The sequence below is a fragment of the Agelaius phoeniceus genome, chromosome 21 (assembly GCF_051311805.1).
Source record: "Agelaius phoeniceus isolate bAgePho1 chromosome 21, bAgePho1.hap1, whole genome shotgun sequence".
Classification (NCBI taxonomy): domain Eukaryota; kingdom Metazoa; phylum Chordata; class Aves; order Passeriformes; family Icteridae; genus Agelaius; species Agelaius phoeniceus.
The window spans coordinates 8,401,366-8,543,454 of record NC_135285.1 but is presented as its reverse complement, the minus strand read 5'-3'; the positions used below and the strand labels follow the sequence as shown (position 1 = coordinate 8,543,454).

At 53.2% G+C, this 142,089-nt stretch overlaps 1 protein-coding gene across 1 annotated transcript; it reads right to left on the bottom strand.

Annotated features, from left to right (window-relative positions):
- Positions 1-30,428: 30,428 nt before the first annotated feature.
- RXRA (retinoid X receptor alpha) lies at positions 30,429-136,431 on the bottom strand. Its single transcript, XM_054646371.2, has 10 exons — positions 136,297-136,431; positions 66,252-66,517; positions 60,959-61,109; positions 59,898-60,077; positions 48,728-48,897; positions 43,995-44,124; positions 39,802-39,934; positions 37,787-37,878; positions 36,109-36,214; positions 30,429-32,252 (listed from the first exon to the last, which is right to left on the bottom strand). Exons 1-10 carry the CDS (start codon positions 136,322-136,324, stop codon positions 32,105-32,107), a joined length of 1,404 nt encoding a protein of 467 aa, XP_054502346.1. The 5' UTR covers positions 136,325-136,431; the 3' UTR covers positions 30,429-32,104.
- Between the last annotated feature and the right edge of the window lie 5,658 nt (positions 136,432-142,089).

The following is a 142,089-nucleotide window of genomic DNA, read 5'->3' as shown; positions in this document are numbered from 1 at the left end:
GGATGTTGAGTAATGGGGATTGATTTCAGATTTTCTCAGCAATTTTATGAGCCCTAAATTCCTAAAATTACCTTTTCTACCCCAAAATAACCTTTCCTACCCCAAAACAACCCAAAGATGAGCCAGCCCTGCCACCACTCAGCACCACGCTCTGTCAGGAGCCACAAGAGGGCATTAGATTTGTATTTTTTCCCTATCTAAAGAAATCCAAGATATTTCCTCGATCCTACTTCATTGCTCAGTGCCCAGGTAGGACTGTGGGAATATTTAGTGAATCCTAAAGCCTTAATAAGGCAGCTTGGCTTCCTTTTCATTCCTGCAATTTGGCTTTTTTGTTGCCTCTGTGGAAAAAGAGGAAAGGCAGGGAGTGGGAAAAGCAGAACATTTTGAAAATAACGAAAAAAACCCCACAAACCAACCCAAGCCACAACATTTCCAGTGCCTGCAGGAATTGAATGGACATGAAAGAAATGGAATAAATATTAAATAAACTTTTGGAAATGGTAAAGGAAGAAGGTTTAGGGGGGGTTGCAGGGATCCCTCCTGAGCCTGGATTTCATGGAGCTATTTCCTACTCCAACAGCAGCCATGCTCAGGCCTGCCTGGTGTCACTCCAAAGTGTCCCCCTGTCCTCACCCGAGGTCATTCCTCCAGTGAAATGACATTTATGGGACCAGGATCATGTCCTGGGAATACCCTGCAAGTGTCAAGGGACATTTTTCAACCCTGAAGTGCCATTAGGCCTCGACCCTTTAATTAAGAAATCATTCAAAGCAGCTGAAAGCCATCAGGCTGCAGCTGCAAAGGGATCAGCAGAGGCCCTGGTTCTTCAGAGCAGAAGTTTTTTAGAATTATCAGCTCTGAAACAGGTGAAGAAATCAATGCAGAGCCAGGTGTGCAAACATGAACCTGCCAGGCTGGTGGTCAGAAGAGGAAGGTGCTGTTCAAAATGTCCCAGCTGCTCCGTGCATCCACAAAGGAGGGAGAACATTTGGTCTGCAAGGACCTAAAAAATAAAATAAATAAATAAATTCAAAACTTGAAGCAATTTAAGGAAGATTTATTCCCTTTTTGTTCTGTGCTCTCCTGGGCTGCCTGACACATTTGGGATTCCAGGGAGATGCGTGAGCCAGAGAGAAACTTCCCAGGCCAGGAGGGAAATGCAGATGGAGCCAGCCCTGACTTCTTTGCTTTCCCAGCTAAAATTGTGTCCCAGGGAAGTGTGGCACCAAATCCAAGGCAGAGCTGGCCTGGATTTGGCTCCTGGTGGCAGACACAGCCCTGACCTGGTGTCCCCATGTGAGCCAAACCCCTCATGGGCTGGGGAAGCTCTGGAGCTGAGTGTTGTTCCACTGAGCAAATCTCTTCATCCTCAGCCCTAGCAAGGTGGAACATCAGCCCCAGGAAGGAGGAACATCGGTCCTGAGGCTGGGAGGAACATCAGCCCCTAGAAGGTAGAACATGAGCCTCAGAAAGGAGGAATATCAGGCCCTGGAAGGTGGAATATCAGCCCCATGGGCAGGAGGAGCTCAGCTCTGGAAGGAGGAACATCACCCTAGGAAGGAGGAACATCAGCCCTGGGGCTGGGAGGAACATCAGCCCATGGAAGGTGGAATATCAGCCCATGGAAGGTGGAATATCAGCCCATGGAAGGAGGAACATCAGCCCATGGAAGGAGGAACATCCCCCCAGAAAGGAGGAACATCAGCCCATGGAAGGAGGAACATCAGCCCATGGAAGGAGGAACATCAGCCCATGGAAGGTGGAATATCAGCCCCATGGAAGATGGAATATCAGCCCATGGAAGGAGGAACATCAGCCCATGGAAGGTGGAATATCAGCCCATGGAAGGTGGAACATCAGCCCCGTGGCAGGAGGAACATCAGCCCATGGAAGGAGGAACATCAGCCCAGGAAGGAGGAACATCAGCCCCGTGGCAGGAGGAACATCAGCCCATGGAAGGAGGAACATCCCCCCAGGAAGGAGGAACATCAGCCCATGGAAGGAGGAACATCAGCCCCATGGAAGATGGAATATCAGCCCCATGGAAGGAGGAACATCCCCCCATGAAGGTGGAACATCAGCCCATGGAAGGAGGAACATCCCCCCAGAAAGGAGGAACATCAGCCCATGGAAGGAGGAACATCAGCCCCAGGAAGGAGGAACATCAGCCCAGGAAGGAGGAACATCAGCCCCAGGAAGGAGGAACATCAGCCCATGGAAGGAGGAGCTCAGCCCCAGCCGTGTGCTCATGCCTGAGTGTCTGCAGGTGTCTGGGACAGGAACTGCTCCAAACCCTCTCCAGCACCAGCCCTGAAGCGCTGGGGAAGGGTTGGAGCTCTGTGTCTCCTCTCTGGGGGATTTGATGTTCTTCCAAGCCATGCTGAGGCTGCCAGGTTCTGCAGCTCCAGGGGAAGCAACAACAACAACAACAACGCTCATTAATCAAAGGAGCCTCAGGTTCCTGCTGCCACACATCCACTTCCCCAGCTGACAGCTCCAGCCCAGGAAAAACCAGTCCAGGAATACCTCCCACAGCAAAAACACCTCCCACAACACACCCACCCCAGCCAGGTCTGCAGGGAGCTGAGGGAACTCACCCAGCATGGAAAACAAACCCCAGATATCCCAGCGGGGAGGGGACACCCCTGCCCAGCCTCTTCCCCTGGTCCTTTCCTTTCCCAAAGCCACCCTCAGCCCTTAAAACACATCAAGCACTGCACCCCTGGTGTCTTCTGTGCTCCTCTCCTCACTAATATGATTTATCCTGCAGGCCAGATAATGAGGCTGTTAATTCTTTGGCTCCTGCTGTGACCAGTTTAATGGAACATGACAAGAAAACAGCGTTTCTTTCGTGGGAGTAATTATTGGCTGACTTTAAGTCTTTACCTACAGCAATGGCTGTGAGAATAGCCCCATTAAAGGCAGGTGGGGACATTAAATCCTTGGAAATTGCCAGTGTTTTTTAAGCTGAAAGACAGGAGAAATGACCAGAGCTGGGACAGTCACCTCAGTGCAGATGAAATATTTTCCTGAGGGCAGAGCAGCTGCCCTGGCTGTGGCAGAGGATCCATCCTGTGCTGAAGGAGGGCATCAAGGATATCCATTTATTCCAACTTTTCAAGGAGGAGCTTGCCTGTGGGATGCACCCACCCTGACCATTGGGAAAAGAAAATAAAATCTTTAATGGAAAAATAAACAGGGAAAGAAAATTAGGATGGAAGAGGTGTGTTGCCATGATATTTTCTGAAAAATCCCTTTGCCAGGATTTTTCTCCTGAGAAGCTGAGAAGCCTCAGAGGAAAAGAAAAACAATAATTACCTGCTGCTGTGGAGTGCAAAAGGTGCATCTTTGATTGGTCCATGTTGATTGTTTCTAATTAATGGCCAATCACAGCCCAGCTGGCTCAGACTCTCTGAGAGTCACGAGCTTTTGTCATCATTCCTTTCTATTCCTTGCTAATCTTCTGATGAAATCTTTTAGTATAGTTATAATATATCATTTTCTTTTAATCTAATATATATATAATAAAATAATCAATCAGCCTTCTGAAACACAGAATCAAGATTCTCATCTCTCCCCTCCTCCTGGGACCCCTCTGAACACCGCCACAGAGGCCTGAGAGCTGCAGGCAGACACAGCCCTGACCTCCAGGCTGCCTCAGACAAACCATTTCCCTCTGCTTTCCCTGCAGGACAGAGCTGGAAAATCCTCCTCAGGCAGGCTGAGGGGATGCAGTTTGCTGTCAGATCCCACTGGTTTATTGTGGTGGGCTTGCTCCCATTGCTAGGAGACGCCTGTTGCTGTTGGCACTGGGGGATGGATGCTGGCTCTGCTGGAGCCCACATGTGCAGGGGAGGTGACTCATGAGATCTGGATCCTGACTGTCAGCCTGCCTCGAAAATGCTGCAGGAGAACATTCCCTTCTGCTGACACACAGCCATGACAGCTCCTGACAGACAGCCCAGGGGACCTGAGCACCTGCAGGGCTCCCAGACCCGTGGGCACGAGCCCTGGAGGGACTGTGCCATCCCTGGAAGTGCTCAGAGCCACCCTGGATGGCATTTTGAGCAACCTGGACTAGTGCAAGGTGTCCCTGCTCATTAGAACAAGATCTTTAAAGTCCCTTCCAACCTAAATCCCCCAGAGCTGCAAGATCTCATCACAGCCCCTTTCCAATGCTCAAAAACCAGGGGATTTCCCTTTTTCCCGGGGATCTTGCACTAAATATTGCCTGAACATCCCTGGATCAGCTGCTCTGGGTGCCCAGGCTGGACACAGGTTTTGTCATCATTGTTGTTTGGATAATGTCCCATTGTTGGTCACCTCCCCCAGCTCTTGGCACCCAAAATTGTGAGGTCCAAGCCCTTGCACAGGTGGAAAAAGCCAGCCCTGATGAGCCACGTCCCCATTGTCCCCAAGGACAGGGGCCAGGGCCAGCCCAGGGCTGGGCTGCAGCTCTGGAAGCGTGGAGGAGTTCAGGAGTTCAGCCCTGGCTGTGAAACCTCTCCAAGCTGCAAAATCAGCCTGGAAAAGCCACGTCCCAACCCCTGGCTGCTCTTGAAAGCCAAAATCCCTCGAGCAGATAAAAACCTCAGATCCAGCCACAATCCAGGAGGGTTTGCACCGAATTCAGCTCCAAGCTGACACCCAGCACCACGCAGCTCCCACCTCCTCTGTTTTACTGATGTTTTGCTCCAAAAATCAAAGAGCTGCAGGGATATTTACTATCACACACTGAGCTGAATCCCAGGACTTTATATCCCACTCCCCTGCTTTGCTCCCCAGTTTTCCACAGCTCCTGGCAGCTTTTGGAGACGCAGAGCAGCTACAAAGGCCACTGTGGGTGCACAGCACCCTGTGTCGTGCCTTGCCTCTTGTCCCTGTCCTTAAAAAGCCCTGGAATGTCCCTAATCAGCCCCTCATGTGCCAGCTGCATCCCTGGAGAGTAAGAAATCTGCCATTCCAGCTTGCACAGATGTCCTGAAAGGAGGAAGGAAAAACTGTTCCTCAAAAGTGGCCCTTGGTGGGACAGAAATCCCAGTTTGCCCTGGTTTGGGGGGTGCCTCACTGGGGCTGCTCTGACACGGCTCCTGGGGTGCTGGATGCTGCCTGGCTGCATTTTGGGATGCAGTTCCCTCTGCTCTTGGGCTGTGGGACCTGCTCTGGTCCCTGGGGTTTTTTCCAGGTCCATTCCCTGACAGCTCAATCCCTTCCACAACCCAGAATTTTGAGACTTCCTCATTAGGATCACAAAGAGGGAGTTGATTTGTCTGTAACTCTGGTGCCTTTTTTGGGTTTAGGTTTTTTCCCCCCAGCTTTCTCTTGGTTTGAGAGATGCAGCCACTCATCAAGCAGAGCCTGGGGTTGGTGTGGGCAGAGGCTCCCAGGTCAGGCTGGGATCTTTTGGGATGGGATGCTCTGCCTGTGCTGTGGATCTTTTGGGATGGGATGCTCTGCCTGTGCTGTTGGATCTTTTGGGATGGGATGCTCTGCCTGTGCTGTTGGATCTTTTGGGATGCCTGCTCTTTGGGTATTTTGGGATGGGATGCTCTGCCTGTGCTGCCGACCCTGGAATGGTGTGGGATCATCCCTCTGTGGGCTCAGGTGCTGCACCCTGTGTGCTGCTGTCCACAGGGGTCCCAGGAGGAGGGGAGAGATGAGAATCTTGGCTCCACGTTTCAGAAGGCAGATTTATTATTCTATGATATATATATTATATTAAAAGAAAATGATATATTAAAACTACACTACAAGAATATCTGTTCTTTCCAGCTCGTGACAAAGAGCACAAGGGTTACAAACACCCTCTCCCTGATTCCCTAAACCTCTCGTGTTCAGGCCATCCCTGAATTCCTGCAAACCCGGTGTCCAGGCTGCCCCTCGCCTGCAGAGCTGCCAAACCTCCTCCCAAACCTCTCTGCCAAAGCTGGCTGAGGCCCAGAGGCCCCAGGGGAAGAGTTTTGAAGAAGTTCCAGGCAGAAATGCGGCTGGAGAAAGGCGGCAGCATCCCCAGAGCTCCCTGGCAGTGCCAGCAGTGATGCCACACACGCTGCCCTGCTCTGGGGCTGGCACAGGGGCGCTCACACGTGGCCTCAAGCTGCCATCTAGTGTTTTCCACATGGATCCTGCTCCCAGAGCCAGGGAAAAGCGACCCAGAGCTGGGTTTGGCTGCAGGACCCCAAGAGCAGCAGGGCAGAGGAGGGGCTGGCTCCCAGCGCCAGGAGTTTCAGCCATGGAGGTGATGGAATTGTCCAGATTGGATTTTAGCTCTGCTGGGTTAGTGCCATATTCCGAGGAAACAGAGCATCCAGGGCTTTCAAGTGTTTATAAAAATCAGCAATTTAAAAACTGGCAGGATGAAGCCAGTCCAAACAAAAAAGGCCAGCCCTAATCACGGCAGGACGAGCTGGGATGGTGTCACATAAACAGGGAAGGGGAGGCCACAGGGCTTGCTGCGAGTCAGATGGAGCTGCCAAAGACAGCAATAAGGTTATTTCTTCTGTTTAGAAAAGAAAATTATTTTCTTTGAGGAAGAAATTTGAGAATTCCAAATTCGAGAAGTCTAAATTTGAGAATTCCTCTTTGAATCTGAAAATTTTCAGATCGTCAAGTTTGAAAATTTTGAGACTTTGAAAATTCAAATTCAAAAAAAAAAAAAAAGGAATTTGAATTGAATTTGAAATTCGATTCCATTTGAATTTGAAATTTGAAATGTTTGAATTCCTTTGGGAATTGCAGGGTTTGGCCCCAGAGCAGATGCAGTGACATCTTGGGATGCATCCCCCACGTCCTGCTGGAGCTGCCCCAGGGCTGGGGGCACTGGAGGCACTGGTCAGAGAGGTCACCCCCAGCACAGGGCTGGCACCAAATGCTCTGCCTGGAGTCAGGGACAAGCTGTGCCCACCTTCAGCCCCATCTGGGCTTCACCAGCCTGAGGAGCTCCAAATCACAGCAGCTTTGGGCTGCCTTGCCCATCTCTGAGCTTCCTTTTGTTCAATTCAATTCCCTCTTCGAACGGAGAGGAGTTTGACATCAGGGGCTGAATTGCCGGGCCCCTCTGGAGCAGCAGAGTGCTGGTGCTCAGAAGCCACAGTGCTTTGTTTGTTTTGCACCCCAGGGCCCCTCCCAACACTGAAATCCAAGCCCTTCCCACCCAACAGAAGCTCCATTCATCCCCTGTGTGTGCCCGTGTTCACAGGGGTCTGAGGAGGAGGGAAGAGATGAGGATCTGACTCCGTGTTTCAGAAGGCTGATTGATTATTTTATGATATATGTTATATTAAAACCATACTAAAAGAATAGAAGAAAAGATTTCATCAGAAGGCTGGCTAAGAATACAAAGAGTGATAACAAAGGTTTGTGGCTCGGGCTCTCTGTCCGAGCCAGCTGGGCTGTGATTGGCCATTGATTAGAAACATCCACATGAGGCCAATCCCAGATGCACCTGTTGCATCCCACAGCAGCAGATAACCATTGGTTACATTTTATTCCTGAGGCCTCTCAGCTTCTCAGGAGGAGAAATCCCAAGGAAAGGATTTTCCATAAAAGATCTCTGTGCCACCTGCATTCCCTGTCTGCTCAATCCCTTCCACAACCCAGAATTTTGAGACTTCCTCATTAGGATCACAAAGAGGGAGTTGATTTGTCTGTAACTCTGGTGCCTTTTTGGGGTTTAGGTTTTTTCCCCCCAGCTTTCTCTTGGTTTGAGAGATGCAGCCACTCATCAAGCAGAGCCTGGGGTTGGTGTGGGCAGAGGCTCCCAGGTCAGGCTGGGATCTTTTGGGATGGGATGCTCTGCCTGTGCTGTGGATCTTTTGGGATGCCTGCTCTTTGGGTATTTTGGGATAGGATGCTCTGCCTGTGCTGCCCACCCTGGAATGGTGTGGGATCATCCCTCTGTGGGCTCAGGTGCTGCACCCTGTGTGCTGCTGTTCACAGGGGTCCCAGGGACATGGAGAATCTTGACTCCATGTTTCAGAAGTTTTATTTTATAAAAGAAAATATATTATTTTCTATATTATATTATAATATATATATATTATATTAATATATATTATATTAATATATATATTATATTAAAAGAAAATAGATATATGTTTATAAAAGAAAATAGATATACATTTATAAAAGAAAATAGATATATATATATAAAGATATATTAAAAGAAAATTATACATTAAAACGACACTAAAAGAATAGAAGAAAGGAGACATCAGAAGGCTTGAAAGGAAAAGAAAGGAATGATAATAAAATCTTGTGCCTGCTCACAGCCTCGACACAGGTGACTGCCATTGCTCATCAAATAAAAACAATTTCCCATGCTGGGTAAACAATTCTCCAAATCACATCCCAAAGCAGCAAAACATGGAGGAGCTGAAGCTTCCCAGCTTCTCAGGAGAAAAGATCCCAATCCCAACAAAAGGATTGTTCATAAATTATGTCTGTGACACACCCTGCACTCAGTGGGGACAGAAATGTCCCAGCAGCCACCTCAGTGTCCCCAGATGAACACGCAGCAGAGCATCAGTGTTCTATGAAAATCAGATTATTTACTTGTTACCATTATCATTTCCAGTTCCCAGTTCAACCTCCCCGTGCCCTCATGAGAATTCCCTGCAGGAATTCTCCCTGCAGGAGCCCCCAGGCTGGGCGGGTTCTGCCCTCCTGGCCCTCCCCACCCATCCATCCCCCTCCAGGCTGATCCCACAGCACCCCAAATGCATCCCAGGTGATGGCAGAGCCCAGCAGGTCCAGCCTTGCAGGGATAACCCTTCCCTGGGCAGAAAGGTTTCAATTTGGGGGACATTTCCATTTGGGGCCTCTCCACTGATTTCTGGGTTCATTCTGCTCCCCAGGGAGGTGCAAAAATCACCTTCCACCAAACCAGGTTGTTCCAAACCCCATCCAACCCGGGCTTGAACAGTTCCAGCCACTGCTGGTGGCTGCACAGCATCACCCACTCAAAGCCCAGGCTCTCAGGGAGGCTCTTTGCAAAAATAAAAATAAAAATAAAAATAAAAATAAAAATAAAATTTAAAAAGATAAAGATAAAGATAAAATAAATAAAAATTAAATTAAATTAAAAATAAAAATAAATACAAAATAAAAATAAAAATTAAAATTAAAATTAAAATTAAAATTAATTTTTAAAATATAAAGATAAAATAAATAAAAATTAAATTAAAAATAAAAATAAATACAAAATTAAAATTAAAATTAAAATTAAAATTAAAATGATAAAGTTAAAGATAAAGATAAAATAAAAATTAAATTTAAAATAAAAATAAATACAAAATAAAAATAAAAATAAAAATAAAAATAAAAATAAAAATAAAAATAAAAATGGGGCTGGCTTAAATTAAATGGCTCATCTCACTCTGACAAACTCAACTGCAAGAACCATGTGAGTTTAGTAAAAAAAAAGCTGCTCCCTGCACAACACAAACACAAACAACCCCCGGAGCAGATGGGAGCAGCTGTCTGGGAAAAATGGTACTAATTGGTGCTTTGCAGGAGAATTCACAGCTCCTGGAGCAGGGAGAGCTCCCAGGAACGAGGGGATCAGCTCTGGTTTGGGTCTGGGGAAGGAAAAGAGGCTGAGGGGGGTGAGTTGAACCCTAAAAGTGGCAATGATTTGAACCCTAAAAGTGGCAATGATTTGACCCCTAAGAGTGGCAATGCCCAGACAAAAGGAGGCAGCAAAGCCTGAGGTGACCCAAGGGTGCCATCACCACCCAGGTGCCTCTTGGAGGGAAGGTTTGACCAATTTGATCCCAGGGACACCTGGAACCAGCTCTGCTCTGGCAAATATTGGACAAATTCAAACCTTTCCCCTCCTGCCTTGCCCCAGCTGGAGAGTGGAGACAATCCCATGGATCCCCAGGGAATGGCACAGCACAAAGATTGCAGAATTCAAGGAGCTCTGAGGCACAGGGTGGGATTGTTGGGGTGTCCCTTCCAGCTCAGGATATTCCTGACTCTGTGATTTAACCTGGAGGAGCCCTCAGTGCATGGTTTCATGTCCCAGATCATCTTTAAACAGGATTCAAATGCATTTTTCCAAAGTTTGGGACACAGCAATCCCAATTTCCCCATGGATTCCCAGCAATCCCAATTTCCCCATGGATTCCCAGCAGTGCCAGGCTCCCCATGGATTCACCACTTCCCAATCTCCCCAGACTGCCCAGTTTAAGGCAGACAGGTTCACTGGAAGCTGCCTGAACACAGGAATTCTCATGGCTGCCAAGCTGGGATTGACACCTCCTGCTCATCCCATTCACCAGCTTCCAAAAATGCACGGGCCCTTTGCTCAGTGTGAACAAGAGGAGCCCAGCCTGGGATGTGTCTGAGCAGGGAGAAATCCATTCCCAGTGCTGTCCAGGAGGATTTTGGGACTCATGGCAGACTCTGCTCCTCCTGCAAACCCCCCTGGCAGCTGCAGGGAGCCTCTGCCCAAACCTGCCCTTCCCAAACCTTCATTCAGCACCCAGAGATCTCTGCCCAGTTTGTGCCCTTATCCCCCAGACTCCGTGGTGGGCAGGAGGTGAAGTTTCCCAGCTCCTGAGACTCCTCAGGCTGAGCCAGGAGCTGAGACTGAAAAACCTGGAGAGGTTCAGCCTCTCCAGCAGCATTTTCATGCTCGAGTGGAGTCACTGGAGCTCAGCAGAGGGAGATATTACGGCCTAATGCAAACAGCACTGAGAAGACTGAACATAATTAAAGCCCTAACGACAAATGTTGGACTTGGGTTTACGCTGCCAAAAAAAATCTCCTTCCTAACATCCCTGCAGAGGGATAAAACGCTGAGCAAACCTGGGGGAAAGAGAGAGAAGATGATGCTTTTCATTTCCTAGACTGATTTATGCTCTCCAAACAGCACCGCACGCTGTCGCTGACAATTTCATGCTGAGTTACTCCTGCTGCTCCCCTGCCTAAGGATGGGAAGGAGATTTGGTGTGCCTGCAAGAGAAGAGAGGGAATATTTCAGGTTGACAGCTTGTTTTCTTTGGTCAATGCATGGAAGGGTTTGAGTTCATTATTTCATGTCTAGGCTCAGTTCCCAGCCAGCAAAGGCAGAGCTGGAGATGGGGGGTGAGACAGAAACCCAAATGCTTCTCCTAAATCTGCCCCAGCAAGTGAGCAAGGTGTGCCTGGGGACATGGAAATGAGTTAATTGCTGTAATCCGAGTCCTGGAGAACGTTTTGATTGGGTTGCAAAGGGGAATTCAGTGCTTTAAAGCACTTTTGGAGCCAAAAGCCTCGAGGTGCTGGGCACCCACGGGTGCTGGGCTGGGGCTGAGCCCCGAGGGAGGAGATCCAGGAGGGCGAGGATGAGGAGGAGGCACGGAAGCAGCTCTGGGGATGGGGCTGAAGGGCACCTCCTGCTCCCAGGGCTGTTCAGGGAGCTCAGCCAGGCCTGGGTGCAGGGCCCTCACCCCCATCTCACCTGCCTTGTGTCCATCCATGATTTAGGATTGGTTTTGGCTCCAGCCAGGGGGGCTGGAGCTGTAACCTGAACTGCAACAGCACAGGGCAAGAGCTGCATCAAGAGCAGCACTGAAGGAATAACATCATCTTCATGTGGTGATCCAGAAAGCAAAGATGGGGTTTGAGGGGTTGGGCACCTCCTGCTCAACACTCAGCTGGGACTCAGGTGCCTCAATAAAATTTCAGTGCTGTCTGTGTGACACAAAGGGTGCTGGGACAGGAGAATCCCTGTAAGGAGGGGCTGGAGAATTTCTGAATTCTCACTTGCACTCCTGCCTCCCCCCGGGGGTCTGCAAAGGGCAAACAAAGCCCTTCAGGATGCTGAGAGCAGCCTGGGCACGGTGCTTGGGGTGCACTGCCCAAAGGCCTGACCTGCATCTCCACAGACATGTCAGGGGATGCTCTTTGCTGTCACCACTGCAAAATCTTGTAGCAGGTTCAGGACATGAGTCCTGAGCAGTGTAAACAGCTTGGAAAGGTCAGGGCAGGGAAAGCACACATGGCCAGGGCAGCTGGGCTGGGAGGGGCTGTGTGCACTGAATGCAGGAATGGGGAGCTCACAGAGCACGGCCACCCCAGCAGGACACAGCAGGGACAGGAGCCACAGGGTCCCAGAAATAGGATCCCAGGGACACCTGGGACCAGCTCTGCTCTGGCAAATATTGGACAAATTCAAACCTTTCCCCTCCTGCCTTGCCCCAGCTGGAGAGTGGAGACAATCCCATGGATTTTCCACAAAGATTGCGGAATTCAAGGAGCTCTGAGGCACAGGGTGGGATTGTTGGGGTGTCCCTTCCAACTCAGGATATCCCTGACTCTGTGATTTAGCCTGGAGGAGCCCTCAGCGCATGGTTTCATGTCTCAGGTCATCTTTAAACAGGATTCAAATGCATTTCCAAAGTGTGGGACACAGCAATCCCAGTTTCCCCATGGATTCACAGCAGTGCCAGGCTCCCCATGGATTCACAGCAATCCCAATTTCCCCATAGACTCCCAGCAATCCCAATTTCCCCATGGATTCCCAGCAATCCCAATTTCCCCATAGACTCCCAGCAATCCCAATTTCCCCATGGATTCCCAGCAATCCAAATTTCCCCATGGATTCCCAGCAATCCCAGTTTCCCCATGGATTCCCAGCAATCCCAATTTCCCCATGGATTCCCAGCAGTGCCAGGCTCCCCATGGATTCACCACTTCCCAAAGTGCCCAGACTGCCCAGTTTAAGGCAGACAGGTTCACTGGAAGCTGCCTGAACACAGGAATTCTCATGGCTGCCAAGCTGGGATTGACACCTCCTGCTCATCCCATTCACCAGCTTCCAAAAATGCACGGGCCCTGCTCAGTGTGAGCAAGAGGAGCCCAGCCTGGGATGTGTCTGAGCAGGGAGAAATCCATCCCCAGCGCTGTCCAGGAGGATTTTTGTCTGAGCAGGGAGAAATCCATCCCCAGCACAGCCCAGGAGCATTTTGGGACTCGTGGCAGAGCCAGCCAGCAGCAGCACACAGGAGGAGATCACTTGGGGGGATCCTGGAGGCATTTCCCCTCTCCCACGGGATCAGCAAGACCCAACCAAGGCCAGGGAAGCAATAAAGAAGAAATCCATCTGGACAACACCCTTCTTCTGATTCAGAATGGGAAATAAAATGCCAGAAAATGAGCTTTTTCTCTATTTTTTCTTTTTCTTTTTTTTTTTTTTTTTGAGCAGCCAGTAGGGCCGTCATATTTTCCCACTGACATCATCCAGCATGGTTTGAATCTACAGTGACTGGTAAAGCCTCAAAGGCATAATTGCAGTTGTCTTAGGAAAGTGAAATCATATGGTGCTCCCAAGATCCCCTCCCCCTTTGCTTTTTTTCCTCTTCTTTTCTTCCCTTCCCCTCCTCCCCCCTTTTTAATGTTTCTCACTCAGCTTCCAGATGTTTCCTGAGGAAAAAAAGAAGGAGAACAAGAGGCAAAGCGAGGCCCAGAGCAGGATGCTGGAGTGGAAAAGGCCACGTGGCAGCAGGAGCTTCCCTAGCAGAGGAGGGGAGGAGCAGCCTGAGGCTGCTGGGACACGGAGATCCAGGGGGACACTGCCCTTATCCCATCCCATCCCATCCCATCCTAACCCTGCAGAGATCTGGGGGGACACTGCCCCCATCCCATCCATCCCATTCCATCCCATCCCATCCCAACCCTGCAGAGATCCAGGGGGACACTGCCTTTATCCCATCCCATCCCACCCCATCCCATCCCATCCCAACCCCTCAGAGATCCAGGGGGACACTGCCCTTGTCCCATCCCAGCCTCCCGGGAGCTGCCCCAGCCTCTCCAGGGTTCAGGAAGGAGCTGAGCGAGGTGTGCTGGGCACAGTGCATGCCCTGGGCCACTCCTGGGGAGTGCCAGAGTTAGGAAAGAACTTTTGGAACCCCGGGGATGAGGGATGGGGGGGGGGGTGGGATGTGGGAGGGAGAATGCGGGATGGGGAATGGAGGATAAGGGATGAAGGAAGGGGGATGAGGGATGGGGAAGTTTGGATGCAGGATGGGCAATGTGGGATGCAAGAAATGGGATATGGGGTGAGGATGCAGGATAAGGGATGTGGGATCCAGGACAGGGGATGCGGGATGGGCAATGTAGGATGTGAGATACGGGATATGGGATGGGGATGAGGGATGTGGAGGGTGGGATGGGGGATGAGGGATAAAGGATGGGGGGTGTGGGGGGCAGGATGGGGAAGCTGGGATGAAGGGTGAGCATTGTGGAATGCAAGATACGGGGTGAGGATGCGGGATGAGAGCCAGGGAATGCAGGGTGCGGGGTTTGGGATATAAGATGGGGATGCGGGATGTGAGCCAGGGGATGCGGGATGCGGGATTTGAGGTGGGGATGCGGCTGAGGGATGCAGGATGCGGATGCGAGGGCGGTACCCAGGGCCGGACGTTGCCATGGAGACGCTGGGGATGCGCGGGGCTCGAGCGCCACCCGGTGGAGGCGCGGGGACATCGCAGCCCCCAAAATCCCGAACCCCCGGGAACGGATCCGGGGGATCCCGGGAAGAGGGAACCCAAAAAACCCCGAGGGATCCCCAAAAAACCCCGAGGGAGCCCCAAAAAACCCCGAGGGATCCCTCAAAACCCCGAGGGAACCCCATGAAACCCCAGAGGAACCCCACAAAACCCCGAGAGAGCCCCACAAAACCCCAACCCCACCATTTGCAAGCTGGGCTTTCATAGCAGCCCCTTCCCCAGCCAGTGCAAGTGCAGAGCACCAGAATTGAGGGAATTCTTTCCTGTTCTTGACCTGAAGAGCCAAATTTAAATTCTTCCTTCCTCGTGTGATCCTGATGTCAGGTTAGCAAGCCGCAGCCTTCCCCCCACCTGCCCCAAATCTGGTTTAATGGGGGAAAGCTGGGACTTGTTGGGATTAGGAAGGGAATTTTGAGACACATAAGGAGATCTATTTCTCTTTTTCATTTTTTGAGGTATTTCTTGAAAAAAATTTTAATAAAGGGTGACTTGGTAAAGGATAAGACACTTGCATTGTAAAAGCAGCTGGAGTAGTTTGTAATTGAGAACTGTTGGAAAGATGCTACTCAAAATATTCATTTTGAACAGCTGAAACAATTTTTTTCAGGATCTCAACTGCTCAATTCAACACATGATTTATGAGCTTTAATAATAATTTCAGCAATTAATTCAAAAACACTAGGTGAAGTTTTTATAGATTGAAAAGGTAAAAATAACTATTCTAAAATATGGAAAGGACCCACTGGGTGATCATTGGGAACTTCCTGAGGCTTCCTGAGAAAGGCTTCCTGTCCATCCCCTGCCTTCTGATCCTGCTTCCTATCCTGGTTTCCATAACTCATCCCTTTCAGATCATGCAAATCCCAAGAATGCAGCAGGCCCAGGGAGGTTCCCAAGTGGATGTGCTGGATTTTCCTTTCAGGTTGGGTTTTTTCCCATGGGAAAAAGGAAAATTATCTTCATTCAGCACAGAACCTCTACACACACTCCTGGCTTCAAGGATGGTGGGACCAAAAGTGTGGGAGAGGGGCTCTCTGCAGCACCGGGCACCAAAATGAAATCTCTCAGCAGAGGAGAGAGAATTTGGGCAAAAATCCACAGCTGGAATGGTAAAATCTCACCAGTGGGAAGGAACTGGGTGGATGTTAACAGGAGAGGAAAGGCAAATTTGGGAGCTCTCAAGCAGAAGCCAATCTGCAAACAGAGCAGGGGGGGTTGTGTGTTTGGGTAAAATAAAGTGGAATATCCTGAGTGATGCAACCAAAAAAGAGCCAAGAGACAGCGCCGTGGATTAGGAGGCTGCTCCTGTGCCTGGATTGTTCAGAGCAGGAAAAACGGGGATTTACAGAGCTGGGGAAAAAAACGCGACCAGAAAAAGCGATGGAGCTGAAGAGAGAGAGAGCGTTTGTGTTTGGAGAGCAGGAGGGGGCTCTGGGAAAAGAGGAATTTGTTCATGGCTGGAGAGAGCGCCCTGGGGATGGGAGGAGGAGCAGGGGACGCTCCGGAGCCGGGCGAGCGCGCATGGGGGAGCAAGAGAGCCGGGGAGAGAGAGAGGGAGGGAGAGAGGGAGGGAGAGAGGGAGGGAGAGAGAGAGAGACGGAGGGAGGGAGGGGGAGAGAGAGAGAGGGAGGGAGGGACGGAGGGAGAGAGAGAGAGAGGGAGGGAGGGAGCCGGGAGCGGCTCGGGTGCCAGAGACCCGGCCCCAGCCCCAGCCCCAGCCCCGCCCCGGGCTGGGCTTCGCTCCGTGACGAGGGACATGGCAGTGTCACCCCCTCCAAGAGACACGGCCGTGTCACCCCCTGAGGGACACGGCTGTGTCACCTCACAAGGGACAGGATCGTGTCACCCCTAAGGGACAGGATTGTGTCACCTCACAAGGGACATGGCCATGTCACGCCCTAAGGGACAGGATTGTGTCACCCCCCCAAAGGATATGGCCGTGTCACCCCCTAAGGGACAGAACCGTGTCACCCCCTAAGGGACAAGATCATGTCACCCCCTAAGGGACACGGCCAGGCCGTGTCACCCCCTAAGGGACAGAACCGTGTCACTCCCTAAGGGACATGGCAGTGTCACCCCCTATAGGACATGGCCGTGTCACCTCCTAAGGGACAGGATCATTTCACACCTCAGGGGACATGGCCTGTGTCACCTCACAAGGGACAGGACCGTGTCACCCCCCAAGGGACATGGCCGTGTCACCCCCTATGGGAAAGGATCATGTCACCCCCTAAGGGACAGGATCATGCCACCCCACAAGGAACGTGGCCTGTGTCACCCCCTATGGGACATGGCCATGTCACCCCCAGGGCTCTGCCCTGGGCTCAGCTCCAGCCCCCAGAGCCCCTGTGCTGATTTCTGCTCTCCCTGGGAGCTGCAGAGCTCCTCTCTCTGCCCTGTCCCCCTTTGTCCCAGCCCCTCCAAGCCCTCACCCTGGGGTGTCCTGCCTGTCCCCAGTGTCCCTCAGGGATGGAAACTGCTCCAGAGGGACAGACCTGCCCTGCCCACTCTCTGGGCTGAGCTCAGCTGTTCCCAGGCCAGGCCTTGCTGTGCTGTCTCAGGCAGGAGCAGTCCCCAGGCTCTTGGTTTTCTCCTTAGCACCCAGATTTTGGCTCTCCAGAAACTCCACTTTTCTAAAACTCTATAAATAAACCCCATTCTGCGTGCTTGAGTTAACATTAGCCTAAAACCCACCCTCCTTATAGCTCATGTCAGGCAAACAAGACAGCCTTGATAAGTGGAGAGAGTGATTTATAAAGGCACCATATGGGAGCTTGTCTCAGAATCATAATTGATTAGTGAGCTGCAGAAATATTGCTGTGGTGCAGACACCAAATCCCTCCAAGCTTCTGCTCCTCTGAGGGGCCTGGCACCCATTCCAACACAAAAACCTCGCCCTGGGGGCAGCCAAATTCCCTGAGGGGCTTCTCAGCCCTGTCCCACCTTGCAGTGATTCTGGAATCATCCTGGACAGCAAGGAGAGCAGGGGCGGGTGTGAGCGCAGCCATCCACCCAAGCCAAGCCCTTTGATTTGATTTTCTCTGTGCTCCAGGAAAAACTCCTGGCCTGGGATGTGTCTAGACACTGCAGGCAGGTCCCAGGCCGTGGGGATCCTCATGGCAGGAGCTGCCAGTGCTGACAGACACTCCCAGCAAGCAGGGAAGGGAGGGAAACGCCTTGGATTCCCTGTGTCCCGGGGAACAGGGGCTCAGGGGGAGCCTGAGGGTCCCTCAGGGCGCGTTGGGTTCGTTCTGCAGCACCTGCAGCGTGCCCAGGGCTCTGCTGGGTCCCAGCACCAGGCTCTGGGGTCTCTCAGTGCATCCAAAGGGTCCTCGTGGCCTCCCCGTGTCACTGGGCAGGAAGGGACACATAAAAAACTCAATTTGGAGCACGTGCCAAAAACCCCTATTCCTAGCAGCAGGCAGCACCCAGTGCCCATTAGCCAGGAGTTGCTGAGTTAATTAGAAATGTATATTTGATACCAGGGGCTGAGCAGGGCCCCGCACGCCGCCCAGGTTTAATAATTGATTTGTAATTTATTTGCCCATTAATTCTTCCTCTTTCAGAGGCCAGGCAGGAGCTGGTGCAGCTCGTCCATCATCCTGGGCAGCAGCAGCAGCAGCAGCAGCAGCAGCAGAGCAGCCCCTGCTCCCCCTGAGCTGTCGGGGCTGACAGACTGGAGCCTCGTGCAGCTGTAATTAGTTCCTGACTTCAGAGGCTTTTTATAGGAGCTGCGTGTGCCTCTCGAGCAAGATTAACAAAGGGTTCCTTTCCCATGGACTCAGGCCGTGTGTCAGCACCAGCCAGGCTCCAGAAATTATTGATTCTCTTTCCAGAAGGTTTGCATTTCCAAGGTGAGTGATTTGGCTCTTACAGGCAGTGGGTCCCAGGGCTCCATCCATCACCGGGGCTGACCAGCAGGTTCAGCTTTAAACACAGCCTGCAACACTTTCCCTCCCTGCCACCACTGCTTGGGACAGGGACAGGGGTTTCCAAGGTGCCCATGGCCAGTGAATCAGAGGGAAAACCTAATTACAATCCCCTGGACCCCCACTCATTTGTGCTGTCACGGGATCGGGGGTTCATTGCTGTCTGCTCATTCCTTTTCTTTGCCCCGTGTTTTCTGAAATGTCAGGGTTGTACCTGAAAAGATTCTACCTGTGTATTTCAAACCTGTGTATTTCAAACCTGTGTATTTCAAACCGAGTTTTCCACATGCCTGGAACGCCCCAAGGTCCTGGAAACCAGGGGCAGCCTGGATGCACCAGAGACACTCACGAGCAGCAGGACAAGCAGGCAAAAATCCCAGCAGGGCAGGGAAGGGCCCTGACAGCAGTTGGCAAGCAGGAAAATATTTTGAATAGTCAAGAAGAATATTTCCCAGAGGTGAAAACCCCATTTTTAATGAAGAAAATACAGCCCACACTCTCAGTGGGAAGAGAGCCCTGAGCCTGCCCAGTGCTCCCCTCTCATCTCAGCAATCCTCATCCTCCCCCAGCTCTGGAAACCTCTGGCTGTCAGAACATGCCCTGATAGAGGAGCAAGGGTGGGAAAAGTGGGTTGGGATGGGACAGGAATGCCAGCTCCCCACATGGGTAGAGACAAGAGAAAAGCCTCCAGGAGGGCTGGGATGATTTTGGCAGGAGGGAGGCCACAGAACAAGCCAATCCTCATGTGTGAAATCCCACATGGAGCTGCTGCTATAAATAAGGCTGAGGGATTGATTGCCATAAATCACAAGCCTGCTGACACCCCAGAGCTCTCACAAGCAGCAGGGATGCTCGTGGGGCTGGTTCTGGCCCCTTGGCAGAGGCAGCAGGGAGATTACTCATCCCTTGTGTCTCCTGCATCCCCCTGCTCCCTCCCCCACAGGAAGAGAAGGATGGGTTTGATCTCCTCAGGAAAGAGTCAGTGGCATCTCTGCATCATGGGGGTCCCCAGGCTTGCAGGATCAGGTCCTTGTGGTCCCAGGGAAAGTGATGCTGTCAGCAAGGCTACAGCTTGTTTAGGGCAGGGGAAAAAAATTTTAAAAAATTTAAAAAAAATATAAAAAATAATGATTTGTATTCTTTGCATTCTTTTATGGAGGAGGAGAAATTTGATGGGCTGCTGGTTTGTCCAGTGTCATTGGAGAGGTGGCACTGTCACCCTCCAAGCCACTGTCACTGTTGGAACTCTGTAACAAAGGCTCCTGTTTGAGAGGTGATGTTAGAGAGGAGACTTCCCAAGGATCCCACAGCTCTAACCTGCAGCCTTGTCACTCTGATTTTTTAAGATTTTCTAACATTTTCTAAGCCTTGTGATGCTTACAATCCTGTAACAAACTTTCTCACACACTTTATATTTTGAGGTTTGAGGTTAAACCCCTCATTCACACAGAGCTCTGGAGCAGATCAGAGGGGACACAGAGCTCCCACCCAGAACAGAGGCCACGGGGCAGGATGAGCCCAGGATCAGCTCACACCTGCCTGGAGTGACCCTTGGGAGCACAGACCCACCCAGGGCTCTCCCTGCACCTGCCCCAACCCAGGCCAGCACAAAAGCCCCTGGTTCCTTTGCCTGATCTGCCTGCACACCCCTGGCTGCAGCAGCAGCATTCCTGATTCACATCCCTGGGGTGACACAAGATTTCCCTGGACAAAATCCCTCAGCAAAACCCAGCACCCCCAGTGACCCCCCCAGCCAGCAGCAGAGCCCGGAGCTTCCCCCTCTCCTTCAAATCCTTCTCCACAAACACACTTCCCTTAAAGCTCACAACCTTCTGGGCATAAATCCTTCCCCTCCCTTCCATGCTGCTGGAAGTTTTGTTACTGGCTATATATTTTTAGATTTTAAAAATGTCACCCTCAAGTGCTCGGAGCACACGTAAGTACCGCGAGGAACAAACCCATCCAGGCTTGCTGTCAATAACCCAGCCTCAGATGGACTCCCTGCAGCCCTGGCACAGTAAATTACAGCCTTTCCCCCCCTCCTCAAATGATGGCTGGCTGCTTATTATTGGCTTTCATCTTGATTGCCTCGGCAGGTGGAGTGGTTGGGGTGGCAGCAGCAAGCAGCCAGGCACAGACTGTGTCCCCTGCCAGCCTTGCCTGCAGGCTGAGGGGCTCAGGGAGCCCCAGAACCCTGTAGGGACCCCGGGGTGGGCTGGCCCCACAAGGCCAAGCAATGCAGGGGGAATTCCTCAATCCCAGAGTGAGGATGCCCCGGGCAGCTGGCCCGAATTCACCCCCTCGCTTACCCCAGTGCAGATTTTCCTTCTCTTGGAGCATCCCCTGTCAGACCCCAGAGAATCCACAGCTGGCTGGATGCACAAATGGCTCTGGAACTGCAGGATATTTCCTGGGGCTGATCCTTTCATGTCACCCTGATTTTTTGAGATTTTCTAAGCCTTCTGATGTTCACATTCCTGTAACAAACTTTCTCACACACTTTCTGTAAATTGCTTACTGTTTTGCATTCTCTTATGGAGGAGGAGAAATTTGATGGGCTGCTGGCTTGTCCAGTGTCATTGGAGAGGTGGCACTGTCACCCTCCAAGCCACTGTCACTGTTGGAACTCTGTAACAAAGGCTCCTGTTAGAGAGGTGATGTTAGAGAGGAGACTTCCCAAGGATCCCACAGCTCTAACCTGCAGCCTCGTCACTTTGATTTTTTAAGATTTTCTAAGATTTTCTAAGTCTTCTGATGTTTAAATTCTTGTAACAAAATTTCTCACACACTTTCTGTAAATTGCTTACTGTTTTGCATTCTCTTATGGAGGAAGAGAAATGTGATGGGCTGTTGGTTTGCCCAGCATCATTGGAGAGGTGGCACTGTCACCCTCCAAGCCACTGTCACTGTTAGAAATCAGAAATTAAAAGTCCTCTTTGCCCCATCAGGAAGCTGCTTGTCCACGTTTTGTTATTTCCTGTCCCATGGTGACACTTTCACTGCCACAAGCTGGCCCCAAGTGTCTCTGCTGCCACCAGGACAGGCTGATCCGTGCCTCAGATCAGAGCTCAGCTGGCTGCACTGAGCTGTTGTGCCTTTGGAACTGGTGGGGGGCACTGCCATGGGCTGGAAGGAATCTCCTGTCAATGATCCTCCTCCAAAGGGGCCAAGCAGAGAGGTTGGGAAGGCGGGGAAAGGTGGCAGTGTCCAGCAGAGGAAGGTGGCACCCTGAAAAGGAAGAAGGGAATTTCTCAGCACGGAACAAGCAGAGCCTGGCAGGCAGGGGTTAACGCAGGGGGGTTTTGGGGAGCCACCCCCGGGCTGCAGACAGCAGGAAATTCTGTTGTGTGCCATCGGCAGGGAAACGATCCCGCAGCAGCAGCGGCAGCGGCAGGCAGGCCGGAGCAAGCTTGGGGAGGATCCAGTTTCAGGATTAGGCAACATCCCGGGGCCGGCGGGGCTGGGAGGGGACACAGGAGGGGATGGACAGCGGGAACAGCAGCGACAGCCCGGCCCGGCCACCTCCGCCTCACCGCGAGGGCGTGGGATGGGACAGGGACCGGGCGGGGAGACTGGGATGGGGCTGGGATGGGACTGGGGATGGGGCTGGGATGGGGCTGGGATGGGGCTGGGATGGGGCAAGGACAGGGATGGAATGGGGATGGGGCTGGGATGGAATGGGGATGGGGCTGGGATGGAGCAAGGATGGAGCAAGGATGGGACTGGGATGGGACTGGGATCGGGATGGGAATGGGAATGGAACGGGGATGGAGAAGAGTTGGGGCAGGGACAGGACAGGAATGGGACAAGGATGGGATAGGGTTGGGACTGGGATAGGACAAGGACAAAGCAGGGTTGGAACTGGGGTGGAATGGGGATGGGATTGGGATGGGGCAGGGATGGAGCAGAGCTGGGACAAGGATGAGATAGGGATGGGACAGGTATGGGATGGGGCTGGACAGGACAGGGCTGGGACTGGGCTGGGACTGGGCTCAGGCAGTGCTGAAGCAGGACTGGGACAAGGACAAAGCAGGGCAGGAATGAGGACAGGACAGGGCTGGAACAGGCATGAAGGGCTCTGCCTGGGGGCTGATGGGGACCAACAGGGGCAGCAGGACAGTGCCATCCCTCTGGGCTCATCCTGTGGAATCAGAATTCATTTCAGTGCCAGCCTGAGGAAAGGCTTCTCCCTCACTCTGGGCAGGAAGGAGCTGGGAGCCCCAGCCCCTGCAAAGGACAGAATTTCACCAGCAGCACAGCAGGAACACCCTCAGAGAGTCCCAGAATCACCCAGAATCACCAGGCTGGAAAAGAACTTCGAGATCATCCAGTCCAACCCTTCCCAGTCTTCTCCTGACTGGTGGCCAGGAAATTCCCCTCCATCCCCGGCTCTCCAGTGAGCTCACACAAGGATGGGGCTGCTCCTCTCACAAGCAGGAGGCTTTTATGTTGTAAATTAAAAAATCCAGACAAAATGAACCCTGAGAGCTGAGTCCCCAGGAATCACAATGACTCAAACACCAGCTTTTCACAAGAAAATAAATTCAGTGCTCTGGCTGCTTTAATCATCAGGCTTTTCCACCTTTACCAGCACCCCAGCAAACACTTGTGCCTTCATTTAATGCTCTTCAGCCCTAATAGCCACCACAAAAGAAATCCAGCAGAAAGCCTGGCTGATAACTTCAGCAAATTTCCATCTGACCCTCCCCTTGGGTTTTGGGGTGAGTGTTGAGTGAATGAGCTTTAAAAGCATCTTTTCATTTAGCAGAGGCTCACCCAGCCAAGAATCATACCTCACTCTGTCAGAAGAAAAACAAGATGTGGGCTCAGAGCAATTGAGCAGTGCTGGAGCCCAGCATGGAAAATCTTGCCTCCAAAGCCAAACAAGGTTTCACTGCCAGTGTTGTAAGGCAGAGAGATGCAAAATTTTTTTGTGGCTGATGTTTCTCAGCCGTGCCTTGGGAATCTGGGGCTCTTTGGAAATGAAAGAGCCTCGGTTCAGGTGATGCTTTAAATGAGAATTTGTTAACCCTTGGTCAGGTTGTGAGGGAAGAGCAGGCAGGGGCATCCCAGGAGGGAAAATGAGTGAAAATGGGTTAAGATTCAATGGTTGGGCTGTCGGGCTGTGCAACTCGCCTCAGCAGGAAATTTCGGAGTCAGGACAGGAATTTTAGGGTCAGGACAGGAATTCCAGAGCTGGGGCAAGGAGGAGGGAAGGAGCTGGAAGTGATTGAGAGCAAAGCATCTTTTAGGGGCAGAAAACTGCTCAGAAGGACCTGATTTGGGGCACTGTGGAGTGAGAGAGGCAGAGCTTCACTTCCTTATGTCTGCAGCAACTCAGGGTGAGGGCAAAGGAGAATAAACAAAGAAACAAAAATAAAAACTGTAAAACCCCTAAAACAAACACCTTTTCTTTCACTATAGATTGTTTATCCCAGCCCCAGGGATGCTCTGGGTAGGGGAACGGGAGCTGGGTAGGGGGAATTGGGCAGGGGGGGTGGGATCCCGGGGAAAGGAGCGGGATCCTGGAAAAAGCGAGTGGGATCCCGGGGAAAGGAGTGGGATCCTGGAAAAAGCGAGTGGGATCCCGGGCGGGGAAGGGCAGCCCGGGCAGGGCTCGCTGCGGTCGGGAGATGGCAGCAGCACTTTGCTCTTTGCTCGGACGGGCCGGACCAGCCCCCGGGGGCCCCAGAGGCGCTGACCCCAGTCCCGACGGGATCAGCCCCGGCCCTGGAGTGGGATCAGCCCCATTCCCGGCGGGATCAGCCCCATTCCCGGCGGGATCAGCCCCGGCCCTGGGATGGGATCAGCCCCATTCCCGATGGGATCAGCCCCATTCCCGATGGGATCGGGATCAGCCCCATTCCCGATGGGATCAGCCCCATTCCCGGTGGGATCGGGATCAGCCCCATCCCCGGTGGGATCAGCCCCATTCCCGGTGGGATCGGGATCAGCCCCATCCCCGATGGGATCAGCCCCATTCCCGATGGGATCGGGATCAGCCCCATTCCCGGCGGGATCAGCCCCATTCCCGTAGCCTCCCGGCCCGCAGCCGCCTCCGCAAGCCCGGCCCTGCTGAGCCGCGCTCAGCTCCTACAGAAAGACCCGCCCAGCACTTCCCAGCCCCAAGTCCCACCTGGAAAGGCCTGGAGCGCAATTCCCACCCCGCCCTGAGCAGCTGGGGATGGAGGGGGAGCGCTGGGGCATGGGAGAGGATGGGCCGAGCTGCAGGGTTTGGTTTGGAGCACTGTGAACCTGAAACGCAGCTCCTGTGAGCTCTCCCTTCTCCATTCCCACCCACACGGGCTGTGCCTGTGTCCCTGGGGACATCCGCGGCAATGTCACTGGGAAATGCAGAATGCCAAGGTGCCCTCCGTGCCCCCGGGGGCGGGGGACGCGGCTCCAAGAGGCCGCGGCGGGACCCCGGGGCCAGCTGGGGTGAAAAGGCTGCTTGAGAGAGGTCAGGAGGAGAAAACCAACCTGCTTTCCTTCGGCAATTATGAAGTGACAAATTACCAGTGAAAGAGCTCATCTGTCTGGGTTTGTTTGGAGTCCCCTCCTCGCCGCAAAGCCGAGGCACGGAGAGGGCCGGGATCACAGCCCTTCTCTTAAGGGTTTCCAAACACTCTGCTGACACCCCACTCCATCTCTGTCAGCGCTGGGAATGCTCAGAAATCGAGCCGTGCCTTTCCAAAGCGATTCCCGCACCCCCAGCTCAGCATCTCCCGCTCTCCATGCCATCCCCACCAGCGCCCGGAGCGCAGGGAATGGCATTTGGCAGGGCAAGCTGGAGTCCCCCCCGATCCCACGTCAGGATTTAAGGAATTGCGGTGTTCCTGATAAAGCGGAGAGCCCCGGAGCTGCTCCCAGGGCAAGGGTGAGTGCCGCGCACACCCAGCCCGGAGACACAACAAGAGCCCGCTGAGAGCTTTAATTGCGTTACAATCATCTGCTGGCATCAAGGAATCGCGAGGAGAGTCAAAACAGGCACCTGGGTCCCCGCAGAAGCTGGAAAAACAGCAACGACTTGGCCAAGGTGCAAACCTCCTCCTCCTCGAGGGAGAGCAGAGCCCTTCCCAGGTTTGGGGCTCTGGGAGTGCCCCCCAAGCAGAAAACACAGCAGGAATTAAGCACAAGATTAAGGAAAAAAAAAAAAAGAAAAAAGAAAAAACACCAAAAATCAGTGGCAATCTCGGCTTTGCTTTCTTTTCTGTTTTGAGCATCGTTTAAAATAGAAACAAACCCGATTTTCAGGGCGAGACGCGGTTTCCCGAGCAGCGGGCAGCGGTGACCCGGGCAGCCCACGGAGCATCCCGGGCTGCCCCACACAGCCGGGACCAGGGGGACCAAAACCCTCGGGAGGGAGATAAATATTTACTCTGCAAACAGCGAGAGGTTAACGAGGCACGCAGGCAGCCTGTGCAGCCGGGGACGGGAGCGTGGCCGGGCGGGTGCTGCCGGCTCCCCGGGGATGGAGTGGGAATGGGGCAAAGAACCAACCCCCTGTGCCCCTCCACAAACCTCCAAAAATGACAAAACCTCATTTTTTTTCTTCCCCAAATGAGAAAACACGGATGGGCGCTAAGCGAATTGCGCCTCTGATTCTGCATCTGCACCCGCCGCCGCCGGGGGAGGATTTACCCCGGCTCTAAACCCGACTGCGAGCTCAATCTCGTTTGCACCTGGCAACAAACCCAGGTTAAGCGCAGCCTAAAGGCTCCCGCTCTCCCACCCTGCGCTGCCAGCGCCGCTCCTGCTCCGGGACCGCTCCGGGAGGGATTGGGGATGCAAACATCTCCATCATCGCATGTGGGAGTGCCCCAGATCCCTCTGTGCCCCCCAGATCCCTCTGTGCCCCTAAATCTCCCTGTGCCCCCAGATGTGTCACTCAAATCCCTCTGTGCCCCCCAAATCCCTTTGTGCCTCCAAACCTCTCTGTGCCCCCAAATCTGTGCCCCCAGATTCCTCTGTGCCCCCAAACCCCCTGTGCCCCTAAATCTCCCTGTGCCCCCAAATCTGTGCCCCCAAATCCCCCTGTGCCCCCAAATCTGTGTCATTCAAATCCCTCTGTGCCCCTCAAATCCCTTTGTGCCTCCAAATCTCTCTGTGCCCCCAAACCCCTCTGTGCCCCCAAACCTCTCTGTACCCCCAGATCTCTCTGTGCCCCAAAATCCCTCTGTGCCCCCAAATCTGTGTCCCTCAAACCTCTCTGTGCCCCCAGATCTCTCTGTGTCCCCAAATCCCCCTGTGCCCCCAGATCTGTGTCACTCAAATCCCTCTGTGTCCCCAAATCCCTCTGTACCCCCCAAACTCCTCTGTGCCCCCAAATCTGTGTCACTCAAACCTCTCTGTGTCCCCAAACCCCTCTGTGCCCCCAAATCTGTGTCCCCAAACTCCTCTGTGCCCCCAAACTCCTCTGTGTCCCCAAACTCCTCTGTGCCCCCAAATCTGTGTCACTCAAACCTCTCTGTGTCCCCAAACCCCCCTGTGCCCCCAAATCCCCCTGTGCCCCCAAATCTGTGTCACTCAAACCCCTCTGTGTCCCCAAACCCCTCTGTGTCCCCAAACTCCTCTGTGCTCCCAAATCCGAGCCCTGGCCCGGGATGCCCCCAGGCTGGCACTGAAATGCCAGCCCTGAGGCACAGCAGGCACCTCAGGGATTGGGGAATCCCTCTCAGAAAATACCTGAGAAAAGGGAGAAGGTCCCGGGCAGAGCTGGGGCTGCTCCTTCTCAGCCGGGATCTCCTTGGGTTTGCAGTGCCTGGAATGGGGACCCTGCTGGGGACAGCCCCCCCAGTGAATAACTCCACACACACCAATAAGAACAAATGAGGACTTGGACTGGGTTATATTTTAAAATGCTCATATATTTTCTTTTTTTTTTTTTCTCCTTTTTTCTTTTTCTCTTTTTTTTTGTTTTTTCTTCTCATTTTTTTCCTCATTTCTAATACAATTGTTCTCAAAATACTGGCGTTTCCAGCAGCAGTTCTTTCTTTTTGTTTGGTTTTTTTTTTCATTTTCTCTTTTTTTTTTTTTAACCTTTTCTGTTGTTTTTGAAGTGAATAATAATACACGGGTAGTGATTTCACAGTAAAACAGACCTGCAGGAACGCCAGAGATACGTGACAAAAGACACCCCCAGACCAGCCCTCCCCTCCCTCCCACCTCCCTCCCATCCCCAAAAAAGATTTTGGAAGTGGGGGGGAAAAAAAAAAATAAAAAGTTCATTCAAAAAAATTATTTCAAAAGAGATTTCATATAAAGCCTTTAAAACACGGTCAGAAGTTTCTCCCTCTTCTCCAGATCCCTGTGGCTGAACACTTACAGAGAGAAAGAGAGAAAAAATAGAGAGAGTTTATAACAATCTCTGTAGAAGAAACAAAACAATCCAGGAAAGAAAATATCCAAGGATACGGTAAGGGATAAAATTACATTTGTACAAAAATAGATTTTTAACTTTATTGATGCTTTAGATATTTTTTTTCCTTATCTTTTATCTTTTTTTTTTTTGTCATTCTAAATTTTAATGTCTTTTTTTTTTAATCTATGTATCCCATAGCCAAGGCATCCATCACTAAGTATTGGGAATTGCTAAAGCTATTCTTTACTCCAAACCACCTGCTTAAAAGAACAAAAAAAAAAACCAAAATAAAAGAGGAAAAAAAAAGAAAAGAAGAAAAAGGAAACAAAAAGAAGAAAAACAAAACAAAAAGGCATCTTAAAATAGATGCAGTTCCTTTGTCTCGAGGAATAAAAATCCAGATTTGGCATCTGCCAATTCGGAAAGGGATTCAGATACAATGGAAGCAAAATACGGAAAAAAAAAAAGCAAAATAAAAAGCGAGGAGAAGGAAAAAAACAACAAAAAAAAAAAAGAAAAAAAAAAGAAAAAAAATTGACTTAAACCACAAAAAGCCAGGAAAAGTCTGTAATTGCTACAGTTCTCTAAGTGTATATGTGAGTGGGGTATTATACAGTGTCGATATCTACAGTACATACACGGACACACAGACACCCACCCAGCCAGCCCACAGCCATGGGGACAGCACAGCCACAGCCTGGCTTTGGGGACAGCCACCAGCCTGGCTTTGGGGACAGCACAGCCACCAGCCTGGCTTTGGGGACAGCTCCCAGCCTGGCTTTGGGGACAGCACAGCTCCCATTCTGCAGTGTTGGGGACAGCTCCCAGCCTGGCTTTAGGGTCAGCTCCCAGCTTTCAGTGGGGTCAGCAGCTCCCCTGCCTGGCTTTGGGATCAGCTCCCCAGCCTGATTTTGGGGTCAGCACAGCTCCCAGTCTGCTTTTGGGGTCAGCAGCCCAGCCTGGCTTTGGGGTCAGCTCCCCAGCCCGGCTTTGGGGTCAGCAGCCCAGGCCAGGGCTGTCCCCATTGTGTGGAGGGGTCACCAGGGCCAGTGCTCAGCGTTTCCCACCCCTCCTCGACAGCCCCAGGGCCACTCCTGGGCAGCTGCAGTGCCAAGGGAAGCTGAGCATTGCCATGGGGGGGATTGGGATGTGCTGGACTGGGTATGGGGTGGGTGCAACATGCAGCAAGGGGTGCAGCAGCTGGCTGAAAGGCTGATGTTTGTGCTATCTTTAGAAAATTAAAGATTGTCCCACCAACAAAAAGAAATTGAAATAAGCATTACGAACAGATCACCCGAGTGGAAGCAGATTTTTGCAAGAGTACTGAGAGCTGGTGAAATCCACGTCCTGCCTCTCCAGGGAATAATGTGCCTTTTGTTTTCCTTCAGCCACCCTCACCTCCCCACACTCAGCCTTATCGTGATGAGGACAACAACAACAAATACAAGCCCAAAGTGAAAAGAATACAAAGGAAAGGCTCAAACTCATGCAAAGCTCATTGCTTTAAGGCTGCTCTGGCTGTTCCCAACACACAAAAGCTTCTCCTTCCCACAGGAAGGGCTGGATGAGGATGGAGGGGCTGGGCTGGGCTTTGGGGGCTCAGGGAATCCCAACTCCCTTTCACCAGCTGAGAAGTGAAATCCCCAGGACAAGGCTGAGCCTTTCCCAAAATCCCCTCCACCATGGGCATGGATTGGGGCTGTGCTGCTCCAGCAGGGAAACTGAGGCACAAGGATGAGCCTGACCTGGAGCTTGGGGCCTGCAGAGCCTCCCCCTTGGCTTTGTAAGGTCAGATGCTAATGGGGATGGGATGGGATGGGATGGGATGGGATGGGATGGGATGGGATGGGATGAAGACTGGATGACATGAGATGGGATGGGATGAAATAGGACAGGGTGGGATGGGATGGAATGGGATGGGGACAGATGGGAAAAAACGGGATGGAAGATGATGGAACGTGACAGAATGGAAAGGGATGGGATGAAACGAGATGGGACAGGATGGGGTGAGACAAAATGAGATGAGTGGGATGGGATGGGATTGGGATGGGATGGGATGGGATTGGGATGGGATGGGATTGGGATGGGATTGGGATGGGATGGGATGGGATGGGATGGGATTGGGATGGGATTGGGATGGGATGGGATGGGAGGGCAGCTCCCACTGTGCCTCCACAGCACCCAAGAGCCCCTCCCCAGCCACCCCCCAGCAAAGAAAGTGGCTCAACCCACCAGAGACCAGCGGGTTTATCCTAGTGCAACATCCACCAACTTGCCCAAAGCTTTTCCTCCGTGCCCAGCAAGTCCCAGGCTCCTTTCTGCCGGGGCCTGGGGGCTGCCCAGGGGCTGGGTGGGCTCGGGGCTGGGGGCTCTGCCACCTCCCTGCACGCCCCTGGGGCTGCGCCAGCCTGGCGCTGGCAGGGAACAGCCTGCTCGTGTTTCCTGGCACCCTCGCCAGATTTCGTTTCTCCTGCCTCGTTTTCTTGGCAAATTCTTGCAGGGTGAAGCTGTTTAATAATATTTTCAGTGCCTTGCAGGCTGCTGGGGAAACAGAGCCAAGGCTCTGCCTGCCTCTGCCGATTCGCCACTTCGGGCCAGCCCCAGGGGGAGCTGCCACCTGAAATCCTAAATCCTGAGTGGTTTTTGTTATTTTGGAGCTGCAGGGGATGGAGCTGGGCACTCCAGCTGCCAGCTGGGATGGCAACAGGCAGGTGGCAACGGTGTCCCCTCCAAAACAGAGGTGGGAGTGAGGTGGTGGCTGCTGCTCCATCCCCCTCCAGGAACAAAGGAGTTTTCAACCAGCTGCAAACCATGGGGAGCAAGAAGAGGATTTTTGGGACCTCATCCTTTGCTTTTTAAAGCACAGAGCACATGGAAGTGGTGGGGAAGCCCTTGGCCACAGGTACAGTGTGTCCATCCTGCCAAGGCTGGAAAACCCTTCCCAAGATCCCTCATCATCCCCTCTGCTTTGTTTCTTCTCCAGCTTGTGTTTTTGGTGGGGCACAGGAGGTGAGGAGGGAGGTGAAGGGGGATGGTTCCCTCGCTGGCCACACACTCCTGGGGGAATCCCATCCCCTGGGGTGTGGGCACATTCCTGTCCCTAACCCCAAAATCCTGTCACCAAGACTCAAGGAAAGGGTTGTGCAAAAGCCAAGGTGCTTTTGGTGCTCTCGGAATCCCGGAGGGGACAGGGATGATGCTGCTGCCACATCCCCCACCCAGCCAGGCCCTCCCACCCCCACGGGGGAGATCCAGGGGAGGGGGAGCCCTGTTCTTGCTTCACCACCAATTAACAGCTGCAATTAACCAGCCTGGCCAAGCCCTCCCACTAATTGTTGCTTTGCAATGTTTGGCAGGGCTGAAGGAACAGGAGCAGCCTCCTGGGTGAGCCGAAACCCCAAAACTCCAGAATGGGGTCACGGTGGGATGCTGGGGCAGCACTGGGAGGTACTGGGGCAGCACTGGGATGTACTGGGATGCTGTGCTGAGGCCAGGGGTCCCAGCAAGCTCCCAGGAGCTGGGGAAGGGCCATGGGGACTCCCTGGCAGCCTTAAAGCAAGTGCTGCAGCTGGCCCATGTCCACACCTTTGGGGTGGGCAGCGATGCCCAGGTGCCCTCCGGGGTGGCCAAAGGGCATTTCCTGTGCCACAGCCCCCATGTTTTGGGGGGGATTCAGCTCAATCCCAAATGCTCTGCTCTGAAGTGGAAGGAGAAGGCTCTGTGCAGCCAGGGGTGACTCATTCAGGGGGCACGGCCTCTCCCTCCGCAAAGTAACTACCGAGACTACTAAGAATAGTTAGAAACCAAAAATAGAAATTTTTCTTTTTTTTTCTTTTTTTTTTTTTTTGTCTTCTTCTTCTCTTTTTTTCTTTTTTTTTTTTTTTTTCCAAAAACTCCATCCTCTGAAAATAGCCCAGCTGCAAATCTGGCAGAGTCCAACCACTCCCCTCGGGCTCGTCCAAACCCCACTGCCCCCCGAGGGCTGGCACCGTCCTTGTCCCCAGGGCAGGGCTGGGGGTGACACCAGCCCCGCGGTGGCTCATCCCAAACCTCATGGCACGGCTGGGGAGGGGCAGGGGTTGGCAAAGCTCTCTCCGCTCCCACTCCTCTCTACAAGTAGCACGGGGAACCAGCGAGCAGGTCTGGAGACGCAGCAGTGACAGCGAACGGACAGGGAGGAGGAGGCCGGGGCGCCCCGGAGCAGACGGTGCCTGTGGCCCTGGGGGCAGCAGGGAGGGACGGGCTGGGGCCGAGGAAAGCAGAGGAAGGGCCCCCAGGGAGCCCGGCCGGGCGAGGGACTGACCCAGCAGAGTTCTCTAAGTCATTTGGTGCGGCGCTTCCAGCATTTCCATCAGGAAGGTGTCGATGGGCGTGTCCCCTATTAGCTTGAAGAAGAAGAGGTGCTCCAGGCATTTCAGGCCGATGGATCGCAGGGCTGGGAGGCGGAGCAGGAGCTTGGCAAACCTGGGGGAAGGGAGACATGGCACAGTCAGGCATCCCTGTAAGAGCCTGAATGAGGGATGGGGGACTCCAGGGGCTCTCCAAAATGCAGTTTGTTGTATCCATGAGTTACAGCAGTCCAGGATTGTGGGTGACAGAGCTGTGCCTACAGCTGCCAGCTCCAGCTGCAGGCAGGCCTGGAGACCCGTGTCCCTCATTCAGGCTCTTACTAATGGTGCCCCACGTTGGGCACCACTGTAAGAACCTGAATGAGGGATGGGGGACTCCAGGCAGCTCTCCAAAATGCAGTTTGTTGTGTCCATGACTTACAGCAGTCCAGGGTCGTGGGTGACAGAGTTGTGTCTACAGCTGCCAGCTCCAGGAGACCTCTGTCCCTCATTCAGGCTCTTCCTAATGGCACCCCACGTTAGGCGCCACTGTAAGAGCCTGAATGAGGGATGGGGGGCTCCAGGGGGTTCTCCAAAATGCAGTTTTTTGTATCCATGAGTTACAGCAGTCCAGGGTCGTGGGTGACAGAGCTGTGCCTACAGCTGCCAGCTCCAGCTGCAGGCAGGCCTGGAGACCCTGAGTTTGGGTTACAATGCATTATAGACTTTTCTTTTGGTTACAATGCATTATAGACTTTTCTTTGCTGAGAATCTTAATACAGAACAACCAATCTACACCTTATTTTTCATCTATAGCCTATCATAACTGCTATAATTGCCATATTCATGTTACTGTTCTCCAATCACTAAAAGTACGTTACAGTTTAAGCTAGAAGTTGTTTTTCAGTTTTCTTGCAGTGGAAAATTCTGAGACCTTTTTTCTACCTGCAGCATTTGCTGCCTTGTTTGCCTGTGCTGTCTTCCTGCTTGGTAAAAACATCTCCTTGTTTGGGGTGGGTTTATCCTTTGCTCTAAGCCATAAAAACCCCTTCTAACTAACACACCCTTTGCCTCCTTGGTTATCCAGTGAGACTGGCTCAGCAATTCTTTTCTTCTATATCAAAACTTGCTTCCATCTCTATTCCTTCTTCATATTCTACATTCAAAAATCTTTCTGCTAAACATACATATCTGTGAGTCTTGTCAAACTTTCATCCCTCCCAACACATCCCCTGTCACTGTTATATTTTTTGGAAAAATCCCTTTGCCAGGATTTCTTCTCTTGGGAAGCTGAGAAGCCTCAGAGAAAAAGGAAAACAATATTATTTCATTTGCTTCTTTTGTGGGTTTTTTTTTGTTTTGTTTTGTTTTGTTTTGGACATTGTTTACCAACTGGTCATTATTTTATTGGTTTTATATGAATTATTTTGACTTTATGACCAATCATGGTCAGGCCGTGTCGGACTCTGAGGAGAGAGTCAAGGGTTTTTCATTAGTATCTTGTTAAACCTTCTGTAAGCATCCCAGGGCTCTGAGGAGGGCAAACAAAAACCCTTTCCCCACCCCCTGCCCTGCCTGAGCAGATGGTTCCAGGTCACAGCAGGCAGGAGGGCTGGGGAGGACCCAGCCAGGAGGGCAGTGAGCCATCCACAGCCATCCTCACCAGGGAAAAGCTGCAGGCTGCTGGGCTCAGAGGGTGACAAGAAGCTGTGGAGCCAGGAGAAAGCCACCAGCTCCTGCAAGAGTGCCTTGGAGCAGCCCAGGTGCCACTGGATGTCACCTCCTTGTGTGAGTGCTCCCAACCCAGGGAAAAAAACCCTTGAATGGCCACAGCAGGGTCATCTGCTTTTCCTGCTGCAAAATCAGGGCTTGAACAGCAGCAAAGGGAGAACGGGACCCTGCATAAAACACACACAGAGACATGCACAAGCACACAGATATTCTACATGCATGCACAATTCCCTCTCCCTATTTTTTTTTTTTTAATTTTTTTTTCTGCTGAGCTGGCGAGAACAGTGGGAGCAGAGCCAGGAAAAACAAATCAGTCCTACCATCCCATTCAGGAAGTTTCACTTTAAACCAAACCAGATGATGGCTCCAGCCCTCGGATATGTTTAACTGTGAGATAACCAGCCCAGAGCAGAACGTGCCAGGGCTGGGAGGGGAGAAAAGAGCCCTGATTCCTGATTGCCTGAGGCTGCTGGGTGTCACGTAGGCCCCAGCCCTCCCTGTGGAGCAGCAGGGGCTGCACAGGGGGAGCAGGGCTGGGTTTTTCCTAGGAATGCCTCTCTGTGCAGAAAAATTCCCTTTTGGTGTTTCCAGGGTGCTCCCGAGCTGCTGCTGGGTGAGGATTTGGAGCACCTGAAAAGGTGGGAATTCCTCAAATCCCACAGCATGGAGCAGGGTAAGGTCCCAGACGTGGCTCAGCCGCAGGGAGGACTTGTCTGCAGCCCCAGCTGGTGAGCACATTGTGTCACAGGGCCAGCAGGATGCCCAGAGTTTGGGAGAACTTTGGGGAGCTCTTGTGCAGCCCCAGCCCAGGGGTTCACCCTCCTGAGGCACCTGGGATGGTGCCACCACTGCCCTGCACCTCTGAGGGATGCAGGGGGGCAGCAGGGCCCAGGCTCAGCTCCCAGGACATCCCTGAGTGTGCAGAACCTCTCAGGTCACCAAGGATGGGTGTGAGCATCACACAAGAAGGTTCCCAGCCCAAGGTCACTCAAAGCCAGAGAGAGATTGAAATCCAGAGTTTCTGGTGCAGCTTCTGGGCTTCAAACACTCCCTCAAACCCCACTGAGCATTGAGGCAGAGTCCTGGGGAGCTGCTGTGGACTGGTGCTGTCCCTGTGCCACCCTCTGTGTGTGCCAGGCTGCAGATCCTGCACAATGTGCAAAGCCAGAGCTCACCCCACCAAGGGAATCATCCAGAAGAGCTGCTGGCCATGATGCCCAAGCAGCTCTCCTGGTGCCAGGAACAGCTCTTCTGCATTCCAGAGTCCACGGTCTGGCTCTGGATTTGCTCCAGAAATGCAGTTTAATAAAGCTTTCTGGAAGAGGAGAGGTACCAGCCCTGCCCCGTGCTCATCCCTCAATCCCCCTGCTCACCACAAACCAAACACACCCCATGGCACCCTCATCCTCACTCTGCCTGCCTCAAACCAACCAGCAACACCCCAGAAATCCCTGCACAACGCACCTTTCTTCATCTGCCAGCACTCTGGGACCCAAAGTGGGGGAAAAACCAAATCCAGCATCACTTCTGAGGGCACGCTCTGCCCACTGCACTCGCTGCTGTCAAAGCACCCTTTTCATTCCACCATCCACACCAGGCCAGGAATGCAGGTGAGATGCAAATCCCAGTTGCCTGGGCTGTTTTTCCCCACCATTCATGCACCAGTAGCAGCTTCCAGTGCTTTGTTTGGTTTCTCAAGAAGCTGTCAGGAGCTGAACTGGCAGTTGCCAGCTCCGGGCTGTAACTGGGAAAATGCGCCCACTCAGCTCTGGAGCCGTCCAGGAACACATTCCTAATTCCCCCTCCCATTCCCAGCTGGATTGGGGGAGGCAGGGAGGGGAGAAAAAGAGCATCAATTGAGGCTTTCACTTCCCAGCAATGATGCTCATCTGCCACTGAAAATTAACTCCATGTGAGTCCTATTTTTGCTGCGGTTTCGCTGGCCGTGGTTTCCAAAAGGGAAATGATACCCCCCTTCCCACATGTGCTCATCCCACTGCTGGGGCTGTGGGAGCTGGGGCTCCTCAGGTCTGCCCACCTTGCTGGATTTCCTGGCAGGGGAATAAAGAGCTCTGTGCACTGCACAGGGGAGGGTTTTAGGGATGCTCAGAGCCGGAGCGGGTAGAAATGAGGGATTTATCCGCAGGGAATCACTGGGAACAGAGTGCCCAGAGCAGAGAGGGGACCCTGGGAGCTGCAGCACCCATTGCAGGGGGTTTGCAGGGGGACAGGGTGCAGGAGGAGGGGCACAGGGGGCTCACCTGCCGGGCTGGTCGGGGTATTTGTGTTTGCAGTAAGCCTCTAGTGACGCGTACACCTTCTCCCGCAGCGCCTCCACCTCCGCCGGGTTCGACAGCCCCTTGGAGTCTGAAAGGCAACAAAAAACCATCAGGCAAACACCTCCAGGCTTCCCAGGCAGGCAGGAACCCTCTGTGCACTCCCTCCATCTCTGCCAGACCCACCAAAGTGTGGCTGCAAGCTCTGAGCTCCAGGGATTTGGGGAGCACTCAGAGGTTTACCCCGCTCCCCAAATTACAGATTTGGGGAGCACTGGAAGCTTTACCCCACGATTACAGATTTTTCTTCACCTCATAGCCCAGCCCCAAATGTGTTGGCTCATTCCATTGGTCCCAGACCCTCATTTGAAATGTTTTAATTCCCCCTCCAGCCTTGGGCTGGTGGGGCTGAAGGAGAAGCCCCTGCTCTGGCACAGCCCCAGGACAGGGCACAGTGAGGATCTGTTTTTAGCAGGGTGAAAGGGACAGTGCAGAAATCGATATCCCCAAGCACATGTGCCACGGGAACCTCTCCAGATTCCCCTTCTTTGACCATAAATGGCTAATCCCAAATTACAGACAATAAATTACTGCTGATTACAAGGAGGGGGGGACTTAAAAAAAAAAAATAACAAGCTGGCCAAGAAGAAAAACAAACCCAAGAAATTGTAATAAAACCCTGCTGGAACAGCATGGCCTGGCTGTGGTGGGAAAATCCAGGCAAGGAGCTGTGCTTGGGCACAAACTGTGCTCAGGGAGAGCAGGGGTGGTGGTGGATGGAGAGGTTTGTCCTTGGCTACCATCTGGTTCTGCTCTGATCCACTACTCTGAAATCCAGAGATCCCCCAGAGAGCTGTGCAGGTATGTGCAGGCTGGCTCCTGCTGCACAGGGATTTACTCCCTGGAATGCTGGAGAAAAACCCTGGCACTGAACCTTCCTCATCCCTTGGGCAGCTGGGGCTGAGAGGGAAAAGGGAGCAGTGTGACCCTCCCAGAGTCTGTGAAACTATGGTCAAACATTGAAGGTTTTGTGTATTTTATGAGCACATCTCATGTCTTTCAGCCTCTCCAGGTCTGCAAAGTGCTTTTCCAGAAATGCAGGTAATAAAAGCCCTTGGATGATGAGGTTGGGAAGCAGAGACAATTATCTCCATGCTCTGGTGTTGCTCTAATCCATATTTTTCTCTTCAACAACACCTAGATTTCTCTTTGTTCCAATTCAGGGACAATTCCCTCAAGCACCTGAACTTTCTTTCCACAGTCACTCTAAAAGGGGGAGAGCTGACAGGACAAGGGAGAATGGCTGTAAACTGAAAAAGAGTAGGCTTGGACTGGATTTTGGGTAGAAATCCTTCCCTGTGAGGGTAGGGAGGCCCTGCACAGGGTACCCAGATGGCTGCCCCATCCCTTGAAGTGCCCAAGGCCAGGTTGGGCAGGGCTTGGATCATCCTGGCACAGTGGAAGGTGTCCCTGCCCATGGCAGGAGGTTTGGAACAAGATGAGCTTTAAGGTCCTTTGCAAACCAAACCAGCTTTCACCCCTGCCTCCCTTCCTGCCCTATAGCCCTCTGCTATTTCCAACAGGGCTTTTTGGGGGAAGAAAAGGAGCCAGAAGGACAGGAGAGCAGCCAAGAGGAGCCAGGAGAGCAGAGCCAGGCACGTACCGGGGTTGAAGAGGACGATGGCTCGCAGGCAGCCCAGCTCTGTCTTGTCCATCAGCATGTCCCTCATTTTGGACACCAGTTCTGTCAGTACTCTGCAAAAGGGCAGAGAAAGCACAGAGTCAGCATGAAAATAAAAAACAAAAGGAATGAAAAGCCCCAGGTGTCAGAGCCAGAGCGAGAAGCTCCGGTCACGTCTAACGAAGCTGGGGATGGTGCTGGCCTGTACCAGCTGAGGATGTGCCCTCATTTTCCTCCTCCATCAAAAATAGCTCATTAGGAACATCAATAGTTCCTGTGAGATACAACAGGGACCATAAAAAACGCCTTCATCCATTCACTGAGAGGCTCTGGCACCTGAGAAAGCTGCCTAAAAATAAAAAATAACAATAAAAACCCACCCCAACAGGTACCTAAAAGTAATTTCCTCTGCTGGTAATTTTTATTGCTCCCTTTGCTGTTACTGAAGGTGTCGGTCTTGAAATATTTTCCACTGATTGCCCAGTTTTTCATGTTAGATCCTGCAGCAAAGTCATGATCTTGCACTTATGACCTCACAGGAACAAATGATGTCACCCAGGTCCGAAGAACAATTTCCTCACAGAGCAGAGCAGCAAAGGTGATTTGGTTTCAACTCAAGATGAGTCTCAGGGAGAGAAATCAGCATTTCAGCAGCGTCTGGAGTCACACTGTGGGTCAAACACCCTGCAAGCCTGGCTTTAAAACACTTTCCCAAAGCCTGAGATTAAAGAGCCCTGGGGACACGCCTGTGGAAGCTGCTGAGTATTGCTGGGGCCTTCTCATTGTGCAAATAAAATCACGTCTTGGTCCAATTAAAGATGAAAAGGAACAAAGGAGTGGCCTCGTCGTAACATTAGAAGGCATCTGGACTCCATGGAAGGGGCTTTGATTTGCACTGGGCAGCCTCCTCTGTGTTTGGGTTTTTTGCACTGGGCAGCCCCCTCTGTGTTTGGGGCCATTGGGTTTTTTGCAGGTTTCAAGGAGGGGTTTTCTCCTTGTGTTTTCATGCATGGACTCCCTCATCCCGGGCTCCTCAGACCCCTCAAGCAGGAATGGAGGCAGTTTGGGGTGGAGACAGGGATGGGGATGTCCAGGTGAGGTGGTTTGATGGAACCCCAGCCCTCCATCCCTGATGCTGTTGAGTCAGGGGTGGAATGAAAGACTCCAGTCTTCAGAAGGTGGATCAAAAAGCAATTTAATGAAAGTAGCAGGTCCATTTATAATGTGGCTCACTAAGGTGAGATTTGATTGGTCTCACAGTGAAAACCTCTCACACTATTGGTGAGCTATGAACAGCACACTCTGGAGGACCAGATCTATAAACAATGGTTACAGCAAGAGAGAGAAAAATTGTTTGAATTTTTTTCTCTAAGTTTCCCACTGTAACTGTCATATTTTCCAGAAAAATCCCTTCACTCATGATTTTTCTCCTGGGAAGCTGAGAAGCCTCAGAGAAAAAGGAAAACAGTATTATCTCATTTGCTTCTCCTGTGTTTTGCTGCTTTGGAAAGTGTTTGGAGATTGATTATCCAACAGGTGATTGTTTCATTGGTTTCTGCTGTGAATTATTTTGACTTATTGGCCAATTATGGTCAAGCTGTGTCGGACTCTGGAGAGAGAGTCACGAGTTTCATCAGTGTCCTCTAAGCCTTCTCTAAGCATCCTTTAAGAAGAATATAGAATATTCTTCTTAAAGAATATATCTAAATATTCTAAATATCCTTTAAGAAGAATATAGAATATTCTTCTTATAATTCTATATTATAAACCCAGCTAACCAAACACTGTGTTGACAAGCAATCAATTATCAGTCAACCACTAACTCTTAACTTCATCAAGGCCCACCCATTTATTTCAAGTAACTCCAATAAAGCTCATCTCTAACTAAAATCTTCGCTGCTCTAAAAGATTCCTTAAGGTTTACGCCTCCCATGTGTCTGTGTGTGATCACACCCATCCCATCCCATCCCATCCCATCCCATCCCATCCCATCCCACCTGTCGAAGATGGCCCCGACGCCGGCGCTGTGGGCGCTGTTCCTGTGCACGTGCAGCCCCGTGGCCAGCAGGATCCCGTCCTTCACGGCGATGGAGCGATGGGAGAAGGAGGCAATCAGCAGCTCGTTCCACCCTGGGCAGGAGAAAAACCAGTGGGGCTGCAGGTTAGAGCCATGGGATCCTTGGGAAGTCTCCTCTCTAACATCACCTCTCGAACAGGAGCCGCTGTTACAGAGTTCCAACAGTGACAGTAGCTTGGAGGGTGACAGTGCCACCTCTCCAATGACACTGGACAAACCAACAGCCCATCAAATTTCTCCTCCCCCATAAAAGAATGCAAACCAATAAGTTATCTACAGAAAGTGTGTGAGAAATTTTGTTACAAGGTTGTAAACATCAGAAGCTTGGAAAGTTTTAAAAAATCAAAGCAACAAGGCTGCAGGTTAGAGCCATGGGATCCTCGGGAAGTCTCCTCTCTAACATCCTCTCTAACAGAAGCCTTTGTTGCAGATTTTTAAAAGAGTCACTGGACTGGAGGGTGAAAGTGCCCCCTCTCCAATGACACTGGATGAACTAATAGTTTATCCAATTTCTCTTCTATAAAAAAATGCAAAACAAGAAGTTATTTATTTATTATTAGTTATTTAAGTGTGTGAGAAAGTTTGTTACAAGAATGTGAGCATCATAAGGCTGAGAAAATCTTAGAAAATCTTAAAAAATCAAAGCAACAAGGCTGCAGGTTAGAGCCATGGGATCCTCGGGAAGTCTCTCTAACAGGAGCCTTTGTTATAGATTTTTAAAAGTGACAGTGAGTTGGAGGAAGTGCCACCTCTCCAATGACATTGGACAAACCAAAGTCCATCAAATTGCTTCTATAAAAGAATGCAAAACAATAAGTTATTTACATAAAGTGTGTAAGAAATTTTGTTACGAGATTGTGAACATCAGAAGGCTTAGAAAAATCTTACAAAATCTTAAAAAAATCAAAGCAACAAGGCTGCAGGTTAGAGCCATGGGATCCTTGGGAAGTCTCCTCTCTAACATCACCTCTCTAACAGGAGCCTCTGGTGCAGGAATGCTGCTGGATGTGGGAAAGGAAGGGGGAGCCAGCTTTTTCTTGGATGTCAGGGAAGGAAAAAAACCATCAGGAACCCAGAGCACTAAAAATAAAGCGAATAAGGGGAGCAGTTTCCTCTATAAACCGTGCAGACAGCGAGCAAACAGCTCTGCCTGAAGCTCCCCGTGGGTGTGGAGCCCTGAGCTCCCCTCTGCCCTCAGCCTCCCAGCAGTCCCAGCCCTATCAGCATTTGCTATCAGCTCATCAGGCTCCTCCTCAGGCCACAGGAGTTCATTCACCAGCCCTGAGCCCTGTAAAAGGGACCGTGGAATCTCTGGTTTTATTCGTGGGTTTGCTGCTTGTGCCATGAAAATGCTGGGAGGGAGGGACTGGGTCTGTTCTCTGCACAGCCCCATGTCTGCTCCCACAGCTGCTTGGAAAACAGATTTTAGTCTTATCAGCTGGGCAGGCTGCTCTGGGATATAGGAAGGACATCCTCTGAGCCCAGACCTACAGAGAAGGGAAGGGAGATGTGACCTCCACACCTTTCAGCTCCCCTTCCCCATCCAACACCTCTTCAGTTCCTAAATCCATCACAGGCTGAGCTCAAGAATTCCTGAAACAAAGCCCCAAGGAGAGAAAATGCTGCCAAGCTTGAAGGGTGGAAATTTGGGTGACTTCCAGCCAGGAGCAGCATCTTGAGTAGGACAAGATGGGGTCTTCTGCAACACCCCTGGCCTGAACATGTTCTGGAGTTCTGGTCCAGAAACCTCAGGATATTTGGATTTAAAGGTTTTTTTTTTTTCCCAGGCTGGAAAAGCAACACAACAATATCCCTCACCTCTCCTGTCACAAGAACACCATCTCCCAGCCTGGAATAAACACAAGGCCCATGTGTGCTGTATTTACCTTCTGCTGCAGCTGTGGGTTGTGCCATCAGAAATGTTGACAAGGAATAAAGTTCACTCTTTCCTAAGTGGCCACAGGATGTTTCCACCCCAGCCACGGGAACATTTCTTTGGCTATTTACTGGGTGAGGCCTGGCACTTTCACAGGGATTGCAACACTGAAACCCGAGGAGGATGGAGGAGAAGGAGCCTGCAGAGCCCTGCTCCCAGGAGGAAGAGGAGCTCTCAGAGCCAGATCCATGGGAATTCATCACACACAGCCCCACAGCAGCTCCAAGCAACAGGAACCAGAGCTGCCTCTCCACACCCACTCCAAGCTGGGCTTATTCCACTGAAGGAGGGCTGGATTCATCAGCATCCTTCCTCTGGATTGTTCCCATGCAGAGCTGGGATGTTTCAGCTGAAATGGGGAAGATTTTCCTACCTTGGCTTTCCCAAAGGGCTGCCAAGACAGAGGCAAGCAGGGAAAATTCACCATAACCACAGGCAGCAAACTGGAACTGGAGACCAACCAAGCATCCCCTGAGAGTTCTGCATTTCAGCCCAAGCTCTGGAGTGGCAGAGCAGAATTCTGTGACTCCTGTGACTCCCTTTCTCACCCAACAGGGTGGCTGCAGCCTCCAGGGCTGCTCTGGCTCCTCTGGGACAGGGAATGCACTCTGGCAGAGCAGTGGTCATCCTGTCAATCCATTTCTCTGCCAAGTTTCCCCACCAGCCCTACAAACCCAGCTGCAGGGATGTAACACTCAGCATCCTCTGCCAGGCTGAGAAAACATCAGGTTATTCCTGTCTCAGCTTGGAAACAAGAAAACTGGTGGAAAACACACTTTAAAAAAATCAGGTTTCCTTCCCTTCCCAACAGCTCAGAGAGGGAGTGTTGTTAAATGATTCAGGATCTGAGGAGAGCTGCTGCCAGCCCATGCAGCACTGCTCCTCCAGAGCTGTGTGCTCCACTTGTTTTGCCTCCCAGGATGCCTGACCGAGGCTCTTAGCTGGATTTTAATGCTTCAATATTTCATGGGCAGCTGTTCTCAGCAGGCCACTCAATAAAACATTGAGCCACTGCTTGGAAGGCCTGGGGAAGGTTATCTGAGGCCCTGGCAGAGGTGTCTGGAGCAGGGAGCTCCAGGGAGCTGCTCAGCAGTCTCAGGGTTGGAGGCACCAGGAAATTTGGGGTGTGATGGGGTTGGCAGCCCCTCTCCTGCTGTGTGGAGTGAGTCACAGACAGAGAACACAGGTCAGGAGTTCTGCAGCTCCAGTTTTCATCAGCTGCCTGCTGAAGAGAGAGGAAAACCTGGAACTGCCATGGTGGGGCTGGGTTCCACTTCCCCAAAGGAAAAGGCAGAGCTTTGACTGAGTCCAGCTCTTTGCAGAAAGCCCTCAAAGATCCCTACAGGGAGGTCTCCCTGCTCATCCCCTCTCACAAGAGGCTCTGGAAATCCTCTTCAAACCCACACTTTGGATGTTCCATGGCAAAATCCATGGAGCACCTTCCCCCAGAGGCTGCAGGAGCCATCCTGGAAGGGGGCAGGACCTGGACAAAAGTGAATTTGGGAGAAATAAAAGGAACTTTAAAAGTACCAAGGACTTCAATGTCCCTAGCTTACAAAGAGCTTCATGCCTCAGACACATCCTCCCTGAGCTCTGCTCCTGGTTTCTTGCCCTCCATGAGCTTTGTGCAGCAGCAGGAGCTTGAATTCACTCAACAGGGGAAGACCCTTCCTACAACCAACTGCTTCCACCTCCCAAATGCTGCTCCTGCAGCCCCCCTGCTGCACAAGGAAATTTAAAATAAGCCCTGAGAGTTCTATTTTCATCTTGGTGGGTGGGAGAAGAAGTGAGATGTACTTTTCTCTCCTTTCTGGTTTTAATTATGATCAAACATTTCAGTTTGATGAAATTTCATGGGGGGCTGAGCCCACTTGGTCTTTCAAGCCTCAGTTTGGGAGGAAGGCAGAGTTTAACTCCTTTGGTTTAAGTCACCCAGTACCCATCTCTGAGTTCCTCATGGATCAGAGATGAAGCTTGGCCATTTTTCAGCTGATTGGGCCACATTTTGGATCCAATTTACCAACACCCTGGAAAGCCTTCAAAACCCTATTTAAAAACCGAACTATCAGAGTCGATCAAAAATCAATTAAAGACATTCAAGCTGCCAGGACCTAAATGTGAGGGTACAATCTGAGGGGACACTGAGCACTGCCCACGTGGGGACAGATGTCACTCACCTGCTCTGAGCAAGATGACCTGGTCATCCAGGGGCAGCTCGGAGAAGTGGGGGATCCTCTTGGCCCACTCCACCAGGGTGAAGAGCTGTTTGTCTGCTGCCTGGCAGATGTTTGTCACCGGGTCATTGGGCTGCCAAAAAATTTAAAAAAAAAAATCAATTTAAAAAGAGATGGAAAAGCTTGGAAAAGGCAGAGTGAGGGAAAGAGAGGCTGGAGGATCAGCCTGCCTGCCATCCCCGAGGTGGGTGTTATCACTCACAGGCAGAGGAAGTGATTTGGCTGCTCCACCACAAGGGTTGTAATTGTTTTTAGCAAGCCCCAACATGGGAATTGGGAGTGCTGAGACTCCATATCCATCACCCTGACTGATGAATCCAAGCAGCTCCAGCCTGGGGAAGGGCAGACTCCAGCATCTCCCAGCACCAGAGGGGGCATTACAGGAAAAAAAAAAAAGAAAGAGAAAACCCCTTCCCTTTGAAATATTATCCAGTAACAGAAACCATCTGCTCTCGAGGAGGACAGTCAGCCTAAACACACCAAATCCCTGTTTAAAGGAACTGCTCACAGCTCAAGTGGATTTGTGATTAGGAACTGGAAGAGCCTGTTTAACCCTGGGGAAGGCTGAGCTGGCTGATCCAAGTGAGTCTGGAGGGTTTACCTCTCTGGACAGGGATGTATGAGCCCTTCCCATCTCCCTCTGTAATCCCTGCTGATATCCAGCAGCTTGAATTGTACAATTACCTTCTCTGCATGGCCTTAAAAGAGCAGTTTCCAAAGTGCAGGAGAAGTTTGGCTTGCAGGGGGAAGGGTGTAAATTCAGAGGGAGAGCAGACAGGAATGTCAGGGTGAGCTGTGGCACAGCCCCCTCCCAGGCTGGGCAGAGCAGGGCCACATTGCCAAGTCACCCCTGTGCCCCTCAGAGCCCTGCCCAGTCCCCTGGCAGCAAACCCAGAGCTCTGTGCCTCAGTGGCCAACATCTCCCATTCTCCAGGCTTAAAATAGCCAGGATTTGGCATACTCAGGGCACCTGCCCTGGAATTATTTCCACCTGTCATGTGCAGAGATGGATGGGCACAGGCTGGCACCTCACTGGGATGTGCCCCCCCTGTCCCACCCCCTCCAGCAGCTCCCCCAGGGCTGAAGGGCAGGGCAGTCTCACTCCCAGGGAGCTGGGGCTCTCCCCTGAGGAAGGAGAGGTGAGCAGGGACTGGGCTTTTCCTGGGATTTCCCCTGAAATGTGTGTGAGGAGGAGCTTTGCAGGGTTCAGGGTCTCACTGGAAGCACTGGGAATGTTGATATTCAGAGGCAGGAAAGGACAGAAGGGACACCACAGACCCTGAACATCCCTCAAGATACCCCAGTTTGCTCTGCCAGGTGGAGAATCCTGGCATCCAGGTGAGGTGGGATGGGGATCATGACTTACTCCAGCAGAACCCAACCAGAACCCAACCCCTGCAGCAACAAGGGCCTGCAGAGCCCCACAGAAGGGGTAATTCAGGTAAATCAGATGTTTTTGCCAAAGCTTTCATCAGGGCTGGCTCCTGGGCAGGTTGTCACCATGAGCAGGGGCTCCTCGTGCCCCAGCCCTGGCTGTCCCTGACAGCACAAGCTGTCCCCAAGCTCTGGTGCTCCAAAGCCTCATCCTCGGCTTCAGTTCCACCTCAGATGGCAATTCCTGGAACCACCAGGGCCCTTCCTGGCAGAACCTGATCACTGGGGCATGAGAAGCAGCTAAAAGTGTCCAGAGGGCCCTGCCTGGCTCCAAGGCAGTGCTGGAAACCCTCCCTGGGCACGGAAAGCAAATCCCCTCCTGCAGTAAATAGCAATGGCACCTGATCCTCCTGGAAAACTGCAGCCTGGAGGCATCTTCCACAAAATGGGGACTTGAAACCAGACGTTCAAAGGCCAATTAAGACCTAATGGGGAGGACAGCTCTCAGTTACAGGCTTTGCTTGTCCCAGGCCGTGCTTGCAGAGCAGGAGCCCAAATTGCCAAGGCACAGGGCAGAGGCAAAGCCACCCCCTGGGCCAGGGACAAGCCACAGACACAAGGACAAGGGGGAATGGATTTGAACTACAAGAGAGTGGGGTTAGAGCAGATACTGGGGAAAAATCCTTCCCTGTGAGGGTGGGGAGGCCCTGGCACAGGGTGCCCAGGTGGCTGCTCCATCCCTGGAAGAGCTCAAGGCCAGGCTGGATGGAGCTTGGAGCAACCTGGGATAGTGGAAAGTGCTTTTAAGATGATTTTAAGGTCCCTTCTAACCCATTCTATGTGGGAGACAAGGATGCTAATCCCTAAATCACCGTGCCACCCCATCCCAGCTGGAAATGTCCCTGCAGGTCCCCAGCCTGAGCGCAGAGGCACAAATCAAAGCACCCAACAGCAAACAGCTCGTGTTCTCCCCGTGTTTATCAGGGCCTCGATTTGTCTGCCTTTCCATCACCTGGGCTCTGGGGAAGGGCAGCAGCTCCTCTGTCTTCCCTCTCCTCATCCCGTGGTGGCCTCAGTCACCGGGAGCTGCTGATCTCATCCATCTGCTAAACCTGCTACAAATGTCACCTCGTGCTCGACAATAACAGGGCATTTCAACAAGCCTCCTGCTTCTATTTAGATGCAACACACATCCTTGTTCACAGTAATGCCTGTTGAATTATGCAGGAACCGGCTTTCAATTTGAGGAGACGCCGTGCCAGACGAAGCCATTTATTTCAGCTCCCTCTCTGGGGTTTGTTTTCAAGTCAGCACCAGGCTGGCTCCAGCTCCCCTGAAGGATTTTTGATCCTGAGAGCAGCCAGAGCCTCTCTGAGTCCCTCACTAACTCCTCCTAAAAAAGCTCTTTACAGCCTCGTGGGGATGGGATCCTCCTCCTAAACACAGGTGAGGGTTTGTACCTGATCCTGTGCCTGATCCTGAGGGTTTGTACCTGATTTTGGAGTTTCACTGAGGGATTGGCTCTGTCCATCCCACAAAGCCTTGAATATCCAAGAGCCACCTAAGGAATGCTAGGAAAAGCTGTCTTTGCAAAAAGAGCATCCCAAAAATCCAATTACAGTTGTCCTGACTCCCAGATCCCTCACAGAATTCTGCTGGAAGGGATTCCTAAAGATGCTCTATTTCCAACCCCCTGCCACAGGAAGGGATTTCTGACTCAAACCCTCCAAGCCTGATATAAAGAGAGAGATAAAAGTATTGTTGTAACAGAAAATAAACACTGCAGAGTCCTTGCACTTGCTCAGAATAGCTGTATTTCAGCCTCACAGCCACCCAGCAGGAATTGCACGGGGATATTTCTGCTCTCTTGGCTCAGCCAGCCCAAACGTTGGCAGAGCTCAACCTCTGAGTCCCTCAAAGGACTTGGTGGCCACCAGGAGATGCTCCCCACTGCAGCCTCAGTTTTTCAGAGGAATTCCTCTATTCCCACTGCTTTCACAGGAAAAGGGCTATGGAGGAGTGGGGACTGTACCCTACACACTGCCTGGGCTGCAGAGGGTCTGTCCTAGAAATGGAATTTCAGAGGATTGTTCGGCTCTCACATGAGGAGATTTCTCCCTTTTGGTAAGGGAAATCTTGTAGGAAAGGGCCCAAAACACTTCTCCTCACTCTCCACAGAATCCCAAACTGGTTTGGGTTGGAAGGGACCTCAAGACCATCTCATCCCAACACCTTCCACCAGCCCAGGCTGCTCCTGTCCCATTTCCCTGCCATCCCTCCCTTGTGCACACAACACCCTGGTACAGCCCAGATGCTCCAAGCAGGCCCAGTTATAATGCAAGTTTCTAACTGGAAAAAGAACCTGAAAACCAACTCACAGGCAAATTTCTCCAGGTTTTCTCTCCTCAGAGCCAAGCAGCTGCATAATTCTGCACCTGAGAAGTCACACACTCATTCCCCAGCTCTTATCTCTCTGCACTTCAGCCACACAGGTTTATTGCCTCAATTGGACTCTGAGCTCTTCAGAGCAGAGTGTCTTCCTGCCTTTCAGCACTGAGGGCTGTTATTTACAATAAAACCTCCTCTGAGAGCCCTTTTAATCACTCCATACAGCACCTCTCACTTCCCTGTGGCTGTGGGACAGAAGGCACCAAACGCTGGTGGCTGCTGGCTCTGCTCTCCTGCTGCTGAGCTGGCTCACAGAGCCCACAGCACAGCCAAAAATTGCATTTTTGAGCTGGTTCTTCATAGGAGCGTGCCTTTTGTTGATGGAGTGACAAGAGTATTTTTTGTCCTCTCAAAAAAAGAAAGAAGCCTAAAAGTTTCTTTCTTTGATTAGGTGAAAAAGCAACTTTCTAAGTGTAAGGAAGTTCACTTCAAACTTAACAATTGCTAATTAGACAAAAGCTAAAAAAGTCTCACTTAAGCAATTTACCAAAAAAAAACTGAACAAAGAAACTAATTACTTTTATAAAGTATTTTATCAAAAGCAAAGACTTCTTGCACTTAGCTCAGTTTTTGTTTGTTATTTTGCCTTTCATTAAACCTTTCTGTTTCTAACACTGCAACAGAAAGCCATCTTGGTAATTTTTATGCTTCCAAAAGTAGCTAAGCTATATTAAGTGTGTTATAAGCCTCTAAAAGCTTATGAAACTCAGCTCAAAGAAGTTAGATTTCATAAACTATAAGCATATAACAGTTCTTTTCCACAGGGGACAGCCCCTCGGTGCCCCCTGTGCCCCTCTGTGCTGTCCTGATGGCCACTGTGATGTCCCCAGGAGGGGCTGGGCAGGGGTGCTCACCGAGCTGGGGGTCAGGCCCATGTTTGCCTCGATGTAGGTCTCTGTCTTGGGCTCCACAGCCAGCTCAGCCTCCAGGATCTTCTCCACGGGCATGTCCTCGTTGGCGCTGCTCGTGGACTCCACCTCGTTCTCGTTGCGGTCCTTGCCCCGCTGCCGCTCCTCCTGCACGGCTGTGAGGGACACACAGGGACAGTGGCAGGGTCAGACTGTCACAGGGGAGATCACAGAACTCACAGAATCACTGGGCTGGAAGAGATCTTCAAGATCATGGAGTCCAACCCGGCCTCAACACCTCAACTCAACCCTGGCACCCAGTGCCACATCCAGGCTTGGTTAAACACACCCAGGGATGGGGACTCCACCACCTCCCCAGGCAGACAATTCCAGAACTTTATCACTCTTTGTGTGAAAATTTTTTTCCTGATATCCAACCTGTATTTCCCTTGGTGCAGCTTAGACTGTGTCCTCTGTTTCTGTCAGCTGTTCTTGTCACCACTGGGTCAGGAAGGGAGAGGTGACACAGACTCCAGCTCAGAAGGCCAACGAGGTAAGAAGCCCCCAGTTTATTGGAACCCCCTCTTTTATGCACTGCTCCCATACAGGTGGACCTGACTGGTCATTCAATCAACACATTTCACATGATTGCTTAATTAAGAAGACACCCTTTGGTAAACACGTTATGAGGAATACAACTTATTACAAACACCAGGTTATTCATCATTTGTTCGCCATTCTTTCTCTCTGCCTCCCTAAAACTTCCCAGACCAATTCATGGGACAGTTTATCTGGATTTCTCTCTCTATGAGCAGACTGTCATCTCCACAATGTGATGGCTGACTCTCACAATTAAAAGGCAAATATCATGCACAAATGTTAGGAGAAGTTTTGTAGATATATAGTTATGTTTTACCCCCCTTGTGCTGTTATCAGGGTTTGGGATATTTGGGAGGGTTGGGTTGTTACTGTGGCAGCACCTGGCCTCCAATCAAGATTTAAGGAAGTGATCTCCACCACTGGACAGTGAAGAAGGAGTCAGTGGACAGAATTTTGGAGGAGCTAAAGGGTTAAAAAGCCAAACCTCCACTGTGTGGATGAGCACATGGTGGGAAAGATCCTCTGCCCCCAGCACTGTAATATTTTATCTATTAAGTCTTGTGATGTATTTTTGATAAGGTTTTAATAAACCTTTTAAATTTTTTGGAATTGAGTAGCATTTCTCACAGTGTCACCCCCAGGCCCTGCAGGTGGCCATGAAACCCCAAAGCATCTGCAGGATCACCCCTCTCTGTCTGTTCCCAGTGTGGCCAGAGTGGGATATCCCAGGGAATGTGAGGCTGGGGGAAGGCAGGAGCAGCCCCAGCCTGGGAAATGAGCTCTGTGTGTGCAAGGAGAGGGATGGTCCTGCTTGGACAGGGAAAACCCCTTCTCTGCAGAGGGACAGGTCCTGGAAATAAAAAAGTCAAAGACAAATAATGGAAAGCACCACAAAGGAAGCCACAGCTCGAGTCACTGCTGGAGAGGGAAAGGGGTGGGTGAAGGGACAGAAGCAGGGAATCCTAAAGAAAAGAGTCAGGTCAGTTTAAGGCAGAAATCCCAAATTCAGCCACCTCTGAGGCTGGCAGTCCTGGATTTCCCTGGAGGCCACGCCATGCCCCTCTCCAGCTCCCGTGGGACAGGAGCTCCATGCAAACCTCCACCCTGCCTTTGGCTCCAGACAGGCAGGAGAGACCTGTCCCAAATCCTGTGGGGTGGGAATGATCTTGCCAGCAGCCTGTCACATGCTGATGAATTATATCTGAGCAGCTCAGAGATGAGAAACACTCACTAGATGCTAATAACATCATTATTATTATTATTAATGACCTCCCTTGGAAACCTGCACATGCTTTTCCTACACCTGGAAGGCAGCTTTGTGCAGCAGCAGTGGGAACTCTCTATTTCTCCATCACCTTGTCACAGACCCTAAATCCCACAGTTTTCCACAGCACATTTGAGCCTATTCTGCTTGAGAACAGCCCAAGCATCTCTGGCCATGACACACAAATCTCTGAACTCACCCAGCTCTTTGCTGAGGCACTCAATAACATCAAAACCTTGCTATTTATTGACAATTACCCCAGCACTCTCTCTGTGCTGCAGCTGAAGCAGGTTATGGGATGTTCAGGCAGAGCATAAAATAAAATAAAATAAAATAAAATAAAATAAAATAAAATAAAATAAAATAAATATAAAAATTAAAAAAAACCAAACCAAACCAAAACAATAAAATAAAATAAAAATTAAAAAAACCAAAATAACAAAATAAAATAATAAAACAAAATAAAATATAAAATAAAATAAAAAAATAAAAATAAAATAAATAATACAATAAAATAAATAATAAAATAAAATAAAATAACCCCAGGAAATTGAGACACAGGCTAAAGGAGCCCTCTCTGGCTGTTGATCCCATTAACCCAGCTCCTGGGGCCAATTCCCAGTGCTCCCCCTCCTTCCCTCAGCGTTGCTGTTTGCTGCATGTCAACAGAGCTCAGGCTGTGCCATGTGAAAGCTGTTATGCAAAAAGGCAAGAGGTTCCTTTCTGCAAACTTCTCTGGGCTGCAGAGGCTCCTCAGGCCCACCAACGTCGCCTGCTGGGCTGCCAGAGCCAGGTAAATTCAGATTTGTGTCATGGCTTTTGTCCATCTGGCACGGATTCTTCTTCTTTTTCAAAACCCTCCAACTTCTTTTAATTTCACCCCTCCAACCCCACTCCTGCTTCTCCAAGCATCAGAAAGAGGGAAGTTTTTGCTTAATGCCAGCCCTCCTTCAGCAGCACAGATGCACCAAGATTCCTCTGGGCACATGAGAGGAGATGAAACACCTACTAAATAACACGAAAGCCTGGGAGAAAGGCAAACCCTCACCAAATGGGATCTTATAAAAAGATCTAAATGCCAACGTGCTGCTGGAGATTTGCAGCAGCTCTCGAGGATGATGGTGCAAATTTGGGATCACTGGGGTCACTCCACCATGGTGTTAACCCCAAAAACACATCCTCGTGCCGGACATGGGATTAGTGGCAAAACATTGCAGAGGTCTGGGCAGACAGGGGCTACTTAAAACCTTCAACCTGCAAATCTCAAGCTCCTCAGTGCCACATTCCTGGCCTGAAGAGTCAGACACACTTCAGGGGCTGAGGGAGGGGACCTTGCAGGGCACTTTGACAGAGATCAGGCTGAACCCAGCTGATACAAACAATCCAGAGACAGATGGGCAGGGATCAGACACGTAAGGAGTTCTTTCTATTGATCTGAGCTCGGAGCTGCTGCTGCACCACAAAATCAGTGCTGCAGCTCCCTGCAGAGCTGGTCAGGGACAGCTGACTCATCCCAGCTCAGCCCCACGCACAGCCTGCACTGCAGCACTGACACCCCGGGCACAGCAGATGGCACAGGCCCACCCAGCAGCCAAAGATAAACCCAGCCCTCACCAGGGAGTGTCATCTGCTCTATACACCCTGCTGCCAAGCCCAGAGAGCCTCCTCCAACGGCAGGGCAAGTGTGGAATCACTTGGCCATCACCCCTGTCCATCCATCCATCCTCCATGCATCCATGGATCCATCCATCCATCCACCCATTATCCATCCATCCATCCATCCATGGATCCATCCACCCATCATCCATCCATCCATCTATCCATACATGCATCCATGCATTCATCCATCCATCCATCCATCCATCATCCCTCCATCCATCCATCCATCCATCCATCCATCCCTCCATCATCCATCCATCCATCCATCCATCCACCCATCCATCCATCCATCCAGCATCCATCCATCCATCCTCCATGCATCCATCCATCCATCCGTCCATCCATGGATCCCTCCATCCATCATCCCTCCCTCCATCCATCCATCCATCCATCCATCCATCCATCCATCCTCCATCCATCCATCCTTCCATCCATCCATCCATCCATCCATCCATCCATCCATCCATCCATCCATCCATCATCCATCCATCATCCATCCATCATCCATCCATCCATCCATCCATCCATCCATCCATCCATCCATCCATCATCCATCCATCCATCCATCCATCCATCCATCATCCATCCATCCACAGGCAGAAGCCCCATGGAAAATCTCCAGATTTTCTGCCACAAGGACCTGACAAGCTGTTGTTCCTTCTTAGGAGAGGAGCTGAGGGACACATCACCGTCCCACGAAAAAAATGGGGACTGTGTTCCTTGAGATGTAGGAAAAAACCAACACAGAGAAGAGAGGGAAGGGAAGAAGGACAAGTGGGTTTTTTTTACCCATGAAATCTGGGAAAATCCCCAGCAGTGATTCCCTCACCACCATGCAGACCTAGGACCTCATCCCTGGAGTCCACTCCACTGGGGATTAATCAAATAAACCACAGTGGAGATGACAAAACCACATTTTTCAAATGGATCTGGTCTGGGAATTGCATTTCTTTATGGGTTTTGTTTTTATTTATGTTTTTCAGAAGAGAAACACCAAGATGGCAGCTGCATGGCAGCTTGTCTGGTGACACCAAAATGGGAATAACCTTGTTCTTCTCAGCTCCCAACACTGCTTCTCCTAGTCCTGAGGGTGGCACAGCTTTTGGTCAACAGAGTGGGTCTGCCCACCTCAAATGCAGGAGCTGAGGCAGGAATTTGCCTTGCTGCATCCCAGAAAAGCCCCTGGTGCAAGGCAGAGCTCTCCCAAGCTGTGGCCATCCCGTGTCCCCAGAGCTGAGCTCCCCAGCCCTCTCCCCCCTTGCTGATGGCTGTGCCAATGCTGTTATTCCTCTTCAAGGAGCCTCAGATGGCTGAGAGCTTTTCCAGGCTGGTTTTCTAAACATAAGGGAAGCATTTGAGCCTTGCAATCCACTTGAGGAGAAAAAAAGATGCAGTCAGAGAGCTCGGAGAGGCAGCCCCACCTCCTGCAGCTATGTCTGAGCCCAGCCAAGGACAGAAGCCTGTGTTTTCCATGGCACCTGATGAAGAGCCTCTCCTGTTATTCTGCCTGATTTGGTCTGTACTTGCCTCAGGCCAGTTGCTGTCATGTTTCATCTTGAGCTTCTCCAGCCCATCTGCACTTCCCCAGGTCGTGCTACAGCAAGACATGGAGCCCCATGTGTCCAAGCCACTCCTTGGTGACCTCTGGTGTCTTTAAAATCCAAAACGTCTCGTCCTGTGGATTGCAGATGAGCCTCAGCTATCCAAGCCTGAGGGCTGATGGGCCAAAATGCCAAGATCCATCCTCTGCAGGTGTCCACATCACACTGGGCACCTTGGCTTTGCTCATGGGGCAGCATCTGATGGCTAAAAAAGCAGCTTTGAGTCCATTGCAAAAGCGCCACCCAAGCCAGTTCTGGTGCCCAAACCAAGCCCTGTGGGTGGCCACACTCGTGGGCACTGCACTTCTGCACCTAAGGGATGTCAGTGGAGGCAGGGAGAGGATTTTCCACAGGGCTTTGGTGTTTCTGAGAGGGCAGGAGCAGCACAGGTTTGTTTATTTGCTGAGAGAGACCTGGAGGCTACAGCAGCTCCGGTGACACTCACCCAGTGTCAATACAGAGCTTTTTGGGATGGAAATCCACCCCTCCAGGAGCAACAGGGTGGGGAAAGGATAATTCACTTATATCCACAAATATCCTTTCATCCACAAATATCCTTTCCATGGGGAAAGGGTAATTCACTGCCCCAAAAATGGGGTTTTCTCAAGGAAACACCTCTCTGTGAACTGAGAGGCACCAAAGTTCAGCCCAGAGAGCCCCAAACCTGCTCATTTTTAGTTTTCCCCCATCCTGCAGGTGGGTGGCTGGTTGTTTATGAGGTGCTGGGTGGGGGTTATTGGGCATTTCTGTTTCTCTCATGCTGGAATTTATTTGGCTCTGCTGCCTTTCACAAAGCCACATCTTTGCTGTGCATCATCAGCATCTTGAAGCATTTATGCCCCAGGTACCTGTTTATATCCAAAATGCCAAGACAGCTGAGAAAACAAATTCAGACAGTGTTTCTTCTGCTTTGCTTTCGTGTGTCACCTTTCTTTTTTTCTTTTTCAGAGGTGCAGCTTTCTGCTACTGTAAACAACCTCAAAAGCTGCAACACATGAAATAAATGGGTTTTTTTTCCCCCTCCAACATTTTCAACTGAACGTTGTAATTTTTTTAAAGGATGCAAAATACCACCGTGATAATTAAAAAGTGTAACTTCAGAGTGTTAAAAAGTGGATTGAAACCTTTGCATGCAGTTAGTTCACAAGAGGAACAGCTCAGGAAAACAACAGCAAAAAATCTCTAGCTCACTTCACTCTCTGGACACTGAAGTATAAACAAACAGCAAGAAAAGGAGAGAAAACCATAAGCCAAACTCGTTTTCTCAACCTAAGAGCATCCTTAAAAACAAAAAACAAAAAAAAAAATCCAAACCCAGCATCATTTAACCAGCTGGTTTAAAGAGCAGCACTTTAAAAGGATATAAGAAACAAGCTCATTAAGCTGGAAGACATTTTCCATTCCAAAATTACTCCTAAAAATAACTGTGCTCTTGAACTCTGCCCCTTCACTAGGCTGTGGCCACATGCCTGCTTTCACATTCACTTGGACAGTGGGCTGGAAACCTGAATTCCTGATTTCTCCCCAGATTCCTCGTGCTGCTGAGGGATAGTCCAGGAGCTGGGATGGCCCAAACTCAGCCATGGCTTGGGATCAGGCACAAGTCCATGTGGGAATCTTCAGTCCCTCTGGAGTGACTGAGCAGCTCCCTGGAGCCATGGGAAGGTCTCCAGGCTGTGGAGATGCTGCAAGTCCAACCTTTCCCAGGCTGAACCCCTCAGCTTGGCAAGGGAGAGGGGGAAAACCAACCCACAAACACAGGAAGAGACAGAATTAACTCTCAGGCTGTGAAGTTTAACGGAGTCCTGAAGTCAGAGAGCAGCTGTGCAGCTGGACAGATGTCCTGGATGCACAGCAGCTGCACCTGCACCTGGATTTAGGAACAACTTTGGGCTCAGCCACGCAGCCTGAGCTGCAGGTGCTGCAGGGGAGCAGCTCTCTGCTCTCCAGATGGGCTCTGAGATGCACCAACAGCCACTTCACCCACCTGGCACCAAAACCCAGCCTGCAGCTGGCACGTGGGACCCAGCAGGTCCTGCAGAGCCAGCCTGGCTCTGCTCAGGAGCCCCTCACAGCCAGGGAAGGCTCTGGGATCCCTGCTCCCATCCTGACACCCCAGCAGGTCCTGGCTCTCCCCAGGAGCCCCTCACATCCAGGGAAGGCTCTGGGATCCCTGCTCCCATCCTGAGCCCCTCACAGCCAGGGAAGGCTCTGGGATCCCTGCTCCCATCCTGGCACCCCAGCAGGTCCTGGCTCTCCCAGGAGCTCCTCATGTCCCAGGGAAGGCTCTGGGATCCCTGCTCCCATCCTGAGCAGCCCAGCAGGTCCTGGCTCTCCCAGGAGCCCCTCATATCCTCAGGAAGGCTCTGGGATCCCTGCTCCCATCCTGAGCAGCCCAGCAGGTCCTGGCTCTCCCCAGGAGCTCCTCATGTCCCAGGGAAGGCTCTGGGAGCTGTTTCCCAGCCCTGCTCCCTGTGAGGCAGCCACGGGAGCATGGGAAAGGCTCCTCACTGGTATTTCCTGCTCCCTGTGTGATCCCAGAGGCGCTGCCAGCTCTCCTCACCCGGGACAGCCCCAGCTCACCATGCCCCTGCTGACCCTGTCACCTCTCTGTCACCCCCTGACACACAGGACCCCCATCCCAAGCCCCACATTGTTCACTCCCAGCTCTTCACAAGAGCTCTGCCTCCCTCATTCCGAGGCAATTCCTGATTTTTCCCCTTCAAATCCAAGGGTGCTGGTGCACAGACACCTCAGAGCCTGATGAGGAACAGATCAAGCAGGGAGAGTTCAGCTCCTGGATGCAAACAGCCACCCCCACAATAATAATCCCTGCATTAGTCAAGATCCCTGATGGTAATCTTAATTTTGTTGACTATCCTGTATTTAGTGGGAGACAGAGTATAAAAAACCAAAGCCTTCCACAGCTGGCAGGAATTCATAGGGAAAAAAAAATATGTTCCCAATTGCTTATTTATTATGGCTGCAGTATCTCAGAGCATGAGGCTCACTCCCTGGGAATGTTGGGATCTCTCTGACGTGTTCCTAGCAGGGAATAGCCAGAAGGGATGCACACAGCAGGAGGAATCCCCTGCTCCTGCAGGCTTTTCCCTCTTTAAGCCAAAGTTTGTAGCCCTGAAGGATCCCCGTGCCCCAGCAGGGCCACCCTGGCTCTGCTGCTGCTTCTGATGGGCACAAGCTCCATCCCTGTGGGTCTGCTCTCAGCATGTTCACCTCAGACCCCCCCAGCTGCTGGGATCAAACCCTTCCAAACCTTGATTTTGCTTCTCTAATCCAAATGCTCACCCAATAACCCCTTTCCTTTTACCCTCTTTAAATGGAGTACAACCCTGGCTCTCACTGCTCCTCCCAGCATCACCTGGCATTGCTCCCCAGCCCTGCCCTGCCTCTCACTCAGCTCCAGCACTGATTTTAGAGGCTTTTACTGTGCTTGCACCAAATCCCAGCACCTCTGGGCTACAGGAGAGAGACTTCCCAGCAGGAATCTGCTGTGCCTTTACACAGCTATAAATCAGCTCTCCAGAGCAAGATGCTTTTTAGGGAAATGAGGCCCATAACCCAGGCTCTGTTACTTAAAAGATGGAAGAGTTGATGGTAGAGAATAAAAAGGCAGCTATGATGTGAATACTTAAGCAATGCAGGATTTAGCCCAAAATAGAGGTGGGAGCAGGAGAGTTGAAAGGCCAGTTCCAGTTAGCTGGGATGGGTGCAATGGGAAGAGCCCTTTATTTGACAAACCAGGTGGATTTCACATGTGAAACTCCAGAGCTGCTCAAAACCAGAGCTCAGCAAGATCAAACTCCTGACTTTCAGCTTTAGGACAACTGAGACATTTCTGTGAGACACTGAATTTTCAGGTTTGTAACAAGAGACAGGGGAGTTATTCCAGCTTTCCCTACATGGGGATTGTGCCTAAATCACCTAATGATGACTGTCAAATCACCAATTCCTGCCCTTCCCCAGGGCTGCCCTCATCAGATCCATCAGCACTGCCTGAGCGCGCTCCTGGAGTTACCAGGATCCCATCTGTCACACTTTTAAATAATTGTCTGATCATTATGAATTCATTTGCTATTCATTGTGATAATGTTAATCAAGATGAATTAATAGAGTCCTCACACTGTACGTGCTCCCTGGGGACTTCCACCACCATTTAGAAATTAATTAATGGACCTGTAATTTTTAGCGGTGCTGCCCATGCAATCACCACTAAGGGCAGGCATGGAGCTCAAAGGGTGGCAGAGTTCCAGCATTCTTGCTGCTCTTCCCAGCCCTACACACCTTGTTCTGGGGGGCTGAAAGGTAACTGGGTCAGTGGAAGGCTCTGGATGCAGTGCCAGGGGAAGGGGATGTTTTGTATTTCTCTCGTTGAACAGCACAGGAGAATTCTTGGCTTCTTTTTGGTCATCTGAGTCTCCCATGGCTCAGGTTTTGGATCAGATTTTCCTCATCCCACTGCACATCTCCCATGGGATCCAGTATTGCCCAGGGCAGTGCCAGCCCTCATTCCTGCCCTGAATGCCTCAATCTCTGCATTCCATGGTCTGTGAGTTCCAGAGGGGGCAGGAACATTTGTTCTGAGCACTGAAGGGTTAAGCTCAGCGGGGCCAAGGAGGTCCCCTGGGTGCCCTGGCAATCCCCCCACACCTCCAGCACAGACAGCTGTGACACTTGGTGATTTTGGTCCTCAGGTAACCCCATAAACTGAGCGTGGCAGGGTTTGCCCAACACTCAGAGCAGCTCCAGCACTGCCCCGTTTATTCCACGCTCCAGACAGCCCTAAGTGCTCTTCAAAGGCTCCCAGGCTGGAGCTGTGGGCCAGGGCCAGAGCAGGGCTGGCTTTATCAGCCTGTCAGGGAGGCAAGTGTGGCTCTGAAGATGTAAGGGGAGAAAGCAGCACAGAACTGGGGTCACTCTCACATCCTGTCTGCTAAAAGCCTGCTCTGCCAGCTAGATTAGAACAGACACAGTCAGCATTTCAAAAGATCATTTAAAAGAGGCACTGCCAGAAAAGTTTAGATCCTAAATTTAAATTCCACTAAGGAAGAGCTATCTTAAAGAGACCAAACTGCTTTCTTCTTCCCAATGAGACAAAAAATGCAGCACTGGAGTAGGTGCTGAGGCGCTGGCACAGGATGCCCAGGGAAACTCGTCCCTGGAAGTGACCAAGGCCAGGCTGGAGTGGAAAGTGTCCCTACCTGTGGGAACCCAGACCATCCCTCTGGCTGTCCAGGATGGCCAGGACCCCTGCCAGGGGGCTCAGAAGCCCTGGCATGAAGCCCAGAACACCTGTGGGTTTGATTATGACCCATGGAGCAAATTACCAACCTCATATGAAGAACTGCAAGCCACAACAGTTTAGGTAGAATAATAGTGAAGTTATCACAGGGTGGAAAAGTCGATTTTGGGGTTTTTGGTATGGGGGTTCAAGAGGCAAGATGGAGGGAACTGGGTGTGTCCAGCCTTTCTCCTTCTTCTTGGCCTCCATCTTCTGCTGTGATGGTGGCACTTTTAGATTGCTTTAGAGTAGAAGCTCACTGTCTAACATAGGTGATAGGTATTGGAAATAATTATAAACATTGTACACGTAGTTTTTAGTATAAAGACATAACACTGCCCTGGGGGCAGGCAGAGTGCCTGGAACTGTCCTGCTGGATGGACCTCAGCAGGGCAGGAGAAAATTTTTTATAGATAAGACACAATAAACAACCTTGAGACTGAGAAATGAAGAGCCCTGACTCCTTCTTCAAGCGCCGGGCTGGGAAAAGAGACTTTGGAACTTTTCTCAGGGTCACTGTGACAAGCTAAAGATCCTGACAGCCACCCATCACCTGCACACTGCTCTGGCACTCACAGGGAATGGAGGCTCTGCAAGAAGAGGCTCTGGAGGCCACGAGATGCTGTGGCTGAGGCGCAAAACCAAACCGCAACCAAGATTTTTGTCACCAGTGCGACGACACCCCGTGGCAAGGCCCACACCACCTCTTGTGCCCCCTAAACCCCCTGCAGCCCCTGGTCAGGCTGGCCTTACCTTCTCTCTTCATGCCCATGGCCAGACACTTCTGGTAGCGGCAGTACTGGCAGCGGTTGCGCTGGCGCTTGTCGATCAGGCAGTCCTTGTTGTCCCGGCACGTGTAGGTCAGGTCCTTCCGCACCGTGCGCTTGAAGAAGCCTTTGCAGCCCTCACAGCTGTAAACCCCGTAATGTTTACCTGGGGGAGGGAGAAAAATCAAGTTTAAAGGTGGCCCCAGATCCCTTCTTTGCTTGCAGATCTTCCCAGGGACACTCCCGGCTGAGTTTTGGGGAGAGCAGAGGTTTCTTGGCTTTCTGTGGCTTGGCTTCCACAGAATCAGGATGCCATCCATGGGTCCCATCCTGCCTTCCACCCAGGGAAAGGCCAATTTTGGGCCACACAGCTGGGGTTGGGGCAGTGCAGAACATTTGTTTTGATCATTATGAATGTTCTGATCACTATGAATTCATTGTGATAATGTTAATCAAGATGAATTAATAGAGTCCTCACACTGTACCTGCTCCCTGGGGAGTTCCACCACCATTTTAAAATTAATGAATGGACCTGTAGAGGGGCGTCCCCCTGTACCCCTGTGAGCTCTCTGAAACCCCCAGAGCAGACACACAACCCAGCCTGCTCTGTACCACGTTCCCACCCTCCACTTTCAGCCTTGATCCCAGGAGAACTCCCAAAGGGCTCACAAACCAGGCAACCAGAGCTCTCCTGGAGCAGGGAGCTTTTAGAAAAGCAGAATAAAGGGAATTAGCCCACCTTTATCTCTCAGGAGTGGAGGAACTCCATGTCAAGAGCACCTTTTCATGTGGCACTGTGTGACAGCACCAGTGAGGATCAAAGGATGGGGAGAGGGAGGGCACCCCCTGATGTTTGCCAAGAGGGTGAGGATGGGACCCCACTGCTGAACAGGGCCCCGGGGTGTCCTGGCTCAGCTCTTCATCCCCTGCTGGGAGGCACAGGCAGGTGCTGTCCCTTTGAGAGAGCACTCAAAGTGCTGCCAGGAGCCAGGCAGCCAATGCCAGCCCTCTGCCACACCCCCTGCCCTGAGCCCCCGCCAGCCTCACCCGAAGATCTGTCCCCGCAGATGGCACATATGTGCTTGGTGAAGGAGGCCATCGTTCCTGAGGGGTGTGCTGGCACTTTGAGGACTCCATTGAGCCCCAGGGGTGGCTTGATGTCTTCTGTGCTGGTGACGGAGTTCATGGGCGAGTTGAGCTGTGGAGGGACAAGCACAGGGCTCAGCTGGCACTGGGGACATGGGGACATGTGTCACTCACACACAGGACAGGACAGGACAGGACAGGACAGGACACTATTCCAGTGGGCACCAGCACTGCTGAACCAAGAGGATTTGGGCACACAAAGGCACAACACTCACCTGGCCTGGCTCTGAGCTGGCAGCAGGGTGACACAGGGGCCAGGACATGGCCAGCCCCCCAAGCACTTTGCAGGGCTGACTCTGCCCATGCAAGGAGGATGTTCTTCCATGATTTAATTGGGCAGCAAGCTCCTCCTGCACTGCCCCAGCACAGCCCCCACAGCCAGGGCCCAGCAGCCACCCCAGTTTCACACCAGCAAGGGACACAGGCAGGAAGATCTGCAATGGTGGCTGGTGGCAGAGCTGCTGCCTGGGAGAGAGAGCCCTTGCATGGATGATGAAGGCCAGGACTCTCTTGTTTAGCTCTGCAGTTTATAGAGATCCCTTCAGCATTATCTCTCCAAAGGAAAGCTCCATGGCAAATAAACACATCCCAGCTGCAACAGGGCCTGGATTCCAGAGCTGGAGTGGGTGGGACACATCCCTGCAACTCCCAAATGTCTGTCCTTCCTTCCTTCCCCTGGGCCCCAGCAAGCAGGGAACTGGGGGAACTGGCACCATGGCACTGCTGTGGAGTGAAGGGCTCCTGGGCTGAATCCCCACTGGGCTGTTACACACGTGTGTGCAAAGAGAAACTGAGGCACAGAGCTGTAGGACTGACCCATCTCAGTAAGGGGACAAGCTCAGGAGGCTCTGGGGGTGATGGGGACCTGGACTTGGTCAGCTCTGGAGCTCAGCAGAGCTGGCTGGGATCACTGGGGGTGTCCCCAAGGGAATCAGCCTGTCCCAGAGCCACCACCCCAGCCACCCTCCACGCCCAGGATGGATTCACAGGCCTGTGCCTCAGTTTGTTGCCTTTCTCCACTCTAATAGAGATCCCCAGCAATTGCACTTGGCACAAATTAATTCAGGGAAGTCCCAGGGCTTGTGATCTGTCAATTAGAGCAGCACAGTCGCTCCTCTGGCTTTCAAGTCTCCAGGCTGGTGGGGAATATTTGGCAGGCAGATGACTGGCAGCCACACAACAGAGCCAGGTAAACCCACCCTGGAGAAATGGGATGGATGTGCCTCCCTGTGCTGCCCTGCCTGTGCCAGCTGATGAATCAAAGGCAGCTGGGAGCTGGTGCCACCCAGGGATGCACTCCTGGCTTCAGCTGCTGTTTGACAGAGCAGAGAGGGCAGGGAGGAGCAGGTCCCAGGCATCTCTTTTTGAGTGCCACACGATCTCTGTCCTCCCCAGGCAGCAGGGGTGGCCAGGTCAGGCTGAGCTGCCCCAGGAATTCCTCCCAGAGCCCTTTCTGGGAAGTGGAGCCAGTTCCCAGTGCAGCTGGTGGTGATGGCTGGTGGCACGCTGCATCCCTGGCTGTGGGAGCCTGCCCAGAGCCCACGGCTGCCTGATGAAAATAAAACCCTTCCCCACCATCTCCCCCAGCCCCAGCAGCCCACAGAGCCCACCCAATAGGCCCCCAAAACCACTGGGGCAGAGCAAACCCCACCCTGGAGGGTGGGGGTCCCACCAACCTCCTCAGGCTGGAGAATCAGCGGCTCAGAGCTGAGTCAGCCCTGGGCTGGGGAGGGGACAGTCACCAGTTCCTGTCCCAGCACCGGCTCCAAAGCTCAGCAGAGCCAGCCCGGGGTTCCCACAGCGCCCTGGCGCCTGCCCCGGCAGCACGTGCAGGACAGAGGAGGGGACACAGCCCCTGGCCCTGGCACAGCATTTCTGCTCTGGGACAGCACGGCTCCAGCTCAGCAACGAGCCCAGACAGGGCAGGAACCAGGCTCTGCTTCCCCAGTGACACCAGCACCCCTGGGCTCCTTCCCTCCCTCTCCAGCTCATCACACCCAGCACCGAATCCTGCCTCTGCTGGCAAGCAGAGCTTTATTCCTCCTCCTCCTCCTCCTCCTCCTCCTCCTCCTCTCATCCCAAAAACCACGCCAGCCCTTCCCCGGTCCCCCAGGCACCCTTACAAAGAGCATTGTGCAAAGGCAGACGATCTAATCCCACGTCTGATCTCTCCCCACTGGCCCCGGGCATCCCGAGCTGCTGCCAGCACTGCCTGGGGCGGCTGCTCCACACAGCCCAGCATGGAAAGTCCTCCCCTCACAGCTCCTGCTGAAAATCCTGCGCTGTTTTCCCCGTTTTCCCATCATTTTTAGGCAAGAGGGTTGAAGCGGTGTGTAAATCCCAGAGCTGTGGGGTCTAGCCCCCCCAGTCTGGCCCTCATTCCTGGGCCAGCTCAGCACCAGCATCCCCTGCCATGGATGCTGGGATCCCGTGGCAGGATCACTGATTCTGGGGCTGTGTTTGCAAACCCTGCAAGATCCTGGGATCCTGGGATCATGCATGGTTTGCAAACTCCCAGTGCTGGAGGGAGGGCAATGGGAGCATCCAGGGTCCTCCCTTCTGCAGATCCAGATGGGGTGGGGTGAGCCCTCTGTTTTTTGGGAGCCTGGCAGCTCCTTCCCATCCCAATGGAGCTGGGATGGAGGGGAGCCACCCTGGGGACCTCACACAGGGTGTGCCCTTCTGCTCTGCTGCCTCTCCAGAGGCGACGAGGCGTGGCCTGATGGCAAGTGGCATCTGCCATCTGATGCAAAGCACCTTCCATCAGTGCCATCCCTGCCCGGCCACGGGGGCCACACGCCTCATTACCCCTGCGCCGGGCCAGGGGGGCTGCGCTGCCCCCCGAGCATCGGCCTCGCTGCCCCCTCCTCCTCCTCCTCCTCCTCCTCTTCCTTGTCCTCCCCCCTGCACTCTGCCGGCCCAGGTAGGCGCCTCTGCCTGCTGCAGGGAAGGGACCTAATGTGGCCAGACAGGGAACAGATGGCAGGAGCCATTAGGCTGAGGACCTCCCAAGTGTCACCTTGAGGAAAAACACTTCAGACAAGTCCCTGAACAAAGGACGGGTGCTCAGAGGGCTGGAGCCAAGGGCTGGAGCCACCAAGAGCTGGAGCCACACGGATTGGAGCCACCAGAGCTGGAGACACCAAGAGCTGGAGCCATGAACGGATGGAGCCACCAAGAGCTGGAGCCACATGGATTGGAGCCACCAGAGCTGGAGACACCAAGAGCTGGAGCCATGAAGGGCAAGCACTACCAGGGCTGGAGCCACCAGGGCTGAAGCCATGAAGGGCTGGCGCTACCAGGGTTGGAGTCACCAGGGTTGGAACCACCAGGGCTGGAGCCATCAGGGTTGGAGTCAACAAGGGCTGGAGCCATCAAGGCTGGGACCATCAGGGTTGGAGCCAGCAGGGCTGGAGCCAGCTCACTCCCAGCCCCATCCCACCACACTCTCACTTCCCCTTCTGCCCTGGAGCTCTGCTTCGTTTCGGTTCCCCCGCTGGCCGCTCCCAAGCTGCCCCTCACCATTGCCCCTTCCCCGCTGGCTCCCCGGCTTGTGGCTCCCCCCAGGGTTGCCTCACATCCCCCTTCCCACTCCTTCCCCACCATTTTGGCTGTGGGGCTGCTGATTTTGCTCTGGCTGCCCGTTCCCAGGCGCAGTTTCGGTTCCTGTTCCCCTGGCCCTGGGGTGGGAGGGAGGTGTCCACCCTGCTGCTGTCCCTCAGTGGGAAGATGCACATCTGAGAGGGTCACAGGCTGAGTCCTGCATGGGAAGGCTCATCAAGAAGGAAATTTTATTCCTCTCTGATCAGCACAGGGATGCTGGATCCTGGGGAAGCTGCCTGTGGGTCCCCAGGGATAGCAGCCATTTAGTAAAATAGCTCCATGTAGTAAAAAACCCTGTTATCCCTGGGAATAAATCAGGCCAATATTTAAAAATAAAGGTGCTGGCAGGTGCTTGAGTCCCAGAGAAGGCCTGGAATAAATAAACCTGCAGCCAGTGGCAGGTGGTGGCCAATTCCTTAATCTGCCCTTTTACTAAACATATCCCATGCGAGCAGCCAGCAACAGGTGGCAGGGGCTGGCCAGCACCCCAATCTGGCTATTTTTAAAAAGAGCTTATCTCACCCTGCTTGGAGGGGTTTTTACATAATCTTTAGCCACTGAAGGCCACTCCTTGCCCTGTGAGCAGGCAGAGGAGGCCTGGGTTTGTACAAGTGACAGGATAAGGAGAAACGGCCTCAAGTTGTGCCAGCAGAGGTTGAGATTGGCTGTTTGGGGTAATTTCTTCACTGAAAGGTTTGTCAGGGAAGTGGTGCAATCACCATCCCTGGAAGTGTTAAAGGTGTGTGGGTGTGGCACTTGGGGACATGGGTTTGTGGTGGGCTTGGAGGATCTTAGAGGGTTTCTCCAACCAAAACAATTCCATGATTCTGTGGGGAATGTGGGCTGGCCCCAGAGGGGATGTGCTGCTTCCCAAGAAGAAGAAAAATCCCAAACAGTCCTAGGGTGACTCTGGCTCCTGCCACAGCTACACCAGCCCCCAGGTGACCCAGGTGACTCCCCTTCCACCCCAATCCTGGGGACAACAGTTGATGTCCAGCTGTGTTCCAGCTGTGCTGGTCCCTCACAGCCCACCTAGAGCAGCCCCCCAAAGGAGCAGCATGCCTCCAGCTTAGCTTCCCCCTTGTGCTTCTGCTTTTTGCCTCCCCTTGGTGCCTGTCTGCATGAGGAACCCCCAGAGGTGGCTCCTCCTTGCCCAAACAGGCAGCAGTGTCCCCTCAGCAGTGTCCCCTCAGCAGTGTCCCCACACAGGCCGCACTGTCCCCTCAGCAGTGTCCCCACACAGGCCACACTGTCCCCTCAGCACTGTCCCCTCAGCAGTGCTCCCTCAGCACTGTCCCCACACAGGCCGCAGTGTCCCCTCAGCAGTGCCCCCTCAGCAGTGTCCCCAAAGAGGCGGCAGTGTCCCCTCAGCAGTGTCCCCTCAGCAGTGTCCCCACACAGGCCGCACTGTCCCCTCAGCACTGTCCCCTCAGCAGTGTCCCCACACAGGCCGCACTGTCCCCTCAGCAGTGTCCCCTCAGCACTGTCCCCACACAGGCCGCACTGTCCCCTCAGCAGTGTCCCCTCAGCACTGTCCCCTCAGCAGTGTCCCCACACAGGCCGCACTGTCCCCTCAGCAGTGTCCCCTTACCTGCGGGCTGCTGGTGCCGAATCCCAGGCTGGGCGTGGAGGGGACAGACATCGAGTGTGGCCCCATGGGGGAGCTGATGACGGAGAAGGGGGGGCCCATGCCATTGATGGGCGAGCTCAGGGTGCTGATGGGCGAGTGCAGCTGGCCCGGCGAGCCCAGCGAGGAGCCGATGCCCGGCCCGATGGACGGGTGCAAGGACGGCGTGGCCATGGGCCCCCGGCTTGTGGGGGAGTTCAGGGACGTGGAATTCACCTGGTTGGAGAAATCTGCAAGAGAGGGAGGAGAGGGAAGGGGTTGAGTCATCCATGTGGGACAGAGCCCCCAGCTGCAGCCCCCTATTCTTCCCCCAAAATTCCCAGTGCAGCTCCATCTTTTCAAACCACCTTCTGGAGTATCCACACAGGCATGAAGGCACCCATGTGGGACACAGCCCTGAGCCACCGCTCCCTGTTTCTCCACAAAAGTCCCAGTGCAGCTCCATCTTTCCAAACCACCTTCTGGAGTATCCACACAGGCATTAAGAGCATTTCCACCTCATTAAGAGCATTTCCACCTCAAGCCAGGCATCAGTGCCCTCCTCCACCTCCCTGGCACAGCTCTAAGCTCTGCCAGGTGTTGGATTTGCAGGAATGCCCCAGACAAAGGCAGGAATGATGCATCTGACTCCATGTTCTCAGAAGGCTAATTTATTACTTTATAATATTATATTAAAGAATACTATACTATATTATACTAAAGAATATAGGAAAGATAGTTACTAAATACTAAAAAGCTAATAATAAAATAAATAATAATAAAAATAAAAAAATAATAATAAAAACTCATGACTCTTTCTAGAGTCTCGACACAGCTTGGCCCTGACTGGCCAAAGAGTCAAAACAACTCACACCAGAATCCAATGAAACAATTACTTGTGAGTAAACAATCTCCAAACATATTCTATATAAGTAAAACAAAACAAACAAACAAAAAAAGCAAATGAAATAAGAATTGTTTTCCTCTTCTCTGAAGCTTCTCAGGAGAAAAATCCTGAGCAAAGAGATTTTTGCAGAGAATGTGAATGCCACAGCCAGGGGCTCAGCGTGGCTGCTCCAGCTACAGGATAATTTGGATTTATCACTGGGGAACAGTGAGAGCAGCACACAGTGAGGTGTGTGTCCACCCACGGGGAATGCCTGTCCAGAGGTTGGATTTGAGCATTTTGCAGGTATTTTCCAACCTGAATGTCTCTGTGATTCTGACAAGGAGGGGGAGCAGGAGCAGCTCTGCAGGCAGCAGGACAGGCTGTGTCTGCCTGTCCCGGGGGAGCAGAGCAGGGGGGCGGGAAGGGGGGCTTATAAATAGACTCCAGTTCTCCCAAGAGGAGACATGGAGCCATTCCTGGCACATTTCCTCCTCATCCTGTCACGCTGCTTGCAAAACAATCCCCAGCGAGGAAGGGGCTGGCTCCAGCCCCCAGGGAGGGGCAGCGGAAGGCGGCGGGGAAGGAGGGGGCAGCACGGGCAGGGGTCCCCCCAAAACCCACCCGGACCCCCAGCTCACACCAGGGACATCCAGAGACAGGGACACACCAGCACGGCCGCTTGGGTGTTCATGGTGGCTCTGCTGTGGCTGCAGACCCCAAAGTGAACTAAAAATTCTGTCTTGAGTCAACTGCATCCATCAGGATCAGCTGTGTCCCCGGGATTTTGGAGCTATTGGCACATGGGAAACACTGAACCTAGAGCAGCCCAGCCTCAGCAACCCTCCCTGGAGATCCCTGATCCTGGTGGTGGGGGAAACCCCAGCAGGAGGAAGAGAACGTTCAGCAAGGCAGCGACGCTGCTCTCGCAAAGATGTGGAACCAGCATCCTCCTGCTGCTTCCACAGTCCCATCACCAGCCCCAGCATCCCACTGCTGCCCCCAGAATCCCATCACTGCATCCACAGTCCCATCACTGTCTCCAGAATCCCACTGCTGCCCCCAGAATCCCATCACTGCATCCACAATTCCATCACTGCATCCAGAACCCCACTGCTGCCTCCAGAACCCCACTGCTATATCCACAGTCCCATCACTACATCCAAAATCCCATTGCTGCCCCCAGAATCCCACCACTGCCTCCACAGTCCTACTGCTGCCCCCAGGACGCCCAGAATCCCATCTGTGACCCCAAAAGCAGCCCTGGGCCGTGGCAGAGGAGCCCCCCTGTCCCTGTCCCTGTCCCTGTCCCTGCCAGGCTCTCACAGGATGTTGACCCAAGCCAAGCCCTGGCCACCGCGTCACCCCTGGCTGAGTGACGGGAGGGAGGCACAACAGGAACCCCAGGAAATTCCTGCAGGATTCCAGGGCTGCTCCTGGGGTTCAGCTCTCTGAACTTTGGGGTTTTGAAAGGGCTGGGAGAGCAGCAGGGCCCTGCAGAGCCCCCAGAGCAATCAGGAGCAGGACCCCACAAACAGGCACAGGGTGATGGAGGGACACCTTCCAAGGGTGCAGCACATGCAGGGCAAACAGGCCCTTGACCTGTGCAAAGGGGAGGCAGCAGAGCACAGTCCTTCCCTAGAAAAGGAAGAATATTTAGAATTTTTTCTATTTGTATTTAGAGAATGTATCTATATATTCTATATTTCTATCTATATTTAGAGAATATTTAAGGAATATTTATAATATAATAATATTTACTTATATTTATAATAATACAATTATTATAATACACTATTTAATATAATAATAGATATTTAAAATTTTTTCATTTATATTTAGAGAATGTATCTATATATTCTATATTTCTATCTATATTTAGAGAATAGTTAAGGAATATTTATAATATAATAATATTTACTTATATTTATAATGATATCATTATAATAATACTATATTTAATATAATAATACATATTTATAATTTTTTCTATTTGTATTTAGAGAATGTATCTATATATTCTATATTTCTATCTATATTTAGAGAATATTTAAGGAATATTTATTTATAATATAATAATATCATATTATATATTTAATATATATAGAAATGTATATTATTTATATAATAAAATATATTATTATAAATTCTATTTATAATAATATAATTATAATAATCTATTTATAATAATATTTATTCATAAATTTTCTTGAAATATTTAAAGATTATTTCAGGCAGGAGAGGTCACAGGAGGGTCACTGGCAACCAGCCCAAGCCAAGCACCTGTGGGACCAGCACCTCTCCCAAAATCCCAATTCCTGGGCACCTCAGGATCTCCCTGCACATCCCATGTCACCACATCAGCTCCCCTCACCCACCCTGCTCCCACATTCGTGGGATTCCAGCACCCAGCAAGGAACTGGGAGGCAAGAACAGAAAGGAGAGGAGAGGGATAATGGTGATGGATGGAGCTGTGGGTAGGCACAGCCACATTTGGGGGTGTTTACACCCAAAAACCTCAGCCACACACTGGGAAATCTGAACCAGAACTTCTGCAGAGCATCAGGAATCAAAAGTTCCAAGCAACTTCTTGGACACTGGGAGGTTTCCACTCCTCATCCAAACACTCCGAGCTCCAAAACCCCGCTGGGAGAGCAGCAGCAATGGGAAACATTTCTATCCAGCAGGCAAATATGGTTTTTTAAACTCAGCAAAATCAACAGTCCACTTGAGGCAGCTCAGCCCAGATGCTGCCAGTCCCTGGCTGGAGGGAATTGGAGTTTGGAGAAATTATATAAGTAAATATAATTCGAGGTGGAGGGATGGGTATCAGGAGTGGGATATGAGGAGTCTGCCCTCTTCCCCACCACAAGCATCCTAAAGGACCCTGACTGCAAAAAGAATGCTACAAAATAGATAAAGATTTCAAAAAGAAAAAAGCCTAGATTGAGGAAATATCCTTAACAGACACAAATAAATTCCCAAAGTGATGAGCACCACTTGGACTGCAGCAAACAGAGGAGGCATTTCCCCAAAGGCATTTTCAGCTCAAGCATTGTGAGACTGCTCCTTCTCCTCGAGGAGTTCTGCCATTTAAAGCTGCTGTGTGTGACTATCTCTTGACCAAAATAAACTCTGTGCCTGTTTCTAAATTAAAGAAAAAAAAATAGGGAAAAAAAAAAGTTCTGAAAGCATTTCCCCTCTGTCACACCCCTCAAGTGCAGCTATTTGCTGTGTGTGTCCTTTGTTTCAGCACAAGGACCTCTGTCTCTCCCCGAAGATGCCCCATGGCAGTTGGGAGATCAGAAACCAGAGCTCGTCAGCAGCTGGAGAATTTGCAGTGCAGCTCTTTTTCTTCCTCCAAACCAAGAGCCTGCCAGCCACAGCGTTTGGATGGGAATTTTTTTTCCCAAGGAAAATGACATTTAGGGCAGGGCCACATGATCCATGTGCAAGGAGCCCTGGGAGTGTTCCCACACCAGCAATCATCCCCTGGACACCAGAGCCAGCCTGAGTTTTGTGTTTCTGGTGCTCATCCCTTTCCCTCAGCAGATCCCTGCTTTTCCAAGATCTCTTTGGGATGGATTCCCACCTCACAGAGATTTGCAGCAGCAGCAGCAGCAGCCCCAAAACCAGACTAAAACTGATGCCAAAGCTGGGAGCAGTTCCAAAATCCAGGGTAGCATCTCAACTGCTGCATCACCCCTCACTCAGACAGAACTCCTCTGGCATTACCATAATCATAATTAGAACAAGAATATTATTGATCATTTTCAATAATAATAAAAAAAAATCTTCATAAAATAATGGTACCCAACACCCATGGGCAGCTCCACCGCTGTTTTCCACTCCCTTGGCATTCAGCACAAGGCTCCAGCTTGGACCAGCCAACATCCATGGTTGGATGCACCCCAGATGGGCAGGTCAGACCCTCCAGGAACACTCAGAATGCCACCAGCCCTTGTCACCCTTCCCTGTGGCATTTTGTCACCCAGTGTCACTCTCAAGTGCTGCTGCCTGGCCAGGGCACGTCTGCAGCAGCTGAAGCAGCTTCTGCTGATCCAGCACTATCACCAAGGGCTGTGATTTTAACATTTCTAGACCACAACATGTCCCAGAGCAGAACAATTCCAACGTGCAGAGGCGCTTTTTTTCCCAGGATAGGTCATTTGTACTGGAATAAAGTGTACCAGCATCAGCTTTCACCAGAATAATCTTCATTTATGCCTAAGAGGCTTTGCCAGTAAAACTACAGTGACCTAGCTCTGCTGGAAAACCTTTCTTTTCTGGCGTATCTTGGGAGTTTACTCAGCAGCTCAGTGGCTCAGCACTCAGATCTGAGAGAGGGGAAGTTAAAAAAATACATATTTCAAGGCACAAACAGACTCCCTGAGCTGTGGTTTTCTGCAGCTGAGGAGAACTGCCTGCCTGGGATAAAACCCACAGCTGGTTCATTGGCATCAGAGGGGTTTGCAGCAGGTCAGAGGGGGTTGGTTGAGGAGAAGAACCACTGTAGGACCAACCCAGGAGCCTTTCCCTGGCACCAGCTGAGATTTGGAAAAGCCACTCACACCCCCCTGCTTCTGCTTCTCTTTTTTTTTCCCTCAGCACCTCTTCCTCCTTAATCAGAAAGCGAATCAACCCTGGGTATTAAGCAGGAGGAAATTCTAAATTTGGGTTGCCACTCCCTTCCTTAAGTCAGCCCTTGGTGTCAGAGCCCTGCAGGGCCACGCTGGGAGGGAGCAGGACCAGCAGCACGGATCAGCCTCCTGCCAGCATCCTCCTCCTCCTCCTCCTGGGCTCTCCAGCACCACTTTGGGGTGCCCAGGTTGCAAATCCTCACCCCCAAATGCACGTGGAGCAGGTAAAGGCAGAGCCCCACGTTCCTTCTTTGCTGATTCTACACCAAAATGAACCCAGCAGTGCAAATCTGTGTCCTTTTGCTTTCATTCCTCAACAGCAGCTTGGGAATCTCTCGTGATTTCCTGAAAAGGAACCTCAAATGATGGAGGTTTCTCTTTCCTTTCCTCTCACCTGCCCCACAGCAAAGCAGGGGATGACAAAAAACAGCAGGAGAACAGGAGGATCTGGGCAGGACAGTGGTTTTCATGTGAAAATTGCCATGGTAATGCTGTGACCACAAGAGGTCAGGTCCTCACTTTTGTCCTGATCACCAACTCGGGGATGAGTTTAAATAGCCCCTGGCCTACAATCTTGAGTAAGTTTGCTCTCAGTTTAAAGCAGCACAGCTGAGAACTGGAGGGAGGATGGAGCAAGAGCTGCCTGCTCCCCTCCCAGCAGTGGCTGCTGCCATGGGCCCAGCAGTGCCTGACCTGGGCACACTCAGGGGGATGCAGAGTGGTTCCTATCCCAAAATCTCATCCATGGATCCAAGAAACAAGCAGCACCCTGTGGCAAATCCAAGCAAATTAAGCTGCATTTAAAGCACTTTGCCCAGTGAGGACAGGCAGCTGATCCTCCCAAAGCACCTGGGTTCTGAGCACACAGGGAATCCCTGGGAATGGATCCCAAGCTGCCAGAAGATGCAGCTGTGTTTTATCCATAAATCCCTCCTGAGTGTCTTTTCCACAGCTACAGGCAAAGGGATGTAGGACCTTGGCTATGCAGCCTGGTCAAGAGTGTTGAGTAGCTCTGATTTCAGCAAAAAGAAATGGAATTGTTTTTTTCTTTTTATGTGTCTGGACTTGAGTACAAAGACAAACCTGAGAGCATCCCTTTGAGAGCCCCCAAGCCCTGCACATGGGGCAGCACAGAAATCTGTCTTTTTGCAGGCATTTCAAAACCACCACGTGCAGTTTCTCTTCAGGAACCTGCTCTAAGATTTGGGAGAGTTTCTCCAGCCACACTCAGAATCTTCCCCAGGTGATGCTGTGGTGGCTCAAGCTGCTCAGGGACAGTGAGAAACTCAAGTTTCAGCTGCAATCTGCACAGGGTGGGTTCCTCCTCCCAGCAGGTTTCACTTTGGTCAAACTAAAACCTCAAAGCCACAGAGCTTCTCACCTCTGGCTCTGCTCTCTCCCCAAAACCTTCCTGCAGCCCCTCTGCTGAACCCAGCCAGCAGCAGAGGTGCTTTTTGGGGTTTCAGTGCAGCTCCAGGGCTTCTCCTTGGCTGCAGGAATCCCACAGCATCCCTCTGAGTGCTGCCAGGCGTTGGTGCTGCCTCCTGCCAGCATTTCACCTGGGAATCTTTTCCACTGCACTCTGCACGCCAGCCTCTCCCTCCCCAGCCAGAATTCCTGCTCAGCACCCAGGAAACCTCTGCTCTCTTCCCACAAGGAGAAGGGGAAGCGCAAAATCATCCCACTGCTGAGCCATGGGGGGCTCCCCAAAGTGGGACCCAGCCCAAACCTGGCAGCAGCATCCCTGTCCCACAGCTGGGTCACCTCTGCAGCTCCAACAGCTGCTCTTCCTCTCTGTCCTGTTTGATTTTCTCCACTTTTTGGTAATCTGGCTCAATGCACCACTTTTGGCAGACACTCACCCCTAACCCAGCCCTTCACCTGCTGCACCCTGAGTGGCCAGGGGTGTGGAGACACCCCCAGCACAGGATCCACACCAAAAATGGGACAGCTGCTCCTGATGCTTCACAGCTGCCATGGAGAAGGAGGCACACAGCCCGTGCCAGGGCTCACCAAGTCTGCTCAGCATCAGCACAGGGGCTTCTTTGGGGTTTTTTCTCTTAGAAACCCCATCCCACCCTCTCAGGAGATCACTAAAATCCCACCCTGCTCCTGGAGCAGTGGCAGAGCTGGAAGCCTGCACCCATCTCCAAGGGGGAAGGAGTGAAAAGGGGAATTTTCCAGAAGCTGCTGTCCCTAGAGGAAACACCACATGGAGCCCATCCCAAGCCATCTCCAATGTGAAAGGATTGAAAAGGGGAATTTTCCAGAAGCACAAGCTGCCTGTCACTGGAGGAAACCCCACATGGAGCCCATCCCAAGCCATCTCCCCACCACATGGAGGCCCCCCAGCCATTCCCAAGCAGACGGGCAGGCAGAGAAGGGAAAAGCAGGAAGGGTGAGGAGAGCAGGAAAGCCCAGGGGGAAGGGGAGCAGGCAGCTCTCCCCCACCCTGGCAGAGCTGGGTGGAGGGGGAGGGTGCAGCCAGGCAAACAAGGATTCTGCTGATAAAGCAAATGTGACTCAATCACACGCTTGTGCAAAGATGTCACAACAGTGCTGAGAAATTACAGGCTCCTATTTCATCCCTCCAGGGCTGGCCCTGCTCTCACAATGCTCTCTGTTCTGCACTCAGAGTGCCCCTCATTTACTGCCTGGGAACCCTCTGCAGGGCCAGCCCATAATGGGGACACTGTAGTGCTGCTGCCAGGGCTCCTGGGCTGCCAGGGGGTGGCTGATGAAGGGCTCGACGTGGCAGCTCTGCAGAGCCCTTTGAAGAAGCAGCTCAGAGCAGGGCTGGCCCTTCTTGGTGCTTTTGGGGTGTGGGACAGGGGATTGATGCCCCCCCCCCAAGCCAGCTGTCTGCCCCAAATCTGGCAGAGTTGGGTTTCCCAGGCAAACCATGCTTGGGGTTGCATCTCTCCAACTTCTTGGGTGTTCTCATACACCCTCAATGGGAGGTTTGGGGGATCAAGGGACAAGGGCTCAGCCACCACTGCTGCAATTGTCCCCTGTCCCCCTTCCCCAAGCACAGGCCATGCTGAGAGGTGACTGGACCTGCTGGCCCCTTTCCAGCCTCCAAACTGCATCAGTGAAGCCAAACCAGCAGGAAATGATGCCAGCAGAGCTCCCTCTCCTCCACAAAAACACAGGGCTGCTCCCAGGGATTCCTTCCTGATGGGCATCACCATGGTGGGGACATGGCAATGGTGGCACTTCCCAAGGCCTGCCCACCCTGCCCAGGGAGCTCCTCATCCTCCCTGCAGCCTCTGACCTTGGCAGCCTCGCTGGCTCCATCCCAGTCCCCGAGAAGAGCACAGTGAGAGCTCACCACTCTGAGCTCACCACAGTGGTCCCACAGGTTGCTGGAGCTCATTATGGCCTTTTAATTACATTCAATTGCAGTTTTATGGGCTTATGGGCAAATTGGAAGTGATCTGATTGCCCTTGAGGGGGTGCTGGGCTCTGAGCTATGAGAATCCAAGCAGGATCCGGTGAGGGGAGCTTGGGAGCTTTAGGCTCATTCCAGCAGAAAGAGGAGAAGCTTCCACTCACCCTGGAGATCCCCCAGGACATCCCAGTAATGAGCCACACACGTGGCACGTGCTGGGCCCACCAGGGAACCCTGTCCCAGGTCACCCCACCACTGTCCCCAGCTCCTGGGGACATCCCCACGCTGGGCTCCAGGATGTGGAGAGCAGATGGGGCTCAGACCTGGAGCCAAGCTCTCCACCCCTGTGGAACCTGCTCCCTTGAGCCCCAGAACATCCCCCCTGCAAAGCAGGCAGGGCAAGAAGCAGCATCACCCAAAGGATGCTGAGTGCTCCGGGAAACAGGAGTGGCACAGAGATCTTTTATGGAAAATCCTTTCCTGAGGATTCTTCCTCCTGAGAAGCTGAGAGGCCTCAGGAACAAAATGTAACCAATGGTTATCTGCTGGTGTGGAATGCAACAGGTGCATCTGGGATTGGCCTCATGTGGTTGTTTCTAATTAATGGCCAATCACAGTCCGGCTGTCTCAGACAGAGAGCCCGAGCCACAAACCTTTGTTTTCATTCTTTCTTATTCTATTCTTAGCCAGCCTTCTGATGAAATCCTTTCTTCTATTCTTTTAGTACAGTTTTAATATAATATATATCATAAAATAATAAATCAGCCTTCTGAAACATGGAGTCAGATCCTCATCTCTTCCCTCATCCTCAGACCCCTGTGAACATGGTCACACAGGAGCTCCCAAGCCTCAGCTTCCCAGCAGATCTGGGATGAGCCAAATCCTAAAGGCCAAGAGCAGAGCAGCCCAGCAGCTCTCCCAGGCACTGCCTCTGAGATCCATGGGCCAAAATGTGTTGCTCATTTGTTAATGAGTCCTGGAGGTGCACAATGTGCTGCATCCACCCCTGCTCTGCAGATTTTGGGGGTTGGCAGGAGGGACAGCACCTCCCCATCACCTTCTGCTCCCACCTGAGTCAGCACCATCAGCCCACGTGGCTTTGGAGATCCTACAGGAAGGGCCAAGCTCCATGCTCAGGTCTGAGCCGGCAGCAGGAGGTGAGAGGAGGAGGAGGAGGAGGAGGAGGAGGAAGACAGCCATGAATTGTGGATCCCTGCCTCTGCCTGGCTCCCAGGAACAACAGCCCACAAAGCACCAGGCAGGAGGATTATATTACGGTGCTGTGCGTGCACATTAATCCAGATTTGAGATAATTACAGTCATTCACTTGGCATAATGGGCTTTAATTGATCCAGCAGGGCCTGGGCTGGTGCTCACCACCAGTGTGCAGCTGGCAGCCACCAAAGCTGCGCTGCCACCGACCAGCAAAACCAACACTGCTTACTGGTTCTCCAGAAAACCAGCTGTGGTGGTTTTCCTTAGGGGCTGCTGGAGGATGGCAAGGCCACTGGACTTCTCCATCTCTCAGCTGAGAGCCAGCAAGCCTGGCATGGGCACAGAGGTGTCATCTGGTCAGGAGACATCTCATGAGCATCCAAGTGGGATGAGCCAACCCTCCAGAGGGTTTCACTGCTGGGAACTGGGCAAGGGCAGCCCATGGGAAGGCTGTTTTCCAAGCCTCCTTGGAGAAATGCCCACCTCTCAGAACCATTTCTGGTGGGAAGTTGGCCAGCAGATCCCTGAAGGTCCCTCCCCAGCAGCATTAATGGTCACAGAGGTGGAAACATAGATAGGGAAAGGAACCCAGGGTCCCAAAACTGCCATCCCTTCCCACCTCAGCTCCTCCTCCACATTTCCACCGATGGCTGGAGAACCCTCTGGAGTCAGCCAGCTCCCTCAGGGACAAACCACCCACCTTGTGACCCTCAGCTGCAGATCCAGGAGGAAGAAGGAGCCTGAGAACTGGGTGCTACACAGGGAGGTGTGTGACAAGACAGTGAGGGCAGAGTCAGATCCCCTCACAAAAAAGCAAGTTCCCTCTAGAAACTAGATGCCATGCACTTTTTTTCCAAGAGGAATAAGCTGCCTCTGGTTTTATGAGACCTGCTGGGGTAGGAGGGGAGGGTTAAGCCCCCTCAGCTCCAGCTGTGTGGCCTGAGGGATGGGCAGGGCAGGCTGGGTGGGTTGTTTCCCTTTCTCAGGCCAGGGAAGAGGCTTGGGAAAGCTTTTCCCTCCCTCAGGCAGGCAAGCAGCAAGGGATGGGCTGCCTGCAAGCTGCCTTTGGGTTTAAGTTGCTGGTTGGAGTCCAAAGCTAATTAGGCTGCGCCAAGTCCAATCAGATAGCCTCAGCTAATTGAGCTCGGCACCAACGGGTCAATGTCCAGCAGGGCTCGGCGTTCCAGCAGCTCTGGCAGCCCACAGATAACTGCCAGGGCCTGGGAAGGGGAAGGACCCCTCACAAAAATGTTCTCTTCATGTACAGGCTGAGAGCTGAGCACGGCTCTGGGTTAACCCCTCAGGCACCACAAACATTGTCCAACCCCACTGTCCAACCCCACTATTCAACCCCATTGTCCAACCCCACTGTCCAACCCCACTATTCAACCCCACTGTCCAACCCCACTGTCCAACCCCCACTGTCCAACCCCACTGTCCAACCCCACTATTCAACCCCATTGTCCAACCCCACTGTCCAACCCCACTATTCAACCCCATTGTTCAACCTCACTGTCCCACCCCATTGTCCAACCCCACTGTCCAACCCCACTGTCCAACCCCACTGTCCAACCCCACTATTCAACCCCATTGTCCAACCTCACTGTCCCACCCCATTGTCCAACCCCATTGTCCAACCCCACTGTCCAACCCCACTGTCCAACCCCACTGTCCAACCCCCATTGTCCAACCCCACTGTCCAACCCCATTGTCCAACCCCATTGTCCAACCCCACTGTCCAACCCCACTGTCCAACCCCATTGTCCAACCCCATTGTCCAACCCCACTATTCAACCCCATTGTCCAACCCCACTGTCTAACCCCACTGTCCAACCCCACTGTCCAACCCCACTGTCCAACCCCACTGTCCAACCCCATTGTCCAACCCCACTGTCCAACCCCATTGTCCAACCCCACTGTCCAACCCCACTGTCCAACCCCCACTGTCCAACCCCCACTGTCCAACCCCACTGTCCAACCCCCATTGTCCAACCCCACTGTCCAACCCCACTGTCCAACCCCACTGTCCAACCCCCACTGTCCAACCCCACTGTCCAACCCCAATGCATGGAGAGGCCCCAAAGGCAATGCTGGGCAGGGACAAAAGGGACTGAGTGGGGCATGAAATAGGGCGATTTCACCAGGTTTTGGTGTCACCTCTCCTGGTGTCACCCCAACAGCAGGCACGTGGTGATCCCTATGGCACAGACCACACTGCCCACACCACCCAGCAAGGGCAAACCATGGCAATTCCAGGCACACAGCTCCTGGAAATGTGACACCAAGGACCCTGGAGCTGCTCTCCACATGGCTCCCAGCGCTCCTCCAAAGCTGGGTTAGATGTGTCTGCACTGGACTGCAGCTCCAGGCTAGGACAGAGGGGTTTGCCCAAGCTCTGGGAGCCAGCAGCACTTCCCAGATGTGCCTGGGCATTGCAGCACTCAGGGGAGGGGGACTGCAGGGCAGCCAAGCACTGGGAGGAAGATGAGGGACTCCAAAAGCTCTTCCTGGGGTGGTCCTCAGCCCTGCTGAGCAGCTCCCCCAGCTCCTCAGTCTCCTGAATTCTAGGGCAGATCCCAACCAGGAAAACAACACCATCCAGCTTCCCAGAAACCACAGAGCTCCTTTTTTCCTCTAATTCTGCCTGGACTCCCAGTCTGAGCAGCACCCAGGCAGGCAGGAAGATGGCAGCCTGGATCCCTGCTCCAGGAGAATCCCCAAATCCACCTCCAGCTGCTGGGGAAGGCTGCTCCTCTCCAGCTGACAAATGGATGAGACGTTTCATTAATAAACCCCAGCTTCTCCTCACACTTCTGATTACAATCTCTCTGTTTGGATCCCTGCTCATGTTACACGTTCGTCTCTATTATATATTCCCTTCTCCTCAAATCCCCACTTATCTCCTTTACCATGTAAATCACAGACTGGGCTCTGGTTTGGTTGGGGTTTTTTTTTTTTGCCTGTCTAACTTTCCCTGCTCCAACAGCACTTAGAAAATAAACAGGAATTTAAACTGCAGCATGTCCTGGTAGAATTTGAGCTCGTCTTCTAGCACACCCATCCAAGGAGGGTAACACTGGTCCTGCTCACTATCACTTGCTTCCAGCCCCACCACGCTCACTTTCATTTATTTTTGGCCCAGCCAAATCCTTACTGGGGCATCCCTGGGAATATTTTCCCCCCACAAATCCCCTGTTGCAGCTGGAGCAGAACATGACACCGACCAAAGCAGCAGCACAGGGCCAGCCCAGCCTGGCTCTCCCTGCACAGCCCCACATCCCTCTGGCAATTAAGGCAATTGCCTGCATGGAAACCTAATTATATTAGGGAAGTATTTAGTAATTTTTAACTGTTGGGCTGGTGGCTCAGCTCCCTCCCCCTCCCACATTCCAGCAGCACTGGGCAGGAGCTGCAGCGCTGGATTCTCCCCTTCTTCCACCACTGCTTTAAAGAGAGAGGAAGAGAAGCAAGGTGGTGTGGTGGGCTTGGGTGGTGGCCCTGGAGACCCTGGATGAGCTGGAGAGCCTCCAGCAGTTTGCATGGGATGTCTGGGAATGCCCAGCCCTGGCACGTGGTGGCCTCTTGGTGCCACCAAGATAAAGATGCTCCAAATCTCCTGCCACAGCACCCTGCTGCTCCCAGGCAAGGCCTCAGCCATCTCTGATGCAAACTCAACACTCCAGCCACAAGGTTGTGGATGTCCTGGACCTGTCTCCATCCTCCACTCTGGTACACAGAACTCAAGTAGGTGAGAGCAGAGCAGAGGCACCACTACACCAAGCTCTACCAGGTACCCAAAAATCACAGTCCCAGGAGCACCTTGGCCCTGTCTGTCCACAGCAGGAGCCCACCATGGATTGAGTTCCACCATGGATTGAGCTCCACTATGGATTGAATGCACCATGGATTGAGTTCCACCATGGATTGAGTTCCACCATGGACTGAGCTCCACTATGGATTGAATGCACCATGGATTGAGTTCCACCATGGATTGAGCCCCACCATGGACTGAGCTCCACCATGGATTGAGTTCCACCACGGATTGAGCTCTACCACAGACTGAGCTCCACCACAGATTGAGCTCCACCATGGACTGAGCTCCACCATGGATTCAGCTCCACCATGGATTCAGCTCCACCATGGACTGAGCTCCACCACGCATTGAGCGCCACCATGGATTGAGCTCCACATGAAGTGCACCACAGGGCCCTCACACCAGATCATCTCCATGGGCACACCCAGCTCACTCAGGGGCCAGCAGGACCATGAGGCTGCCCCAGCCCAGCCCTGACCCCTCAGCTCCCCCTTCCCAGCCCTGGAAAGGCCGGCGGTGCCTTTAAGAGGCCGGAGGGGAACACGATGGCCGCTCTTCCGAAGGCCCATTAATTTGCCAGCGTCACATGCTCCGCAGCTGCAGCCTGGCAGTGATTTATACTCCTCTGAAGTTCATCAGAGGGAAAAGTACTTCCCAGGCACAGCCTATCCCCTTTCCCTCCTCTGCTCCTCTCTGCCCGTGTCCAGAGCCCGGTGAAAATCCCTTGGCCTCATCCATCACCCCGAGTGTCACCCCCTGCCCTCGCCACCCAGCCCAGGCACTCCCCTTCTCCCCGGCATCTGCCAGCAAAAGAAAACTTCCTCTGCCTTCCTCGCCTCCGTGACCCACCGATGAGAAAGTCATTAATTAATAAGGGGCAGCGCTGCTCCGGCTCCTCTGCGGCCTGCAGAGCCCCCTCCTCCCCAGCCCCAGGCCCTGTAGCCAAAATAAACGTCAGGGAGGAGGCGGGCGTCCCCTCCTCCTGCCGTCCTCCGGGGAGGTTCAAAAGTTCAAGATTTTCACATTTCCCTAACGTTATTTCAGGAAATTGCTGGAGAAAGGAAAGCCGGCGCTGCCGAAAAAGCGATCCAATAACACACAGCATCCAGAGGCAGGGCTGGGTGTGTGCCAGGCGTGGTTCAGAGGGAGCCCCGTCCCCACCCCGACGCTTGTTTTTTGGAGCATCTGTGCACACCGCTGCCTTTCACTGGGTTTTGCCTAAAGCAAAGCCATAGCCACTCCAAAAGCAGCCACAGAGGTGGCAGACACCAGGATAAGCTGCCACAAGGTCCTTGGGTCACTGCCCAGAGCCAGGATGTTCAGAGCACCAGCACTTACCAAATTCTAGCAGCTGGTTTGGGGGTGATGCTGCCAAGTTGGTTCAGAGCACCCCCAAGAATACCCCTCAGTGTAGGGAATAGGGTGCCACGGTCCTGGGTCCCCAAGGAATGACAGCTTGGCCCCAGATATGTGCAGGGCTCTCTGCAAACACTGCCCTGACGTGTGTTTGGGTTCCCTCGTTCCTTCCTCTCAAAACCCTTCAGATTTCACATTTGCACAGACCTCAAACGCGACCGGAGTCGCACCTGGGTTTGCATCAAAACCGGGCTCAACGACAGCTCTCACTGCAGGTTCGTGGGAAAGGTTGATAAAATTACTGAAACTCCTGGCAAACCTGAATTCGGGCTTACAGTGAAACACGAAACTCGGCTGCTTTCATGTGGTTTGGGGTTTTTCTCTTGCAAAACACTCGGTGCAGCAGCTCGGGGCGAGAGCGCGACAGCCGAGCGCACCGCGGCGCGTCCATGGGGAGAGGAATTCAGATACAGCCCGGCAGCTCTCCCTGGCAAATGATTAACCAGGACTGGGAGCCACCTCATTAGCCTGGGGGCTGGAGCAGTGCCACCAGCACGGGGCAGAGCTCTGGGCACTGGCAGGGACCCAAGGCGGGGAGGTTGCCCCGCACCGGCGCGGCTCCGGTGGATCCCTGGTTGTGGAAGAGCCTGGACGTGCCATGGCATGTGGGATTGTGCCTTAGGCAGGTGCTGGCAGCTCCCTGTGGGACCAAGAGATCCCAGCATGGATCTCCTGAGGGCCATCTCATCCTACAGCTCATCTGTTCCCTGCCCACTGATGGCAAAGAGGTGGTGGGAATCCTTCACTCCCCAGTGTTGCCTCACTCCATCCGGGCAGTGAGGGGGTGGGGTTGGTTTGATCTGGGATTTTTTTTAAGTTTGAGGAGTTCTTGGGGTGCTTGGAGTCAGAGCTTCTGCTCTGAGCCCACTTTGTCCCCACTAATTCCAACTGGGAAGTGGTGATGGAGACAATGCCTTGAAAATGAGCAGTGTGAGTACCCCAGATCACAGATTCCCTTTGAGGAACAGGAGTTCTTCCAGTTATCCATCCCCCTCAGCCTCCATTAACCCCTTGCTCTCCAACAGCTCCTCAAGGTCTGGGTGTCACCCAGGCCACCGCAGGCAGGGAAGAGCCACAATAGATCAAGATTTTGGATCAAGATTTTGCCGCCCATCCCTGAGGCTCCTCACGGCTGTGACAGAGCTCCAGGCACCAGGCACTGCCTCCAAGAGAAACCACATCCCAGAGCAGGGAGCAGACACCCAGCCAGGTCAACCAGAATCCCAGGCTGATTAAGGAAGTTTGCATTAATTAGAGAAATGTGTTAATACCCTGGGAAAGCCACCAAGCCTGGAATGCTGTGCAGACATCTCCTGCTCCCCTGGAACAGCTCAGCCCCTTGTCACCTCAGCCTTCCCTACTCCCTCCCTGCACTGATTTCTGCCAGGTATTACCCCCCTCACCCCCATCTCTTATTTACACCCCTGGGCCACTTTTTCCCCCTCTCTTACACATTTTAAAGCTGCCCACCTTAAAGCACTGCTGCAAATTCCCAAGACATCCCAAATTAGGTTTATGGCTGCACAGAACCCAGGTGACACCAGGGCCAAGAAGCAGCATTGGGATGTTGGGTCACTTTCTGAACCCAGCCCAGGCTAGGACAGGATTGAGCTCATTCATATCTCCATTATAAATAATAATAATCACAATAATGTCATTTTTGCAGCATGGTTCTCTCAATAGGGGATGATGAATGTATTTGTAACGAGCGGTGGTAAAGATTTTCAAGCCATCTAATTAGGCAGCCGTTTCCTTTCCAGACATGCCCAAATCCCTCTGGAAAAGGAAACGTGGCCTCCAATGCTCCCTCTCTGCTGTGGGAACGCTGCCCTGGATCCTGAAACTCAACTTCCCCGGGGGCACCCTTTGGAATGCCCAATTTCCCATATCCCAGAGCTGCCTCGTGCTGAAGGAGCACCCAGAGGGAGCTGGAATCACACAAGATCTGCTCCAAGAGGAACCAAAAATCCCAGGGAGGTGCTGGTGTGCAGAGCCACCCCACTGTGGATGGTGCCAGGGAGACTCCAAGATGATGGGGAGGAGAAAGGGACAATTCAAGGCACAGCCCATCCCAGCAGCAACACCGGTGCTGATGTATTTTTCCTTTTGTGCCTGACATTCCCAGAAAACACGAACCTCATTATTGACTTCTGCTCGTTTGTCATTTTATAACCTGGCCAGCACTTCTCCTGAGGGCTGTGACTAATTCCACTTCCTCAGGCTGGAAGGGGAGAGAGGCTTTAACTCTTTTGGGATGGGCTCCGGCAGGGCACCCACAGAAATCCCAAATGTTCAGGACTTTATCTGTGGCAATGGGGGACACCTGCCCTCCCCAGCTGAGCCACCAGTGCTGGGAAGGCTGATGGAACCAGCAACCCTTCCCTCCTCCCAGGCACTTCCCAGCAAAGCCTGGGGATGGAAGTCCCAGAGGAGAAGGTCCATTGAGTTAAAGGCAGCAGATGCTGCTTCCCAGGGGTGGGACACAGGGAGCACCAACCACGGCATCTGCAATTATGGAAAGCCAGATAAAGAAAATCAAATCTCATGCTTCAGGGCATAGGCTGATGAGCCCAAGGGTCAGGAAGGAATTTCTCTCCCCTTACACAGCAGTGCACAATTGGGTCAGTGCATTACCAGGTGCCACAAGCCTGGGATTGTTTTTCCCTCTCCTTTTAGAAGCCCTTGGCACAAGAGCTGTGTGATGCCTCTCCCATCACCCACATTCCTAAAGCTCAGAATTCCTATTCCCAGGTGAAAGATGGCACAAGGACCTTGCTCCAGGCCACCCTTCTGCTCTGACACCACTCCGTGGTGCTCCCTGCTCCTCTCAGCCTTAATTATTTCTACCACAATCACCTAAATTAGCACAACATTCCCTGTGAGAAAGGTCCTTTTCTTCCCCAGAGTTTGAAAAACACTTTGTACACCTCTGGTACTATTTAAACAATGAGCAGGAATAATAAAAGCAGCAATGTTGGCTTAGGAAATAATGCACTGGAAAAGGGAATGAAAGGAGAGGATGGAGCAAAAATCCCTCGATTGTTTTGTTCCCAGAGGTTGGGAAGTGATGGTTTCATTCCCAGAGGTTGGGAAGTGATGGTTTTATTCCCAGAGGTTGGGAAGTGATGGTTTTGCTCCCAGAAATTGGGAAGTGATGGTTTTGCTCCCAGAGGTTGGGAAGTGATGGTTTTGCTCCCAGAGGTTGGAAGTGATGGTTTCGTTCCCAGGGGTTGGGAAGTGATGGTTTTGCTCCCAGAGGTTGGGAAGTGATGGTTTTGCTCCCAGAGGTTGGGAAGTGATGGTTTTATTCCCAGAGGTTGGGAAGTGATGGTTTTGCTCCCAGAGGTTGGGAAGTGATGGTTTTATTCCCAGAGGTTGGGAAGTGATGGTTTTGTTCCCAGAGGTTGGGAAGTGATGGTTTTGCTCCCAGAGGTTGGGAAGCGTTTGTGGTAACAGCGGTTGCTCTCACTTCACGCCTCATCCAGCATCCTTTCCCTTCCTTGAGCAACTTCCCTGTGCTAAAACTCGCTCAGCTGGGAGGATCTAACCACAGGGAAGAGGGTTCAGTTTCAAATTAAAACAAAGCAAGCAAACAAACACAGATCTGCTCTGGAACACGTGTCTATCTACATCGGCCCTTGCTAAGCCAGGCTTTGCCAAGCCACACGCTTCCTAATCCTGACAAACAGTTGCTGCCCTTTCCCACTGCCAAGCAGTGATTCCCTGTCACCCAGGGTGGCATTTCCCAGTGTGATCTGCACTGGTCACACTCAACACCTGCCAGAGCCAGCAGCTCTCCCCAGAAAGCACAATTCCTGTGAAACCACACTTCACAGTCCCTGTCAGAGGGGGCTGCTGGGGATCTCATCAAACAGGACCTGTGATTAGTGCACTCTGAGGTATGAATTCATGCACCCAGCTGTGAACAGCTACCCAGCAGGGAATTTGGGGGGTCTGTACCTCCAGGCTGGGCCATGGCATCCCTGCCCTCCTGCTCTCAGGAACGCAGGGCTGAGCCCAGCACCTGCATCAGGAGCCTGAGCCCCCTGGCCAGCATCACCTGCCCGAGCCTGTGACCTCGCTGTCAAGCTCATTTTGGAGCTCAGTGCAAGATGAGCTGGCCCAGAAAGGTGTAAAGCAGCCAGAGGGTGGGTGCTGAGCTCCAAAGAGGACACAGTCTCAAGCTATGGCAGGGAAGGTATAGGTTGGATATTAGGAAGAAATTTTTCACCAGAAGAATAATGAAAGTACTGGAATCACCATCTCTGGATATGTTTAAAAAAAGAGTGGACAGGCACTTGGTTAACCAGGTTAAGGTGTTAGGGCACAGGTTGGACTTGATGATCTTAGAGGTCTCTTGCAACCTCATTATTCTGTGACTCTGTGATTCTGTGATCTGTGATTTTGTGATTTTGTGACTCTGTGATTCTGTGATTTTGTGATTCTGTGACTTTGTGATTCTGTGATTCTGGGATTCTGTGATTCTGTGATTTTGTGATTCTATGATTCTGTGATTCTGTGATTCTGTGATTCTGTGATTTTGTGATTCTGTGACTCTGTGATTCTGGGATTTTGTGATTCTGGGATTCTGGGATTTTGTGAAAGCCACCCCACCCCAGTCCCAGCAGCACATGGGCACATCCATGGGCAGGGAGCCACGTCTGCACAGGGGAGGCTGCAAGGCTGGAATCAAAGGTATGAAATGGGACTGAAGGGGATTTGGCATGCCCAGACTCAGTCCCTACAACCCAGACACCCAGCCAAGACAGGAAAGCAGGAGCAGAATGGGATGGGGCAATGGGAGTGGGAGAATAGTTTGCAGGGGAATGTCTGAAGGAGCCTGTGGTGGCTTGCTTGGGGAAAAAAAAATACCAAAAACAAAAGAGGAATGAAACAAAAGAAAGAAAGGAGAATAAAGCAGCTGTGGAAGAGGCTGGGGCTGAGGGCTGTGTGTGGGAGCATCTCCAGCAGCATGGAGAGCATCCCCTCCCCACTGGGCAGGGCTGGACACGTGGCCAAAGCTTGGAAAACCAAACCAAAGGAAGCAGTGGATGGGGCCAGAAGGCAGCAGAGGGGAAGGATCTGTGCAGGACACCAGGACAGAGCTGGGGACAGTCCTGCAGCCACGGGGAGAGGAGGGGGCTGCACTGGGAGCTGCTCTCTGCCCTCAGGTCTGTATTTCAGTGCCCAGTGGGCTCCCCAAGGTGATGGAGACACCTGCGGGCATCCACCTCCCCAGCCCATGACTCAGCAAAGCTCCAGAAAAGCCCAAAACCCCCAAGTGACACCAAGACAGCAAATCCTGGCCACCATGGAGACACTCTCCCCCAAAACCAGTGTGTCCCAGAGCTGGTGTGAGAGCAGAGAGGAGGAAACATCCCTTCCCCTCCAGCCCCATCCAGCAGGACAGCTTGGAGCAAGCTGGGAACATCACCATGCTGGGAACAAAGCTGGGGTTGTATCCTGGGCACTGGGAGAGCTGGGAGGGCAGTTTCTTTCTTTAAGTGGAAAGGCTTCAGGGGGTTGTTTTTTCCTTTTTTTTTTCCCTTTTTGTGGGTTTGGTTTTTTCCATGTAAACCGAAAATGTCAATGAAACCAGGACTGTTCCCAGAAAAAGGACTTACATAGAGGAATTAATTTCATGTTGGGGGGAAGCAACAATGGAAATTCTCAAAAGATCCCATGTCAACAGCTGTTTTTGTAAAAAAAAACAAGTTTTGTATTGAAATAATTTCTGGTTTCTGCTCCTTTGCAGTGATGTGAAATTCTGCAAAGGCCGAAATCAAACCAAACAGAAAGATCTGGAACAAATCTTGAGAGAATTTCATTAAACCCATCCAACACCTTCCCAAACACCCTCAGGCCTGGGTTCCCAAGAAGGGTTTGGTTCAATAGGACAGGATTGGACAGGGATGAGGTGACACATCCCCATGTCCCAGCAAAGCCACCTCAGGGACAGGACCTGGCTCTGGAACCCCAAATCCGAGCGAGCCCAAAACACATCCTGACCCTGCAGGACACCAAAAGGTGACACTGGATTGCTGAACATTAAAAAAATCCCCCAAAAGAGAAGGAAGAAGCAGAGGCTGAGTCATGAGTCAGGGCTCACCACAGTCAGGAGGTGTCCAGGGTCAGCCTGGCAGGGTTTGGCTCGGGGCTCCACCCAGCAGCACAGGAATGGTGTTTCCCTTCATTCCCCAGCACCTCTCCTCCTCCATCCCAGGTCCTTAAGAACCCTCAGATCTGCCATTTGCCTCAATCTGCTTCAAATTCCCCACAACAATGCTGGGCCCCGGGTGGACACGCCAAGTGCCTCAAATTTATTGTCGTTTCAAGCCGTCCCTAACACTGCACAGACACTGCTGGGATTTTTCCTCCTCCTTTAAGACCCTCCCATGGCTCTGCAAGGCCCAGGCAGCAGGGGATGAGTGGAGCCAGCTGGCTCTGTGGCTGTGCTGGGGGCATGGGAAGGGAGCACTGGGGGTCCCCGAGGTGATGCTGAGCTGGGGGCAATGTCCCCATGGCCCTGCAGTGACCCACGGGGACGCGCGGCCGCTGAACCCGGCTCCTGCTCCGGGCAGGAACAGCCCAGCCTGAGGGGTCTGGGGGGGCCAGGACCACCCTGCATGGCTGGGAGCCCACCAAGGGATGGGCTTGCTGCCCCTCAGATCCCTGCACGGAGCTGGCTTTTCCCAAGGAAGGAACTGGGATGTGCCAGGGTGGCTGTGCCAGCAGGGTGGCACCCCTGCCACCAGCATCTGCTGCCCCCCACGTCACAGCATCTGGTTTGAACTTAAAGTTCACCCTGTCCCACCTCCTCCATGGGCAGGGAACACCTGCCACTATCCCAGGGTGCTCCAAGCCTTGCCCAATCTGGCCTTGGGCACTGCCAGGGCAGTCACAGCTCCTCTGGGCAACCTGTGCCCATCCTGAGCAAAGAATTCCCTCCCAATATCTCCTCTACATCTCTGCAACCTGTGCCCATCCTGAGTAAAGAATTCCCTCCTAATATCTCCCCTAAATCTCTGCAACCTGTGCCCATCCTGAGCAAAGAATTCCCTCCCAATATCTCCTCTAAATCTCTGCAACCTGTGCCCATCCTGAGTAAAGGATTCCCTCCTAATATCTCCTCTAAATCTCTGCAACCTGTGCCCATCCTGAGTAAAGAATTCCCTCCCAATATCTCCTCTAAATCTCTGCAACCTGTGCCCATCCTGAGTAAAGGATTCCCTCCTAATATCTCCCCTAAATCTCTGCAACCTGTGCCCATCCTGAGTAAAGGATTCCTTCCTAATATCTCCCCTAAATCTCTGCAACCTGTGCCCATCTTGAGTAAAGAATTCCCTCCTAATATCTCCCCTAAATCTCTGCAACCTGTGCCCATCCTGAGTAAAGAATTCCCTCCTAATATCTCCCCTAAATCTCTGCAACCTGTGCCCATCCTCTGAGTAAAGAATTCCTTCCTAATATCTCCTCTAAACCTCTTCTCCTTCAGCTTCAAGCCATTCCTGCTGGCATCCCTGCAGCCAGGCAGGCACTGAGCCTCTGCCTGCAGTCAGCCTCGTGTTGTCACACAAATTGCACCTGGGAAACTGTTACAAGAATTAATTGATCATATAAGTACAGTAATTGGAACTTGCAAAGCATAGATAATTACCTTTTATTAGTTCCTGTAGATAATCCATTATGCACTGATTAGGCCTCAGTAAGGATCTTACAGCCCTGGTTTGATTAATGGCAGATTATGGATATTAAACTCAAGCAGGAATAGATAAGTTACTATTTTCTTTCTTGCCTTAGGAGTACATCACCCTATGAGTTTTCTGAGGTGCTGGGGAAGTCAGGCATGTCTGAAATTCCTGACCTGACCAGACCATGCTCCATCTCCTATGGTGAGTACAAGCTCCCAACGTTTCAAGATCCCCCAATCCACATTTATCAACCTGCTTCCCACTGACAACCCTTGTTCTGCACAGCCTGACCAGCTCCAAACCTGGAGAAATAACTGCCACCATTGTTTAACCCAAACCTCACCCCCATCTCAGATCCTCTCATTTCCACAAATGCTTCGACCATGTATTTATTTTCCACAATGCTCTGCCCAGGACAGAATATTGATCTGCATTTCCTGCCTACAACTGCCTGCCTGCTGCCTGAGGTCCTTCCTGCCCCACTGCCACATTCAGAGGGGCTGTCCCCACACCAAAATCACCTTTTTCCCTGTGACAGGGATCCTCAGTGGGATCAGCCATAGGACTAGGGCTCTGCTCCAAGGACCATCACTCCCTGTTTGCCTGTTTGCAGAGTGAGGAGCACAGGATGGGGGCAAGTGGACAAAATCTGCCTGCAGGCTACAGGAGGCTTTATTTAAGAGGAATAAATAAAAAATAAGGCTGTGATTATCTCAGGCCACTCTCCAGCTGCCACCCAGGGACAGATCAGGGACGGGGGGAGCGTTTTCCAAACCAATAAACAAACGCCAGCGGATGCGACACGCCGAGGCACAGGGACGGATTCCTCCTCTCTTCCTGGCCAGATAACCCTGCTGTTGGGGGTTAGGAGAGAGGAGGAAAGGAGGAAAACAGCAAATATGGGGAAAAGGGGAGAAAAACAGCCCTTGGAGAAGCCAGGGGAGCGGGGAGGCTGCGTCCAGCGCCAGCCTATTCATCCCGCACGCTCCGCACTGCCAGGGCTGGGGATGAATGGGATTTACTGCCCATTAAAATAAAGCCCTCTCTGTAGTTTATAAACAATGTGGCTGCTCGGTGGGAGGTTGGACATTTTAGTTCATTAAGCAGCAAATAATCTCTGTCAATTTTTATTTTTAAGTTTATTTACACGTAGGGTTGGGCTTTTTTATCTTTTCCTCTTTCCTCCTCTTCCTCCCCCCCCCCTGCAGCCAGGAGCCAAAATCTTCTCCAGGCCCCGAGCCTGCTCCTCCTGTGGCCTCTGGCCAAGCCACAGAAATAATCCTGCTTATGTATCAAAAATGTTCCTTACAGGAAAAAGAAATTTCTATCTGCCTAAAGCCCAGGCGTGGCTGAGGGGGTGCCGGGGCAGCGCTGCTGGGCACAGAAGGAGGCTCAGCAGCCATCCTGGGAATAGAACTGGGCCCTGGGGGAAAGCCAGGGACATCAGCAGAGACTGCCAGGTCCCAGCGTGGCCTGGGACACCGACAGGGACACCATGATCAGAGCCCATTGTGCCAGGCAGGAATGTGAACAGACCTTTCCCTTGGCATTAGGGTAACACACTGTGTGCCTGCCTGGAAATGCCACCCTGTCTGGGAGCCTCACCTTGTGCAAGGGGAGGGTGACAGGGTGACACAGCTCCAGCGAAGCCCTGGTGACACCTCCAGCTGTGTCTGCCTGGCCCTCTTCCAGAGGCTGGCAGAACTGCTCCTGGCCAAAACTCCCCAGCCCCTGGCTCCACACCAAGCTCTGCCAGCAAAACTCCTCCAGCAGCAGAGGGAAACCTGCAGGATGCTGACACCAACTGCTCCTCGAGCCTACCCTAAAAACAGCCCTGGGATGGCTCTGTGGAGCAGCCAAGGCACAACTGCGAGGGAACCAGGACATGTGGGATGGGCAGCCCCCAGTTTAGCCCCCAGCAGCTGCAAGGATGCTCTGATGGAATTTACAGGGGGATGTGAACTCCCTTCCAGCCAAGGTCAGGGATGCCCTCCAGAATTGTGCTCCCACCTCGGTGCTAGGTGGCTGCCCATCCTTCCCTGGTTCCCCTGTCACCCCCCAGTGACTCAGAAGGGATCCCTGCTCGTGTTATCTCGCTCCTGAAGCAGCGGCAGCCGTGCGAGCCATTATATCATTCACGCACTATCAAAAGCTCACACAGTGGCACTTAATTACAGCCCCGGAAGCGCAGGCTTCCTTAATAAATCAAAGAAATAAAGTCTGAGATGATGCACTGAACAGAGGGGGTGGGCTGGGGGGGAATAAAGAGCTTACAGTCTCCCTCTGTGTGTCCCCTTTAGATAACAGATGCTCTCTTCTTAACCTCTCACTTCATCAGATCAGCTCCAGCTGTGTTTGGATCAAGTGCACAGCCTGGCTCACGTCCAGCCTGCCTGCTTCCCTGCTCCAATGCCAGCTCCATCCCTGCTTCCCTGCTCCAATGCCAGCTCCATCCCTGCGGCTCCAGGGCTGCCTGGGCTGGGGTGCCACAAGGAGGGGAGCCCTGCCGAGCCAGGCCTCGTTTCATTAAACACATTTCCCTCCATCCCTGCTTTCAGCCACCCAACTGCTTCGCCAGAGCATCCCTGTGACTCTCAGAGGGGTGAGCACCAGCTCCATCAGCATCCTGGGGCTGTCCCTGGCCCCACTGGTGTCACCACAGCGACACACGGGGCATGTTTGTCCTTGCAGCCCCCACGGCAGTGTGACAGCAAACAGCTTCCAGAGGCTGAGCTGCCAGGGATCAGGGCCCAGAGCCCTGCCTTGTCCTGGCCATAAATCACAGGAGAAGCCCCCTGGGATGCCCTGGGTTCATGCACCACCCACCTCTCCCTGTTTATTTGGAAGCGTCACCTCCTTGCTCCGCTGGGGGAGCACCGTGATGGATGGGACTGGCCCTGCAGTCCCAGGAGACCCCTCCAGGCACAGCCTGTGCACCAACAGCCCCCTGTGCCAGGCTCTGCACCCCGGGGAACGGGGCTGCCAGGAATGCCCAGGTGCTCTCACCCACCTGCAAACGTGCGGTGCCAGCCCAGGAGCTGAGCGGGCACAAAGCCGCTGAGAAATCCCCACTGCTGCTGCTCCTAATCCCCCAACAGCACAAAAATAATGGAGCATTATCTCCTCAGGCTTTAAGTCACTAATTACCCCCGGGATGGCTTAATAAGGAAGGGACACCCACCTGCCAGAGGCAGCCTAAGCCTGTCTGCTGGCCAGTTACACAACACCACGCTGGGCACCCTTCAACCCACGCTGGGACAGGGAAGCAGCAACAGCCCTGTTCCCAACCTGGGGGATGTCTGAGGGAGGCCAAACACCCACAAGACACAACTGCTTCCCCAGAGCTCATGTCATTGCCCCAAACATCCCCACGGACCCAGGCAGGAGGAGGCAAGTGGGAATCTGCTCTCAAAGTCCCCAAAACAGCCCCAAAATCTCAGGGGCTCAGTGGAGGAAAGCACTTGCTCAGAGGTTATCCCACATCCTCCCTGGGCACATCCCAATAGTCCAAGTGTGGGGAGCAGGCTTTGAGATGGGTTTAAACCCTGTGCTGCCAGCTTGACCTGCAGGTGCCAAGGGCTGTTCCTAACCCTCCTGGCAAGAGCAACATCTCCTCACCACGAGAGCCCAAATCACGAGCAGCTTCAGCAAATCTTAGCCAGGGCTCCCCAGGAGCCCACGTGTCCTGCTCAGTGAACGGAGCTGGAGCGTGAAAAGTGAGCCAGGGGTAGGAGAGGGCTTGGGTTACAGCTGGGAGCAGCCACAGCGGGGCTGGAGAGGGCTCTGACAGCTCCTGGCTGCTCCCTGGGCAGCGATATCTCCAGATCTCTTACAAATAAATATCATTGCTCATTATCTCGGCATTAAAGTTACATGCTGGGCGAGATGGGCACTGAGCTTTCTCTCGCTAATCTAAAACGGATGCCAGCGCTTCCATTATTAATCTGCCAGGTCCCTGCTGCTCCATCGCTGCCAGCTCTGCCACCCCACGTCCCCACAGGGCAGGGGAGCAGCTCAGCAGCCTCTCAGCTCACACCCTGCCTCCTGGCTTTGGAGCTTCCTGAGGTTTGGCTTTGCTGAATCCATTTCCACAGAGCGAGGAGCAGTGGGGACAGCGGAGGTTCCCCACTCCACGTCAGCACAGGGTGCAAGGATGCACAAGAGCATCCAGGAGAGCTCTCCCCAAACCTTCAGCTTGACAAGGCCTGCAGACCTGCTAAGTGTGGAAGATCCCTGTAAGAAAATCTCCTGCCACAAACAAAACCGAGACCAAAACCCCTCGGTGGTTGTGCTCACCACAGGAGCAGCATCCCAGTGTGCCACAGAGCAGAGCACAGGCACCAGTGGGGCTTAACAGCCACACCCTGCTGTATCCTGGACTCCTGCTCCTGCCTGGCATGGAGCTGAGCTGCTGCAGGATCCCAGAGTGCCACAGAGCAGAAAACAGGCTGGGAGCAGGTTCCTAGCAAGGCACCCATGGGGTTTAACACCCACACCCTGCAGGATCCCAGAGTGCCACAGAGCAGATCACAGGCTGGGAGCAGGTTCCTTGCAAGGCACCAGTGGGGTTTAACACCCACACTCTGCTGTATCCTGGTCTCCTGCTCCTGCCTGGCATGGAGCTGAGCTGCTGCAGGATCCCTGAGCTGCTGCAGGATCCCAGAGTGCCACAGAGCAGATCACAGGCTGGGAGCACATCCCTTGCAAGGCACCCGTGGGGTTTAACACCCACACCCTGCTGTATCCTGGTCTCCTGCCCCAGCCTGGCATGGAGCTGAGCTGCTGCAGGATGTGGCAGGGCACTGCCCTGCTGCCCACGCGTGGCACCAGCCGCTTCCTGCGACGCCACAGGACGGTGAGTCACCAGCACGGGCTGCACAAGTGCTCCTGGCCCTCTGCAGCTGCAATCCAGGGCCCTGCAGCAGCTTCAGGGCAGGGATGGAGGCACAGCCATGGGAGATGGGCTTGTCCCTGCTGCTGACAGCACAGGGCAGCCCTGATGCCCAGAGAGATCAAACTGGACTGCTAAACACTGGTCTGGCATAGAGAGAATGCCCCAACGTCTCAGTGCAGGAAGTTTCCCTTCCCCTGACCACACACAGATGGACCAGAAGCAGCTCTTCCCATTTTCCCAAGGTTAATGCCCAAGGCATCCCCCTGTCCATGAAATCACCCAGCACAGCCCCAAGTCACAGAGAGGTGACAGCACCATCACCCTGGCTGCTGCCTTCCCTTCATTTCTCCTTTTTTTAAGAGAACAATTGAACTCCAGCCCTTTCATTATTTATACCAGACTCTGACCTGGCATCCTCCTGGCTCCTGATCCTTCCCGTCACATCTCACCAGCCCCCAGGCACGCTCCCACACTGTCCCCACGGGATGAGGGCTCCTTGTTCCAAGCCCTCTCTTGCCAAGGGGGAACATTTCCTGCCTGCCCTGACGTCAGGCAGCCGCGTCAGGGAAATGAATGCGGATTTCAACATCCTTTGGTTTGTCAGCTGCTCCTTTCGACATCCCCACCGTAAAACCCCCCCAAAAAAAGCACAACCCCGTGGCTCCCCCGCAGTCCTCCTTCTGCTCGCTTGGCTCCATCCAGGAGAGTGTTTGTCACCTCCAAATAAATATTTATTAACCAAGCTGCAGGTGGCTGGGGCTTCCCACCTCCTGTGCTCTCAGCTGCGCTGACACCGGAGCTGTGCCGAGCTCCCAGATGTCAGCTGGGAGCAGCTCCTGCCTCCTGCTCTGAGCCCAGCACCCAAAGAGCTGCTCCAGCCTTCCCACTAAGCCCAGCAGGAATGCTCTGGATAGCAGAGTGGCAGCACTAGTGGATGGAGGGGATGGTGGATGAAAAGGTGGTGGTGGGAAGGAGCCTTCCTTGGGCTTTTCCTCCTGGTAAAATCACGGGCAGAGGGAAGGAACACAAAGCCCAAAGGCAAGGGTCTCTCCTGCAGGACTGACCCTCCCCAGCTCTGCTACTGAAAATGTGGGATAAAGACTTTCTGAGTAACAGAGGAATGGGAGAAAAATGAGGGAAAAAGAGGAGAAAGTCCCAAGCAAACTGCCTGCAGCACAGGGTGGTTCAATGTGGGAAGAGAAACCTTCCCAAGCCACATCCCTGGGCATCCCTGATCCCCAGCCAAGGGACAGCAGGAGCCACAAGAGAAGGGAAAGCAGGAACCCAAGATTTAGTGGTCCACCACGATGGGCTGCCAAGGACAGCATGTAGCAGGGACACAGGGGTCCCTGTCCTCTCTGGGGACAGTCCAAGGCCACCACGCCGCCCTTGACGCACAAACCGAAGGGATTTGGGCACCTCTGATGCCCTTGGGGACACCACTGGGCTCCTGCCCAGCACAGCCTCCTGCCCAGGGCGATGATAAACCCGAGATTAGGAAACCCTCAGGCGCTGCCACAGACACGGGGAGCATTTTCAGAGCCTGGCCTGTCCCCCTGCCCGCCCTGTCACCGCTGTCACCACTCCCCTTGCTCCCTCCCTCCCACCCCTCTCGAATTAGCAGCCATCGACCTCCTCCCCCTGCGGAGCTGACATTAATCCGGGGATGTTTGTTTAACAACAGCTCCCATTGATCTGCAGCCTGATCCTCCCAGTCAATACAGCCTTTTGCCAGGGTCTGGAGTGCAGGATCTGGCTCTGGAGTGGCCCTTCAAGAGAAAGGCTGTGCAGGCTGATAGGATCAGATGCTGTCAGTGCTGCTCTGGGACCCATTAGCTTTAATTAGCTGATGATGCTGTAGAGGCCACATAAAACAATGAAGGGGATTGATCCCTCGTGTAACACTATTGACAGTGGAGCTGCATCTGGGATCAGTTTGGTGCCGGATGCATCTGTAGGGTCTATAAAACCAAGGCCTGTTTTCTTTTTCTGGGCTGTTTCGTTTTTGGGGGTTTTTTTTAGCTTTAATTTTAAAATCCCATCATGGTAGGGCTGCCAGGTTTAAAAAAAGAAAAAAGGGGAAAAAAGCCAGGGAGCAGGGGAGCTCTGTCTGGTTAGGGCACATCTAAGCATTTCCACATCCCTCCCTGACAAAGACCCTCCTGAGCATTGCACACACCGGTCATTAGGTCATTAAGGCCAGGTCACTGTCATTATCCCACTTGGAAAACAAGCCAGCAGCTCTCCAAGTCCTGTGCTCTGAAGGGCACATCAGTCCCTGAACCACCTGTGTGCTGCAAAGCCTTTTCCCTCTGTGCAGTGTCACCCATTATACCTGCAAAGCATCACTCACCACACCTGCAAAGCATCACCCATCACACCTGCAAAGCATCACCCACCACACCTGTACAGCATCACCCACCACACCTGTACAGCCCTTCCCCTCTCCAGTGTCACCCATCACACCTGCACAGCCCTTCCCCTCTCCAGTGTCACCCATCACACCTTTCCCTCTCCAGTGTCACCCATCACACCTTTCCCTCTCCAGTGTCACCCATCACACCTGTACAGCCCTTCCCCTCTCCAATGCCACCCATCACACCTTCCCCTCTCCAGTGTCACCCATCCATCACGCCTGCAGCAAGGAACCAACATCCCCCGAGGACCACAGAGGGAACCCTAAAACACCAGGATGTCACTGGGAGCTCTTGCATTTTCAACTGGCCTGCTGCAATCAGAGACCCTGAGGTGGGAAAAGACCTGAAGATCATCCAGCTGGGCATCTCCATGTGCCCACACCACGTGGGAATTCCTCCTGGGGGCCTGAGATGCTGGCAGCCAAATGTCTTCATGCCCCAGGTACTCCTAACGAATGAACACATCCCAGTGGGATGAGCCCACAGGCTTTACAAGCAAGCAGAGCTCAGTGAGAACCTCCCCAGACACCTCCAGAGCACTGGGGAATCACAGAGGTTTCACCTCCCACAAACTCCACCCTGGAGCCTCCAGCAGACGCAGCACCACATCCCTGCTGAGCCACAGCTCGGGGATGCCAGTCCCAGATCCAGGGGGTGAAAACTCCCCTGAGCAGGCAGCAAGCTTTCCAAAAGGGAGCCAAGGGAAGGATCTGCACAGGGAGCACAGGAAAGCATCCCCCAGGAGAGCTGGGGACCACAGGAAAGCATCCCTGATGACAGGAAAGGATCCCTGATGACAGCAGAGCATCCCTGATCTCAGGAAAGCATCCCTGACCACAGCAGAGCTGGGGACCACAGCAGAGCATCCCTGATGACAGGAAAGGATCCCTGATGACAGCAGAGCATCCCTGACCATAGCAGAGCATCCCTGACCACAGGAAAGCATCCCTGACCACAGGAAAACACCCCTGATGACAGCAAAGCATCCCTGACCACAGGAAAGCATCCCTGATCTCTGGAAAGCATCCCTGATCTCAGGAAAGGATACCTGACCACAGCAGAGCACCCCTGACCACAGCAGAGCATCCCTGACCACAGGAAAGCATCCAACCACAGCAGAGCATCCCTGATGACAGCAGATCATTCCTGATGACAGGAAAGCATCCCTGACCACAGCAGAGCATCCCTGACCACAGCAGAGCATCCCTGCAGAGATCAACCCCCGGAGATCCCTGGAGCCCTCTCTCCCCACAGCAGCTACACAAACTCCCTCAAAACTGTCCAAAAAGGGGAGGCAGAGTAAACTCCTCCCCGGAGCCCTCTGGGGCAGGCAGTTTGAAGGCTGAGAGCAGTGCCAGGGCAGGGAGCAGGCGGGCAGGCGGGGCAGGGTGCCGGAGCCAGCCGGAGGGGGGGAGCACATGCCAGCCCTGCCGGCTGACACCCCGGCCTAACACTTTCCAGATGTGGCTGCAGGAAGACAGAAGCAGAGCTGTTCCCTGCTGAGGAAGCTGGAAATGCTCAGAGATAATGTGGAATTCCTGAACGGGAGCCAGCGCCGGGCCGGGGCTGGGGCGCGGGGACGGCCAGGGAGAGGCAGCGCACAAAACTCCTCTCTCTTTGTGTGTCTGTGTGTCTGTGTGTGTGTGTGTGTGTGTGTGTTTTATTTCGGGAACTCTGCATGTAAAAGCCCTTAATTTATACTCTGTGTGGGTTGCCGGCTGTACCCAACAAATGGAACATTTTCTCCATCCCCTGTGAGTGTGATAAACAGCCGCTGCGCAGGGAGCGAACAGAGCCTTTTTCTTCCCCGTGATAAATACACTCCCAGCAGCTCCCAGCTCCTTGGCTTGCAGATTATTATTTTTTCCTCTTCTCCAAGAGGGAGGACTGGGCCCCCTGGCAAGGCAGCCAGCCCAGCAGCAGGCAGAGAGCAGTGGGTGCTGCCTGGGTCGCCTTGTGAGCTCTTCCAGCAGTGATGAAGGTGGCACAGTGCTGTGAGCAAACCCTGCCACCAGACACCTGCAGGGACCAGAAGCTGGTGTAGGAGCATTGGGGGATAGGACAGAGACCAGAGATCTCTGAAGCCAGATCATGGAAATTGGGGTTCATTGTAAAGGGCCAAGTGCAGGGCCCTGCTGGGAGCTGCCAGGCACAGCTGGAGCAGGACTGGGAGAAGAGAGGGGAGAGAGGATGAGAGGGGGAGAGAGTAAAAGCACAAGAGAGTAAAAGGGATAAGAGAGCAAAGTTCCCGTTACAATACCATAAATCTTCTGTGTTGAATATTCTGATTCTCACTCACCAATCCAGTACAATGTACAAATCCTATAGCATTTCCATACAGCCTATAAGAATCATTACATTCCCATACTGTGTTACATTTTAAACCCTAAAAACTCCTCTTTGGGCCCTTTCTGCTAAGCCTAAAAACTCCTCTTTGGAAACCTTAAAAACTTCTCTTTGGAAACCCTACAAACTCCTCTTTGGGCCCCTTCTGCCAAGCTGCAGGGTCTGCTCTGACCCTTGGGCCTGTCTGCAAGCAGAGGGTGTTGTTCCATCAAAAGGGGATCACCTTCAGCTGGCCACACCATTGTTTTCCAGTTGTTCAGTAACTGAGGGATCTCAAAGCTTGCTTTCATTTCAATCTCACTTATAGTTTCCATATTCTCCAAATCTTTTGCCAGGCAATCATATTTACAAGGCTTTCCTGTTCCATCTTCCTCAGCACCCTGTCACACACCAGGCAGAGATGGGCACCCACCAGGGTGCTACAGAGGAGGCACTCCATGCCAGTGGTACCCAGCAGCTCCTTCAGGAGCACCCATTTCACACCCAAACTCTGCCCACGTCCTGGCTGAAAGAAACTTCAGTGAGCTGGAGCCCAGGACAAGCAAACTTTCATCCAAATCAGGAGGTTTTGCCATTTCTGATTGAGGAAGGTGTCTTGGACAAACAGCATTTCCTGTGGTATTTCAACACTTTTTTCAAACCAATCTTTTCTCAGAGAGAGCAATCTCAGAATGGCTTCCAGGAACATGGATGGGCTTTGGAGCAGGCCCAGGAGGAGAACAACCACAGGAACCAGGAGGGTCTCTTGGAGCATCACTTGGGTTCAGAGCAGCTGGCATGAGGGGCCAGAATGGGGCTGGCACAGGTGACACAGGGCAGGGACAGGGACCAGAGCAGCAAAGCACTGATGAATTCAGCCTGGAACCCTCCACGTGTCCACACTGGCAGCCCATGGAAATTGGGGTACCCCAAGAGGGGTGATGGTTCTTCTCATTTGTAATCCAGCTGATGGGGAGCTCAGTCCATTGCTCCTGCAGCTTGCTTTATTTAATGTTCCCAAAAAAAGGAGATGTTGCTTGAGATAACTCTCACTGTGGAGACCTCGGTGCTGTGGTTTTGTCACCAATTTCCTGACAGCATTCCCTGGGCATCAGTGGGAATGAGATGGCTCAAGGTCAGCTCTGGGATCCTCCACACAGGCAGCAGGTAAAGCTCTGGTCCAAAACTCTTCCAGTGACCCTGGCTGACAGCTGAGGTGTCTCCTGTGACTCCAAGAAGACATTTCTGAGTGCTCCCCCCAGCCCGTCCCCCAGTGTGGCAGAAAGTCAGGGCAGAATAGGTTAAAGAAGGCAATTCCCCCCCAAAACAGTCCCTTGTGACCAGGAAGGGGCTGTACCAGTCAGTAACACCAAAGCACCCCCAGGAGCCCTCTGAGGCAGAGGGGAGACCCTGAGGAGCAGAACCATCCCCTGGCCTTCCCACCCGTGCACTGACACCTACATGGATCCCAAGCCCACCACCCCAAGGCTGAGCAGTGCCCAGACCTCCCCAGCTTCTCTGCATTCACATGGATTTTCCACATCAGTTACATCTTTATTTCCCCTGGGGGCAGCCCCTGGGGAGTGGCTGCTCCTCAGCTGTGCCTCCCACCCTGCCCTTGGTAAGACCAGGCAGGGCTGAGGGGAGGAGGCCAAGGAGCAGCACCATGGCAGAGCTACCAGCTTCCCATCAGTGACACTCCAAACAGATCCCCTGGCTCCCCTTTTAACCTCTGTTAGAGAGCCAAAGTCCTTGAATTATCCACCCTGCACACCCGCAGCTCCCTGGGGCTCTGCTGAGCCCCACAGCCCCCTTGGGATGCTGCCCAGCCTCCCAGCCAGCATCCCTGGGCGTGGACAGGCAGCAGAGCTGATGCTGATGGGCATGAAGGTCAGTGGAGAGGGAAGGTCAGCTCTGGCAGCAGCCACAGCTCCCTGCCCTGGCCCTTCCCAAGCCCGGGGGCTGCTGGGGCACAGCTCAAACAGAAACCTTGGAAATGCATCGCTGGGAACAGGAGAGGACAGCAAATCCATGGCTGTGCTCACTCTGAGCAGCTCTGCTGGTGCCACTGCTCCCTGCCCTGCTGTCACTGCCAGAGCCACATGGGTTGGCTGGCAGCTGCTCTCCCACTTCAGGGAATGCTGGAGTCTCTGGGAAGCTCTCGGAGCAATGGGATGAGCCAGGATGCTGTTTGCCACAGCAGGGTGTGATTCACAACGATTTGATGCCCCCAGCATGGGCAGTGACCTTCCAGCCAGCCACAGCCATCCCATTCTGGATTCCCCCACTCACTGCTGGGGGAAACTGAGGCACAGAGGGACCCTACCAGGGACAACAACCCTTACTGCCCATTGCCCCTACAGCAATCCCACCCCTGTGTGGCTGCACAGTTGTTTTTAACAGTGACATTTCCATTTCTTTGCCCTCTCTGTTCCTCTGACTTCTCGGTACAATCAAAAGCCCTCCCTCAGCAGCATGAGCCCAGCAAGAGCCACGTCCCCAGTGCTGTCCCCAGCCACTGCAGGCCCCCAGAGCTGTGCCCAAGTGCTCTCCCCCATGCTCCTGTCCGTGCAGAGAGGGTGCCAGGCCCAGGAGTGCCCCACAGCCCCCAGCCCTGCCTGCCTGGCTGCACGTGTGCACACACGCGTGTAAAAAAAAGCCGCCCCTAATCCCCCTTGCATCTGCTCTTCCCTGCAAGCACCAAGCACGGAAATTCCCCAGCTCCTCACGCAGCAGAATGTGGGGTGCACACATCTCCACAGGGCATGGCTCCTCCCCAGCCCAGCCCCGGGGCTCCCAGCACAAAGAGGAAAACACAGTGGCCAAGCTGGACGTGGATGGATGGAGAGGAAAGCCACGGACACAGAGGTGGGAAGGAGCCTGGATCCAAGTGGGATGAAAATCCCAGCCTTGCTGCTCTACTCTTCCCTTTAAAGGTGGCTTCAGCTGCTCTCCTCTCCCTGGAAGCAAAACACAGCCCTGAGGAGAAGGACAAAGCCACCACGTGTCCCACCCCTGCTCCGACACCTCCTCGGTCCAGCCCAGGCTGTCACTTGTGATTTGTGGTGTTAATATTCCAGGGGAGGGACACCAAGGGGTGACAACAACAGGGCAGAGCCAGCTCTTGGAGGGTCATAGCTGAAGGTAAAGCAGCAACACTGATGGGTCCCAGGATCCGGGGTGGAGGAGGAGGAGGAGGAGAAGAGAAGAAAGCAGGCGAGGAAGGCTGGCTAAGAGTAGAAACACAAAACTCTGCCTTCACACGAGCTTGGTACAGTTTAGGGATGGAGCAGCAGCAGCTCAGAGAGGGACCAGGGTGTCAGGAGAGCCAGGATGAGGTGACAGGCCAAAGGATTGCTCCCTGACACTGGCAGCAGCCAGCAAAGCTGCACTGATCCAGCCCCAGGCATCACCTGCTGAGCCTGTCCTGGCTGCCCCACTGCTCCCACCCCGCTAATGCCCAGCCTGAGCCCAGCAGACTCGACAGCAGGAGCCCTTTTTAAGACCTGCAACCCTTGAGAGGCTTAAGGACAAGAATATCTCCATTATCCCAGCCCTCCAGCAGCCCCAGCTTAAAGGCTGGGAATTACGGGCGGGGGCACCCAGGAGCCCTCCTGGCTGGCATCCCCCACTGCCAGCCCTGCCTCTGCTTGCAGGGGGATGACAAATCTCCCCAAACCCCCCTAGCAATCAGCAGTCCATCCCCTCCCTGGTGCTTTTCACACCTCCCATCAGCAGCCAGGCATGTGCTCCTGGCAGGCAGCCACAGCCCGGGAACGTTTTGCTGGGAAAAGGGCAATTTAATTATCCTGTTCTTCTGTTTCATGACAACACGGGAACACGCTGCTCAGACACGGCAAGTGCCGTGCAGCACACAGCAAATCCTGCCTGCAGCTTCCCAGGGAGGGCTCCTGGATTCCCCAGCACGGAGATGATGGGGTTAAAGCAAAGCCCCAGACCGCCAGGTTTTTCCAGAGTCCAAAGAAAAAGGGGAAAATGGTTTTGTTGGCCAGCTGCAAGGCTTCTTCTGAGCTCAAAGCGAGCTCTGAGTGTCATCTGGGGGCTGTTTGGCCACGCTGGTCTATTTTTACAGGGGAAAATGGTATTTTGAAGGGGAAGGTTGAGCAGAAGAGGTATTAAAAATACTGCAGCCCTCTGTGGGGAGATCAAACTTCACTGAATTCCTCCGGACTTCACAAACCATGTCAGACCTTCCAAAGCACCACTTAGCAGAAAATTTACTACTAAAATATATTAAATAATAGAAAAGATACTCAAAAGCACCCCTTAAACTCAGCCTTAGCCATGGGACACAGTGCCAGGGGCAGCTCCTGTTCCGTGGTGTGGGCAGGAGAATCCAGGGATGCTGGCTGGGCTGGCTGAGGAGCAGCACGTGTGCCTGGTGTTTGTTGTGACAGCAGCTCCATTAGCACCCAGGAGCCAAGCTGCCTTCCCAAGGACACGGCACAGACACTCTAATTAGTGCTTTAACCCTAATTAGTGCGTTAATGAAACTTGCTGGCTGGGAGAGAGCAGGTGTGAGAGGATGGAGGGGGAGCTGCAGAGTCCCCTGGGCTGAGCCAGGTCTGTCCCAGACCCCCAGGTGCCTCTGCCTCAAGAGCTGCAGGCTCAGAAAACCAGTGGGAGGAGGAATAAAAGGACTTCTCAGGTAGGAAGGTGACAAAAGGACAAACAAGGTGGTGTTGGGCACACCAGTGTGCCAGCTCAGCCCCAAGAGCCACCCAAAAGCCTGGCACCAGGGAGTTCCCACGCCCCAGTGAAACTCTGGTGACAATCCCAGCGATGAGCTGGCGTGTCCTGGGCACAGGAGAGATTACAGGTGACAAACAAGCAGCTCTCTGCCCACCCAGGAGGGCTGGCAGTGGCATTTTGGGGACAGCAGCACCGCAGAGCCACAGCAGTGTCGGGGAGCTTCCGTGCAAGGCTCCCTTAAAAATCAATTTGCACTCTCACAGCTCCTCTGGTTTAACCTCCCCTCCCTTTGCCCTGCAGGAGCAGAAGGAAAGCTGCCATCCCTGCAGTGGCAGACAGCAGAGCCACTTGGGCAGTACCCAATGTGACAGAGGACGCCCCGTGGCCAACGCCTGACACCAGGCTGGGTGACAAAAGGCATTTCTCAAAAGGCTCGGAGAAATCTGTCCCCCCACGCCTGCTGGGGAGCAGCCAGAGCTCTGCTTCTTGCAGGGCTGTGCATCAGCAGCTCCATCCAGCTCCATCCAGCCTCTCCTCTCCTCCTGCTGCCAGGGAAGGATGGGTTAAGCTGCCCCTGCACTGCCCCAGCCCCAGGCAGGTGCTCAGCAGGGCAGGTCAGCAGCCTGTGCCTCAAAGATTGGGCTGGGTGGTGCACAGCTCACGTTAACCACTCTGGTGGATGCTGGAACAGCTCTGATGGATGCTGGAATAGCTCTGGTGGATGCTGGAACAGCTCTGAGTGATGCTCTGAGTGATGCTCAGCACAGCTCTGAGAGATGCTCAGGATATCTCTCAGTGATGCTCAGCACAGCTCTGAGAGATGCTCAGCACAGTTCTGAGTGATGCTCAGCACAGCTCTCAGTGATGTTCAGGATATCTCTCAGTGATGCTCAGCACAGTTCTGAGTGATGCTCAGCACAGCTCTCAGTGATGCTCAGGGTATCTCTCAGTGATGCTCAGCACAGCTCTGAGAGATGCTCAGCACAGCTCTGAGAGATGCTCAGGACAGCTCTGAGTGATGCTCAGCACAGTTCTGAGTGATGCTCAGGATATCTCTCAGTGATGCTCAGCACAGCTCTGAGTGATGCTCAGCACAGCTCTGAGTGATGTTCAGGACAGCCCCAGCAGGGAATGCCCTGCCTGGGCACACCTGCCAGGCTGTGACAGTGCAGCAGCACAGGGGACAGGCCCTGTGACCGCCAGCTGACCCCCCTGAGTGGCTCAGGGTCACAGTGACCCCACGCCTGAGCTGGTGGCCAGGGGCGCTGGCAGTGCAGCTCCACCTGCTCCCTGCCCTGCAGCACAGGAGCCTCTCCTGGCCTCGTGCTGCCACCCCCATGCCCAGGCTGAAGCCAAACCACTCCAAAGTGCAGCTCCCACCCCTCCTCCTCCTCTGCTCAGTGTTTGCAGATGGGTTTTCCTCATCCCCCAGCCCAGAGCTGGCTCCAGCCCTGCTGCACAGCCACGGCCACGCTCGTCCCTAGCAGTGTCTGAATGGGAAATGAGCAACAGGAGTCCAGACTTCAAGGCTGGCGGCTTTAGATGTCATTTGGGTTGTTTTTTTCTTAATCAGACCCATTGTCAACCCACAAAAATGTGCCTGTGACACCCTGGGGATGCATATTCCTGACGCTGTCTGGGGAGCAGCAGAAATGCAGATGATTCAGCTCCAAAATTATCAGCAGTGGGTTGGGATGCAAGCCTCCAAGCAGATCCCTGGCTATTCCTGGGCAAGAGCTCAAAGACGCCCTTGCATCTCTCTCTCTCCTCCTGTTGAAATCAGAGCAGAGAACACAATTCCATATTTCCTTATTGAATACATTCTGCTCTCTCCCAGCCCTGCAGGAAGGGAATGGAGCTGGAGTTCCTGGGCCATGGCTTTGCTGGCTGGCATCCCTGAGTGCCAGCAGTGCCAGGAAGGACAAACACCACCCCAGGCACGACCCTGTTGGCCTTTCCCATCTGCCAGGAGGGTTTGTCCCGGCTCCTGCTGGGCTCGGGCGGCGCGGTGCTGCCGCTGCTATTTTCTCCTTGTTTTCCTAGACATTGACACTTCCTCCCTGCACCCACAGCATGGTTTCCAGGCTTCAGTTCTCTTCCCTATGGCAACAAAAAGCCAGCCAGGAAACCTCAACCCACTCACTCAACTCTCTGGCAGGGGGAGGGAGGTGGGGGAAGCTCCAGCCCCTCTGGGTTGGTCACTCCAGCTCCACACAGAACTATTTGAAAGCAAAACTTTGGTGACAATGACAAAGGTGTGGCTCACCTGGAGTGCCACCATAGCCCAGGCAAGCAGGGGGACACCAGGAGAAGGATGGGATTTGCAGAAACCCCTGTTGCACATCCACCCCAGCCCAGATTCTCTCAGATGCTGGGCTTGAGCACTGGATTGATCCAGCCTGCAGCTCCTCTCTGCTCCATCAGCATCCCAGGGATGCTGCTCCATGAATACCCAAATTGTCCCCACTGCTCCTAAAATACCCAAATAGTCAGGGAAAGGCCAGAGCAAGGAGTGGGTGCTGAAGAGGAAACGGGGAGGAAGGATGAGAGAGCAAACAAATCATATCAACTCAAATCAAAGCAGGCCACGGAAATGATTACGCTTAAGCTTTTCACGCCTGGTTAATTTTTTTATTATTCAAACAAACTCCTGGTTTTGTTTTGCCTCCTTGAAGGAAGAAGCAGAGGGGAGAGAGCTCCTCCAGCAACCCCAGAGAATAACCACTGGGAAAAAAGGCTTCCAGATCCAACAATGGGAGACAATTAGCAGAAGCTGAGGTGCAGGAGCATCTTTAACATACCCTGCCTTGTCATAACGAAAATAGAACACTTTGTGGGGAAAAGGGCTGAAATTAGGGATTTATTTGGGGTGGGAAGGCCACACACCCTGGCACTGCATCACGCACTTTGCTGTCACAGCAAAAAACATTTGGGGATCTCTGGGGAAAACTGGGCCAGGGATGGGATCCACGGATGCCCAGCGAGTCTGAGCATGAGGACACAGTGCAGCAGGCAGGCTGTGACCCTGAGGTGGCTGCTGGGCTCACAACCCCACTCCCATCTCTATTTTCAGTTGTGTCTCTGCTCAGGACTTTCGGCATCTTTGCTTTTTCCCAGCGCTCCCGTGCAGGTCCCACAAAGCCACCCACCAGCCTTAGAAGGATTTTCCCCCCATCCAGGACACTTCTTCAAGGCCAACAGAGGAATGAAACCCTTCCAAACCCACCGAGCAGCAGCTGAGATGCTTCTCCAGCTGCTCAGCCCGAGGAGGAGCAGCCTCTCCCCCTCTCCAGCCGCTGCTCCTTTAACTGCGCCGTCAGAGAAAACACCCGCGCTGCAAATCCAACTGTGCGTCATTCAGCTCTCATTTTGATTGTTAAAAATTCATTAATGAGAGCAGATTGGTATTATATCGCTGCCTTAATTAAAGAGGGCTACGGAACAGCATTTTAAATAGCAATGTCATTTTCTAATTGACACAGCTACATTATAAAGAAAAATACTTAAACAGAACTTGAAACCGAGCCGGTTTCTTCTGATGGCAGAGCTCATTTTGGCTTCAATTTTTAATCTGCTCGTAAAATATTTACGGGCAAGGGAAGGGATAATGTTTCTCCAGGTGTACAGTTCCCCTCCTCCTGCCCAGGCCCCCGGGAGGCTGGAGAGGGAGGAAGGCTCCAGCACCCAGGGAAGCTGCTCCTCCATCCTCCTCATGCAGGATCCCATGGCTGTGTGCCTCCCTAAGCCCCAGGAGATTGGGAGACCCCAAGCCCTGCTCCACTTGCATCCTTGCAGTTAAATCCCACTGGAGTTGAGTGGAAAATGTGCTTTTTTTTTTGCTGTTTTGCCTGAGCCCAGCCTTTCTCCCCCCACCAAGGGCAGAGGGATGACAGGGAAAAGCACATCTGTGCCTGAGAGGGGTTCCAGAACTGGCTGGGTCCCTGTGGGCTTGCTGGGGGGGCACAGGGATGTGGGATGGGGATGCAGGACAGCTCAGGCCAAAAGCATCCCACATCAGGCCACGTTCAGACACCGCATCTCCCCTCTCACACTCAACACCTTCCTCCCCTTTTTCATCTGTTTCATCCACAAACTCCCTATGCCCAACAGCTAACTCCACGCACTTCAGAGCACAGATTCCTCCTGTTTTCCATTTAGGAAAAAATCTGCTCACCACTTCAAGCAGAGCAGGGAAGAAAACAGCGCCCGGACGCGAATTCCTGCGCGAGGCGGCGCGTCCCCCTCTCCCCACCCCGCACGCAGCAGTCTGGGAAAGCAGCCCCTGCTCACGCCAGCGGGAGCAGATTTTTCCACCAGCATGAGTGGAAATTAGTGGCATTAGTCCACTGGGCTTTGCCAGCCAGCCGGGGTGAGCTCACGGCAGAGCCGTCCGCGCGCCAAGCCCAGTGAAACCGGTAGCACCGCGCCTTGGCCACCGCGCGCAGAACAAGCACGAGGGCAGGGTGAGCCAGAGGACAGGTTGCTCAGAGGCTTAAACTCTGGAGCTAACTCTCACTAGCATTCCAGATGACCTTCCAGGTCCTAGAGACACCCTCCGCCCTGCCTCAGTTTCCCTCCTTGCCCGCTCCCTTTTTCCAGGTGCTTCTACGGCATCCCCGGGCTGGGGGATGCAGGGATGGGGGGATGCTCCAGCCAGCCCTGGGGGTTTGGAGCATCCCTCACCCTCTGCCTGCTCACAACAACTTCCAAAAGCAAAATCAGCAGCCCACAGGGTGGCTTGGCATGGCTGTGCTGTTTTCCCAAAATTTTAGAAAACTAACAATAGAGTAAACATCAACTTCTCCCTCGCTGTTCACGGGAGGGCTGCTCACCTCCATACCCCATGGGAAGCAAAGAGCAGGAGCTGGCACCATACAGGATGAGCCCAGGGAGGTGGCAACACACCCACCAAGCTGCTGGGGGGTCCAATCCAGTCCAATCCAATCCAATCCAATCCAATCCCTTGCCCATCCAAGCCTCCCTCTGCCACCATCCTCCCCATGTCCCCTGCTCCTGTGGCTTCCCCACGTCCCCTGCTCCTGTGGCTTCTTCCCCTCCTGTCGTGAGAGGCTGAGGCTGTCCAGCTGGCTGGTGGAGGATCTGGCCAGGCTGTTTAATCAGGGAGAGTGATTGGACCGTAATTTCTTCTGATAAAGTATTACAGATGCTACATTTCGAGCCATCTGGCAGCAGCCCACGTTTCCTGCCTCTGCTTCTCGCGCTCTCGGGAGGAGAGGGGAGAGAGGGAGCAAAAATTGAAGGCAGGACGGCAGGGAGGGCTGCACTGGGATGGGGAAGGGGAGCAGGGAAGGAATTCCCAACTCCCATTCCTCCCATAGGTGCTGCTCAGCAAAGGATGGGACAAGTGAAGAGCACATCAATGCCCCCAGGAGCAGCAGAGCAAGTGGGGCTGCTGAATGCAAGGGCAGGGACAGAGCCCTCAGAGCATCCTCCTCAGCTGGAAAATCCCCCTGGAAGGGTGAAACCCCCTTCTCCCTGCCTGCCCCACACTTCAGCTCCAACACAGGCACCAATGAGGGTCCCCAAACCCTGAACTCTGGTTACAACATTGAGAAAATCAACTCATCAGAATGAGGCAAGCCCAACACCAAACAGACCCGGGTGCATGCAGCACTGAGTAATTCACCCTGAGCCCAGCACCCCGGCAGCACAGGGGGAGGCTCTGCAAACAAGAGACAGCTCCTTCCACCCTTAGCCCAGCCTGAGCAGAACCACATTAAAAATAACTGAAGGGAAGGGCTTGCACTTCATTACTCCCGACAGAACTGGGTCTTGGTCACGCCAAGGATCTGCTGGGGAGCCCTCACAGCCCTGCCTGGAGCTGCTCAGGTGTGAGAAGGGTGCAGGGGGCTTTATTTCCCACTTTTCCCTCGCCTGATGGTGCAAAATGCACAAATCCCTTGTGGCCAGCATTCCCTGCATCCCAGGGAGATGGGGATGGTGCTCCAGCAGCACACAGAGGCAGCACAGATGCTCCTGGCTTGCAAAAACACAGGAGATGCCTTGGCACAGGGCTCCTGGCGTGTGTGGGATCAAAGCCCTGAAGTTTCTTTGCAAACCACAGAGAGTTAAAGGCTGGCCAAGGCCCTGCAGCACGAGCTTTATGCATATGTAGCCAATGTAATGCAATTATACATTAATCTATAACTAACAGCCACGGTAATACAACATTACAGTAGGTAGATTATCCCATCTCCTGTCATTTATTCTTGCTATTTGTAATCCATTAGTGTCCAGAGCTGGGCTGGGGTCAGAGTGCAGTGTCCTGGCACGCTTTCACCCAGCCTGGAAGGAGCAGGAGGATGGAAGACCCTCCTGCTATGGGGGCAAACCCTGCCCCACAATGGGTCCTGGGCAGAGATCTGCCTCTCTGTTGGCACCAGGACAGTTCCCAGGGCTTGGGTTCCCAATGGGATACATCCACCAACACTGCATAAAGGCACCACAGCTTTGCCCACCATTCCCTGCCCCAAAATGCTGGGGCCAAAGGGGATGAGGGGCTCAGCAGGAACCTGGGAGCCCAGGGGCCAGACCAGTGCCCCACCATCCCCATGGAACCACTCCAGCTGCCTTTGAGCAGAGGGAACAAAGCCCAACTGGTTCCACACGGCCACCAATTAATCCTGATCGGCACCACCCTCCAGGGTGAGTCATCCACCCCAAGTCAATTTACATTTTTATTAAATCACACAGGAAAATCAGGAGCCCTGTTACTTCTCTCCGATTCAACGCGAGTTCTGTGTTCCCCCACCGTCCACCCTGTGGGAAAACACCCTGGTTAAACCTGGGCATCTCCAGTTTAACCATTTCTTCCTGGCACTCCCCATCCCAAAGCAGCCCTTTCTGCACAGCCTGCAACTAAATCAGGCTGGAAACCAGATCCTGGAGGGGGGAGCTGTGACAGCTGGAGATGCTGCTGCCCAGGGAAGGAGGGTGGGTGCATTCCTGGACACCCAGTGCGTGCCACAGGCAGCACCAGTGGCTCTTAGTTATAGATCCAGAGCCTGGAGGGACCTCCAAGGGTTCAACAGCTCTGTTTGTGTCACTCGTGTCACCACCACGGAGCTGGATCTGCCTCAGGAGGTTCCCTGGGAGGGAAAGGCAGACCCATGTGCACAGCAGCAGCTGGGGGATCAATCAGTGCAGGTTTATATCCATCCTCACACCCATCCCATCCTGCAGGACTGTATCATCCTCACTGCTGCCACACAGCAGTGCTAAATTCAACAGCCTTTTATTTATGGTTCCCACATGATGCAAGAGGATCTGCGGGAGAGCAGGGAAGGCATCTCTGGAGAAGGGATAAAACCCAGTGTGTGCACAAGCCAGAGCAAAGGGCTTCCCCTGGAGCAGCACAGCAATCCTGTGGCTGTTCAGTGGGCTAAAACAAGAGGAAGGGTCTCCTGACACTGCCTGAATTAATATTTACTCAAAGAAAAAGCCCAAAAGCTCCTGCTGGGATCACGACTTCATCCTGCTGGGGACTGGGATGGAGAGTGCTTGCTCAGAAGAGCACTTAATGTGACTGGGTCAGAAAATTATTTCCCAAGGATGAATGCTCCAATGAAGGAATGTTTCCCAAGGATGAACGCTGATTGTTTGCAAAGTCTGATCAATTTGGGCCATATTTCCTGTGAAAGGAGCAAGAGGAAGGAGGGGAATTTCCATCTTGCAATTAAATTCCAAAAATCCTGTCTTTTTCTCCCAAAACAGCACAAAAGCACAGTTTGAAATTTCTGCGCTTCCTGCCAGCAGGGAAGACTCCAAGTTTCAACCACACTCTTTGCAATTCAATTAGCTGCATCCTAGGCAAGGGCTGAAATCCCAAAATCTGAGCAATGTGCTCAGGGATACTCGTGGCAAAGAGATCTCATGGCACAGGGATGTCACAGCACAGGGATCTGATGGCACAGGGATGTCACAGCACAGGGATCTCATGGCACAGGGATGCTCTGAGCCAGCCCAGCCCTTTGGGATCACCCTGTACCAAACCCCAATCCCCATCAGAGCCCTTTGGGATCACCCTGTACCAAACCCCAAACCCCAGCTCAGCCCTTTGGGATCACACTGTACCAAACCCCAATCCCAGCTCAGCCCTTTGGGATCACCCTGTACCAAACCCCAAACCCCAGCTCAGCCCTTTGGGATCACACTGCACCAAACCCCAATGCCAGGCTCAGCCCTTTGGGATCACACTGTACCAAACCCCAATCCCCATCAGAGCCCTTTGGGATCACATTGCACCAAACCCCAAACCCCAGCTCAGCCCTTTGGGATCACACTGCACCAAACCCCATCAGAGCCCTTTGGGATCACACTGCACCAAACCCCAAACCCCAGCAGAGCCCTTTGGGATCACACTGCTGAACCCCAAACCCCATCAGAGCCCTTTGGGATCACCCTGCACCAAACCCCAAACCCCAGCTCAGACCTTTGGGATCACACTGCTGAACCCCAAACCCCATCAGAGCCCTTTGGGATCACACTGTACAAAACCCCAATCCCAGCCCAGCCCTTTCTGCCTCTCCAGGCACTTCCATCACCTCGGCAGGATTTGCTGGCTCAGCACAGCAGCTCCTGCCCCCTCCCGGGGCTGCGGGAGCATCCAGGAGCAGCCAGGAGAGGGAATCCCCTCCCCAGCATCCCCCTCCCCTTCCCGGCTCCTCCTCGGGGGGCAGCCACGATGCAACTTCGGATTTCCCAGGCTGCCTGCAAAGGGCCTTTCTCGCATTCCTGCCGTGCCTGCAGCGCTTCTCAAGTCCTGTTTTTCCACTCCAGCAGCCCCCCCTTCCTTGTTTTCCTTCTCCGGCTGCTGACCCAGATTTCATAATGAATGAATCCATGCAGCGCTCTTCAGACTTTAATTATTTTTTTCACTTTTTCTCATCATACATTATGCATCAATAATAAAAAAAAAAAAAAAAAGGAAAGAAAAAAGAATCCACCAAATACCAACGCACCCCAGCACAATTAATTTAAGGCTGAATGGTTCACTCCTGCCTATCGCTAATCGCAAACGGGCCTGGAAATTGCAGTTGTTTTAGACCTTGTGTTAATGTCAGAATGAAAACAAACAGGTTTTAGGAGGCTGCTGTGCCTCAGACAGCAATGCCAACTCATGGATTTCTTCAGAAGAGAAGCAAGCATAAAAAACCAACCAGAGAAGTTGGGGGTTTAGGGTATTTACAGTGAGAAGTCGCCACGTAGCTGCCTCTTCTTCCCCTGCTCCTGACCACGAGGGAGAACTGCACAGATCGGGCAGGAGGGCAGGGGGATGCAGGAGGGAAATGGGGACCAGGAGGGAAATGGGGATCAGGAGGGAAATGGGGATCAGGAGGGAAATGGGGACCAGGAGGGAAATGGGGACCAGGAGGGAAATGGGATGAAGGAAAGAGATGCAGGATGGCAATGAGATGAAGGATGGCAGTGGGATGCAGGAGGGAAATGGGATGCAGGAGGGAAATGGGAATGTCCCTCTGAGGCACAGGAGGGGAAAGGGATACAGGGCTGGCAATGGGATGCAGGATGGCAATGGGATCCAGGATGGCAATGGGATGCAGGATGGCAATGGGATCCAGGATGGCAATGGGATGCAGGATGGCAGTGGGATGAAGGATGGCAATGGGATGAAGGATGCCAATGGGATGAAGGATGGCAATGGGATCCAGGATGGCAATGGGATCCAGGATGGCAATGGGATGAACAATGACAGTGGGATCCAGGATGGCAATGGGATCCAGGATGGCAATGGGATGAAGGATGGCAATGGGATCCAGGATGCCAATGGGATGCAGGATGGCAATGGGATCCAGGATGGCAGTGGGATGCAGGATGGCAATGGGATGCAGGATGGCAGTAGGATGCAGGATGGCAATGGGATCCAGGATGCCAGTAGGATGCCAGGATGCCAGGATGCCAGCAGGATGCCAATGGGATTCATCCATTCCCCAGGACTGCTGAGGCTTTGGTGGAAAGCTCCCAGCTCACAACCAGCACGGTGACTTTGCTTTTCCCAAGGGCTGACATTTTAATCCCTCCACCTCCCAGGCCTCAGGGAAGTCCCTGAGCCAACCCTCCCTCGGGGTGGGCTTGGGGAAACACCACAGGCTCAGGGGCTCTGCCAGCTGGGCCCACACCTCTCCCTTCCAGGCAGGGCCAGAAACTCACCCCTGGCTGAAAACCAGCTCTGGACCTATTGTGACCTTTCCAGCTGAAATTCCAGCCCTGCCACAGGCACAGGCAGCGCTGCCCTGATTTACAGATGGTCAGGACCTGCCCATCTGTGTGCCAAGCCCTTCCTGCAGCCCTGCCTACGCAAGTCCCTTCAGGAAAAAAAAAAAAAAAAAAAGACAAAAACCAAAGCAACACATGCAAACACAAAAGGCCCTAATTTGATCATATTCCTCTGAACTAAAAGCACCTTTGACCTAAATTTCCACCACGGGTTGGAATTCACCCTCAGCTGGCAGTGGATTAGGAGAGAGCAGAGCCCTGTGAGCATGGAGAGATCCAGGATGCTGCTGCCTCCCTTCCCAGCAGAGGGGAAGGAGGGCAGGAACCCCCAGCACACCCTACCCAGGCCTGGGTGTCTCAGTTTATGTAAAGTGGAGCTAATTTCACATTGTCATATGATATTAGAGCAGCCTACCTCTCTCTTGCAGCCCATGTGCAAAATCCCTGAGCAGAGCTATGAGAAGCATATGGAAAAACATCTCCAAGCACAAACATCCACCTACAGCCTGAGCTGTCCAATGTCACAGAGCCATCCCAGAGAGGGCCATCACAAAAGAGGTTTCAAGCAAAAGCAAACAGTCTTGTGGATGTTTTTTCCCCCTCCCAAAAACACCCAGAGACTGAAGCTTCTCCTTAACACATGCCTTGCATTTTTGCTCCTGCTGGCAGTTTAAAGGCAGCTCACAGCATTCACTGGTTTTGTTATCAAGGTAACAGCAGGAATTATTCCTGCTCTGTCATTAGGAGCAGGTTTCCATCCCCTCCAAGGCTGCCAGAGGTGAGGAGAGGCTCTGACAGAGGCAGGAAGGTTTGGTGGGTGCTCGGGGAGACAGAGCTGACCACGAGCTGCCCCTGCATCCTCTGACTTTGTCAACACCTTCGCAAGAAATTTCCTGGAGAGGAGGGAGAAAGGAGATTACACAGCGCTGACAAGCTCCTGGGATGTTCCTGAGATGCCCTGCAAGCTGTCAGGCTGTGATGAGCCTCCTCCAGGGCTGCATGGGGAGCAGGGATCCCATGGCACAATCCCTGCCAGGCTGTGGGGACGAGACCATCGGGTCACACTGGACTGAGTCACCTGAACCTACCCCTTCTCATCAATCATTCTGGCACAAGGAACAAGTAATCCTCAGGGAAAGCTGGTTTTGGAGGCTGCTGAATTGTTCTTGGCACTGCTCAGGAGAGCTTCGATTCGCTAGAAAATCCCAAGCATTTTAATATCACCAGAATATTTGCTCACAGGATGATGAGTCCTGTCATGAAATGGGACCCGGCCTCTGTGTCCCCCATCACAGGGACACTCCACTCTGTCATGCTGATGAGCAAGGATGTTGAGACCAGCCAGGGTCACCTCCTGCACGGTGTGACATGGCCATGGGGGCTGTGGACACAAGACCCACCTTGCCTGGCCAGGAACTCCATCAGGAGCTGCACCAGCCCCGAGCCATCGGCGTGGGATGAGCAACCATGCCCACCATGCATGCCCACCAGCCTGGCCAAGCTCCAGAACACCCAGGTGCCATCAGACCAGGGGGTTAACCCTCACCTTGTGCCCACCCTCTCTGCTGTGCCCTTCCCAGGTGCCATCAGACCAGGGGGTCAATCCTCACCTTGTGCCCACACCTCTCTGCTGTGCCCTTCCCAGGTGCCATCAGACCAGGGGGTCAATCCTCACCTTGTGCCCACACCTCTCTGCTGTGCCCTTTCCCAGTGCCAGCCAGAAGCAGCTCCAGCCACCTCCCAAAGTGTTGACTTTGGCTGTGGGCAGCCACATCTCTTCCTTGGGGCCACCTCACAGCCTGTTTTGCCTTGGCCCAGGGAAAAACGCCTAATTATTGCTTTTTTTTGCCTCTCCTTTCTTCTATTTTAAGATCCCACACCTAAAATTAGATCTGCTCACACAATGGGGCTCTGAGATTTAATGCCTTCCCCAAAAGCTGACAAAATAAATTGAACGTTTGAGTCATTTCTACGAACTCCTCAGCCGCCAAAAGGAGTAAATAAACAAACAAACAGAAATTGCATGGGGGCCAAACCACTCTGTCCAGAGGGAGTTAAAAACAGCTGCACCTGCACCAAATCATCTCCTGCACCCAGCGAGGAGCTGGAGCTCCTGGAGGGCTCCTCTCTCTCTCTCTCTCTGTACATCTCCACTGTGCTGTGGATGCTCAGATGCTGCAGCAGCTCCTGGGGAGCACAGTGAAGAGCCAGCAGACACAAGATTGCCTGTGTGGGTGGTGGTTACCAGGAACATCGTGGCTTCAGCTGCCTCCCCCCTGAATCACTCACGGGGACGGAGCTCAGAGAGATGCTCAGGTTCCAAACTCTGTGGGTGCACAGAGCTTGCACAGAAAAAACAGAGAGGGATCTATGGGGTGGGATCTTCAGACTTTAATTATTTTTTTCACGTTTTCTCGTCACACATTATGCATCAATAATAAAAAAAAAAAAATCCACCAAATACCAAGGCACCCCAGCACAATTAATTTAAGGCTGAATGGTGCCTGCCGTGCCTGCAGCCCCTGGTGATGGCTCAGCACACCAAGAGGAGCAGAATTAGCCCTGGCTGGAGTCACAGCCCTGCTGTTAACTCACCTCCAGCAGCTCCACACCTCAGCCTGCCAGGTGGGGCAATCGCACAGACCGCGCTCACAGCAGAGCAATTACTTAATATCTGCAAAGTGCCCTGCACTTAATTAATTGCCATTAACTCATTAGCCAGATTCTGACCTCCTAAGCCCAGCTTTAAGCCCTGCCCTGCTAGGCAGGGGCTGGTGTGCTCAGCCAGCCCTGTGCATGCACAGCCTGTGCCCATCTGGCTGCCCCAGTGCCCAGGCAGCGCCACCAGTGTCCCCAGGGTGTCCCTGCACGGCCACACGAGGCCATCCAGCCCTGCCACCCTGCTCACCCTGCCAGGGGTGGCTCTGGGGCTGTCCCTGCAGGGACGGGGCCACCAGGCTGAGCAGGAGCTGCACGGGGGGCAGGAGCAATGGGAGCAAATCCCCATCTGGCACTGGATGGCTGCCATATGCTGCCCAGGGAACCTGGCTGCCTGCAGCCTGGCACCAGGGGGGTGCCCACCTTCCTCTGCAGCCCCTCCTTGCTGAGCTGGTACCTGCCCAAAGCAGCACGGTGAGAATTTAACAACTGTACATCCACGTGCCCTCCCTGTGTGCACAGACTGTGGGGATTTCCCTCTCCCCAGTGAGGGATGGCCCTTCCAGCATCACCTGAGGCTGCACAAACACTGCTGGGTGGATGCAACACCCGAGGGCTGCAGCTGCATCCCTTCCATGTCCCCTTCTGCACCCCCAGCACAACACTGGCTCAAAGCCCTGCAGGCAACAACAACCAGCACATGATGCTGGTCCCTGCTGGAAAATCACCTGTCACCCCTCTGCAAGAAACCCCAAAGATTTCACCCCAAAGAGCTCCCTGCTGTGCCAGCAGCAAGTCCCACAAGCAGCAAAATCCCTGCACAAAAGCTCCACGCTCACTGCCTGCACATCCACCCCTACCAGCTGGCTTTCCATGGATAATCCCAGATGGGCCATGGGGCAAGACCCACAGCAGCAAGGTGGGCAGAGCCCAGGCATCACTACCCCACCCTTGCTCCATGGGATGCCCACGATGGGCAGAGCCACCGGCCACTCCAAACCACTCCTGGATGCTCCAAACCAGCTTCCAGGGATGCCCACACTGCACAGATCCCAGCTCTGCCCACCCCATGCCATCTCTCCAGCTGCCCACACTGCACAGATCCCAGCTCTGCCCACCCCATGCCAGCTCTCCAGCTGCCCACACTGCACAGATCCCTGTCCTGCCCACCCCATGCCAGCTCTCCAGCTGCCCACACTGCACAGATCCCTGTCCTGCCCACCCCATGCCATCTCTCCAGCTGCCCACACTGCACAGATCCCAGTCCTGCCCAGCCCATGCCATCTCTCCAGCTGCCCACACTGCACAGATCCCAGCTCTGCCCACCCCATGCCATCTCTCCAGCTGCCCACACTGCACAGATCCCAGCTCTGCCCACCCCATGCCAGCTCTCCAGCTGCCCACACTGCACAGATCCCAGCTCTGCCCACCCCATGCCAGCTCTCCAGCTGCCCACACTGCACAGATCCCTGTCCTGCCCACCCCATGCCAGCTCTCCAGCTGCCCACACTGCACAGATCCCTGTCCTGCCCACCCCATGCCAGCTCTCCAGCTGCCCACACTGCACAGATCCCTGTCCTGCCCACCCCATGCCAGCTCTCCAGCTGCCCACACTGCACAGATCCCTGTCCTGCCCACCCCATGCCAGCTCTCCAGCTGTGGGCCAGCAGCAGCCCCGGCACGCGAGACCGCGGCCTCGGGAGCAGCCAACAACAACAAACTCGTGTGTGAGCCACAAAGGGGAAAAACTCTGCGAGGAAACAATCTCAGCTCGACTCTCCCCAAGCCCACACTGTAAATAAGGCCGCGTACGGGTTTGTTTTATTTGTTTTAATGATGAAAACACAGCCCGGATTGTCCTGCTGGCTTGGGCAGGCTCTGTCCCCGAGCAGGGGAAGCGAGGGACACCCTGCAGAGCCACTGTGGCCAGCAAGCCTACAATAAACAATAAAAAACCGTGCCTCAGAGCTCTGGGCTGAGCAGAACCTCAGCAAAGCTCTGGGCTGAGCAGAACCTCAGCAGAGCCCCAGCAGAGCCCCAGCAGAGCCCCACACCCTGCCAGGCTGAGGCCAGCCCGGGTGGCACACAGAGACCAGCAGTGCCAGTGTCCTGTGCCAGCTCCACAGCTGGCAGGGAGGGAAACAAAGCCCCAGAGACAGGAATGTTGCCCACTTCCATGGCTGTTTCCAGGTGATGTCTGGTCCTGCATGCTGGGGCTGCAGGCCTTTCCAAGATACTCATCCTTGTTTTCCACAGAGATCTCAACAGCAGATTGGCTCGCCCACGTCTCCATCGCTGCTGCCATTGTCCTGACACACCATTCCCATTGCTCCACAAGCAGGAGGAACCTTCTGAAATTGGTTTTCTTGGCGTCAGAACGAACCTTTCCTTCCCTTGCTTCCTCCTCCTGGTCCAGCTGGGGATGGAGCCCTCACCTCCACCACATCCACACGGCCAGGCCAGGAGAAAGCCAAGCAACCCAAAGCTGAGACAACCCTCAGACACAACCAGGTTAAAAATACCTCATTTTCAGACTAAAGTTCAGTCCCCAAATGGAAAGAGAATCCAGGAAAAATGCGGCAGGCCCGGCTGGTGGCTGCCTTCCAGCACGAGCACCTCCCTTCGGAGGAATCCAGCAAGGAGTCTCACTAATCCACCCAGGACACACCAACATTTCTTCCTCATATTATTGGGCAGGGTGTTGGTTTTTTGTTTTTTTTCCTCTTTTTCGTTTTTTTCCGTCTGCTCAGCAGATTTGCCATTTGCTGGGAAGGCACCACGGGCATGGAGCTGGGGTGTGGTGGGGAGGGGGATGCAGGGACCCCCCTGGAACTGTGTGTGCCCCTGGCACCAGCCCAGGGACTGCAGGGAGGAGAGGCTGGCAAAGAAGGGACCAAAGTGGGGAACACAGCACACGTGTTGGCACTCACACTGAACAAACACACGGTGTCAGCCCCGTGCCTCAGTTTCCCTGCCCTCAAAGATGTGCTGGGGGACAACACAGGGGAACAGGGTGGCACAGGCAGCACTGCCAGCACCCAGCAGGATGGGTTCCCAGCAGGATGGGTCCCCAAGCATTCCCTCCAACCCCAGTGAGGACTCAGATCTCCCCCCAAGACCATCCCACCTCACTGCTGCCTGCATCACCTGCTTCTGCTCCCTTGCAATTCCCAAACTGCACCCCAAACCCGCCTCACTCCCTGCCCAGCTCTGCCCCAGTGAGGTCCCACATGTTTCCCAGGAGGATTTTTGCCCCTCACCACCCTGCTGAGCCCCAGGCACGCTGCCACAGCTCCAGCTTCCCTCGTGCTGACTGGAGGCAGGACACACATGGCCTTGCCATGCACATCAGTTCCTCACTGTTGGGAAGGAGAGGAGCTGGGGGCTCACATTTGATCCTCGGGGGCTCAGCACCAGCCTCTCCCCAGCCCCTGAGGTGCTGCTCTCCCTCCCTCCCTCCCTCCCAGTGAGATGCCCCCTGAGGAATTTGCACCTCATTCCTTGACACCTGCTTTAATTACAGGTATCAAGGCAGCTTCTGTCTTTCACAAGAGCTGTGAGCAAACTTCCTGCTCCCCTTTCTCTGCGAGGGGTTCCTGAGTCCCTGGGTCCCTCCCCACACGAGCAGAGGGTGATGGGCTCTGCCAAAGCCCCCCAAAGGCTGGAGCAGAAACTCCTGGCACTCGGCTGTGACATCCCAGGGTGATCTCAGGAATTTCAGCCCTGGTTTCCAGCTGCCACCAAGAAGAGGCTGCAGACAGCAGTGCCACTGAGACATGGGAGGTGCTGTCTCTAAAGCCATGTGGCTCAGGAGCTCCCTGCACACCGGATGCTCCACGCTCACCCACCAGGCAGCACAACAGCAAAATCCTGGTGGGTGTCTCCAAAATCCTTCCCCAGCAGCACATCCTGATGCTGCAGCATCCCTGTGCCTGTGGCACTGCCCAGCAGGCTCTGCAGGGAGCAGGTACACCCCAATGCCAGCTTGGTTTTCCTCCCCAGCTGCTCCCTGGCACCACTGCCCCATCCACCCCTCCCTTCCTGATGGAGTTCCCTCCGCAGGGTTGTGGGTTTGAGTGGTGTTGTATTTTGAAACATAAACTCATTAATTTCAGCCTAATGAGGACTTTATTGGCCAGGGATTACCACTATTCAGCTCAAGGAGATGCAAATAAACATTCACAAGCTCTAGAGTCCGTGAAAGGATCCTGATCCTGCTGATGGCTCCCACCCCTCTCCATCCAGACAGGTCCTTCCACTGCCATCCACCTTCTCCCTCCCATTCCTAGATTTCCCTGTCCCAGTCCATAGGCTGGGATTAATTTCAGCCTAATGAGGACTTTATTGGCTGGAGATTACCATTATTCAGCTCAAGGAGATACAAAAAAACATTCACAGGCTTTAATCTGTGAAAGGATCCTGATCCTGCTGATGGCTCCCACCCCAGCACCCACCTCTCCATCCAGACAGGTCCTTCCACTGCCATCCACCTTGGCCCTCCCATTCCTGGATTTCCCTGTCCCAATCCACGGGCTGGGAACCCCACAGGGCTCGGGGAAGGGACCCTGTGCTCACAGCAGCCACACCACCCCACTCTGCTTGCTTTAATTTTTAATCAAGTCACAAGACGGGGCGGATGCAGCTGGAAATAAATCATCAACCACAACAGCAATAAAAGCACCCCGGTGGCCTCGGCTCAGACGTGGTGAGCACAGGACCAGCAGCCAAACCACCACTGTCCCATCACTGTCAGGGTGACAGAGCAGCTCCTGTGCCAAGCCTGGACACTGCAGTTGTCACTGAAGAAACGGTGACAGGGTTGGACCAGGAAAGGAAAGGCAGAAGCTGCTAGAGCCAGTCAGGCCAGCTGCACAGCCCCGTATCACTGGGAAAAAGGGATCCAGGATTGCAGCAGTCCCTGGGATACCTGCCCTGGGGACACACATCCCTCCTAGCTCGGGGCTGCAGCTCCCCTTTCCAGCCTCCTCCAGTCCCAGGGCCATGGGGAAAAGGGGAAAGAAAGTCTGTGCAAGTCTCTCCCACGCAGGAGAGCCAGCAGAGCTCGTGTGCAGGGATTGAGCAATGTGGGGATGAGCCAGCAGCATCTCCCCAGCCCTCACCCTCACCACAGCAGTCAGCTCCCCTAAGCCCACCCAAATGCATGCCAGGAAATGGAATTTCTCCCTGCTGCTGCCCAGAGGATTCCTCTGCACCAGGCAGGAGCACAGGGCTGCTGCCTCCACACCAGGGTCCCTCCAGCCCCCGCCCAGCTCGCAGCAGAGGGATGTTCTCCCTTTCTTCTCTGTGAGGATTAGACACACTTCTTTTCTCTCATTGCTTTTCAAAAGAGAGCCTTTCTGTCACTGCTGATCCCTGGGGGAAATCTCTCTCTATTTCTCTCTCTCTTGCTTTCATAGCTGGGACAGTGGGAAAGGAAGTTTTCCTTCATCTCAATCTCCGTGCTGACAGGCACAGCGCAGCCCCCCGGGACCCTGTGTGCCCCCAGCTCTGCCTGACCCCACCAGGGCTCCCTGGCAGCTCCCAGCACCACGGGGACACCCAGCCCAAACCCTCTCTGAGCCATTTCGAAACCCACACTTGCGAAATCCTCATAAAAACCCCGGGCAGGACCCGCCAGCAAACCCAGCTCAAGGCAGCTACAGGTGCTCTGCCCTCGCCTACCTGCTCTCTCTCTCTCTCTCTGGAGGCTCCCATTACATTTCCCAGCGTTTCTTAAATGGATTTTTGGTTTTTTTTTTCTCCCCTCTCCCTCCTCCCTCTTCCTGACTGCTGTGGAACAGATCGAGCTGAGGAGAGGAAACCAAAGCTGGGAGCTGGCAGGGGTTTAGGCACGCACGGCGCTTTTAATGGAGCGCTCGCATGAGGATGGGGAGAACATGCCCAAGTGTGCCTGGGATCACAGCTCACAGCTAAACAAGCAAAGCCAGCCATCCTAAAGTGCTGTCAAAAACACCCAAAAAGTGAACTCATGGTTTTTCTCTACCCTCTGAGCTCTTTCTGTTGCCGAAATCAGGGCCCAGGCTGGTCACAGACGGCGTTTTTTTAATTATCGACCATGTTGCAATGTTTTCTCTTTTTATTTTTAGGAGGCCCTCTAAAACTATAGAGGAAATTATCCAAAAGAAGTTTGTTCAAACGGCCTGTCAGTTTGAGGAAGTGAAATTAAACCAGAAAAAAAAAAAAAGAAACCCCAGCCCTGAATCCTAATAAATCACACATCCACACACACACACAAAACTGGAGAACTCTGGGCATGCCTCCAAAGCCAAGGAAATGGATGATAAACAAAACAAACCTAGTTCTGCCCGGTAATAAAGGCTTCCACAGTGGGAATTTCTCACCCTGGAATCAGTTCCACTGAGAAGGGCACAGCTGGTGGCACATGGGGAGCTTCCCCCCTGAGCTGTGCCTGCAGGGACAAGCCAGCAATGCCATCCCATGCTGAGCTGCTCTCCACGGACAAAAATCCTACACTACGTGAATTTCCCTCTATAAATCCCTCTGGAGCACGCCCTGGTTCTGTCCCCACTGAGAATGGGTTGATCAGCCCATGACATATAGAGGTGGCTGCTTGGTTGTGCTGCTGTCACCAGCTGGGCTGGCAGTGGGGGCCTGCTCAGGGCTCACAGACCCACCCAGAGCAAACAAGACTCACCTTGGAGGGGGGAAAAAAAGCTGCAAAACAAAAGGAAGGGAAAGGGCAAATGGAAGAACGATGAAGATGCTGAAATAAATCCCGCCAGGCACGCAGGTATCTAAAGTATGAGGCAAAATCAGAGTGTGGGACAGCAAAAATGGCAGTGCCAAGGCCCCTTTCAAGCTCCAGATGCAGCTTCCCATAGGTGAGGATGCTGCAGAGTGGTGCCCACCCCTCCCCACCACGGGGCTCATCCTTTGAGGCCACCCAGCAGCAGGGAAAGCAGGGCAGGGACACTGGCAGGACACAGCCCAGCGACCCCAGAGCAGCCCCTACATGCCCAAAGCAGCATTTTGGGAGACCACAGCTGAGGCAAGAGCTGAGGCTATGACAGCAAAACCAGAGGAGGGGTGGGGACATGCAGGGGTGACCCCAGGAGCAGCTGGCACAGTCCCCATGACCACCCTGGCACGGCCACCAGCTGCAGGGAGCTGAGCCCAGCCCATCCTCTGCTCCATTCTCTCTCTGCCTTCCAGCTGAGGTTGCCATGAAAGAGTTAAAGCTTTCCAAGCTGGGCTCTCCAGAGGACTCCAGTTAAAAGTCCACCAGGCATTTTCCCATGGTGGACTTTACCCCAGCGCGATAACGCGCCCGGAGGTGCCAGCCTGAGAGGGACCAACCACCAGCACATTGGCACAGCAGGGACAGGTGGCACCAGGGTGGGAGACCCCTGAAAAACCTGCACAGCACAGGAATCTGCACACCAGCCCCCAAAAGCAGCACTCTGGGGTTTGGCAGTGAGAGGCCGCACGGAGCAGCGCTGTGCCTATCCCACCTCACGTGGGAATGATGTGCCTGCCCCCAAGGAGCCCATTCCAGCATGTCCAGCCCAGAACAGGCTCCAATTCCCACCCTGCAGAGCCCAGAGATTTCTCTCCCCATGCCTGAGGGCGAGGCAGAGGCAAGTGGCACTGCTGGCCCTGCTGGAACAGCCACCTGGCTCTCCTCTCCAAGGTTGTCTGCAAACCCTCTCTCACCAGGACGACACACAGCATTTTTTAAGAGCTGGGTGATGTAACCAACCCGTATTTATCATGCTGAAAACATCCCAAAGCTCCATGTCTTCCAGCTCCCAAGCACACAGTGTTCTCTTAATAAAATAATTGCAATGATGAATAGCTCCTTATAATGTTCTTCTTCTGCAGCTACTGACAGGGCCAAGAGCTGGGATGGAAAGTCCTTCTCCTCAATGAACCCTCAAGGTACATTCAGGATTTTACCTCCTCCAAGCAAAAAGAGCTGAAAAATTGGGGAAGTGCTGGCAGTGCTGTTCCAAGTCATCCCACCAGGCAGAGAACACCAAAACCCCTCTCCTCCAGCTCAGCCCCATCATTGTCTTAGTAATAAAGTCAGCAAATCACTGCAGGTCAATCCCAGTCCTTGGTTAAGCTGACGCAATCTTGAAGGCACCTGATGAAATCAGTGCTGAGCTCCAGATCCTGCCAAAGGCTCCACAAAAATCCACCCTGACAAAAGCTCCTCTGCCCAAAAGTCCACGGGACCCCCAAAACCAGCACCAGGAGCTCGTTTTCTGCACTTTGGAAATCAGGCTGTGGATTCAATCCTTCACTGCAAGTCCTGTGATTTCCACACTCACAATTACAGGGCAGCTCAATGCATTGGGGTTGGCTTTTTTTTTTTCTTTTTTTTGTAGAGTCATTTCTACCTTATTCATTTGTAAAGGTGCTTTGAATTAGGAGTGCTCTGGCTCTGCCTTCCCTTCCCACGCAAAGCTGGTTTTTACTCCCAGCCAGGACCAAGCTCTCTGGGTGTTTTCCCACAGCCTGTGCTCTCAAAGACTTAAAAAACTGAGCAGAGAGGTGGCAGAGAGGGACCTGGGACCTCATCCTGGCTTCGACTGCAGCTGGAGGGACTTCCCAGAGCCTGGGAGAACTGGCAGGACCGGCTGCTCCCACCCTGCAGGCACATCCCTACACCCAGCTCCAGGCTCACCCCTTCCTAGCCAGCACTCTCCCACCTCAATGTGTCCTGCCCTCCCTACAAAAGGCTGGTCTGGGGTCCCCAGGTCTTGGGCAGGACTGGAGAGCATCTCTCTGCTCTCAGGGATGAGCCAGCATGAGCTTCACCCTCCATGGCACTGCTTTCAAGGCTGTATCCTAAATTTTACCTGCTTGGGAAAGCCCTGAGCAGAGCTTTGGGGCTCCAACACCATTCCTAGGGATCCACCAAGCTGTGTCCCCAGGGTGTGAGGCTGCATCTTCCTGCATCTTCCAGCATCTGAGGGCAAATGGAACTGCTCCAAGAAAGAGACCTGGAGGACTCCTGGAGCAGCCCCACATCCCCTGAGCTGCCCCAGAGTTTTGGGAAGGTGCCTTGAGAGGAGGATCCTCCCCTCGTGTGCGTGGGCTCCAGATGGGCACCTTGCTGTTTGCTACCTGCCTACCCAGGGCCTGCTGCAAGAAATCCCTGCCCTGCAACATTTCCTGCACACACCTAGAGGCTGTGAAACCTGGCCAGACGTGGTTTTCCTCACCTGCCCAGCCTCAGCTGCCATGGCTCAACACCGGGACAACCGGAGGAGCGGCGCCCAGCTCCCCTCAGCCACCCCAGACAGAAAAATGCAGTGGGAAAAGAGAGAGCCCGAGCCCAAGGGAGCCTGCTGGCCTCTGATTTCCACAGAACAAACCTGCCCCACAGGTGAGGCACAGACCTGCCAGAAGGGAATTGCTGGTTTTGCCCCTTGACGCTCTAAGGTAAAGCACCAGGGCACAGCCACCAAAACACAGCTCCAAACACTGCCACAAACCCCTTGGACAACAAAATCTGTGTCTCCCAACCTTAAAAACAGGGTGTAATTTGGGGTGCTAGCATCAGCCACCCCAAATTGCCCTCTGGGGGTCCGGCTCCCAGCCAGTCCCAGCTCTGAACCGCTGTTTAAAGGCCCCACATTTGCACACAACAGGTACTGAGCTGGCCTGGGGCCAGGCTATCTCCAGCTGGGATCAGCTAAGCCTTCCTAAGTGCTTAAATAGGGGCCTGCAGGTAATTGTCCCAGGAGCCTTAACTCTTCCTGGAGCCCCTCTGAGGAGCACGGTGTAGAAAACCAGCAAGGCTGGCAGTGGAGGGATGTGGATTTAGGGCAGCACAGGTGACTGCATCCTGCCCTCCGAGCCCTACTCCTGACTGCAGCACTTCCCAGCATCTGCCTGGGCATCCTATAAATAAATCCCACGGCAGGGGCTGGGCAGAGCAGCCTGTAAAGCACAGGGCATTAACACCCAGGCTGGCACAGCTGGCTCACAGCGTGCCCAAGCAGCCAAGCACAATTTGCTTAGGGGTGCAGAAAGTTTTGGTTTGCCCCGGCAGGAAGGGAGCCTGGGTGGCCTCTGTAGGTACAGGAAACCCCTTTCTATCACACACATCGCTCTGCTTCCTCTGGATTTCTTTAACCTTTCACTCTTGGCCTGATTTATGCTTTCACACTGATTTTTGCACGCCTGCATTTCCCTCCTCCTCCTCCTCCTCCTCCTCGCCGCTCCAGTGCTGCGGAACCACACCAGCAAAAAAAGCTGGCAGGGCTTTTTGGCATCCAGCTGCCCAGAGCCAGAATAATCCCTGCAGGGAAACCTCCTGCTCTGGGGTTTGGCAGGAGGAGAGGAAAATGCCTCTGTGTGTCCTGTGCTGTTGTGCTCCAGGGCTGAGCAGCCAGCACGCAGCCCCAGCCCACCCATGGGATCCACGCTGGGCTGCGTGTGATGGGCAGGCACTGGAGCAGCTAATCTGGGACCCCAGGGACACATCCAAGGCAGAGATGGAGATTCTGCTGCAGAGGAGCTGCCTGGTGAGCCCCAGGCTCCAGCACAGCCCCGGGCTGGTTTTTCCTTGCAGACAAGGAAAGGAATCTGTGAGCAGCTCAGTGCTGAGCCCTCCAAAGCATCCAGGCATTGCACAGCAGGCAGCACCCTGTCAACAAAGGGCATCCCTGGCACCACAAGCACGTGGAGCAGCGCCCAGTGAAGCCATCAGAGGCAGGAGGGCGTGAGGACAGCGGGGACACTGCCTTAATTTCACCTAAAGGGCCCCTTGGGTGGGAAGAGGAGCTGCTTGTTCCCAGTCTCCACGGGGATCCTGGCACAAAATGAGCAAAACATTGGGCTGTGTTGGAAGCATCATCTTCCTGGGAGTGGATGGGGAAGCTGAGGCCAACAACTCCAAGGCACTGTCGGAGCAGGGAGAGCAGCTCAGAGCCCAGGGGAAAGGCTGGGCAGGAATCACAGCTGAACTCAATTCTCCAGGCCCAAACTGGGAGCATTTTAATCCATTCAGTTGGATAAATAAAGAGTGGGAGCAGGTGGCCCTGGTGTCACCAGGCATCACCAGGGAGAAGGGATGACAGAGGCAGTGCATCAACCTGGTGTTCCACCCCTGCTGTGGTGTCCTAAACCCCACACAACAACCTGAGCCTTACAGGGAAAAGGAGAAAACTCAGGAAAGCATCTCTTCATTCCATTTGCATGGGACATGAGAGGCCACCCTGAGAGCCACCAGCTCCCAGGGCTCCCCCAGCCTGGCATGGCCACCAAAAAGGAAATGAAGCCTCAAAGGTTATCACTGTGGCGTTCGACTGAGCATAAAAATCCTGCTCTGAAAACAAAAACAAGGAAAGACACAGAAGGGGGGAGAGAGGCAGGGATGTACAGCCCCAAAAAACAGGAGAGGGGATGCAGGGGCTCACCCCACACCAGCACACATCTCCATGGCAGGAAGAGTTTCCCCAGGAAAATAAATGCAAAGTCTGTTATAAAAGTTTATCAGCGAGGAAGAGCGAGGGCGCCTGACTACAGGATAGAGATGTCATTATTTTCATGCATCTGCCTTACCCAATTTTATTTAGTTGCTTTCTGCACCATTTCATGCTCATTCTGCTGCTGAGCTAGACAATTGCTTTATAACTCTAGGGTGCAATTTCACTGTCTGTGAGCCACACGCACGCACGCGGGGAGAGCTGCACCTCCCTCCCTTCTCCCCACACCCCGAGCTTTGGAGAGGAGTTTTCTTCATGCATTTGAGAGGGGAAAAAAAATAGAAATTAAAATGCTAAGGCACTGTGTTTAATATATTCCAGGAGTGTGTGGGGGGAGCAGCCCCAGCGAGCAGCAGCTCCCCATTAAGGCTGAGCAGGATGAACTGGAGGGCAATCTGCTCTCTCACGCTACTGAGAATGAGAGAGACAGAGCCTGGCAGGCTGCAGGGCAGGAGCCCTGTGAATCACGCTGGATTTTTATGATCAATTGAAAGTCACACTTGAACAAGTGCAGGTCAGCAGGGAGGGTTGGTCACGCAGGTGCCGAGCTCCAGACAGCGGCTTTCAACTCGCTCCTGTCACCTGGTGCCAGCCTTGGTACACCCCTATTCCCTGCTCAACCATCAACCATCCCCCCCAGGGCTGCTGTGGGGCGTGAGGGGTCACCAGAAGGAGCCCCAACACTGATGGGATGCAGTGTGGGATCATGGATTTCCTCAGCACAGTGTGCTCCAGCACGACCCGGTGCCTGCTCCATGCACCAGAGACCACAGCTCCTCCACAGCAGGCAGAGCCACAGCTCCCCTGGCCTGATGAAATCACTCACCTCCCACAAATGGGGCAGAAAAAGAAGGGCTGGGGGCAGAAGGGAGCCCAGTTCAGTCTGGTAAGGATGACCAGAACAGAATATCTTTGCTATCCCTTTCCCAAGAGCCCCCACATGCACACAGGTCTTTGGGAGCAGGGCAGGGAAGCTGCAGCACTGGCAAACCCCTCTCACCCATCCTTCACACCCCCAGGAGCACCCAAACAGCTCTCCCAGCCCCATGTGGTGCCTCTGCTCCTGCCTCTATCATCCAATTCTTCTCTGCCACCCCTCACCATCCCTCACTCAGCTCCCCCATCCCAGCCTTGCCATCTCCATGGCTCAGGCTGGATTTTGGCTGGAATTTCACCCCCTCTCCTACCACCTCCACATCTCAGGGTGAATTTTGGCTGGAAGCTCTCCCTCTCTCCAGCCATCTCCGTGCCTCAGGATGGATTTTGGCTGGAATTTCACCCCCTTTCCTACCATCTCCACACCTCAAGCTGGATTTTGGCTGGAATTTCACCGCCTTTCCTACCAACTCCACGCCTCAAGCTGGATTTTGGCTGGAAGCTCTCCCCCCCTGCCCTTCTCCTTCCCCTCTTGCCTCACCACTGCCATTGCCTCACTGCCACTCCGGAACGGGCACGTAGGAGACGCGCTGCCCACAACTAAATTGTCTCGCACAGCCCACAGAGTTCACAGCAAAGGGAAAAAATAAAAGCAAAACAAAGAAAACAGCTCTCCTCCAGCACTCACTTGTCAGCCAGAAATGGAAAAACAATAATCAAATGTTTCTGGAATGAGATGGGGCATCCCTCCCTAACCCGCCCCTGGCAGCACAAAGGACCTGCCCCAGGAGCTGAGGGGGCTGTAAATCTCTGGAGGCTCCCTCAGCTCCCCCTCTCTGGATTTTTTTCCCTTTTTTTCCCAAGTCTGTAAAGCTGAAGAAAGCCAAACCTCCACAAAAGAGGAGCCCATGAAAAGTAACAACCAGCTGGGAATGCCATTACCATTTTATTGGTCCCCAATAGTGCTATTGCTCCTTTTATCTCCTGGCTCTGCAGTGATCCTGCAGCTGATGGGATCCAGGGAAATCCAGACAAGACCCAAACACACCACCAACCTCCACTCATGGCCCAAAAAACCAAGTCTTTGACCAAAAAAAATCAAATCCCCCAGGGTTTGGAAGAAGAAGCAACGACCACAGTGGGAGGGAGCAGAAGGGGATGCCAGCCCTCATTAATTCCCTGAATCTTGAGGCTGTTTCTTCCCTGCCCTGTGCTTTGGGAGCACCTGGCTCGCCCACAAACCCCACCTGGGAGCTTTCCTTTGCTCCTGGGCCAAAAAGCAGCTTTGGGGGGGAGTGGGTTTGGAGGTTTTGGACCCTGCAGAGCCCAGGGGAGCTCGGTGGAGCTGCCACCCCAGGCTGGCTCAGCTCTGCAGGGCTGGCTCAGCTCTCAGAGCCACCCCACAGCCTCGCTGCAGGCTCTGCTCCCAGCTCTGACACTGCCCCGTGCCTCAGTTTCCCTCCCTGCATCTGCCTCATCTTGGGCATCGTGAGGAGCTCTGGAGGCAAGATCCATCCCCAGGCAAGATCCATCCCCAGGCAAGATCCATCCCCTGCTGATGTGCAGAGAGAGGCAGGAGCTGGCATGGGCACAGAATCACAGCCCCAAGGTGCAGCCTTGGAACTTTTATTGTGGATCACAGTAAGAGAAAAGGGAAAGAGAGGGGAGGGGGGAAAAAAAAGCCCAAGCATTTGGTGCTCACCAATGCTCTGTTTGAACAGGATTATTTTTTAACTCCACGTTAAACAAAATTTCAAAGGAGAGGAGCTGCATTTGGGCTTAATTTGAGCCCTTTCTTCCCTTTCTCACGAGGGAATTGTTCCCTGTTTATCTCAGAAAACACCCTCCATTTTGAAAAGCTCCCTCCCCTCTAAATAAAAACTCAGGTTGATTTCCTTGACTTTGCTTTGCTTTTTCTAAGCCAAACCTTGTCAGAAAAGGCAAGTTCTCACAGCCAGTTTCCATCTCGACAATAGAGCATTTTCCCAGGCTAAATTGCTTCTGTCTGAAAATCTTCTGGCAGTTTGAGCTGGCTGGCATGTGTGGGGATCCTTCTGTAGGGTTTTTTAAATCCTTATTTGCGATATTATTTCATCTGCTTCGCGCTGCCTTGATGTTGGAGCAGCCTTTGGAGAGACACAACTGCTCCTCCCTCCTCCTCCTCTGTCCTCCCTCCAGGCACACGCTTCCCTTTGAGGAGGAGGAGAGGGGAGAAATAAAATAAAAGACAAGCAAAGAGGAAAATGTCAGAAAGCTGCTTTTTGTGTGCGTGTCAAACGTTCAAAGTTATTCCAGACTCTAGTCTTTAAATGTAATAAAATACAGCAACTCCTGACAAAATCAATTAAAATAAAACCACCCAGGCTGCCTCCCCTCTTGCTTTGTAGCTCTGCTGACTCCAAGAGCCCACCTGGGCCTTTTAGGGAGCAATTAGGGAAGTTCTGGGATGGATCCCGTGCAGACTGAGCGTCCCTCAAGTGCTGGGCATCCCTCCACACTTCTGAGCATCCCTGACACTTCTGAGCATCCCTCCACACTTCTGAGCATCCCTCCACACTTCTGAGCATCCCTGACACTTCTGAGCATCCCTCCTGAGTGCCCACATCCTTCCACATCCCCCAGCACCCCTCTGAAATGCCCAGATCCCTCCACAGCACAGGTCAGAGCGAGAAGAGCCCCAGTTTCTTCCCTCCCCACAGGAGATCAGAGCCAGGGAAGGATTAATTAGAGCCCAATTAGGTTGCCCAGCTCACAAGGAAGTCCCTGCAGCACTTGGCCAGCAGGGCTTTGAGGGATCCCAGGCTATGGGACCCCTCACCATCAGCACACCCCTGTTCAATCCCTTGCCAAGGGCCACCAGCTCTTGCTGTCTCACTGCTGGGTTATTTATAGCAGGAATGATTTGGGGATTTCAGGCAGCTGGGAGCCTCAGGGAATACTCTGAGCACACACAATCCCCAGGAAAAGGCAGCAGGATGCTCAGAGGAACACGGAGCCCACAGACAAGGCAGGACCAGAGCACACCCCAAAGCCCTGCAGCACCCGCAGCTCCTCTGCTTGTTTCTCTCCTTAACCATCCTGCAAAAAAACCTAAAAAATCCAAAATTCAGCCCAGTGGCAGGGCTCTGGCATATGGCAACCCACCCCTGCTCCCAGAAAACAATACTCAACAAAAAGGTTTTTAACCCATTTCTTAATAAATATTTATTTTTGCCTTGAAGATGTGGGTGGGACAAAGCCAGGGTGTATTTTCCAGTGAAATGTTTTGATTCCCCCCTTGTTGGTTTTTTTTTTTCCCCCTCAACAGGAGCAAAGTGCCAATAATAATATTTGCAATGAATAACTCAAATTCTGTGGCTTTCTCCCCCGCTCTCTTTTAAATAAATAAAATACCCTAAATTTGAGAAACACAAACGCTCCCTCCAACCCAGCAGGACGATGTGGAATAAACTCAGGGACACTCTGATTAATTTCACTGCCACAACCCAGATTCTGGAAAAGGGCAAAAATCCCTTCCCAGCTTGTTCTGCATGTGTCAATGAGGAGAGAGGTTGAGCCCTACGAGAGAGACCAGGACAAACCAGACCTCACCTCCTGCTCCAGCCCCATGGAGCCAACCAGATGTGGGGCAGAGGATTCTCAGGATGCTCAGATGCTCCCCACATCCCTCAGTTCCCCTCCCTGCACACACTGCCACATCAGCTGCTGCTTCCTGAGCGGTACCAAGAGCAGGACTGAGCATCATGGTGAGGTCTCAATCCAGAAGTTTCCACTCAGGATCTCTCCAGGCTCATCCCATCCACACACAAACCCCCCCACGGGATGCAGGTGCCTGCTGGATGCTCACCAAGCACCCTGGCTGGACATGCAGGGGGTTGTTCTGCTGTTTCCCTGGGAAGTGCTGATGCTCCAGCCCTGAGCACAGCACGGCCAGTGCTCACCCCACATCCTGAGCAGCTGCAGCTGGCCCTGGCACGGCTGCAGGGTGGGGAGAGGGACACACAGACAGAGAGGGACACACAGAGAGAGGTTACAACCTGCTGCAGTGGCCTCCGGAGGGAAGCACTCAGACACCCATTAACTGTTTCTTCTCCCGCCAAGCTGAGCCTTGAGGGAGAGCTCCTCGAGCTCACCATCCCTATTTTCCTCCCCAGAGACACCCAGGGAGTGGGCAAAGGGAAAACAGAGCACTGAGAGGATTGTAAAAGGCAGAGAACGAGCAGCCACCTGAAGAAACGAGTCCTTGCTTGGCACATCAGTGTCCTGTGAAAGCCTCACCTCAGCCCATGCACCCCACCACAGATTTTTTCCTACATTTTCTACATTTTTCTACATTTTTGTAGAAAATGTACAATTTACATTTCCTACACTTTCTCCTCCTCCTGGAGACCTGGGACAACACAGAGGACCAAAAACTTGGCAGCCCTAAACCAGCTAAGCCTAGCAAAGGCAGGACTGTAACTGCAGACGGCTCCAAGGCAGCATCTGCTGGATCCAGAGGGGTTTTAAGCCCCTCCAGGGCTGTGGAGGTACCTGTGCCACAGCCCCTGTGCCAGGCTGCAGGTTGTGCTGGCACTGGGATGGCAGGCAGGTGACAGCAGCCAGCCTGGGAGATGCCCAGGGACGTGCTGTTCTCATATGGGGAGCCTCTGGCTGGCATCTGCCAGCAGCTCTCCAGAGGAGCAGGAAAATGAGATACTACTATTAAAAGTGCCCAGTGCTGGCCACACTTCCAGCCATGACATCAGCGGGGTTATCTCAGTCTAACCACGGGCAGGACTTGGCCAGGAACCACCAGGTTGGCCTTGCTGGGCCAGACTGAGCTGGGATTTTGATGGGGACACAGTAATGGAGTAGAATTTTGGCTGTGCTGCTGCTGCTCCCCAGCTCAGGCCTGTGCTGGTGTGCAGGGAAACAAACCCCACAAGCTGGGCTGGTTTTCTCCCCTGGGTTTTTCCAGCACCAGCTCCCAAAAATGACACGAGACAGGGTTGGTGAAACAGCCCTGGACCCTGCAGAGCTGGGAGCTGGTGGGGTTTGGACCATGCTGACTCTAGAGAGGCCCCAGGCTCATCCAGCCCTGCTCTGGCTTCACTGGGAAGCTCACATTTGTGAGCTGAATGTTGGAGCTCACGCTCCCCTCCATCCTCCAAACTGCTCCAAGCTTTTAGACACAACCTGCCTGCACTGCCCAGAGCAGGACCAAGATCTCCCCCTCCAAAACCTGCAGCAACCACTGCCCTTGCAGCCAAAGGGATTTTTCCCAATTATCAGCGACCAAAGACCAGCACATAAAGTTTGGGAGTCTCTCCAGACAATCCCAGACCACACACCCCAACCAGCTCCCACAGACAGATGGATTTTCTCCCGAGACAAGGATGAGAAGTTTAAACCTTCCCCAGCAGGGCTGCCCTGTTTTCCATGGGGATGCTGCCCAATGTGCGGCACAGACACATTTCTAAATGAGCAGATAAATCAGTTGCTTTTCACTTGCGCCAGGGTGAAAATTTCGAAATTTTCTAAATTTTAAATTTCTCATTTCTAAATGAGCAGATGAATGAGTTGTTTTCTAAATTCTAAATTTCTCATTTCTAAATGAGCAGATAAATGAGTTGTCTTCCACTTGCACCAGTGTGAAAACCCTTCCTTGAGCCAGCAGTCACAGCCTCTCCCCCTCCTACCCCCTCAAACCACCCTGACTAATAACACAATGTATTTTTTAGCATTTACAGCATAACAGGAGAGTTCAGGACTGACAGAAAACACAGTTAACGCACACAGAGGCCTGAGCCTGCCCGGATAACAGAGATTTGGATTGTCTTCCACAAGAGCATCCAAGGAAATGTGAATTCCCCAAACAGCCACCCCCTAAGGTTAAACCACTCCAGTGGGACAAGAGAGGCACCTTCTGCTGGGATGAGCCCCAAAAGCTGCACTGGACCCAGCCAAAAGGAGCTGCTTTGATTTGGAACCAGGAACACACTGCAGGTGAGATGCTTCTGGCCCCAGCAGCATCTCCCAGCCCAGACAACGAGGGGCACTGTGAAAATGGGATTTTTGGGGGGCACGGAGATGCCACCGACAGCTCTGCCAGCCCACAGGGCCAGGGTGTCCCTGCCAAAGCCCCCAGACCACCACAGCCCTGGAAAAGCCTCTCAGCGGGCTGGGCTTGCAGGGAAACCTTGTGACGGTTGTTTGTATTTATTCTGCTCTTTGAAAGGAATAACTGAAATTGCAATTTGTCAATAAAACGAGCAAAAAAACCCAAAAAAACAAAACAACAACACAATAAAGGAAAAAAAAAAAAAAAACAAGAGGAAGAAAGAATCAAAACACAGCAGCGGCAGGCTGGAGAGGCTGAGCACAGATTGAAAGCCCAGGAGGGACGGTGTGGCTGGGCACGGCCAGGCTGGGAGCCCCCGGGCCGAGCGGGGACAGGGATGGCAGCACTCGGCCCTGCTCCCCCGAGCCCGCACTTGGCTCCAGGCCACTCCGCTCAAACTTTTCTTCCCCCCACCCCGAGCACTGAGCTCTGCAATATCACTTCTCCTCCTGGAAGCGAGACGCAGGAGGCATTCGCCCTTACAAGCCAGGACTTGACTCAGTCACCGAAACGATGGCAAACTCCGGTTGGAAATAGGTTTTAAAACGCAGCTAAAAGGAGGAGAGGGTGGGGAGGGGGGGGGGGGTAAAAAATAAGAACAAAAAGGCAGGAGGGTCCCAAGCGCGGCGGGTCTGGGGAGCCGGCGATGCGAGCGGAGGGGCCGGGCGCTGCCTCCCCCTGCCCGGCTGCGCGCCCCGGATGCCGCGGGGAGAAGGGAGAAAAAATAAAAAAGGAGGAAAAGTCAAAAATTAAAGGAAAAAAAATAAATAAACCGAGGGGAAAGGCAAGAAGGGGAATCACAGGCTGCGCGCTGCCGAGCCCCGAGCAGAGCCGGCCCCGGGCGGGGAGGGGGCTCTGCCCGCTGCCGCTGCCCCGCTCCGAGCGCCGCTGGGGCCGCTGCGCGACCGGCCCGGCCCGGCTCGGCCCGGCTCGGCTCGGCTCCCCGGCCGGGGCCCGCCGTTCCCGGGGCTGCGCCACGAAGGAAAAAAACCCAAAAAAACAACAGCAAACCAAAAGAAAAATCCCAAGTGTACGGCAGGGGCCGGGGGCAGGGGCCGGGCCGGGCCGGCCGCGGCGCTCCCCGGGGAAGGGGCGAGCGCATCCCCCGCCCGGCGGCCCTGAGTGCGCGCCGCTGGAAGGGGCAGCGGAGCCGGGGGAGGGGGGAAGGCGGCAGGACAGGCGCTGATTTTATCGTCCCGAAGCACCCCCCACCCCCCGCGGTAGGAAGGGAGAATCTCTCGGAACAGAACTCACCCAGCGGCAGGAAGTGTTTGGTGTCCATGGCTGGTGCTTAACTCATGCCAAGGGGCTCGGCGAGCGCGGCGGCGAAAACACACAGGCAGGGCGGGCGGAGGGGAGGGAAATCAGCGCGGGGGGAGAGGGGAGGAGGGGAGGGGAAAAAAAAACACCCACGGGGAGGAGGAGGAGGAGGGAGGAAGGGAGGGAGGAGGAGGAGGAGGAGGAGGAGGAGGCAGCGGCAGCGGGGAAGCTGCAGCCCCGCAGCGGCCCCGCAGCGGCGGCCCCGCGCAGCCGAGGCCGCGGAGTTGTGGCAAACTCCAACAATGTAACTCCGGGGCCCGCGCAGGGGGAGCCGAGCCTGGCCGAGCCGAGCCTGGCCGAGCCTGGCCGAGCCGAGCCGAGCCGAGCCGAGCCTGGCCGAGCCGAGCCTAGCCGAGCCGAGCCGAGCCGAGCCGAGCCGAGCCGAGCCGAGCCTGGCCGAGCCGAGCCGAGCCTGGCCGAGCCGAGCCGAGCCGAGCCGAGCCGAGCAGCGCCGCCCCGCGCCCGCCCCGCCGGCCCGCGGAGAGCGCTGCGCTGGTGGTGTTGGATGGTTTTGTTTGGTTTTTTTTTTTTTGGTTTTTTTTTTTTTTTTTCTGAGGTTGTGTTGGTTTTTTTTCTTCTTAAAGTGATGGGGAAAAGGAGGGAAATGGAGTGGGGGGGGAAGGAAAAAACACAAGGGAGGAGAAAAAAAAAAGAAGGGAAAAAGAGGTGGTGAAAAGGGGAAATTAGAGATGTGGAAGAAGAGGGGAGATGAGAGTGGAGAGAGGGGGAAGGAGAGAAGGAAAGGAGAGGGGAAAGAGAAGGAAAGAAGAGCAGAAATAGAAGGGAAATAAGAGAGGGAAAAGAGAAGAAAAAGGAGAGGAAAAAAGATGGTTTTTTGGTTTTTTGAGGTTTTTTTGGGGTTGTGTTGGTTTTTTTTATTCTTAAAGTGATGGGGGAAAGGGAGGAAAATAGAGTGGGGAGAGAGGGGGGAAAGGATAAAATAAAAGGGAGGAGGGAAAAAAGGGGGGGGAAAAGAGGTGGTGAGAAGGGGAAATTAGAGATGGGGAAAGGATAAAATAAAAGGGAGGAGGGGAAAAAAAAGAGGTGGTGAGAAGGGGAAATTAAAGATGGGGAAAGGATAAAATAAAGGAGGAGGGGGAAAAAAAGAGGGGAAAAAGAGGTGGTGGGAAGGGGAAATTAGAGATGGGGGGAGATGAGAGTGGGAAGAAGGGAAAGGAGAGGAAGACAAGAGAGGGAAAAGAGAGCAGAAATAGAAGGGAAATAAGCGAGGGTAAAGAGAAGGAAAAGGAGAGGAAAAAAAGATGGGAAACAGCAGGAAGGGAAAAGAAGTGAGGAAAGAAGAGGGAAAGAGAAAAAAGATGGAAAAGAGGGGATAAAAAAGGGGTGCGTAGCGCTGCAGTGGGAGGGGGAGCAGAGGGGGTTCCCAGGGTGATGCTGAGCAATGCCAGCTGTGCCCAGCCCCGGAGCCCTGCCTGTCCCCGGGCATTGTCACAGCCCGGGCAGCGCTCAGAGCACGATTTATTTCATTTCCCATCCGTGAGGCACAACAAACAACTCTCTGTGTGTGTCCGTGTGTGTGTGCGCGGCTCCTCCGCAAACTCTCACCTCCCGAGCACCGCCGGTACCACCCCTGGCTGCCTCCCAGAGCCCCGGCCCCCCTGCCCAGGCAGGCCTCCAGGTTTAATAAATGATACTCAGCCCTGTAAGAATGTGTATTAGCGGCTTGATGGACCAGAGCGACTCCGCTATGCATGAAGCATATTAAACATGGTATCGACCCCTCGCTTTCCACGGCGGTAACATGCATAACAAACAGGCTGGGGCCACGCTGCAGCTGCTCACACACACGCTGGGGAGAGGCTGCAGTGACACCAGGGACAGCTGCTGCTGGCACAGGTAGCTCCCAGAGCAGAGCCAGCCTTCCTGCAGTGAGTGTACCAGGGTAGCTGGGACAATCTGGGGTGTCCCAGATGTTCTCCCTGTGTGGCAGAGCCGTGGAATGCTCCCCAGCCTTATCTGCCCTGGTTTATTCTTTAATTGGCCAAGCATCTCGTGCCAGAAATATCGGCGGGCGAGCTGCTCCTCCTGGAAAAGCGAGGCCTCTTATCTGCCATCGGTGTATCCTCTTATCACTCCATCTCCTGCCTGTCACTGTGGTATCTCAAGCCACACAGGAAAGGCCCCCAACACCTGGATTTCTCCTACAACTCTTCTGTTTGTAGGAGAACACAAGACCCTGGCTTTCCTGCAGGGCAGAACCACATGGGGATGGTTGGATGAGGGGTACACAGCTGGCAACACCCCAGGATCCCAGTTTGGGACCTCTTCACCCGTCCATTTCCTTTAGAATAAAAATTCCAGATCCACTGCAACCCACCTGGAGAACCAAAACAGCAGAAAGGACCAGCCTTGTGTCAGGCATGCGGCTGCAAACTGACACTCAGGTGGAGCTGCAGAAGTTGAAACTAAATAAAGCGTCCTGGATCCTTTTAATCCTCTGCTCCTGTAATTTCAGCGTGTCCAAACAGATTTTGGTGTGTGTTTATAACTGGTAACTTCATTTGCTCCCGGGCTGGGACCTTAAATGCCAAGTTTCATCTCCAAGTCAGTTTTTAAGAGTGAGTTACATCAACTCCTGGGAGAAAAGGGGAAAAAAAGGAAATAAGTGAGGAAATAAAGGAAAGTTGGGGGTTGTCAGAAAAAGCAGGTTCAAAGTCTCTAAGAGTGCAAAAATCACAGATTTCGTGGATATCTGTGTACAGACTGACAGCTCAAAGGTAGAAATGGGTTTCCTAATAGACAAACTAAAGCTCATGTGTCTGATAAGGGCAAACACAGCTCGGGGCAGAGCTGGGCTCTCACCTGCCTGTCCCCACCCCGCTGTGTCCCCAGGCCTTTGGGGCTTTGAGTGTGTCCATCCCCAGCACAGGGGTGGGGATGTGGCCCCAAAGCCCCATCCCAAAGCAGGCTCAGCTCCCAGGGTTACCAGAGCCAGGGCTGCAAATCCACCTTTGCAGACTCCCAAGACATGAAATTACCATAACCAGGACATTTCATGCTCCTCTCCCATCAAGCTGTTTAGAGCAAATTAAATTTCTCCCTAACCAGGCTGTAACAGTTCATGTTAGATGTGGATCTAAATGTTAATTGCAGTGACAATAACAGGTCTGATCCTGCACTCCTTATTTGAGTAAAACCTCCCACAGAAGCCAAAGGAATTTTGCCCCAGAGAAGGCAGCTGGATGCAGTCCCACATTTCCAGTCTCTTGAAGATGCCAGAAGGTGAGCCAGGATATTTCTGTGATGTTACAAACCTTCTCTTTCCCTTTCCCCTCCCTTCCACCTCCCCTGAGTTCTTTAATGCACTATTAATTTAATAAGCTGCCTAATGCTGTGCTCACCTTCAGCCTGGCACTTCCCAGCAAGGACTTCAATCATCATGGGGGGGCACATTCAGGTAATTTTGGCAGCTCCTTGCCTTGTACATCTGGTTGGTGCAGGGATGCTCGAAGGTCCTGTGCGGGCTGGGAGAGCTGGCTTGGCAAAGTGCAGCTCCTGCCCTCTGCACCCTTGGGTGATGCCAACACCCTTCAGCTCCTGGGGAAGGCAGGCTGATAAAATGGGATTGTTAGGGGTGCCTGGCCTCAGGGAGGGATGGATGCTGTGTTTATCGGATAAATCAATCAGGCAAAGACTTCTCCTTCCATCCACACTCCCACCCCATTGCCATCCCTTTGGGGCAGAGGGATGCAGGTGCTCGTGGGCCTCAGCAGGAGACAGGCACTGAGATGTTTTGGGAGCTGGGACCACGTTCAGAACTGGGCACTTGGGCCCAGGGAGTGAATTTGGAAATCACAGCCTCTGTGATTTTTTCCTAAGTGGTTCCAGATTTTCTTGTCCATAACCCTGAATTATCTGACAGGGCACACAAAAGCAAAACCTGCTGTGCTTCCCCTACTGTTTTATACCCTCCTGCACAGTTAGAAAAAAAATTAAATCTATTTTCCTGCCTGGCTGCATTTTGTTACAAATTAACAAAAGAATAAATGCAATATTGGAGTGAGAGAGAATAGAAGGAGCTCATGGGCTGTGTCTGGGGTCCATCTCTCGCTGCACATGGAGGCTGTGACAGGTGGCCAGAGGTGCCAGATGTGGGAGCAAGGGTGGCTGTGGCCACTGGCCTGGGGCTTGTGGCCAGAATCCCTCCCTGGGCAGGCAGTGTGGGGCTCCAGTGACCTGAGAGCCAAACCCAGCCAAGGAGAGACTCCTTCCACTCATGCAGAGCTTGTGGGACCTTCCCAGGCTTGTCCTCACCTCCAGGAAGCTGCTCTCACAAAGCCACTGCAGGTTCCAGGACCAGGACCTGTACTCCCTGTGTGTCCTAGCAGAATTACAGGAGAAAAGCCCCTGCACTGTGCAATTTCCTGCCTGGGTCTGTAGTTCTTCAGGACAGCACCTACCTCGTGCTCTCAGGGCAAGAGGAGCTCCCAACTTGCTTTTCTTCCCACTAGGAAGGAGGAAAAGACACAAGAAGACTTTGGGGGACAGGTCAGAGGCTCAGGAGCCTGAAAGTGGAGCTAATCCCTGAACAGAGCCTTGCCAAGACCCTCAGCATCCCTCAGCCACATCCAAACCCAAACCCCCCCAGCTGCTGAGGGGGCTCCTGCTCCTGGGGGAGGCACTGCAGGCACCAAGCAGCAAAGCTCCAGGACGAGCCACTGGTGTCAGGGCTGCAGCCTCCAGCTGCCTGCTTTTGTTTCCCAGCAGCATTTCACAGGCTGCTGCTGTTTGTTTATGAAGTGAGATGCACATGATTTATTTGATCTGCTGGAGGGCCTCATTCCCACGCTGAGGACAGGCAGAGTTGCTGCATTCTCCCCTCTTTTGGGGGCTGCTCAGATCAAATCCCCTCTTGCACAGGCAGAACTGGACATGAAACATTGCCAGAGACCTCCAAACTCCAAGCCACGAGGCTGCATTTGTTCTTGTCTGTCTCTGCATATGGAGCAAGTGCTAATAGAGTGTTCAGGCTCTTAAAACAGGTTTGGGGAAAAGGTCTCAGGGCACCTGGGCTCTGGTCTGGATCCAGCTTGAATAATCCTAAGGGAGGTTTCATCCTCTCCTCGTGCTTTTCTGGTGGATTGGGTTTGGCATGTCTCACCTGGCTTGCAGGGACAGTGGTTTAATGAACTGCTTTGCAAAATGATTTGACAAATGGAGAGTCTACTCCTGCCTTTTTTAACACCTGGAGATCTCTTTATTCCAGCTCATCACCCAGGCTGGAGCCTGGCTGCTAAAGAAGCCAGCAAAGAAAGCATTAAGGGATGGAAGATGAAACTCAGCACATGAGCTGTGAGATCCACAGAGCATCTCCCATCCTGGCAGTGCCAGGGCAGCCAAACCCTCACTGGTGGGAGCCCAGGAGCCCAGGCAGAGATCCACAGAGCATCTCCCATCCTGGCAGTGCCAGGGCAGCCAGACCCTCGCTGGTGGGAGCCCAGGAACCCAGGCAGAGATCCACAGAGCATCTCCCATCCTGGCAGTGCCAGGGCAGCCAAACCCTCACTGGTGGGAGCCCAGGAACCCAGGCAGAGATCCACAGAGCATCTCCCATCCTGGCAGTGCCAGGGCAGCCAAACCCTCACTGGTGGGAGCCCAGGAGCCCAGGCAGTGCCAGGGCAGCAGCTGGAGCTCAGCCCAGCCTGCTCAGCGTGGCACAGACACCACCTGATTCACACCAGGGCTTTTGAGGATGTGACTCAGTCA

Excerpts from the sequence above, each read along its gene's own strand:
- RXRA (XM_054646371.2), bottom strand. The coding sequence starts at position 136,324 with ATGGACACCAAACACTTCCTGCCGCTGG. Across the intron at positions 66,518-136,296 it reads CAAACACTTCCTGCCGCTGG|ATTTCTCCAACCAGGTGAAT; the intron begins GTGAGTTCTGTT and ends CCTCTCTTGCAG. Across the intron at positions 32,253-36,108 it reads TACCCCGACCAGCCCGGCAG|GTTTGCCAAGCTCCTGCTCC; the intron begins GTGAGCCCCCTG and ends CCCTTCCCCCAG.